Source organism: Buteo buteo, chromosome 4 (assembly GCF_964188355.1).
Source record: "Buteo buteo chromosome 4, bButBut1.hap1.1, whole genome shotgun sequence".
In the NCBI taxonomy this organism is placed as follows: Eukaryota; Metazoa; Chordata; class Aves; order Accipitriformes; family Accipitridae; genus Buteo; species Buteo buteo.
Genome location: NC_134174.1, coordinates 11,300,138 through 11,444,316, shown reverse-complemented (window position 1 = coordinate 11,444,316; position 144,179 = coordinate 11,300,138). Strand labels below are relative to the sequence as shown.

General features: G+C 36.9%; 1 protein-coding gene and 1 long non-coding RNA gene across 3 annotated transcripts; one reads left to right on the top strand and one right to left on the bottom strand.

The window, feature by feature from the left end:
- Window positions 1–54,568: 54,568 nt before the first annotated feature.
- HGF (hepatocyte growth factor) lies at window positions 54,569–115,049 on the bottom strand. 2 transcript variants are annotated; one of them, XM_075024740.1, is made up of 18 exons: window positions 114,913–115,049; window positions 103,045–103,210; window positions 98,176–98,288; window positions 97,463–97,577; window positions 92,554–92,696; window positions 90,768–90,888; window positions 85,798–85,916; window positions 75,770–75,944; window positions 73,632–73,759; window positions 72,045–72,147; window positions 69,923–70,062; window positions 67,805–67,843; window positions 67,238–67,334; window positions 64,403–64,477; window positions 63,663–63,809; window positions 62,860–62,966; window positions 60,882–61,027; window positions 54,569–58,679 (listed from the first exon to the last, which is right to left on the bottom strand). In XM_075024740.1, exons 1-18 carry the CDS (start codon window positions 114,986–114,988, stop codon window positions 58,509–58,511), a joined length of 2,181 nt encoding a protein of 726 aa, XP_074880841.1. In that variant the 5' UTR covers window positions 114,989–115,049; the 3' UTR covers window positions 54,569–58,508. The 2 variants fall into 2 exon arrangements, with proteins under 2 accessions (XP_074880841.1, XP_074880842.1); XM_075024741.1 differs by having other exon boundaries at window positions 92,554–92,681.
- LOC142029759 (uncharacterized) lies at window positions 114,192–125,384 on the top strand. Its single transcript, XR_012650009.1, has 4 exons — window positions 114,192–114,683; window positions 122,440–122,521; window positions 123,274–123,355; window positions 124,674–125,384. It is a non-coding gene; the product is annotated as an uncharacterized LOC142029759 (long non-coding RNA).
- The last annotated feature ends 18,795 nt before the right edge of the window (window positions 125,385–144,179 follow it).

Here is a 144,179-nt window from a genome sequence, read left to right as displayed (position 1 = left end):
AGATACAAGGTAAAGCATGGAAACAGGAATATTTCTTTACCATGTGGCTTGTGAGTGTGAAGGGGTCTGGAAATAACCTATAACTCCAAACATGAATCAGGTGGCTTTATCTGTAATTACTCACTATACTTTTCATATTTTGTTATTATCTGAGCTAATCTAAAAACTAACTGAAAGGAATCTGGCCTCCATTGTTTACTGTACTGTTTGAATACTTATTTCATTCAGGCTCTGGGATTTAATTTATAACTTGTTCAAAAGGGCTTTTTGTTCTTAAAATGTGTGTTTGCCACTATTGAATTCCTCAAGTTGCATTTCCAGAATGAGAAAAAAAATCACCAAGTACATCTGAGACCTGGTCCTGGGACTAATTAGGAATGCAAAGGATCCACGCAAACTGGCTTTTAGGCTTTGGAAGAAAGTTGACGTCAGAGGAAGATTAGGCATAGCATGGCTTCACCCTCCCATGGCCCAACACTTCTAGAAACCTTCCCATCTGATAGTAGAGACAAAGTGGAGAACAGGGATGTAGCTGATGCTGATGGAAAAAATTTCATTTCTTTATTTATGCTCATAAGGAGTTAGCGAAGGGCTGTTCTGCACATGGGCAGCTATTTTAAACTCACATTATTGTTCTCATTGAGGACTAGAGAACATGAAGAAAAAAGTGCATGAAAAGCATCATAATCTTCACTGAACTTTTAATAATTCAATCTTTTTACCTAAATTCATGGCATATTATAGATAAAAGAGGAACGTTATTGACTCCACAAATTGCTTTTGATTCTTTCAACCCCGCTTTTTGGAAGTTAAAAGTGTTGGTGGCTGTAGGACAGAGACTCAGCCAGCATCTATTAAAGTCAATAGAGTGAAGCTTACTGACTAAGGAATCCTTTACTTATCCATTAAGTTTATCAGGAGTCTACCAGTTTCATGAATTTATGATGGGCTTTTATGCACCATCCAAGGTAACTTAGGGTGTCATATCTGCACCCTAAGTACCCACTCAGGTACTTACCCACTTACAGTGGGTACCCACTGTACCATGAAAGCAGCAGATACTTTAAAATGTGCAGATTTTGATTCTCAAACAAGTTGTTCTGAATCCCACCTTTGAGAATATATTCTTTTATTACTTCACCAGTTCGAGTATTCTAAGAATGTTAAACAGTACTTTAATAATTAATTTTATAACACGGTTTATAGATAATAAATGTTCAGTCTCTTGGAAAGATGTATCATATGAAACAGCTTAGTAAAATGAAAAGGCATGTTTTGACTCTGTCACAACCCTCCTGTGACACAGAGTTTGGACAGTGTTTTCCTTTTAAGTCTATATAACATTATCCTAGGTATGGTAATATGGATACTAGTATCTTAAATAAAATGAAACTTCAGCTTAAGCTTCATGATGGTGTATTCCAAAATAAATTAGCTGTATTGCATATTCTTTCTTAAAATAAGTAGGTCAAGATATTGTTAAAGTAATACCCCTTTATTACTGTTAATAATCACTGATTGTCTTCTCCAGTCCTTAGCCAGTTTAATGCTATTTTCTTATTTTCAGGCCAACAGGCTGATTGGCAAGCAAATCACACAGCTGCAAGGCCTGCTAACTTCAGCTTAAACTCTGAGTGTTCAACTCTTGAAAATCAGGTCAGACGGCTGAGGTCAGAGTCTGGACTGCTATCAGTTCCCTACCTTCCTAGTTTAGACTGTGTTAAAGAAAAAACTCAGACCAGCTGACTGCAGAAGTCTTCTTTAGCTTTGAAGCTTATAGAATTATTGCTAACAATTCCCCCCCCCCCAAAACACAAGGTCTCAATTGACATTTTTCAAGGTGGAAACAAGTGTAAATAAAAACAACATTAATAGGCTGATTTACATTCTCTAGGTTCACGTAAATGATATTGATGCAAGAGGTCATACTGAGGTCACTATTATTGAGTACAACTGGTCGGAATTGTTTTGCCAAAACACTTTTGAGTGAAGGAAGATTATTCCATTTGTACTGAAAACTTTTCATTTTCCTGAAAGTTTCTGTGATGAAAAAATATTTCTGAAATTAAAGTGTTTTCACTTGGAAAATTGGAAATTTGAATTTGTTGTCATTTTTTGTATTGCTTCATTTGACTAGTCAGACACAAGCACAGGGAAAATAATTTTAAAAGTATAAACATAAGAAATTTCTCACAGTCTCTAAATACATCCAAAAGCAAAAAAAAATGGGATTCTTTACTGAACAAACCATGGAGACTTTTCAGTCAGGAAACCTAACCTTTTGCAAAGTGGAAATTATAAATTCCAACTGTTCTACTCAAGCTGCAAAACTCTTCTCAGCTTGTGAGCTAAATATTTCATTCACTAACCATCCCATCCCCTGCCCCTCTAGTTCTGATTTCTAGATTCTTGTAACCTACTTTAATTTAAAACACAGCATCACTGTGCCAATACACAGCAATATGGGACACACCTTGATGTCTTTTAGATCTTCAAAGACTATTAAGAGGGTGGATTTATATTAGGAAAGTTCTGTATAATTTCTTTTTTACAACAGTCTGGGCACTTCTTGTTGTTTAGCTAAGCTATACAGGAAGTCACTGTAACTTAGAAAACTTACTCAAGAACTTGAATAAATAATAGGCTGGTTAACACCAACCAAGTTTGGGGCTATTGCATTTAACTTCAAGAAATATATGAAATAAGGACTTTGAAGTGAGCTATCTTCCAAGAAAAGCTATAGTCATTGTGGTTACATTCTAGGTCACATCCAATTCTCAGTTTTGAATTTGCAATGAATGTGTTCATTTTCACAGTCTGAGATTTCCATACCCTAAAACCAAAGTAGTATAGGTATAGCATAATTTAGTACAGATCCACTATTCTGTTTGTGTGTTATAATAGACAATATTTACCAAAATGCAAGAGAATATATTAGTTCTGATTAGATAATTAATTTTCATTTCCTAAATTACTCTCCATGTTTAATGTACACACGTGCACTCCTTTACAACATTTTCATTAAACAATTTTTGGGTGGGATTTTGATCTCTGTTACATAACTGAAACTCCATATTTACGTCAGCATCTACATGCCTGACCACTAAGTTAACCAAAAGAGAAAACCAAATAATTGTAGCATTTTATTAGTCTTAAGATGTTGAAAAGCACCCCTTTAAAACCAGGTAACATCTTACATCATGAAACAAAAGAGATGCTTCTTGAAGGCAAAATAATATGTTGAAAACAGTGGTTTTGAAGTAGTCATTGAAAATAACATTGAGATTATATTTCATTCATCTATTAGGAAGAACTCCTCAAACACTAGGAAAACCAGACTTTCTCATTTTATTTTCGCTCTTAAACTCCAGAAGCATGATCGTGATCTAAAATGCCACCTTTAATATTCTTTTACTTTGGTATTAGTGTTTAATTTTAAATAACCCTTCATATTTTTAAATATTCCTGGCCTAAGAAGTGATAGATTGAACTTGATTGAGCTGTTTCCTATTGATTTGGTCTTGTTGCCTGTCCCGCTGCTGGCCATGTGAAATGCTTCAGTTACGCCAGAGGTTAGCCATATTATTACAGTTTGCAGCAGTGCTAGGGATATCACTGGCCAGCACATTTAAATTAATTATGTTTTCCTGAAGAAGAAATGGGACAAGAAACTAGGCCAATTATTCACTGTTAACCAGCAGAAACACATTCACACTAGTGGTCCCAAATGTTCCCTAGGCCTCTGTTTAAAATTAATCCATCAGAAAATCACATGGAGGATGCTCAAGACCCCCCTCCAATTATTCAAAATCATGTCATTAAATCAGACAAATGCTGGCACTGCAACTCAGCAGGCGCTAATTTAACCCATATGCTTTGGGACTGTTTCTACATCCTTTTGTCCTAGCCAGCATTTATTCAAGAATTATTTTCTTTTCCTATAAAATAAAATTGTATTGTAAGATAACCATACAATTTTAAGCCCGATGGATTCTAAATGAAAGCTAGATAAATATGAAAAAACCCCTTCATCTCAGCAAACATAGAATGACTTCCTGGAGACTAATACTACAGAAAGGAAGATCTAAAAAGGGCCAAAAATCTTAAGACTGAAGCATAAGCATGGAAGTCCAGCCACCATGGAATTACGTTCTATAACAAAAATAGTCAAGATAACTTCCTACAGATACATGACATTATTCTGGAAATACCCTACTGAAAATATTAATTGTGTGCGTCCATCTCATCCTCATAGTCACCTTTCTTGTCTTTCCACACTTCTCTCTTCCATTTCTTCATGTTGTTTCTTTCTTGTTTTTTTCCTGCTTGGTCACTTTTTTAATATCTTCCCATATTTCTCCTCTGTTTTATCTTCTCAGGTTATTTCCCATTCTTTCCCATGTTTAGTATACCTTCCTTTGAAATCTGTGTGTGAAAGAAAGGGACAAAACAAGTTAAGGTTTAACATCATTTGGATTTTTCTAAAATAATGTTGTCATTATGCACAATGCAGAGTGTAAATAATCTATACATCAGCTTCTCGTACTGTGACTCATTCCAAAAGGAATATTAATTAAATTATTATATTGATTTGTATACGACTTAGTAATACAACTGTCAGATTTTTGGTATTTGGAAAAATAATAATAATAAAAAGCAATAAAGTTTGGGGTTTATTAGAATACTAATGAAGAGAAAAAGAATAAAAATGTTTTCCACTGTAGTCATGGCTAGTGACATTACTCCATTGGTCATTTACTATGTGGTTAAACAAGTTTCAGTGCAGTAATCCCAAGAGGACGATGCAAGAAGTACTTACCTACAGAAAAAAATGGAGCTGCATTATTTATAGTTTTGATTTGTGTTGTGATTGTGCCAGTGCATGATTTAAGAAGTTTATATGGGGGTTTTTTGGTTATTGGTTTTGTCTCTGTAACAGCAACTTACCATCTGGAAATGCTAAAAGTGCATAAAAGAAATAGGATTTATATGCAGAAACAATATCCCCCTCTTCAAACTTTCTTCAGTCTGGGCTATGCTTTTGTATGCAAGTTGCTCTTCTCAACTGTCATTTGGTTTTTGTTTTTGTAATTGGTCATCACCAAGAGACTCAAATATGTAATTCTGTGAACGCTTCTGTGAATTAATGAGTGCTTCAGCTGATTAAAGAATAGGCCTCTTTACACGAAATTCAAGGGGTGTATGCAGTTCAGACTGAGATATTTTTCTTCATTTTTGTAAGCAAATTGAGAATTGTAAAGAAATTTTATTTAAGAAAAATCAAAATGTAATATTACCAAAGAAAACTCATGCCTTGGCCTCTGCAACTTTTCTATGAATTTGACATTCTTATCAATGTCGTACAACTGAGAACAACAGTGAACTTGATAATAGGTTGGTTACAAAATATGATGTTTGACTCCAGAATCTTACTGCCTCAAGGGAAAAGTTGCCTCAGCCACAGGCTTTGGAATCTCATCTCAGGATAACCAGTCCTTTTGCTGAAAGAGTTTTTAAGCTCTCGCAGCCTGCTTACCAGTAAAGTTCCTGAAGCCTTAACTGGGAAAGGTTTTCCCTGCTGCCTTTACAAAGCATTGGGTGACCATTAGTCACCTCTCTCCCTGATCAGTTATGCCCTGCCTGGTTGACATGCAGGTACAAAAGGCAGTGACAGAGCAGACAGAAACTGTAATTAAAGAAGTAATTGATACATATTTATAGTCATTTCCATAGGAAATTTCCAAAGGTGGACTGGCTGAACCAACAGTATGGAAAGCTGAGGGATGGAGACTTTACAGAAGTGCCGGGGGAGCAGAGGAAACAGTTCAAACTAGTGGAGATTTGGAGGCTAAAAGGGCACAGACTGTGTGACAAACTGCTGATGGATGGATGCATTTGCAGAGTTCCCAGAAAATATCAGACAGAACAGAGAACACCTTTAACTGGAGATCTGCAGGAATTTTTTTAATGCTTTTTCACCCCCCACTGTGACTCACAGCTGGGAGGGGAAGTTGGGTGTGAACTTCACAGGGTATTGGCTCTACAAGAAGTGTTCCTGCTCGGTTATCAAAGTGTGGTGTGACTACAAGACCTGTGCAGTCAGGAGTCTGTGCATATGGACCAGCACCAAAATTGCCCATAAGCTGGTCCTGCTATGCTAACTTGAAAGTTACCAATTAGTTTAAAAATGGGAATACCCTGAAAAAGCAAATACTCCAGGTCTCAGTCAGGACAAACTGTAACCCCCTATCAGATGCCTATCTTCCTTCACACACTCTCAGGGGAGGTGTACGTTACTGACAGTCAAAAAAATTCCCCTGTATGGCTGCGTTCCCCAGATAGATCATTAGGGGAAAAACCAGAGCTGAACATTTCAGTTGTGTTAGTTAAAACATGACTTAAATGTGCACAGTTACCAGAGCAATTAATGTGGTATAAGAACCCATACGAACTAGAGTAGCAAAGCCATATGATAATTTATACAGTTTTTCTGAAACTATTGACATTTTTTCCCTCTCCTCTGAGCAGCTGTAAAGCATTCTTTCATTCCCTTCCTGTGCCTAGTGAGATCCAGGAGGGAAAGCATCCTCAGCTTTGCCTCAAGGGACACATGGCAAGACACACTTTTGTGATATGGATACCTCCATGAAGATGAGTATATATTATCTAGTCACCAAAAGCTCCCTTTCCAGTTAATGAAAAGAATTAAGCACCCCAATATGCGATTCATGCAATAAACAGGTAATGCACCTCACAATTGCCTATTTTACTCCTTTGACTATAAATAAGGCTTATTTAGCCCCAAACTGGACACCTAATAAGCTAAAATTCAATTAAATATTTCCCTGCATATGTTTTCTTCTCCATATTTGTCTTTTTCCAGCCTATAAGAGTGTTGCATTCCATATGCCACTTTGGATTATTTTGTATTTGCCACAGTGAAGAGCTTCTGATATACAATAAATTGTCATTCTATGGTACTTCAGTTTTTTGACAGAATCCATTTAGAGGTAGCATCAAAAGTATTATGACTCAGTTTGAACCCAAATAAAATCAACTGACAGTCTCTCAAGTTTGTGCACTGGAATTGTATTTAAAATTTGTTTTTCCAGGCTGTGACTTTCCAAAGAAGCTCGCCTCAATTTAAATTTTAAGGACTTTGTAGTGAAAATGCATGTTAGTACATGGTTTTGGACTGAGAACATGCCTTTATAAATGCCATGTTCAGTTTCATGTTAACAGCTTAGCTGCAAGGTAAATTTCATATATGAAAAGCGGCCATGGAAATTGTTAGAGTAAATTCTTTCTGAAGACTTGCCACTCCTATTGTCTAATCCTCTTCCCCTCTCCGCAGGACTTTTATTGCATAATATATCTTAAAGCAAAATCTGTCTTTAAAATCAATAGAAAGAAATAGGAAGAGTTTAACAAAGAAACCATCTTTTTGGAATAAACATTATTTACAGATCATTTTGTAGTCTTACTTTGGGGTTGGTTTCATAATCCGGAGCTGGTTCAGAGGTTTTATAAATCATTCACTATCTGGATCCACTGAAAAGAATGTAGTTGTTTTAGCTAAAGAATGCAGCAGACAAAAATGAAAAACAAAATAGTTAAATGAGCAACATGATTTTTTTCCTTATGCCTTTTTAAAAAGTTCTCTTGAAAATAACATACTGTGAGCTAATATTAATCATATGAGGATAGATCATGTAAACAAAGCCTATCTAGTGATCTAATTCCAAACTTCAGAAGGACTGTGAATCCTGTTAAATTTTCGTTTTTATACTTCCAAACCATTTTTATAACGTAACATTTATTTTTGATAATGCTCAGAACTATAAATCATTTTGCTTTACAACCCTTGAGTCTTAGGATTTATGAATACAGAAGAAAATCTGTTTCCTATTTGTATGCTCTACTGTTTGGAATTACATGCTAGAAGAAGAAAATCTGTCCTTATACAAATGTGATAACACAAAAATATATGAAGGTGCCCTTGCTTAGGTATGACTAGTCAGCCTCAATTGGGCAAATCTGGTGTGTTATGTTACTTGAACTATATAACAATAAATAAAGTTCTTGGCTCACAAGAGAAGGAATGCTATTACAATATATATGGGCCATGTACTTCATTCTGTTTCTGCTTTGTGACTGTAATTCACTGTCAGACTCAAAGGTTGAGGATCAAGTGTTCCCAATCTAACATAAATTTATATCACCTTTATTCCCAGTGAGTTCCCAGTCTGGGCACTATTTGTCTTAGGGTGTAAATTCCTTTCTTTGGCTCAGACTAAAATTCTATTGCGCACCTAAGTTACTGTGTTCCAAGGGAAACTACTATGCATCCATCAAGTATTGCTCACCTAAAAAAATAAGAATATTAATCAAAAAATTCCCAACCTCCTATAGTCGAAGGCAAAGGAGCTTAGTGCTTTTTAAATACAGCACAGAAACACACACTAAATATATTTTCCTTTTCTGCATTAGTACAGAAAACCCCTCTATATAGCAATGGGCCTAACTTATAAAAAAGTTTTCTTTTGTTCCTAATATACTTTAGAAAATTAAATAATTTGGAAAAAAATGTATGCAGTTTATACAGACTGACAGAACTAGAATTCTACAGTGTTATAGACAATCAAGATGCTTCTGCAATCACTGAATTCTTTTATAAAGATATGTGACCTTTTACATGCTGAAAATTTAGATCTATGAACAAGAAGAATGCCAAACAATATCAAAAGTCTATTCCGTTCAAGCTAGTATAGTGAAGAAAAATTAGTCTCTGAAGGCAGTGACACATACAACCAAATGTAAGTGTCTTCATTTTACAGTCTCTTTTCCTATGGGATTTCATAGAAAAAATTCAAATGTGGTTACTTGAGATTGCTTTCAATAACATTTCAAGAACATATCTTTGGACTTAGACATATCAACCATCCTCTTGCTGTGAGCCAAAGCAATTTCACAAGAGCACTGTGAGCTTCACAACTCAGCCCTGGATTGACTAGGTCAAGAGAAGAAAGATTAGGAACATATGACACCAAAGAAGAAAAATCTCCTGGGTCAGTGGCATTTTCCTCTAAGGTCCAGTTGTCCCTACATTCCAACTGAAGCATTGTAACAGAAAAGAAAAAGTAAATGAAAAATACTTATTTTACAAAAGGGTAATTAAAGTAATTGACATTTTCAGACATATACATATATAATTAGCCAAAAAAACATTCTCAAAGCACACTTTATCACTTGCAACATATGTGCGTTATTGGGCTCTGTTCTGAGTGAACGCCCTAATGCTTACATTTAAATGGCATTCTTATTCAATAATCCATCTGCTCAAATGATGTTTCAACCCATGGCTCTCAAGTTCAGTATGACAGACCTGAATGGCTACGTCATCTTTCCAGGGATACCTCCCTCACTGTTTTCCACAGGGATTCAGATGGACTTCTGTTTATCTTTGGCTTTTCTCAGGGAAAACGGTGGGAAAAGAGCATGCCTAGGCTGCATAATGTGCACCGCACAGAAGTCTTGGAGTACAGCAGTCTTTTCTGGAGAAGGCTCATATCACATCAATTTAGCAATTTTCCCATGTGCGTCTCCATCCAGGCATCCTCAATGACAAACCTAATCTATTTCCAGACTTTCTTCAGGATATGGATCTCTTGCAAGAACTGTATAGACAGCTACTGAAACAGTATACATTTCAGGAATCAATACTGACATGCCTAGGCCATAAAATAAAAATAGGACAAATTACTGTGACTGAATCAAGTTTGTCTAATTTTTTGAAAGGTCTGACTTTATTTACATTGAAATATGCATTGCATTATAGTTGTCAGCACTGACTATCTATAGTTCTTAAGCAAAAGCTAATAAAACATTAGTTGATTTCAATTAAATTAATAAAAAAAGACATTGAATTTAATTAACTCCAAGAAGAAAAATGCATAAAGTTAAACACCCAAGCATAGTTAAATATCGTTGTCTAACAAAGGCCATATGTGATTTAAAGGTGGCAGTGTATCAAGTAAGAGTCAGCTAAGAGACTGACAGCAGAAGTTGGGCGTTATACTGGTTTGTATTCATTCTTGAAATGCAGCCTTTTACTGGAATTATTTTACCTTAACACCTCTCAGAACACGAAGTCAATAACAAAAGAAGAATGAGGAGCTAGTGTGGACCTTTCAGATGCCTATTGTAAATTAAGAAATGGTCCTTTTCCTATGCTCTTCAGGGTAAATAAAAGTGTATTCCCACCGAACAACTACACAAGGCTCATCCCATTCCTTTTATTTATCATTCTACTCCTTTAGCTAAAAAGTGCTATAGAAAATTTTCCTGCTGACTGCCAAGCTGAACAACTTTGTTATAGTGTGTCCCCATGATTTACCATGTGCCAGTGGCCTTTTTTCTTGTCCTAGACTGTATTCTGTAGCTCAGAGACATTGTGCCCTCAGACACCTGGCACACTATAGTTCTGGTCCACTGGATCAGGTGCTACTTATGTAAGGCATTCATTCCTTTAGTATTAATAAATAAACATTCTGTCTGCCTAGCTAAATGCTCTGTGTTCATGGCAGTGGAAGAGTTAGCTGAAGGTATGCATAAAATATTGCATTTACCAAATTGCAAAGACCATTTGTATTGTGCAAATAAAACAGAAAGAGCCTATAGTAAGGGTTTGCATAGCATACTTTTTTTTTTTGCACCCTAGAAAAATTCTCCAAGCCAAATCTACATTAGCTGCTACAAAAGATTGGCCTAATACCTAAAAGGAGAGGCCAGGGCACTTGTTCAAACAGATCCAGTACCCCTGGCTCTTAGCACAGCTAGCATAACGGAGATATAACCAGGCCATGTTTTGAAAAACAGCTGTGGAGTGAGGGGTTATGCAAAAGGCATGTATTCCAACTCTCTTCTTGGCAGGGGTGATTTCCAGATTCCCAGTTCCATTGCACTCCATCTAAATAGATTCAAGCTCCTTGAAATTTATGTGACTATACTTAATTTTTCTCAAGAAGCTAGCTGAACAGTCATGATGAAAAGAGTAGGCATAGTAATATTACCTTGCATTTATTTATCTTTAGCTGCCATGTAACATGCTATAGGACCTGCTTTTTGCTTGCCGTATTAACACACAGTCTTCTATTGGTTATGTCATTTCAGCTTTACCGTCTACAACATAGGCAACACAAGATTTATGAAAGGTCATATTTTATAAATCTTATCTTCCTTGTAGACATAGTTGTATCTCACACTTTTGTCTCCTGAATAAACTTAGAAGTTCAATGCTAACTTGCCTGCTTGCATGGAAAAACCTGGTTTACGTTCTCGTTATTCAGAAATATCATTAGTGTGTAGAAGGCAATAGAGAAATTTCCAGTGTCTCTCAATTCTCGAGGCATAGGATAGACTTTGGGCTTCTCAACTCTGTCAGACAGGCTAAAGAAGCATAATACTACTTATACGGGTAGTTTGGGGTATGATTTTGTTTTTCTGTTTGTTTATTTTGTGTTTTGCTCATTTTTTAAGGAAAATGAGCAAGATCTTGTTGAAATACACCATTGATTGCTACTATGATGGCAGCAATTTTAACTTTCCCAGATATTTAAGGATAACAGCCTATTATTTCATTTTCTTTATTTCTTTTAAAATAAAATAAATAAAATATGAAACTACTACTAATAATAATGGCTTAGAATGCCTTATGGAAAAATCCATTTCAGAATGTTGCTTGTAAAGAGAACATATTAAATGCAGAAATCAAAGAACTTTTTTAACAGTAGTCTAGTTAAAATCCACTAGAACTACTGAGACTGAAAATAAAATTTATCAATAATGTTTATATGGAAAGAGACATTTTAAGCATTAATAATGAATATAGCAGGTCTTGTGTTGCACAACCCAGCATGACAACTAAGGTTCTTTCACAGTGGAAAAATTTTCAGGTAGTCTAGAGTCAGCATAGCTGTTTTATATCATTTCCAGGCTCAAAGCTGAATATTCATCAAAGGTTCTAGCTACGGAGTGTTTTGTGGTGGGAATAGCCAGAGGCTATCTTCCATTAACATCTTTTCTGAAATATTTGTGAGCATAAAATCCCAAACATCTTCACATTATCATTGCCAATGTTCTTTTTGGTGAAATCTGTGTTACATCAGTAGCAGTAAAGTACAAAAACAGGTGAGCAGATGAAAACAGTAGTATTAATTCTTGCTTTGGTACTAAAATTATTTTGGTACTGAAGTCCTTCGCTGAAATTTATTTTATCAAAGCAACAAAGAATCCTCAGAACCAGAGAAAATCCACATTTAAAGTTAAGAATGTGCTGAAAAAATAATAACTTTATCCTTGAACCAAAACCAAGAACATATTGAATCAAGGCTTAAATGCTGTAGATCTAAAAGCTGAAATACTACAGAAGCTGGAAAAAATTCTCATTTATTTTGAAGATAGAAAGACACTGAAGTAAAATAAGATCTTAGCTGGCAGAAGTTTTCCAGAATAAAACAAATATGTGAAAGATGATGTAAGAAGCATGAGTAGCTGGATTGAAAACATATAGAATAAACAGAAGTTTATAACACTGTTTGAGAAACAGGAAAAAGACATCTAGGCTTCAAAGAATCATGCTAAAGAAAGGAGACAATTTTTAAATCTGTTCAAAAGAGATGACATTTCAGCAACTTTCTAGGGTGGTTCCTCAGCCACATCTCCTCCTCTTAGTGTCCTAGTTCTCCTGATTTTCAACAACAATAAACACCTGCCAAAATCAACCTGAAATCTATTTTCACAAAATACAAGATTACTAACTGAGTTAGAAGGACAAACCCAACAAAATGCTTTTAAAATTTTAAGAACATGGTATTTTGGATTCTATCCATATGAAAAACTGCTCTTTTTCAAATACGTGAGTGCTTTTACTTGTATTAAACAGCTCTGGGAATTGTCACTGTCACGAAGGAGATTAGTGTCTTGCGCTCTTCTTATGGTATTTTCAACTTCTGAACCAGCCTGTGACTAAATTTTTATAATGAAAAACGTTTGCAGTACTAATGCTGACCTCATTTGTCTCTTAAATGTTAAATGAACTTTAACCTTATGAATCTAAAAATTCTTCTGTAAAAACAAAAATCTGATCATTTATACATAGAAATGGAAAATATTGGACTTACTAGTATCCAAGTAAAACACTGTCTGTAGAACAGAAAATGAACAGGTGATAACACTATTTGTATCTCTTTCTTTTCCTTTTAATCATGTTAGATTTGTTCCAGCAGGTTTATTTTCAGTTACATTAATAGAATGCAAAGGAAGAGTCTCCCCCAAAGTTTTATTTGCTCTAGAGAAAGCACTACTGTCTGTTACTCCCAAGCTGAAGTTTTGTAACTAGATTAATGTGAACATCTGTTTTACCAGGTAAAATGAGGTGTTTTGAATATTAAATAATGCCCTATTCTGCATACTTTGCATTTCTTAGTCATCATTACCAACTGCATTTCAGAATTCAGGACGCTGAGGAAGGAAGCATTAGCTCCCTGAAAGAATAACTCTATTCTAAGTATTAAAGCTCTAGTCACTCTGTTGACTGATAATGAAAATGTCTATATGTGCATTCGCTTTTGAGTAATGTGAGTGGGCACGATGGGTACAAACTGAAACACAGGAGATGTCATCTGACCATCAGCAAAAACTTTTTTACTGGGAGGGTGACTGAGCACTGGCACAGGTTGCCCATGGAGGTTGTGTAGTCTTCCTCTTTGGAGATATTCAAAAGCCTCTTGGACTTGGCCCTGGGCAACCAGCTTTTAGTGGCCCTGCTTGAGCAGGGAGGTTGGACAAGATGACCTTCAGATGTCTCTTCCAAACTCAACATTCGGTGATTCTGGGTATATCATATGTTTGTGCTTCTATTTTTCCAACCTTTCTCGAAATTCCTGTTTGGTCTCTCTTTTCATAATGCTTCAAAAAGAGTGGGTAACAAATAATTGCATACAGCATTCTCTTTCAGCCATAATACAAGATGAATAGATAAATTATTGCCTATATCACTTATCTGTCACCATTTTCAATATTGTCATCTGTAATGAAAACTCTTTAGATTGAGTGAAAAACTGGATAATTTTCATTAATATCTATTTTGGCTGTAAATCAAAAATAAAACCTGGTTTGGTTTGATTTGGTTTTCAAATATTGTTCATAGCTACTCCAGTAAAATATGAGCAGTGCAGACACAGTTGTATCTGTCTCTTGTTTCAAGTTCCTCTGAAGCTATGTTTTGAAAAATGTCTCAGAAGTTCAGTCCAGGAGAAAAGTATTTTTCAGAATTCTGGGACTTATTTTAAAGTTTTGCATAGGAAACCCTTTGAAAGTTAACTTGGACAGATTTGGAAAACTGGCCGAGGCCTAACCCTAAGGTTTTCCTATATTTTTTCAACATGACAACTTTAATTATTACCTTAGTAGTGGATGAATTTTGATTAATACTAATCAATCTCAATTTTTTTTATTTTTTTAAAAATAAATGTTTTATTTTAAGCCAATCCAGACTTATCCTTATCTAAACCTTTCACAAGAATGGACAGAAGGCCTCATTTCCATTCTATTTAGCTTTAACCAGTGTTCATTAAACAGATTCTGTTCTGAACTGTTTTTATGACAATAATAACAGTGGGAAGTTATTGATATGGTTTTCCACCTACACATGGAATATCATAACAATGGACTCAGTCTACATACTGACATGAACAATCTGAAGCTACTTTAAATTAAAACAGTAAGGCAGAAAAATAATTAATTCATCTCAGTTTCTAAGTGATTTGTTCCAATTCTGCTGTCAGTGGATGCAGATATACTTCATTACAATGAGCACTAGTGAATTGGCAAGCTTTTCTGAGCATTCTCAAAGACAAGTCAAAATCTGACTGCTCATAAAGCCTGAAGTTTCTCCTGTATAGGGAATAGATCTCCCTGGGTTACATTTGAGATATGTTAGCAGAAAATGAGTGGGATATTTTAAGACTTTAATTGTGTATTACTACTTCATTAGAGTTACAGACATTGCAGAATTGCCCTTGAGTCAAAACTAATGGCCAGATTTTCACTTCTATACCTGATTTATCTTCAGTAGCGCTCTCCCGGCCAGTGTTTGTACTCCAGGGGAAACCCAGCTGTACTTGCTCCTAAATGTTAATACGATATTGTCCCTTAACTGACTTAAAGCATGCCAGACGGGATGCTTGCCTAGGAACATTCCCATGGTCCTGTCCTAGAAGAGTCCCTGGATCATTTCTTGAAAGGCCATGATGTATGTCTGACATAAGGCCGGCAGGGTTTTTTTTCTCTCAGAAAGATTTTGTCATTCATATTTCCCCAGTAACAGAGAAAAGGGTTTGGGGGAAAAGCATCACCATTCACATGTTCCTTCAACAAATTTAGGATCAGTTACATGCAGGGGTTTCAGGAAAATAGAAAGTACTTATTGTGAAATGCTTTCTTTCCCCGTGGAGAAAACGTTCTTTCAAGTTGTCAGTTCATAACTTTTTACCTCAGTTTCAGAACTGAATATGTTGTTATTTGTAATGACACTAGCACCTGAAAAAAGCATAGATAACCACATGTAGATAATTTGCATGCTTTCCTTGAGATCTGAAACGTGATTTTCCTTTAAAATAATATTTTAAAGGCTTTCACTTGCATGCCATACTCTTTGAAAGTGCACATTTATAAATGCAATTTCTGTGGAATGTAATTAAACAGAATAAAGCAGAAGTCCACTGTATTAAGCCAAGGAAGACTCTTGGGGCACAGGTGGGAGGTAAGCTTTCCCTTTTCTCTCAGTGTAAGTTTCACATGTCTTTGTTTTGGATTGAGCATCAATGGCATAGTCTAGTTTAGGTTGTTCTGGATCAGTTTTTAATTATAAATTGTACTTTTAAACCTATCTTGGAACTGCATGTTTTAAGAAAGTAAAACTTCAGGAAGTGTGTGAGGGCTTCTAGAACTATGGCTCATTAAGGGCACTTCCGTGTACTTCCACTGTCAATTCTGCATAAACTTATAAAAAGTTTCCTTTCTTGAAATACCTTGTAGTAGAATAGGAGCATGCAGTACTTGATCACGCTTGTGGAATGTCTTTTGTAAAAAGAAAATATTTTGGAAGCTACATCCATGGAATGAACACAGATTCCAAATCTGACTCTGTCCAGTGAAGATGCTAGTCAGAAATGTACTTTAGAAAGAAAATTGGGAACTCACTCAAGTCAGTGTTAAATTCTTGTAAGTTGCCAACAGTTTGGTAAGATTCTTTCCTGCCAACAGCAATAGGATCATAAGTTCGGCTTAGTTCTGTGGAAACAGGTTTGATCTTACTGAGATTCACTGAGTCAGTGATAGATTTGAGATCAGCTGTAACCTTAGAAACTGAGATAAACAAAGAGACTTGAGCAAGTGAGCACCCTTCTAAAGACAGAGGAAGATAATGACATCTTTGTAACACAACAGCTGAACTGATCTTCACTTGTAGAAGTTCTTCCCTCCAGCATTAATTGAGTCTCTTAGCTGAACATCTTATTTAGGCACTGACTCGATGCACCAGACCAAACAGCTGCATCAGTTTAAGGCATAAACCCCCCAGCTTTCTGCTTTGGTTTTCTGCCAGAAGTTATGCAATGGAACTGGGGTAATAGAAGCAAATGTGTTTATGCCTCAGTACAGATTGATTGGTGCACCTCCATCACTCCAAGCTTCAGAGGTGCAAACACACTTTTCTTCTGTCACCCCATTTCAGATTGTCCAGCAAAGTGGTAAGGTGAAGACTACCTTCAACTGCAACAGCTAGATTTGCCAAAGGTTTTGGTCCTGTTCTTTTTAGTAACTCACCTAAGACCCCTTATTGTTAATCCATTTTTTAATGATCCACTTTTTGTATTGTTTCTCTTGGTACATAAGACATGAATCCTCATTGCAATTTTCACCAAAAGGATTCAATGACAGCACAATTCATGAGAAAGGAAGTTTCCAATATAATTTATGCAGAGCTGTTCTCTCTGATATTACAATCAGAAAATTAATAAAGATGCACTTAATTTGTATATCTTGGCAAACTCATTAGGTGCTTTATGACAACCAGGGACAAAGTTGTGATGTTCTTATGCTCTATTTTTTCCTCTCGTTCAGCTACTAAAAAGTTAACTTCCAAAAGCAAATGACTACCTAGCCCCTCTCAGTTAAAAGTGAAGAGGTACACCAGGTATTTGCAGAGGAAAGAGAACAAACTGAAGCTGGTGAGCTGTTGTTTCCAAGTCTTAAGCTTTATTATGTCATTCTCAGAATATCTACACTTTCATAAACAAGACTCATGATATATTCAAGGCCTTGTTGCCACAGACCTAAAGCACTTAGAAAAAATGAAACACATCGGGCCAGGTCCTAACCAGTGTTTCAAGGAAGCAACAACATCTCCTGCCAGCTCAACATGTAATACTTCCTTTGGACCTTTTAAAGCAAAATTTACATTTTTCATTTAGACATCTAGTGATTTTCTGTCCTCAAAGTGCAGCTAAACTAGCCTATTAATATCAGAAGAGCAGGAAAAAAAAATGTTTCAAAACTGTGTTCAAACCTGCTCCTGCATGAGACTGAGAACAACTGAATGTGAACTTATATGTTTTCCTGCTTCCTTTATATGAAATTGCTTAGAAACAGACACAGTTGAAACAAACACTTCAGTAAGCTCCTTGAAATGACCCAAAGCCAGCCTTTTTCCTTTTTTTTTTTTCTTTTTGCTAAGGGGCTGCAAATACTTAGGTCATATTACAGTTGATAGCAGTTTGTTTTGTTTGTCTGCCATAGCTGCAGATGACAGAGATCCAAAATCCATTGACTTGAATAGGCTTTGGATTGACTGTGGGGAAAGGATTTCCACTGTAGATAGGAATGCTAAAAACATAACCATTTAAGGCTCCAGTTTCAGAAAAATTATTCCAGCCTCTCTCTTTCTGTCTTACACATACACACATTTGCTTAGGCTCAAATTCTCTCTCCTTTGTTCATGTCAGATAACTACAAAATCACTGAAGCCATTCAAAAAGCAAGGTGTAATCCAATGTGAAAAAGCTTTAAATACTTGCCTAGGGGTGGGAATTTTCCCTCCTGGCCTTGTTGAAAAGCTATCAGGTACACCCTCAAATGAGGTCAGCGGATTCCTACATGGTTTTACGTACAACATTGTCATCAAAAAACTCACTGGTATTAAAATCACATTAAGTTGCAAAGTTAGGTACTCCATGGATAGGGTATGCCAGAACTGGAGTTGCCCTTTCTTTGCCAGACAGAAACAAGCTAGCCTCAGGCTGGCTGTGCTTTTCCAGGACTATAATTCACAGATGCAGGGTGACTGGTCCAGACAGCACTCACCAACACATGCATGTCTCAGACTTCCTCAGAACAGCTGAAAACAGGACTGTTTCAGTTACCAAGAAAAGAGGATCGAGGCACAGCAGCCAAGTAGCTTGCTGCTATCAATCATTTATCTTCAACTTTCAAAAGAAAAGAAATAATTTAAGAGCGCCAGGGGTGCATGAGAGGAGGAGAGTAATGGGGAGGGAGAGAGGAAGAGGGAGAAAGGAAAGGGAGCACTGACTCAGTGAATCACTTTTTTTTTTCTCTGAACAAAAGTTCAGACTCATCATGAGCAACTGAAGATCTTCTGAACTGATAACTTAAGTATCCCAAGGAGACAAACAGTAATTTTCAGTTTCATCTTTTTTTTTTTTCTGTGCTAATCTAAACAAGTAATAGTTATGGGTTTCATTAAATCCACAAATTTCTATGATAACCAGATAGTAATCTATCAAAATGTTACATAAATTAACTTGGAACAGGAAAAAAGGAAGAAATTAAATATTTTTTTTGCAAACAGAAGGATAAAATTTCATGCTGAACACAATAAATGCAATTTCCAGAATTACCTTAAGTAACACAGACATTGAAGACACACAAAGTGACTGAAGCCATTGCAAGGTGACTTGCATCCATCAGGACTTGCTGGGGATTCTGGAGACCTAGGTGCTCTTCCTGGCTCTGTCACTGGCCCACTGCATTAATAAGGACCAGCCACTTCTACTTCTGTCCACTTGCTAATGCCCTTTTGATTCACTTTAGGATTGATGGTAGAGAAACATTATGAGAGACATATTTCACTCAATACTTTAAAATATCTGTTCCCTAAAAAAGCAGAGGATGAAAAAGATGTTGTTTTAATGTATATGAGCCAAGTTATTAGGATGTGTGATACATGGCAGTCACTGGAGCAGACAGGCAGAGGAAACTGGAGGCTGAAATCCATCTCACAAAGACACCTAGATTTAAATGCTAACATGTGAGTGAGGTAAATAAAGATCTAGTCAATGGAATCTGGAGAGTTATTTCAGATGAGACCCATGCATAGGCGTAGGAAAGCAGTGCCATTGGATATACTCCAGGGTAGCCCACCTTGCCTCCAGCTGCCAGAGGATATGGATGTCCCAGAAGTGCTGCATCATACCTCTCAGCTCCATGCAACTGACTGAGTTACATTAGATGTCCATGCTTAGTCAACTGAATCTTGCCCAAATAAGTGTTTACTTTGAAGATACTCACTTTAGGAAGAACTGAATAGCCTCTAGGTGTTCACTGACTATACTGTATGAGGACTCAGTTCAGTTGCCCTTATATTGGGGTGTTTAGTGCCGTTTAAGATGCCTTCAGGTGTCCTACCTGGACTCCAGCTGATGGTCCAGAAGGGCACAATGTTTCCATGGGTCCTGGGTCTAACCTGTCTCATCCATGTATGCATTTGTGACACCCTAGGGCAGCCATCCAAAATGGCACTGGAAGATTCTGTTTGTTAGGTTAATAAATGCCAGTGACTGTGATGAGGGTTGAGATGCTTATCTCAGATGTAGACACTTACATTTAGATGCCTCAGGCTATGACTTGGGTCTTATTTTCCAAACCCCAGTAGGTTTTGAACTTAGGATAGGTGTCAAGTTTCTCTGCAGGGGCATAGAGGCAGCTCTGTGAAAGCACAGCAGTGAAATATGTGGCACCGGCAGCATTTGGGACTGAAAATCAAAATATCCAGCATGCGGTAATCACCAAAGTTAAAAAGCAGTAGAGCTGTAGTTTCTAGAATTAAATTTATGTTTGTAAATTTTACCTAGAACCTCAACTTGGCATCAAAGCAATTTTTGAAGTCTGATCCTAATGACCATTAATGTCTCAGTTAAGACCTGTTAGCAACTTAAATATAGTTTTAAGTAACTAAGGTCAGAATAGGTGTCAAAATTTCACATATTACATACTTTAGTTCATAGATGTTTTCCATCATTTTAGACTGCTAAGATTTCTTTTTATTCAGAACTGCTCATGAAAACTTTCTTCTGAAATATAAGTTTCCTGCAGGCCTTTTTTTTTTCCATTTCTGAATCTTTATAAAAATGTATATCACAAATGTACTCCCATTCTTATCACCTCTCAGTAAAATAAATAGAATGGATTGAAATAACTTTAAAAAACTTGTATTCTTGTTCCATACATTATTTTTTGAAATAGCACACTGTTTGAAACAAAAGCTTCCTGATTAAAAGCCAATATATCTATTGCATCCTAGTGATAGTTATATTACAAAGACACATGCTTTCAGTACTATGCATTACATGTGAATTAAACATCTGCCTAGTTTTATAACATCAATATAAAAAAACTATTAGAGCATCAAATTATTATCTTGCAAAGCTGGGAGACTCATCCTACCTCTGGAGACTTTCAGATATTAGACTGATGCAATACTTGTTCTTAGCCAAGTAAACTCTGTGCTACTTTTTTTGTTTCATTATGTATAAATATGTACATGCATTGTTTATAGACTGTGTATACTAAGCAAGGCCAGATCTGATTCACAGCTGTGAAATTAATCATACTCTATGTACAGGGGATTTCAGGGAAAATTGTTTTATATCAGTACTCTGACTCTTCACAGTGTTCCTTTTCATGGATGGTAAAGCTTTGAAGCAACGCAGCACAAGTGGTAAATTAAATCTATGATTATGTAACAGGCTCAAAGAAGAGAAGTCTAAAGGTATGAGCAAACAGAAGAGCAAAGTAACTTAAAACATGCATTGAAACATAAACTTACAAGCTTCAAAGCATAAGTCAACAGCTCAATACATTAACTATTTGGCATAAGAAAGACATTTATCCTACAAACTATTCCTTCAGCAATCTCCTTCTCTGATGCAGATAGCAATGCACAACAATGGAAAGTTGGAAGTCCTGCCTGAATGTGCAGGTAACAGGACCTCAAATGGAAAATGATCAATGGTACCTCTCAAAGTGTGAATCCAGATTAGTTTGTAAACAGCTTCCATGCATCATAACAGCAGCAAATGCTTTTTGTTGGTTCATAGCCTGAATTGCACCTTTTAGAGTTGTGCCACTGGTGATTTTCTAAAATTACTTTGATCATGAGGCAGCACAAACCAAAGGGATTAAAATTTGTCTTTCTTTTACAGTCAGGGAGATAAGAACTCAGGGTTCTGCACACACAGACAATTTTTTAGTAAAGTAACATCTATGTCTTTCAAACATGGAAGAAGTTCTACTTCCACATATGTTGTGTGGGATTATTGGAAGGAAATCAACAATCAACAAGGAGGCCTATGCAGTGAGATTCATTGCTAACGCTTTGTAACACCATAGAAAATGCAATGCCACAGGACCTATGGGACCAACGTTCCCCTAGAAGAGAAGTTATGGACTGAGCAGTATCCCCATAGCACTGGAAATGACACTAGACAATGAAGACAACTGAGTCCTGCACATCAATTCTTCATTTTATCCAAAGAGAATAAAATGATGTAGATGTGTTGGATGGCAGAGTCCCTGGCCACTTGTGCAAAATATGTTCTTTCTTCACTCTTCTTTTTCATCCTTCTAGCCAAGGAAGACTTGTTCAGAGGTATTCTGGATCAGGGGCTGTGATCCAGTAACAACCCTAACTGAGACAGCAGAACAAGATCAGGAGCTTCAAAGATCTAACCTCACTAGATCACTCAGCAGGCTGACCCAGACTTAATAAAAATAGCCAACGGATGGAGTCAGATGCCTCTGAACAATAATCCTGAAAGCTTGTGTACTCAGCAAAGAAACTGTAGTCACAGGACTTTTACGTCCCTTTGCTTGAGATCCACAGCCTAGGTCTCTCTCCAGAGCCAGGTGGTTAGCATCTTTCTAATAAATCCTGGGAAGAGATCAGGCAGCTCCCTCTAAAACAGTTCGCACCAGTAAGACTCTAGTCATTCCTCTCCCTAATCGCTAATTACAGAGTAAAACTTCCTCCTGCTTTCTCTGATTCCAACATCCTTCTTTTTGAATGCAGCTCCAGCGTATGAAGGGGAGGTTACCAGCAGGTGGGATCCCCTCTAGGCCTTCATTACAGTACTTCCTTTTACTGAGAACAGGTTGGGCATAGAAAGAGTGATGGGAATGGTCTGACCCACAGAATATTATATGAAAGAAAGAAAATCACCCCACTAACAACTATGTTTAAGAAAAACAAAAAATTTGGCACCTAAGCCTGGAAGAGGGTTTCAAGCACTAAACTGTAGTTTAGTAGACATTCTTAACTGCAGCCTTGAGATGTACGCCAAAACACTTTGGTGAAAGAATCTCACAGAAAACTGCTGCTTTGGCATTTCCTATTAACTGTCTTAGTACTGTTGAGCCAGTTTGCAGAGCCTCTCTCCAACTGAGTACACAGGACACAGAGCAGAGATCTGACTCTGCCTTGTGAATATCATCCCCATATTTATGGCTCCTGAATTTTAGGCAGTGCAATGTTAAGTTGAATCAGCCCCTAACTCCTACCTGAAATTCAAGTGAACCAAAGAAAAAAATTTTTTTGACCCATTGAACACTGGACTTCAGCAACTCTAAACATTTTTGAGAATTAAAATTTTTATGTTAATTCTCTGGTTAACAATTTTTACTGGAAGGTCTAGATTTCTGGTTTAAAATAGTAGAGTGGAAAAGATTTTTGAAAGAAAAGTAAAATCATAAACTTAACAGCTGAAATTTGTAGAACTCATTGTTCTTCCTGAAGGCATAGGCCCACGTAGGGAACAAGAGGTCATTAAAGTTAATAGTTTTCCATTCCATCTATCCATACTAATTTTAGGACTTTACTGCTTCAGACTTTTGAAGCCAATTCATACTGAAATCATGATGTGCCATACAAAATAGGAATTGGAACATGCTTATTTTTTTGGCTCATGACAGTTAAGTAGGTGAAATCATCCTGTTTTAATTACAAAGCAACTCCCCCCCAACTATGTTTCTTATGTTTAATGTTTTTCCCCTAATAAAATGCAAAGGATTATTACTATATAGAAAAACTTATGTCATTTCTTGACAAAGAAAAAATATATTTCCTGTCTACCATGTGTCTAAATATTGTTCACTTTTCTAGTTCAACCAATATCACCAAGTCAAGAGTAGCTTTTGCATAAAGCAGGATTTGACCTTGTTTAGGTCCATCACGAAGAAATTTAGGGAAAATGAGTAATATGCTGAGAAATGTTAGTCTGAAGTCACAGGACAGGAAAAGTGGTTTGTAGCAGTCATCTTCATGACAGAAGTACATTCCCTTGTATTTAATAAAAGTAAGATGAGCTACTCAGAACCAGGTTATGTTCCCCATTACAATCCCTACAAACAAAAGAACTGTCCCCCATCCTACATGTCAAGTATTCATTATATATTTTTGATTTACACCTTTAAGTGCCAACTGATATAAAAGACATTATGTCAAACATTTCTCATAACTGTTGTAAAAGCTTGTATCCTGAAAGTGCCGTTTCTTGGGCTCAGAAAACATGTAATTCTACTTAGAAGTACTGATTTCTCCTGCAAAAGCAAATGCCATGCGCATTGATTCAGAAGGACAGCTGTCAGAGAAGAAGGAGTTATGTTCTTTTCTTGATGTCTATCTCGGTGCCAGATTGTATCCTCAGAGGCAAGAAACTTGGATTCAAAGCTCCTTAAAAGTGAACTCTACCAGGCACTTTCAAGAAGAGGGCCTCAGCTACCAGACTCTTAAGGTGTTGCCTGCTCCTCCTGGTGGAGCTTTTGAAATAGCTTCTGTCTGGATTGGGAGCAAAGGAACTTACTTCTCCCAGTCTGTGAGCACACTGTTCACCTGAGAAGAGTCTCTATTCCCACTGTTGTTTCTGTGGTTTACATGATTCCTCCTTGTATAACAAGCATAAACAGCCCTAGAGAAGGAATTAAAATTTGCAATCCTTTGCTGATGTCCAGAGTAGGAAATCATATTCCTTTCTTCACATTCAATAAATTATTGAAGATTTCCATGAAAAATAGAAAGTAAGATGTTGACCATTTCAGTACTAGGAAAAACAGTGAACTAACAGTTCATATGACCTGAAACAATGCTTCAACTGTTGCTCTGTTAATGACTCTTTTAATCATAGAATCATTTAGGTTGGAAAAGAACCTTAAGATCATCGAGTCCAACCATTAATGTTTGTCTTTATTTGTTTTGAAAGGGAAAGTTTAAAGAGTTTTCCAAGCTGTGAATCCTTATCTCAAATACAGTGAAACATATGAGCATCTGTAATACAAAATCTCTCTTTTCCTCAAATATGTTATTAACAGATGTCTGCCTCCCGCACATTCTGCAAACTGCTTACAGGTGGCAAGGAAATTGTTTTAAAACACTATAACAAAGACTCAGACTAAGCTTGTACCACCTAACCAAAGAGACCTTAAAAGATCCCCAGAAAGTCATCACAGAAGAATAACACAGGGTATTAGAAACAGAAGGGCATTCTTCAAGAAATGGAAAATGCTTTCAAGCAAGGGAAGTGGAATTAAGCATAAACTTTGGCAAGTCTAGAATAAGATAGGCCAAAAATCACGTTGTTAAATAATTGTATGAGGGATAAAAACGGTGAATAAAACTTCTTTAAACATATCAAAAGCAGGAAGCATGCCAGTTTGTCTTCAGGGCTGATAAGTGATATAAAAGGTAAAAAAGAATTTCTCCAACAAGATGCAGTCATAGCAAAAATACTAAGTGAATTATTTGCATTGGTGTTCACTATAGAGGAACGTAGGTAAGCTCTGACACTGAGCCTTTCCTTATGGCAGACAAATCCAAGGAAATAACTCAAACTGAAGTGTGCTTAGAAGACTTTTAGACTTTTGATGAGTTTTTTATCATTTATAACATGAAGAAAGCAAAATAGTTTTCCCTTGAAAATTCAAAATCAGATTATATTTCAGATTGTCAGAATTGCTCTAATCAGCTTGGATACTGAAACAGTGAAGGTGCTGAATGAAATGGTGGATTTTCAAAGAACCTGTCAGGAGATAACCAGGAAACAGCACACTAGTAAGCCCCTTTTGTCTTAGATCAAGCAACTAAACTGGATAATGAACCACATTAATAAATATGATGTAATAGGGAATACTCAACATGAGTTTTGCTAGACAAAATCATGCTTTACTACAGACTGTTTGAGAGAAACAAGAATTACAGGTGAGCTACCTAATATACCTGGCTTTTCAAAGAACTTTCAAAAAGTTCCTCATCAAACTTCTTAACCTAACAGGAAAGGTCCCTGCACAGATTAATGGTCAGTTAAAAGCTGGGAAACAAATAATGGGAACAAATAATGTGAAATGTTACTAGTGGTAACCCATGAAGATCTGCACTCATGAAGATCAGTGCATGTAGCTAAACATAATTGGCCTGGGGTGAAGAGGAACACAAAAACTTTGTTGATATACATCTTTTCAAGGCAGTCATGCCGGACACTGACTTTAGAAAGTTGCAGATATCATATGATACTGAATGATTAGATATTAAAAGGTCAAATGTAAATTAAGTGCTGATAAATACAAACTAGTTAAAAGAAAGTCTAGTTACTAGTATGTCATGTTGGACTTTAGGTAAACTGCTTTCAGTGAGGAAAGGGTTCTTTGGATCATTGTTATTTCTCTAGAATCACCAGTTCAATGATCATCAGCAATCTGAGGAAAATAGAATGCTAGTAAAGACAGAATAAGAAACCTTGTACCATTGTAGAAATCCATGGCAAACACAGGTCTTCTATCCCATGTAAAGTACTCCTTACCATCCCCCTCTCCAAATAAATACAGTAAAACTTGTAAAGGTATAGAGAGCTGTGACAAGGATGATGAGAGGTAAGGAATGCTTTCCATATGAGAATATTTTACATAGACTAGAACTTTTCTCAGAAAAAGAAGGAACTGAGAGTGATTTGATAGGTTGTAAAATCATGAATGGGCTGGAGAAGGTGACTGGGGAATAATCATTCACTGTATTTTATAACATGAGGATGAGAAAGCACCAAGTAGAATTATCAGGCAGTAGGTTTGAAGGAAGTAAAAGGAGCACTTTTTCACAAAACACCTCATTATATTATGGAACTCACTGCCACAGATTACTTCCATTGCCAGAAGTGTAAATGGGTTCAAAAACACATTAAACAAATTAAGGATTGGAAGATCCATCAAAAACTAATAAACCTGATGATGTGGTGCAATCTTCAGTTTGAGAAAGTCCCAACAAGAGATGGCTGGAAGCTGCACGGCTGTGCAGTTACCAAAGCATTTGCTCACCGCTATCAACAATATGATATTGGCACAGATGAGTTTTAAATCTGACTAAAACCAGATGTTTTTATATTTTTAACTTTTGTCACAGTTTCCAGTGAGTTCCCATTACCCTGAGCACAATTCCTGAGGTACATTACCCCTGTGTTCACCCTTTAGTGACTAGCTTCATCTGACTTAATTTATTTGGGCCTATGTGTTGCACATGCACATCTTCATTCATCTTCGACCCTTGGATTATACACATGAAGAGAAACCAACATTCATTTTAGGTCAAATCAGGACCACATTTCTCCCTCTGGAAGTACATGTCCCTTTCCCTTGAACACCTAGGTTTTTAAATTAGGCATCTCAGTTCCTTTGTAACAGTTGGGTAGGACAGATCTGGATGGTAGAGCAGTTTTAGATTCCCTTGGCTTTTTTAAAATAAAAAAGGAAAAAAAAAAAAGGGTGACAGGAAAGATGAGATGATATGTAAAAACAGAGGGAAACTATGAATACTAAGTTAAAAAAGAAATTGAAATAATTTCTGATGATTGTTAAAACTTGAGCTGGCTAACAACATCATGATGTAGTATACGTAACACATTTGCACACATGAAAATTTCAGTCTTTTAATTTTATTTTTAACCCACCTTTTCCAGCCTTCTATGTTTCAATAATACAAATAGAACACTGAAAATTATTCATCTGTTAACCCCTTTCCTTGTCATTGAACTGCACAGGAATGCTATTGAAGGGGAAAAAAAAGTCACAGTTTATAAGGAATTTAACTGAAAGTACAATGAAGACTTTTTCATATTTTTTAGAGAAGACCTAACAATCTAAGCAGAAACTGTAGTGATCAACATTTTTTTCATCATATGCACTGTATTCTATTCCAGATATTATAAAGTATCTGTATACAGATCATTCCACAAAAATGATTCAATGCAACCGGCTCAGAAATAGAAAACAGCAAATAGTTCTACTAAACACATAAGAAAAAGATAGAAGACATTAACCTGAAGATATTGGGTTCATTTAAAGAACAGGGAACATCAGTACAATATGCCGATCAACAGTATTGCTTTAAATATGGAAACTAAAGGCATTCAAAGTTTAACAAACACACTTTACTTGACTATTCTGGAAAAAAAAGAGACAAAATGCAATAATGTGGTTTAATTATGCTACGATGTTACCAAGTAATATAAGACCATGGCCCTTGTAGAGAATAAATCACCATATTTTCTCTGTTGGTTTCAATCTGTTGGTTATGCCATCAGCCCCATCTTTTCCTGTTTGGCCCAGGCACATCATTGCCTTTCTCTTATACAAGAGTTCAGGGAGGCATATGCTTTTCTCCCTCTATGGATAAAAGGGATCAGCCAAATAGAGATTTCCTCTGCATTACAGTACCTTTTAGCTCATTGGTAGCATTTTCAGGAGGACTTTTCTAATTCCAACTCCAATTCATCAAGGAACTGGTGAACGACTGATCAGTGGTTTAGAAAATGTTAATTTTCTTCACTAACAGACCTATACTATTGTATTGCTATCAAAGAATGTAAGAGAGGCATTGGCTTTTGTAGAATGTGCTTTTATACTCACTTCATAGGCAAGTCCACCCTCATCTGAAACAGTTCACTAAGTCATTAAGTCACTTTTATAAACTTTGAGTATTTGCACCACTTGTCCAATTTACGTATGTCTAGGTTCCAGGGCCTACAAGAGTCTCTTTTAGGCCCCTGAAGTCAGTTCCCAACATCTGTCACCCATAAGCCAGGTAGTATCTTGAATTACTTCATGTATGGCTATAGTTTCAAACTTTGATGAAAAAACATTTATTTACAGAAAAGTGTCCCGATTTTCATAGGTCCTGTACAATAAGCCTTTACTGAGGTTTTCTAGATAAAAATTTAAGCCCAAAGCAGGGAAGATTCTTTAGGTGCTTCAAAATAGATTAAAATGACCTATGTTCGCTTTTTTTTTTTTTCTTGTGAGGAGGCTTCTGTGAGAGTCATTTTGCCTCTACCATGGCAAAATAAAAAAAAAGGCATGCTTTGACAATAGCCTGCCTGCCTTGTTGCCAGGATGCTATTGCTTTGTGTTTCAAACAGTTGGAGATTGAGAAAAGGTGTTCCCTTTCAGTACTCAAATTTCATGACACTTCGCGATTTTTTTCCCATCACGTGGGAAATCCCACACAAGGGAGACGATATATATGAGTACAACTTGCAGTTACTTCGAGATGACAAATACCATGATGAAACAAAAGAAATTTCCCATTAAAATAAACCACATGTCAGATCTCAGCTCAGATTCAGCCAGCTCTCAACTAAGGAAATATGCCTTAGCTGTAGATCACGGAGTAAATACATATCTGCTTTACTCAAAGTGGCCCATAGAGAAACAAACAGAAATATGAGCTAGCGCTGACTATGAGAATAAACAGAAAAGCCTTCCAAGACCAGGCCATCTCATGCTTTTACCAATGTAGCCCTGAAAGGAAAAGATGCACACACCTCCTTGCCTTAGGCAATGCTTAATTACCTTATATCAAAATAAGCTGTGGAATTCAAGGCCAAACATATCCAGTGAATGCTGGATCTCATACTTCTCAGGGTATTCCGTGTCACTGGATATAAAAACCATGAAGAACTGAACTGAACTTACCACAGGGTCCAGCAAAATATAATTAATTTCCTTTGCCATAACTAAACAGATTTCTCAGGGCCTCTATCCAATTAAAAATAATAAAAAAATAAGTTTAGGGAGTAAAAGAAATACTGGAAATACGGAAGAAAAAATAATAGAAAACTCCCCTGTTACAAGTGATTAGCTTTCTTTATCCTTTAATTAGGCAGACTGGCGAGATAAACTACATGCTTAGCATTCAGTTTAGTCCCCTCAGACTGACTCCATCCCCACAAAAAGCGATGCTGAAGTGCTTAGGAATTTTTTGATGGTTTTTTTTTCCTTAGTATTGCATTGTTTCAACAAAAGGAAAAGATTTTTCAAAGTGTATACATTAACAAATTTTCTTTGGGCAAAGTTTCATGTCTACCAGGAAGAAAACTCGGAGCAGGCATGCTGTTACTGCTTCTACCTCCTCTGTCTTTCTTTCACTCCCTTAATCATACTCAATTCTCAATTTCATAAAAACTAATTTTGTCTTGACTCAGACATTCAACAAAATCTACACAATGATTACTTTCAGGTCAGCCTGCTTTGGTGTAATTCCTTAGATACACACTGGAGAATAATGTATTCCAGAAAAAACAGGTGAACTAACTTTCCTGATGTGAGAAAAAGAAGTCTTGAATGGCTGATAGGGTTTCAGGCCTGATATTTGAAATGTCCTGGCTGTAAGGTACATGCTGTCCTTCTTGGATGAAAAGTCAAGATTAATATTTTTCTAAAATATTCATTTCATTCAATTCAAGACCCAGTCATGAGTAAATTGTATAGTCCTTAGTAGGTCATCATTTTTTTTTTTTCTCAGCTGAAGTAGTTGAACATCTTTTAGGGAGTTCTTCTATGAATGGGACAATCGTTACCCACGTACTTCATTGCAAAAAAATAGGAATGGATTGTTGTAGGGATCCTAATCCGTATGTAAAACTCCCATTCCAGTTGAAACAAGCACTATACAGTAAAAGAAGTAACAGCAATTCTATTTGTGGTCTTCTTTAGGAAAAAAAAAAAAACAAACCCAAAAACAAACACCAAAAAAACCCCCAGACCCCATCCCAGACGTAGGTGTATTTCACTGTAAAACTAGATAACTAGAATCGTTTGTGGTGAAACTGAGTTTAAACAAAAGTCAGACAAGGCAAAATTACTATTGCATATTCAATGGATATACAGCAGTGCTTCAATACTCACTGTCCTAATTGCAAGGCTATACCTGTGAATAGGTGGATGACAGCAAAAGTGTCCATTTCTATTATGGTGTTGACTTTACATTTCTTTAAAAGATCCATTGGTAATAGTTTTACTATTTTCTATTTTTGCCGCAAACATACATTTACTGCTAACACTTCTAGCTCAATATCTTGGGTTTAAACTTAAATAATAAATATTTACTTAATTTTTAAAACATTATGTTTATTACATTTTAAAAGCACACATATGCACTCACTGATCCTTTTTGGATCAAGATTTGATGAATATAAAATTTAACTTTTTAAGCGGAATCTGCACAAACCACATGTGCTTTGGGAATTCATTTTGTTCTCTGCTTTAGGATGTTTTATGCAATCCGTTTATGTACCATTCAGTAGAAAGCAGGAGAATCAGCTATATAGGTAAGATAAGGCACAGAAGTCATATAAGGTAGAAATATTTGTATAGCTAATGCTTTCAGGGATAGGCTGAATTTCCAAGGTTTCGGTTCAGTTATTGATTAAAAATAATTTATTCTTGATTATTCATATTAAATAATCTACATTCTTTCTCATGGCCTTCAGTATATATTTAAGTATGGAATACCTCGAAGCTGTGGGATGTTAACAGTTCCTCTGCCTTTTGCTAGATAGGCACAAATTAATTCCTGTAGAAGTTTCCCTCTGGGTAACTCATCTGATGCCATCAACCCTGGTTTCTTCTTGCTGGGAAACTACTAAGATTCTCATACTTGTTTGCCATCAGAGGCAGTGGTGGTATCCACAGCATTTTTACATATATTTTTCACTTGTGAGGATGAAAAAAGAAAATATTCAGCTGAGTTTGCTTTAAGCATGAGACATAATTATAGAATCCCATCAAGCCATAGTAGATTTTAATATATAATTGGAAATCAAGATAGTAAAGTCATGAGCAATAACAAAACACAAATTAAGATAATACTTTATGTATTCCCACGTAGAGATCAGCTCCAAAATAAATTGTAGATCTTGTTGAACCATGAGTACGTAGATCATGTTATGGCTCCTCTACCCAGAGTGACTTTCTCCTTGAACATTATCATTCCCTGAAAAAAGCATTTAAGCTGAATCCAAATCAGAAACCATAAGATTTTATACTCATAGTCTGTGGTTCTGGCCCATATTAAAAAATACAAATTTAAAATTTGCTTGTAGTCCAAGGATCATAATGCTCCAAAAGTCTTAAAATGATATGCTGACTAAAACCTACTGAAGACTGAACATAAAGACATTTTTTCTTCCATGTATTTCAGCTTTCATGGTATTCCATGATTTCCTGCATTTGCTAAATCTTATACTATGTTTGGTTTTACCTCTCAGAACTATTTGGAAAATGAATATTTCACGTTAGTATCATGACACATGATATTTCTTTCTCTTTCATGTCCCACAGACAGTAAGTCACCTGCCTCTCTTTTTTCTCTCCCATGTAATATAGCTAACTTAGTCGTTCTCCTGTGAACACCTCCTCCTTCATCTTTGTTTCACAGTTATTAACAATCTTTTCTCCCCAGAGATCTAATTGATAACATGTTTAGTAGATCTTGGAGCAATCTCTTTCTGGCTTTGAGGGTTGCACCATTTCAGTCCTGAAGAAAGGCTTTTGTGCTGGAAACCCTATTTATTCAAACTATATCAGCTGCACTAATATAGGTGTTCCCTAACAGGAATCTGTCTCTCTCAGTGAGGACACCAATTCATGAATAAAAAAATCTGGTTTTTGTTATCCGTTAATCTATCTTTTATTTTTAGCTCAATAATAATAAAATAAAAGATGAAATGTGACTAGCAACTAATATAGTGCTAATATAATGTGGCTAGCACAGTATGACTGGCAACTAATCACGTACCACTAAGAATAAATAATTCATGACTTTGTGAATAACCACTGAAATGTAATGTATTCACAAATATAAAGATCACTGATAATTACGAGTAAAACCAGAAGTATACAGAAGTTAGTATCAATGATTTAGAAAATAAAAGACTAACTTTTCAATGAACAACCCAGCTGAGGCTATATCAAAAACTTGGAGGCATCATCTTTACAATTATAGATGGAGCTGTATGATTTCACCTTTTTTGGTATTATATTTCAAAAACTCTTTGTTGAAAGAAATGGCGTGATGGAGACAGAAGTGATGAATGCACTGAAAAATTGCTTCCTGTCATAAATGACTTTATAAACCTACTGGGAAATTTTTCATGTCTACATCTGGTAGATGGTGACTAATGCAGGATAATCAAATTAGAAATCATTCAGCCAGTAGGGACTAGTGACCACACGAAGGTCCAGTGACTAAAGCAAGATTAGAAGTTGATATGTGTAAATCACAACTGATTCTAATCAGAAGCAGATGCCTGATTTCAGACAGGTCTTCATGGACAAGATGTCAAAAAAGATTAGAAATAATCAAGTAGATGGAGACAATGAAATGCAGACTACATTATAGTACAAACAATTGATGGAATTCTGTGCAAGTAGGTATGCATAGTTTAAGTGCACACTGTCCACAGGGAATATATATAACAACAAATAAATTACTTTCTACCTGAAGTTGTGTAATTTAAATGAATAATATTTAATGTGTATATCAGGTAAACATATTGTGAAAATGTGGAATAGGTGATTAATTTGGACATATGAGATAATATTCCCATTCTCTGATTTTCTGTGGGCTAGCACCATTAGAATCAAGCATTTGTTGTCAATTTATAGACTAAAAATATGCTTTTGAGGATTACACGTTTATATTTTTCTTAAAAGAATTTTAAACTGTAAATTTACATTTTAAAATGTTCCTAACAGTGAATATCAGTTAAAAATCATAGAATAACTGCAAAATAAATTTGCTGTGGTATTTATTATCTCAATTTCTTTGTTTTCTTCTGGAAATTTTACTGCAACTCCATGAAACCTTTCTATAATTACTGATATATATCTTTGTTTTCATTTTACAGTTCCTATGTGGAATGTGTACCAGCGCCTAATAAAGAATACAGGAGCTAAATAAAGGGACGGTATAATTTTTTTCTATTCTAGTCATTTTCACAATCCATTGTCATAGTTTAGGGCTATTGAGTATAGTTATGTGTCTCCATCAGTACTTTGAAGAATATATACTAGACATATAACACCTCCTTCTCATCCTCCCTTATTCACATAGGCACAGAGAACTAAATATCATGAATCATATGTTGTATTACACAGGTTTGAATTTATGCAGTACATCTTATATAGAGAATGGTCTAAACTGTATCTGGAAGGATATATTTTGCCATACAAGGATTTCTAGTGCTAGCAGAAGTCAAAAATACACTCTATATAAAGCCATGAGAATATTTTATTGGTAATAAGCACAACAGTGAGCATTGAGAAAAGAAGTTTGACATTCAGATAGCAGAGATTTTAGCAAAGTGCTTGTGAAAAGCCAGGGTATAGATTAACTTTAGTAAATGAGATATTTTTATGATTCTTCAAGTTTTAGTTCTTTTCTACTTTTGATTAGGTGATTTTCAGACTCCAATTGTTTGCCAACTTCTCAGTCTCAATATTCGTGTGACTCATTACACATTACTCACACTTTTTGATTGGCCAGCTAAGTCTCACATGGCTCCATCTCCTGTCTGGATGACTATTTAACATACAAATGATATTTGCTGATATTTAATCATAATTCTGTACGTAAATTCTCCTGTGAGTTGAGATTTAAAGGAACACATACACAAACACTGCACTGACATAAATGTTCTTCTAAGCCAAAGAACAATTTAGACAAAGTAAGAGTTGGAGAATATTAGTAAAAATGTGAGTTAGAGGCTTTCCTGCAAACTGGGTGGGTGGGAATAGACTAAGCATAAAATAAAGTTACACGTTTACTTTTCCTGACTGAAAGGGCCATAAAAAAAAAAAAAAAAGAAATGGATTTTTCCACCGATGTCTATGAGTTAAATGTTCTTTATTGATTTTAATGGTAAGATCTTCAATATGGGTTTGGGCATAATGCAGAAGTTTGTTTCCGCTATCACACTTACAATATGCCTGGAATCCTTGCAGGTAAATATGATGACATTTGAGTAATAATCCTGCACCACTAAAAACAATGTCAGTAACTGCAGGCTCAAGTTGCTGGCTGCTATTAGAGCACATATAAGTCATATATAGTAAACATAGTGTCACTAATCCAGGGATGAAATCATACTCCAGTGCAGAAAATAGGAACTTTGACTTACCCAACCATATGCAATAGTTTCCTAAAGATCGAGACAAATGTTTGTACTTGTACTGTTTGTACAATGACTGATAGATTAAGAAAAAAAAAGGAATTTGTGTGAGTGTGTATAAGATATATTTAGAAGGATAAACTCATGACTCAAAACACATGTACAATTAACATCTAAGTCCTTTTCAGCTTCTGAATGCAAACACTTAGAAGCAGGAGAAATTAACAAAAGCAGAAAGTATATTACACACGCTCAACAGACAGGATTTTTGAGCATGAAAAAACCCACTCTCTTGTTAATTCTTTGAATCAACAACATATGTTGTTTACTTATTGTTGCATCTTGCAGAAAAAATAAAGTTGGCTTCAGAAAATAATGAGCAGATGAATTTTGAAGAAAGAGGACTGTGTGGCTAGAATTACGAATACCAGACAGTAATGCCATTATACTGTGGGCTTAAGGTTTTTCCACAGCAAAATAATAGCCTGCCAGGCAGACAAACAAATTAGCTGATGATGGACCTCCCTTCCACAACTAACCTTTAATCCAAGACAGCCCATTTAACTAATGAGGAATCCTCCTCTTGTATTACTATGATAATATGAAAGTGGTGTGGAACTGATAAGCTGAAAAGAGTCAGTCAAGTTTTTGACCTTTCTCAGAAGTGCCTTTGACATCAGCTAGATGAGAATGTGAGGACTCAGCCATTTGAGTAAGTCTCCAGTGATCTGCCCCTAGAAAGTCTCAAATAACTTCCTTAGTCATAACAGGCACTTTGGCCTGACTCACAAAACAGACTAGCATGCAAGTTCAACTCCCACTTAAAATTGTTAGTGGTTTGAGTTCATCTCGCTTAGCTTTAACCAGCTTAAATATAGGGGTCTAGTTTAAACTAGTCCCTTTCCAAAATCCCCACATAAGTTGCTAAAAACTTCTCAGTTTCTGAATTTTCCTCATGAAGTCCTTAGAATTCTGCTCTGAGGCATGTGCTTATTTTGCGTTAAATATCGTAAAATATCTTAGCAACTATCTCATACTTTACTGCTTTTGGACTCGCAAAACAGTTTTCCAACCTCTGACATCTGTTGACCAGAAAGTTCAGAGTACATGCAAGTCCTCACAGAGGTAAAGGAGGATGAAGTGCTACCCTTCCTCTACACAAACTTTTATCTATTTGATTGCTCAGATGATGGAGCATTCAGCCTTTTATTCCACTGTCACAGGATACGGCTTGAACTTACTTCCTTCACATTACGGTAGGACTTAGTAAATGTGCTAAGTAGTAAACTCTTTGGAGAGAGGGAAGAAAGAGGGAACACAGATTTTCTTGCTTTTTCCAAATTTTTACTCAAGTTGGTCTAATATTCACATAATGAAATAAGACTAAGCCAAGAAGCGGGTGAGTGTATTTTGTCCTGAAGGCTGTGGAAATAAGTGTGAAAACATGTCTAAAATGTAATGTAAGTCTAATCAGAATTTGCATGACAAAAGTGAGATATCATAATGGAATTGAGAATGTTGCATTAGTACTGTTTGCAAAAAATGGATAGAACTGTGGACACGTGTTTTGGGGCAGGTGTTCTCTTTACCTCACTTATCATTGAGTACAATGTTATCTAACTTTTTGGCAGCTCTGTGAGAAGACTTCAGTGTCAAAAAAGAAGTAAAAGGAGGAATAAAAGTATACAAAGGTTTCTTTGCCCTTAATTTTTTTAAGTCCACATTACAAGAGATTCCTTGATAAAGAACGGATTTAAAATAAAGACCTTGGAATCAGAGGTTCTCTTCCAAATCAGCCCTTGTGTCTTTGATATCCAGAGTTAATGACAAACAGCTCAGCACGTCGTTCATTTTTCTCATGCCGTCACTGTGGATCTGCACTGAAAAAACTTCATAACATGCTCTGATACTCAGGGAGGAACACTGGGACAAAGCAGTAAGAATTTGTTTGTACTGCTGCGATGACTTTACCAGTCCTGGTTTGCATGACTTTGTTTCTAAATTCTGAAGAAAAGTTTAGCCATCCAACCAAGTATAGCTGTCTTTCTAACCAAACTTAATCAAAGGCAAAGAGCTAGGTAAGCATATCATGAAAAGGACAATGCTTTTGGTTTATTGTTTGATAATCAACAGGGCTGTATCAAAGACTACTGCCATTATTTTCTTCAAGTTTTGTTCTGGATTAAAAACATCATGAATTATCAGAAAGAAACCTATTTGTTCATAAGCTCCCCTCATTCCCACAGTACAATAGCATTTGAAATGATGTATTCTCCCTTGAAGGTGGAGCTTCCATGGTTCCCCTTAGCCTGCTGTTCCACACTCCACAGATCTCACACTTATGAAATTTGTGATTAATTGTGCCCTGGTCTTTCATTTTCTTATCTATTACTCCAAATTCTTCTCTCTGCCTCATTCTTTCTCTGTTAAGGTGTTGCTTCAGTATCATAACTGGTGGTGGAGGCTTTGAGATGTATTGCCCATAAAGTTCCCATGAGCAAGAGGTGCTCTGAAGGCAGGTTGTGCCTCATTATCGAACTGCAGGAAGAGAAGGTTAAGGAAATGGCTGGACCCAAAGATAAGGCAGGAAGGAGATTTTTCTTTGTTGTCTTGGTGGAGCAGAGTCAGCACAAGGGGAAAAATATTCTGGAGAGCACATGTGACCCCACAGTACCTATGAGTAAATTAAAAAGTGTCCTACTATACTGGTAGGAGAGAGGATGCTCTAGCTGACAGGTATAGTTTGAAGTACAACCCAAAATCCTTGTAATGCTGGGTGATATGTGTACTCCTCTTTCTACTGATAGTATATTCACTTTTGATCTGCTTTTACAAATTTTTCTATGACAATAAAAAGCAAGAACAAGGTTTAGCTGCAGTTGCATCCGCTCTTCTGTGCTAGACAATCTTTGCCGGAATGACTGAAGTTAGTTCATGGTGTCTCACTTCCAGTGGAGCTCTGTTCTCAGAATCAGAGCAGCACAGAAATAGCTTTGAGATCTCATCTTCTGCCCCTTCTGGTCATGCTAGTACTACTACAATTTAAGAAATATATTTATTGAGAAAACATATCTGCAAACCAAAGCAAACATTTTGTTAGATTACTTTCATAGGATATACCAACAGAACAGTTATATTAACAACAGATCATGAAGCAGACCCTGCCTTTACTTATGAGTTTAAAAGCTCTTTCTTTGAGACTTTATGAGCTAAAATGTGATCTCAACATCTCTTGCATAGATTAATCTCAGAAACAATACTTCCATTTATGTAACATTTAAAACCCCGAGAGCGCTGATCAGTTTATCTAATGACCAATTATTATCACATTATCATACTGAATGACCATACAAAATAACCATGTAAATCTGGTGAGGTATTACTAGCGTTATACTTGGTTATTTTCTCTTATCATTCAATCCAGTCAGATAGTTCTGCGGAATCATTTTTCATAAGGGCATATCTGAAAGACACTTCAAGATAGACCAGTCTAAAAAGTAGTTTAGAAATGAATGAATTATCCTTGTTTAAAATGACCCTTTAGAAAACACAGATTCTTCCTTTCTCACGTGCAGATGTCATCTACATACATTCTCTGTTCTGCTGAAATTCTGTCATCTTTTGAAGCATCAGGAGTTGGCTGTTATCAGAGGACAGTTACAAATGTTGATTGTCCTCTAGATGGATAGGACATGACAAATTTTGTTTTGATGTGCCTTGGGGCATAGGAGATTTCAGTTCTTGTCTTAAAAGGCTGCAATGCAAAAGTCTTGATGTGAAATAAATTGGAATAATTACAATAACTGTCTAATTATACATGGCATGAAATAAACCTCAATTTCAATATAGTTCAGGAAAATCTAATGAGGTCTGATGTTTACACCTATTTCCTGGCTCCAAAACAAGTTAACATTCTCATCAAATCTGATTGGCTCTGGCAGGATCAGAATATCTGGCGTTATCAGTAATACAAACACTGAAAATAAAGTTTTATAATACAGTATTTTAATCCATATTTATGTTAAAAGTAACAAGTTTGTCTGTCTTTTCTCTTTTTTTCTACAACTTACACTTTTTACGCATATTTTTAAAATTGTGTTTCACTCTCTCAACAATCTTGATATATAAAGATGTCTTACTTCATTGTCAAATGGAAAACTGTGGCACAGGGTGGAATAAATAATTTGGTTGAGTTATGGAAAGTATAAAATCCAGAAAGCTCGATTTTGTGCAATAATATGTTTCGATATGCACCCGTACTCATAATTCTCACCTAACTAACAAGAATTGATGTTTCAGCCAACAGCAAGTTCCTGATGAGGAAGAAGCAGTTCTGTTCCCCCTCCCACATAAACACCATAATTCTATCTAGAACTGGAAATACAGGACAAACAAAAGCAGATGAAATCCTTATGCCATAAATCCAGTACCAGTTGGGACTTGGATCTCTAGAGCATACCACATCCAAACTAGAAGCTCTATTTTCCAGGACAGCCTAATCTTGTATTTGTGAACTTCTTCCCTTCACAGCCTTAAAGTTCACCTCGGGTTGATCACAAGTACTTCTGATGGGATGGCAGCTAAATGCTGCTGAATGCCAGCTAAAGCTCTGCTGCAATCCAGTTTAAGGGCAACCACACTAGAAATCTGTCTAAATGTTCTGGAGAAACCCTGAAAGTTTTATGTTGTCATAATTGAAGCCAATTTCGATAGTGGGCAGATACCTGCATGTAGTTTAGGTAACATTCATATGCTCATTGACTCATCTAGGTCAGTGCCTGCATAGTGATTCTGGTCAACAGACCATGGCCTCAGGGAGGGAAACTCTCTGCTGGGCTATTGGATTATATCCTGAGCAGAGCCTAGAGTCCTGCAGGTATGAAGTCTTATTGATTTTGCAGATTTGGAGATTTTCACTTCTGCACAGAGAAAATTAGTAGGGTGCATCCCAAGTGAATGGAGGAGACAAACATTTCCTGTTATTTCACTGTATTCTCAATGGAAAATGATAGACAAGTACCTTAGATTGGATTATTCTTTGGTGATACCTAAGTTGCATATACAGGCCACAGAGCAGACATTTGATTTTAGCAGCCTGAAACTCCATCTGCAGACCTCAGAAGCACTTACTGCTATTCAAAACTGTTCAAGGGATGCAGGAAGCTACATTAGAGAAGCTCAAACATTCTTTCTTCCCGTCTCTGGGGCCAGGCACTTCAAACTGGAAATGAACCAGTGTCTAAACTGAATAGACTAGACACCACCATATTATAGCATTAAACAGGAAATCCTGAAAGAATGAACTCAAACCTTTGGTTCACGTGAGGCTCAAGGCCCTTGTCTGGAAGGGAAGTTCACAACTGTGGATCAACCTGCCAAGTCCCAGCATAAGCCATGGCAAGAATAAGAATATGCATCTGAAAATAGGAAAATTTGTCTGGCAACCAACTAGGCAAGTCTGATTTTATGCTAAAATATGAGAAAAAGGGTAAGGCTAAGCCTCAGCTTTCAGTGGGCTGCAAATTTCTCTCTTTCTGTTAGAAGAAATTATTTCTTTAGGATTCAATTTCAGAGTTTAATGCAGAGATTCAAACTTCATCTCAGCATTGATGCCTTCGCAGATATGAATCAGAAGGAAAAATGTGCTGCTTCACTACTGCATAGTTATGGTGACCCTTTGGCAGATGTGTGTGGATAAATTGCAGGGACATTACCTTATAACCCCAACCCTCTCCTTTGCCAGCCTAATCTTTCCCACTAGATCCCCACTCCTGTCTTGCAGCCAATAATGAACTAATACAGAAATCCCAGAAAAGACTACTGACATTACCTTGTCATTGCAAAGTCAAGTATCAGAGTAGGCTGTGGGAAATACAACCTGAACAGGGGCTGAGTTTCATGTGTCCAAACTGATTTTCAAGGGAAAATGTGCTGCAGTCCAAGCAAAGTTGATTGAGATTTGACTACAGAAGTTGGTTTTGCACAGAAACCACAGGAAAATCAAGCAGAACTGAGAGTCTTGCAGTCAGATGGGAGGATTTTAACTGGTGTAAATTTTTAGCCCTTGGAAATCATGTGGACTGTTGCCACTGTTTGTCAGTTAAACCTTTGGTCTTGTAGATTTGGTTATTCATATTTCCAGGAGACTGGTTTGGGAAACTAGAGAGACAGTGTGCATGATATAGACATTTTCAGAGACCTGGGGGAGATATTTCATAAATACAGGAGGCTTCATCCTTGACCAAGCAGATCCACACAGAATTTTAAAACTGCTGAACAGTGTTTTATAAACAAAGTGAGAACACTGAAGATATACTACAAATTGAATTAGTATCTTCCCCTATTTGCCATATTAACTAAAACACAGACTTAAATTTACACCCGAAAACTTTATAGAAACTTAACGGAAACATAGTATGAAACCCAGGGGGAGTCAGAATCATTGTCTTATGTAATACAACATTGGTAATGATTCAGAAGACATGATAGAAGTCTACACTGTCCTTGTATTTTTAATATATTTAAGGACAAAAAAGAAGCAGACAGAATACTACTTCTCAATGAGGATAATTTTACTGTTCCAGACATCACATGGGAATAATAGATCTGTAGCGACAATAACATTTTCATAACAATGAGTGCAATCTCACTGCTATATTGTTGGAACTAAACTATAGTTTTCTGAACACAGTGATCTCCATGGATCATTTCTTCCAAATAACTACTGTGTGTTAGCCAAAAAAGATTTCTTCAAACAGTGTGTGTGCTATATCACTGCATGCGCATGTTTGTGCATGTGAGCACTTGTGTGCGTAACTTAGATTTTTTACAATAGTCTCATATGTAGAAAAAACTCACTAAATAGTAACCCAGCCACTACAGAACATCTTACACATCAATGGGTATTGTTCTTTTTTTGACTAACAGCTGCTTTTAGTTTAAGTAGTTTACTGTAGCTAAAAGCTCTAACAATCCAGATACTTTTTGCTATCAAGGTTTATCTCAACCTGCTAAAGTCTAGATAAGCGGTTGCCAGTTTTCCTGCTTCAAAGGAGACAAGAGTAATTGGAACTATAAACTCTCCCATTCATCATTAAAATGCACATTTTTATAGGACCACAGAAAGCATCTGTATCTTTACTAAGACAAGGCATGCATTAGACAGATTTATACTGAGACTGCTCAATACAGCAGATCACTAGTCTGACATTTACACATGTTAATGTGCACACACTCATTTCAGAAGAGGAGAAAATAGCACATGCCTAATCAGAAGATTATTTTACAGACCGAGGTCCTTATCTTGCATAGTTCTTTATTTTAGCTAAAGCCAAGAGTCCCTTAGTCCTTCACCAGAGTCATTCAGTATCTTCCATGATCAGGCCCTGTAACTTTTTTCAGTGCAGTTTCTCTCACTTGTGCCTTGGCAAAAGACAGTTTTGTACAGCTAGATCCAAGACCTATGCAATCCTGAAAATGATTACAAACACTATGCCTTGGCCAAGTATGGCAGTTGTTCATTTCCACAGTCCGTTAACAAAAAGTGGAATCTACCGAGCAACTAAATAGCCCTGGTTTGTATAAGATGTACATATTTCCTTATGGTCAATTTGATGGAATCTTCACTTCCTTTTTAATAGCTTGCAAATTCATCAAAGGTAGAAACAGTTTCAAAGTGAGATAAGTTTACTCCTACAGGCTGCCATTATCATCAGAATATAAAAATTCCATAGTCTAAAGTAAGGCTTTGCCAGAGAATGAGTTAAAAAAAAAAAAAAAAAAAAAGTTTAGCTTCTTTCTCTTGTTCTCAATAATTCTAAAATGAGTCCCTGCTTGTTTCCATTGGAACACTGTAAGGAAGGTTGCCTCATAAGATGCCCATTAGTTTCCCTAGTAAAAGATATTTTAGTGTTATCATAAAAGAGGATTTTTGGTTACCATATCATTGACAGATAAACGTAGGGCACTTCTAACAAATCTAGAGGTTTCTGACAAGTTTTTTCTGTTCAAATGCTGTCTCTGTATATTCTACGAATGGTGGGTTTTGCAGGATATGGGAGTAGCCTCCAGTAAGCAAAATTACTTGTTCCATGAGAATGAATGAACAAGAACCAGCTGCACAGATATTTTGAATATTTTATATATATATATATATGTGTTGAGATGGGTTTCCTAAGGAAACAGATCACAGAATCACAGAATGGTTGAGGTTGGAAGGGACCGTTGAAGTCATCGTGTCCAATTCCCCCTCTCAAGGCAGGGTCACATACAGCTGGTTGCCCAGGACCCTGTCCAGGTAACTTTTGAATATATCCAAGGATGGAAACTCCACATCTCTGGCAACCTGTTCCAGTGTTCAAACATCCTCACAGTAAAACTGTGGTGTGGTTTTTTTTCTTATCTTCAAATGTAATTTCCTGTATTTCAGTTTGTGCCTATTGCCTCTTGTCCTGTCACTGGATACCACTGAAAAGAGTCTGCTTCCATCTTCTTTATACCCTCCCATGAGGTATTTATACTCACTGATAAGATATCCCCTGACTCTTATCTTGCCCAGGCTGAAGAGTAGCAGCTCCCTCAGCTTCTCCTCATACATCAGATGCTCCAAGACCTTAATTAGGTTTGTGGCCCTGCAGCACAGGAGGCTGTTGGCCAGCTTTGCTGGGATGGTGCATTGCTGCCTGGTGGTCAACCCTCCCACTGTTCAGGTGTCTGCTGGTCCATACTTCTGTAACAACTTCTGAATCCTCTGATGACATTCACTTTAAAGGAAGGATAAGAGTCTACAAAACAATTATGTTTCAGCACATGCGGAGCCCTGGACCACTTGCATTACTGCTGCTTACTTTTCGGTGAGGCAGGTCTGCTGTTACTGCATAGCAAGATATTTAAGGGAAACACATCTATAGGAAATCAAACTTCCTTATTTCCTCTGTTAACAGGGCAATGTCTTGTTTATTGTAATTGCACAGACTATAGGCATGCTATAGCCACAACTGACAAGTCACTCAAGTCTGCAATCCAATCATGTATGAAAATATACCCTAAAATCAGTAGACTCCTGGAGGATTTAAATAGGATAATAAGGAAACTACTCATAAATTATTCTATAATTAATATTTTTTCTTACAGTGAATAATCTTAATGAGCCCAAAAGCCAAACGGATATTGTATTTTTATACTACAGAATTCTGACAGCCTGTTATAAAACTTTGCGTACTTCTCTTTATGTATAATTTCTTTGGAAGTCCTTCTAGATAGCTATGTGATTAGGGTTTTTTTAAATATGTTTTGCCAGTCTCTTAGCCTCTTTTATGACAAAAGCCTATTTTATGCAGTTTTCTTTCTTGTATACTATTTGTCTGCATGAATGTAGTTTGACTGGTTCCTTTTCTAAACCCCCAAATGTATTAGTTGTTTACATACTCTGAGACCAAGATTTATAACAGGCTTTGATGCTCTAACCTGAGCCTTAAAGAAGATTTTTTTTGAAAGTTCATCTAAAAAGAAAGACCCTTTTATTTTTCTTCAATTACTTTATACATGTACAAGGCCCTACATGAGCCTGGCACTTCATACATCTAAGAGCTTGCAGAACAGAGTTTGGGGTGGTTTGTTCAAGGATACTAAAAAAATTCAGTGCTGAATTTCCTCCCCTCAAAGAGCTGTTGCATGGTAGAACTGAATGAATTTTAAAACTCATTTTAAGATCTGGCAATATGAACAACATTGGCATGTAATTTTTCAGAAAGATGAAATATGCATGTGGAAGAAGAAAGAAAAAACCAAGATACTTGCAGTCTAATCCATTTAGCAATCTGTCTCTAATTTTAATGATGTATTTGTCATTTTATTACTCACGAAATGTCATTTATATGAAACTGTCACTATGATATTAGAGAGGAACAGCTTGTGTTAAACTGGGTAAAGTCTTTGCCAACTTTCAGTGTTAGTTGCATTCTACCTCTTTAGAATTTCTCTTACGCTTTCAGTTCAACTTGGATATATTACTTCATGTACTAAACTTTTCTACATAGCTGCTGGACAAAATGTGTGCATCTCATCTTGGGGTGGATACAGCAACTATTTTGTTTAGTTAATCCAACAATATGGAAATTATTCTGAAAATCATTGTGTAAAAGTAGCCTGATGTGAAATGAAAAACCTGCAGGATCTTGAAATATCTATCATATTTTTTAACATTAAGATTGAATAGGTGGAGTTGTAATAACTTTAGAAAGGAAAAAAAAACCAGTGATAGTACCTTTCCTTTTCTTTTAAAGATGCTTAAAATTATTACCTTCATGTCTGATAATCACTGAGCTAGAGGAAAGGTAGGTCTGGTTGGTTGGGGTTTTTTTCTTCATATATTTATATCAGCAACTGTGATATACAGTTCATTACAGTTAAATGCAAAAAAATTCACAACTAGTCAATAATTCCCAAATTTGTGAAATTTTCTTCAGGAAATACAGACAAACAAACACAAATTCAGAGTTTATTGGTTTTTTACACATGAAAGGGATTTAGGGGTCTTCAGGTTCTCATCTGTCTTCAAAAACTGTACCAGTTTTCTCATGTTTTTCATGTTCTATAGAAAATTGTTGTTGTAAGTAGCTAGAAATAACTAAAAACTTGCAAATCTTAGAAGCACAGATTCACCTATGTATTCTTTTGTAAAATGAAGGCAACATCTGCTCATTACCTTTCTATGTTATCATGAGAAATCAGGAGAAAGCAATAGCATTTTGCAGAGCAATTTGAAGCACTGAACATAATAGAGTTGGAATAAAAATGTGTCATCAAACTCAACACTCAAACCTAAAAAAGGAAGTGTTTTTATTAGAATTAAGTGAATTTATGGCTGAATTAAGATTAAAGATATTTGTTAAAAGGGGAGCATTTCTAAAATTAAACCTTCTATTTAGGAAGCTATAAGCAATTTTTTTTTCCACATTTTCTTATGAGCAGTCTTTGATTTCCATTTCGAAACAAAGTCTGTCCATTAGAAATCTATGATTTTTAGTAGCAAAAAGGGAACTTGAAGAGTTAAATTACTGAATGTGGGAAAGACATGGAGGACAACAGACAGTCAAAGATAAAGTGACTCATGACAAGACAGAGGCAGAGACAAGAACTAAATACAACTCCAATAAATTCTAGTTCCATGATCTGTATTGTCATTAAAAAAAAAAAAAAAAAAAGCTTAATGATAATAAAGAATTGATACATACATTGATTGCAAGGACTACTTAAGAACTCTTCCTCTAGGGAGGAGGTGTCCTCAAGTTCTTCCATGTGAATTCTCACTTCCCATCAACATTCATTTTTAATCCACAAATCTTCCATGCTAATCTCAAAGCCATTGCCTTGTTTGTAGAGCTATGGAATTGAGGTTCACTAAATGATTTAGCTTAATTTCTTGATTATAATTCAATTGGCTTGATCAAATAATTTATGTGACTTAGGTATTTATAGTACACTTTTCAAGAATATTTTTCAAGGCTTTTTAATCCTCAGAATTCCCTCTGAGGATGGATGAGAGTTTAATTTATAGTAAAAAGTTTGGAAAGCCAAGATCTGGGACTTTTGCACATATACACATATACTTTTATTCTATAATGTAATCATTATTCTATAATGTAATCATAAAGGGGTTTTGACCCTGCCACATGTGAATGTTTTGGGCTTCATGCTGATCTTAGATGAAGCATGTATCAGATACAGTTATCATCATGTTATAAATATATCTCTATATTCTATCAAATAAATGTCAGGCCTCGTATACAATCTGTCATTTGTAATTCTGAATCCTAAGAGATGTGTGTAAACAAGTAATATAGATGATGCAGAGATATACACTCTAAATTCAGCTCTAGAGCACAGGCCAGTTATAGGTGCTCCCCACAGACTCTGAAGTAACTGGAGTGAATACTATTAAAGTGCAACGATATTAAAATGTTCTCTGCCTTACCTTTCAACTACACAAAGACATAAAATAAGGCATCTAATAAGACTCTGAAGACTAAACCATAACACCACATCTATTTTCACAGGAGTTACACAAGCTGTGGTTAAAGCAGAAGTAAATTCAAATGTGTCCTTTTCCACATAGTTGCAGTTGCTGAGCCTTTGTATGTCATTTTAAGTTGTTATTTTATAAAGGGAAAAGGAATGAAAAGGAGCCATTAACATTTTTAATGTCAGTTTTGGACGTCTTTTTTATGTTTATGGTGTTCCTGGCTTCGGTACTGTATAAACAATTCCCATCTCCAATAGAATCCTTACCCACATTCAGCTAAAGTCACAATGCTTTATAAATTCACTGGATTATTTGTATCTTCAAAGGAAGACACTTGTCAATGGGACTTAAGTTTATGCTTGAAGTCAAGCATATGTTTAGTTATGGTCCCAAATGAGGACCTAAGTGGTTTGTTACAGCATAATTATTTTATGTTCATATTATAGTGCTAAATATGTCAGAAGTGGCGGTCTACCTATTCTGGCTGAATTGCTATAGGTACATTCAATATTTAGGAATAATGTCAGAAAGTCTATGCATAAGATTCTTTCTCAGCACTTTGAAAATCATGACAGAATTTGAAAAGCATAAAAAACTACAGCATGATGATAACATGTACAGATTCATCTCTTGCTACAAATATGATGGTTCTTGCTGTGGAATTTTTAAATTGGCCAAAACCTAGTGTGTTAGTTATGTGGTTCAGCTATCTTGCACACTATAAACTGACTGCTTTCTTTCATGCAACTTCCCTAAAAACAGTTATGTTAAGATTCACATCAAAGATATCCTGTTATGAAAAATATCCACTTTTGGTTCTTGCCCTCTTCCATCTACAAAAGCTTTGCCCAGCTAGCAGTCTCTAGGAAATACATCTTTTTTTATTATTATTTTCATGGTTTGACAGACTGCACTGCATCTCCCCAGACAGAAGAATTAATCAAATGAAATATCTTTGACAAGATTTGCCAGCTGGTTTTTTTTGCACTGCTACACGGCAGTGCAAAACTGCTGTAAATTCAGCAGTTGAAGAAATTTATGGCAGCTCTGTATCATCAGAGCAGTGCAGCAAAGACAAAATCCACTGCTGAGCCTGACCTTGGAATATTTCAGATTGGTTTTATTCTTCACATCATCATGTAAATGTTTCTTACAGAGATCCTAACTACAGCGATCACATCCAGTATCACATCGGTAGTATCTTCTGTCCTATGTGATTCAACTGACCTAGCATCTATTTAAATAAGTCCTAAGGTGACAGAAACTCCTGTAATCAGATCCATTCTAGTTCATGTTATTTATTTCAATAGAATAAAAATTAATTTTGGAGGGAAAACCAAGCCTAGTGAGTCATACCTCTAAATGGGCTGTCCATCTTTGCAGCTGCAGTTTTGTGCCACATAACAGGCATGCAATGTCTATTGTGCAAAAATAATCTACAAAAAGACAGTTCTCAATAAAGTGAAGTACTGGGCAATATCCTTAAGGCTGTAAAGGTGAAATGTTAGGTACTTAAAGATCTTTTTACTTTCTATACTCTATGAAATATTTTCTTTTCCTAAAAGCTGATATTTTATTTGTTTTGAAAGTAAGACAAAACATTAGGAAAGGCCTGGAGGGAAGTCTAGCACACAAGTGAGTAGTAACAGTCTAATCTCCCCTACTATTGGAGGAAAATATGTTTTGGTTTCTTTCTTCTTAGTCAAGTAAACAGATAAATATATTTCCCCTGGCTTCCATTACAGCAAGTTGGCAGTTACAGACGAATCCTTTCAGTTTTGATTTCCTGTCAGCTTTACTAACAAATGACCGCAGAGTACAGTATTCTCTTGGTGTGGTTTTTACAGACTCTGTGCCTTAAAAGGAGCGTTTCTGAATGAAATTGCTATATGTTCTCACTTGGAGAGCTTGGTTTGTTTTCTGTATGCAGTACATTTCCCCTTTTAATGAATGTGTGAAATTGGGAAAACGATAGGAAGGATGTGGCCTGAAAGAGAACATTTTTTAAAAAAACTTCTCTTCCCTTGATCTTCATCTTCTAAGCTGGAGTCAAAAGACTGACTAAATTCAGATACAGACATAAACCGGTTCAGGCCACTTCTTCAATCTGCCCATAGCAGGCAGAAAAAACAAACCAAACCAAACCAGCTCCATGTGCAAAGGGCTGATTTCAGGGAAGTCAGTCACACGCTGATGAATGTTTTCAGCAGAGCTTGCTGAATTTTCTCCCTCAAAGTTGAATTTCTTCTCTTTGGTCGATCTTCCAAAGAAAAAGACCTGACAACAAGAGGGGCTATGAGCTGTGGTCAGAAGCTGTGTAGTTCCTCAGTGGCCACTCCTATGGCCTGGGACCTAAAATTATTCCTCTGCTTTCTCACCCCTAAAATTCCCTGAGGGTAGCCCTTAACCTTTTCATTCGCCTCCACAGAACTTCTCTTTTTCAAGCCAGGCATCCATTCACTACTCATGTGCAGGCAGTAGCCCATCTTGAAGAGCAATCAGAAGCTTACTGTATAAGCAACAGTTTTTTCTGACAACTCTTCTCTTTTCCAGAGTGAGTTTTCTCTTTCTGCTGTCTCACACACCACAGAGCTCTGTCTTTACAGGCGAGGTCTCTGGAGAGAGTAAGGCAAATGTAGAAATGCCACTCCACTCAATGCATTTGCTATACTTTGTTCTTTGACACGTGTATGCCCAAGTAGCCCTTTGCTCTGTATTTTGCAGAAGGAAAATGTCCTGCAGTGAAATGCTCAGTACTGTTGCTGAATCTGCCCTGAGGGACATAGATAGCAGTGTGGGGCAGGGGGGGGGGGGGGGGGCGGAGAGACAAAAAGTGACTTCATCACTTCCACCCTTACAGAGAAGATAATGAGGAAAGAACTTTCCAAATAGAGAAAGTGAAGCGTCTTCAGACAGCTAAGGAGGCCAAGAAAACTGCCAAGAGAGGAGTGAAGAGAAGAACATTCCAAAAAGCTGTCCTTAGCAGACCATAAATCTTACCCAGCGGACAGTTCAAACACATCACTTGCACCAGCCCTACTCTTCCCTGTTTATTTTCTTCCTGTCAGCATTAAAATAGAATAATAAAGTACCAAACAAACAAACAAGACAAACAAGAAAATAAGCAAGAAAACCCAGTTGAGAAGAAAAAGAATTGGAGTCCTTGTCTGTCAGCAGCGTTGAGGAGTCCCTTGGATCACACTGTGCTGCAGCCTGTGCAAACATCACTGCCTCACCACGTCCGATCCGAGCAAGGAAGTCACAAACTCTCCCTAAGTGTCTGAAATAATAACCATTCAGAAGAATATGGGAATGCCAAGACTATATTTAAATAATTAAAAGGGAAGCATATCCAAAACTTTTGTTTCATGTTCAAGTGAGGTGTCTTGTGTAAGTTTTGGCTGCCCAAGCTCCCATCAGCTTCACAGATTCCTTCCTACATTTAGTTAGAAATTGCTTTAAAGGTAAGGAGTATTTTAAGCTCCTGAAGAATTTGTCAGGGAAATGGGAAGAAAAGTCCATCCTCCCCAGCGTGGAGTGGGAAAGGTAGGAAACTCTGCCGCCAGTTTTGAAAGGGAATGCACAATCCATACCCAAATAGGCAGGGAAATACCTCTTTGGAGGAACCCGCACAGAGCGGGAGCCTGGGGAGCTAAGCCGGCACACTGGAGGGAAAACAAATGTATTTCAGTTGGAAACCAGCCTGGTCTCTGTCAAACATACCAATAAAACTGACATGTTCCTGCAGACTGAGTTGGTAAGATCTGCATGTCACAATGGGAAAAAGTACCGATAAGAAAATTTAGCAGCATTAACGCAAAGGCCAGGTGAAGAAAACTGAAAAGCCTCCCCCTCCCCTTCTTTTTTTTTTTACCAAGCATGTGTATAAACCAGGCAGGAAGGTATGGTTAAATAAAAAACCTCAGTAGAAAGTTAAAGGAATTAATGCTCAGGGATTACTGTTAGGGAGTTATATGAACTAAAAAGTTGTTAACACTAAGTGGCATCGGAGGGGATTAAAGAACACCATGCTTACAAATACAGCCAGGCCTCTCTGCTAACATAAAGTGAGAATTCAGCCTGGAAAACCCATCCAGAACTTTAGAAGAGACTCGTAACCAAATTAACTAAGATAACAGTCCAGAAGGAGCTCCAGTAAGGAAGCAGGTTTATACAGGAAGAATATTTGCTTTTAAGACAGTCTTGACATTAAGGCCAGCTTCTGGTGATACCTAACAAAGTTAAAGTGGAATAAAAGGAAAAAAAGCATCCATAAGGGTCTCCAAATGTGCATGCACCATTTCAATTAGCAGTGTAGATGCAAAAGGTTAGTGCTGATTCCCTGGAGGGTTGAGCATCTTAAGAGCCAAGGCTGAGCTTTTTAATTCCTAAGTTTTGGGGCCTTCGCATGTAGATTATAGTTATACTGATGGGTCCAAACCAGCACACAGCTGGCTGAACACTAATCAGGTCTACTCGTCTGCTTCCAGGACAATAAACACCAATGCTAGAGCTTCTACATTGCTTTAGGAAGAACAGATACATGTGTACACATGAATACGCACACACACAAAGACATATGTAAACACAGTCACTGCAGAACCGATTGGGCTGGTTTGGATCCAGCTAGTCTGGAGCATGGGCAAAGGAGGTGAGGCACAGAAGACTTTTTCTCGCAATTCAGGCTTACACTACAGGTTACCATCACAAATGTGCAAATCCAGGATGTGAAAAATTCATACTCCTGGCTGTCACCACTAAGCTTCCCATTGTCATTCTTGGTTATTAGGCAAAGTGAGGTAAGTGCTCCTGGTAGGAAGTCCTTTCTTCTCAGTTTGTCCTGTGAATACTCCTACAGGTATTCTTAGAGACATATTCTGAATGTGTTCAACAGGAAAAATTAAGGCTATGTGGGGATTTCCCAACAGAAACATAGACTTCAAAGAATTATAGGATCAGGCAGTAATTGGAACTCAGCTGTCTCCTGAGGATGCACAGCAATGAAAAACAGAGGCTCTCAAGTGAATGTTTAATGCAAAGCTTCCACAACTTACACTGCTGGGAACAGAAAATTTTCTGAGCTTCCATTTAATTTAAAAAAAAAAAAAAAAAAAAAAAAAGGAAGAAACTATGTGATGGCAGTTTTGTAAGTGCTATGTGAAGTTACAGTACTGTCGAACACAAGGCTGAACAGCAGATGGCATATTTACACCCAAGACATGAGACTATTGTTGACATGGTTTGTAATAGCAATGTTGATGTAAATGCATATTTGCTCAGTCTGTGTATCATGCTGACATTAATCCTCAAGGAAAGAAAACCATCTGGAAAATTTTCAGTTAGTATAATCTGAACTGAATTAAATACTATAAACTCACATATTACTCAAGGTAAAATCTTTCTCAAGTGGAGAGAAGGACTATATCCATGTTTGTGTTTTACACTAGCCTCATCTAATCTAATGAATGCATCTAATGCTGTATTTCCTGCCTTATTTTTAATAAATTACTATGAAATGCACTCTCCTGTGTATATTTTTTCTCGTAGTAGAATATATCAAATGACCTAACTGAGGACAACACTAGCTTAGACACACCTTGAGATATCACAAGCAAACGCCAACACCTCTTGGGCTCTGAGGTGGTACAGTTTTTTCTTTAGTGGAGAGTTTTTGCCTAAGGAATTCCCTAAGGAATTTATTATTATGTATATAAAAACTACATTAATAGTAACTGGATCCTTCATGGTTTTTTAAGTCTTATTATTTTAGTGACAAATATTTGAATAGTAAGAAAATCAACCAATCCTTATATTCAGTTAGGCTTTGACTGAGCAAAGTTGATAGTCTGCAGTGAAACTCTGACACCCAGGTTTGAAGTAAAATATACGCTTTCCTCCTCTGCCACACAGTACCTGTCTGCCCTGAGTGCTTGACTAAGTCAGGATCTGAAACAGTCCCATGAAAAGGTCCAAGGGGTTCAGAAGGAGGATTTAGCTCCTACCCATTAGACCAAGATGGAATTTTGACAGTGATTTCAATACAAGTAGGATCAGGTCCTCAGACACAGAAGCACAACTTGCACTATATCTTCTGTGACCATATGGAGAAGTCATTGCACCTTCCCAAGTGTTCTGAACCAAGGTGAAACAGCTTTACGAAAACTAAGGCTATTAAACTATTCTATTGCAGCCTTTCACACTGTATATCCTACGTTATAAAAACTGAGACAACAAGAAAAAAAAATAATTATCTGTTCATTTTAGGGCTTACTTTGGTATTAACCTTTTTATGGTTTGCCTTTTTTCTCCCAGCTGTTTTCTTTCCTATTTATTGCACGTGGTTTTTATTGGAACATATCTGTCCAGACATCGGTGCTTTTGAAGGCAGAGTAGATACACAACTGAACTCTACTAAATGGCCTGCTCTGTTTACATGAGGCTTGTTAAATAACAAAGAGCAGAAAGCAAGTACTGAGCATCGATGTGGGTTTTCATCATTTATCATCTGCAGATTGTAGCGTTCTTGCAACTACAAAAGATAAAGCCATGACAGAATGTAATAAGAAGGCAATATCCCTTTATAGATCTTTGTTGTGCAAATTCTTGTACAAGCAGTTAATTCTCATGGCTTCCAGGAGGTAGACAGGTCACCTGAACATCCTTAACACTTTGAATGTAAAACTATAGCAAGATAAAGTTTTCACATATGGACTATTTCTAGATTTTTATAACTTTGGAAGCATTCCTGCATGGTTGAAGTTATTGGCAAGCTTCCCATTGATTTCAGGAGTTCCTGATAAAATCCACTGATTTCATGAATCAATTAGAAAAATCCCCTTTTTGTACTACAAACAAAAAGAAAGTGATGTTTACCATGGAAAATTCAGAATCAGACTTCAAACACTCTGCACATGAATTTATTTGGGGAATGATTCACTGTTGATATAGCTGGAGTTGTTAGCAAATATATGTTTAAATCATCAAAATTGCAGTGTAACCAGAAATGCTTAGAACTTTGAAATTTCAGCTGGATAATGAAAAAGTAATGAGCTTACTGTCCCTTATTTGAACTTACTGAACCAGAATGCGAGGATGCTATAGGAACTTGACAGTACTCGGCAGGAGAGAGGCACTAATCTGATGGGGTTAGTAACGGTGTTGCTTCTTTCCTTTTTTGCTAGCTATTGCTGTTGGCTGGTTTTGATATTAAGTGCAGCAGCAGCACCTAGGTTTGTGCGTTATTGGTATCCTTTGCACCATCTTTCGTACCATCAGTAGTACTAAGTGATAAAGTGAGGGGAGCCTTTTCCTGAAGTGTAAAGTACATTATAGGAAATACTTAAAATTCCAAACCTCTCATACTGAAACTGTAAGGAACTACAAACCTCTTGGTAAATATTCATGTTTAGGTTAAGCACATCCTTTTCACTGCAAATATACTCTCTCCGTAATATGCTTTGGCCATTCTTAGTGCAGAATTCCATCAGGAAGCTCCTGGGGAGACTCAGCAGGATCACAGCATGGATTTGGCTGTATCTTTCATTTTATGCACAATCTTTCTATTGGACAAATGAAGATCTTTAAAGTACCAGCCTTCCTTACTCTGCACACTAAAATCCCACACTGAAATTAGAAATGGAAGCAATGGGGTTCCAAACTTTCTTCTTTAAATAAGAAATATAATGCTAATTAAGTTGTTGTTTTTTATAAAATACTTTATTAAGAATAATAAGAATAAACAAGGCTACAAAAATACCAACTTTATTAACTAATGAAGATGTCATTAATTACAGAAGATTTGTAATACAAGTTATAACCACAGTGTTCCCTTTTCATTAGGCATTCAGCTAGTTGTATTTAATGGGAGCATTATTTTTCCCACTTAAATATGAAAAAATACTCTTATCATACACTGAATCCCACAGTTAGTGGAAATTAGATCCCATGCAAGGAAACACCATACATAAATGCCCAAGAGTATGTTTAAAAAGGAACACTGTAAAATTTTAGGGTGAAAAGCCATGTTAGTTCCTGCCAGCAGCCCCAACATTCATAAATCAATAATATACCAGTGCACGTGAGGGAGGAAGAAAATAATTGATAAGGAAACAAACAAATCCAATAGGTTTCATACAGGTTCCAGGGGGGGTCAACTAGTTTAAAACCAGCCTTCCAGAAGGATGGCGATAAAGCCTCACCTCCTGTTGCAGTTGCCGTGGAGTTGAGAATCTGTGTGCTTTGCAGTGTACAAGGATGCTTGTAGTTCAGTGCATGGCCATAGGGAAAAGCACTGAGCAACTCTCAGCCCCTGCTCTTTTGGCAATCATATTCACTGACTTCAAGGGACATTTTGCCTGAGTAGATTTTGACCCTCGGAGATATATTTGGACCCTCATCTGAAAAGCTCTAACTCAAGTGAGTAGCTCTGTCAAGTACATTGGCATTACCTGCAGCAAGGGTTTGCAGAATGCCTCCGAGAATTTTAATCTTAAACTAGAGAAGAAGATTTCAGCAGTAGCAGCAAAAATCTAGACCAGTACATTCCCAATGAGAGCTACAGTTTCTCTGAGGGTCATGAGGTTTATGAGAGAAAGAGAGATAGCAAAAAAGCTTTTTTAAGGAAAAAATGTTTTCATTAATTAAAGGAAGAAGCATCAGTCAGTTCCAATGCCCAAAGAAAATCAGTAATTAAGTCAAACTAACTTCAGTAGCACAAAATCACCTCTTAGGTTTGAATTCCAAAACTTTATATCCAGTTATTACACTTTTCAGAGACCAAGGATTAGTTACAGCAAGGAGAATGAAGATGAAATTCAATGGAGTTTAAGAATGTCCTTAGATAAGAATTTAAGTTCTGTACCCTTCAATTCTAATATGAATAAAATCACATCTACAAAGTAAAGTCCAGATCCCACTGAAGTTAGTAAGAGGCTTTCCAGCAATTTAGATGGGCACTAGATCAGATTGCCTTGTTATTACAGAGAGAAAAATATTAGAACAGTGAAAAAATATCTATAGAGTGTCCTTTCTTAAGAGAATCCTGTAGTTATAACAGTTGCCTGGTACGGTACCATTGGTACCAACAAGAAATATTCACAGGAATAAATGAAGTACAAATTCATTGCCACGTATCATTATTCTTCTCTTCCCTTGCTCTTCAGAGTCTCGTGTGCCCTCCATACTGAGATAGGGAGAGCAAGAGCACCTGATAAGCAAGTGCATACAAACATGTTAAGTTCTGGAGCATCAACTCTGCACAGTTTATTTTACTGAGGCGCTGCCCAGAACAAACAGGTAAAAATCCTTACACATTGTCTAACAAAAAACAGTATTTTTATCATATATATATATGTGTATATATATATATAAAAATCACAGTCTTCTGCACAGCAGAAGCTTTTAACTAAAATATTTTAGGATTTGATTTTTTTAGATAGACATAACAAAATGCCTGCAAATATAATACAGTGAGCACATAACAATTCTTAGAATACAAAGAGTGAACATGGAATTATATATTTTATCCACATTCTACTTGTGACTGAAAACAAAACTCACTTGGAGTTTTTTAAAAGTCTCTCTTAAAAAGTTAATCCTGTCAATAAGATATGGTCAGTATATACTTAGTAAGAATACACTCTTCACATACATGGCAATAATTAACTGTAACTACAACAGGCTAAATCCTGCCTTCCTTAGGCCTCGTAAGTAAGAGAGCCCAAAAGGAGCATAAAGCCTTCAGAGGCAGCCAGAATAGATGGAGACAGACTATCTGCGTAGCATCCATAACCTCAGATCCACTGTACAGAGAAGTCGCATCTTGTCCAAAGAGACTATTTACATCAGGAGGAATTTCAGAAGCTCTGCTTGCTGAAAGACTTCTTCCTATGTGCCAGTAGAATCTTCTGGGTGCTTGACACAAATCTCAGTGAGCCAAGCCACTTAAGCATGGGCCGAAACTCATCCCAGTTCACCAGGAGGTGCAAGCATATTTGAGTCCCACTGAAGTCAAAGTGCACTGCTGAAGAAAATAACTTGGTGAGTCAAGATGACGGCTGCCTCCCAAGACAGCTCCCCTGAAGTGGTTACTTTCTGTCAGGGCAGAATTCAACCCTGCGTCTTCGTAATGAAATGTCCTTTTATGTCTAGACCATGATGTCAGTTTAGCGGCTATGCAGTTAGATATGATACACATACCATACAATTTGCTACTGGAAACATTTACAATTACATAGTCACAAGTGAAGTAACAGTGCAGTTACTTCTGCAATTACATGTACAGTAGTAAAACTAACAATTGGATATACGTTGTATCAATTTTCCAGAAATTACAGGGTAATTGGTGCCGCCTATAACAACATATTTGTATAATACTTCCAGCCATACAACTAAATGCCTAAAAGAGAACAAGCGCTTTTCATAGATGCTGATTATTTGTTCCCTTTCCTTGTCAACAAAAAGGAAAATGATGGTTCTACATACAGGCAGGAAACACAAGCTACTAAACTACTGGTGATGTTTTCCATATTACATACAAGATCATATCAATCTCTGCAATAACTTTACTACCCTGAAAGGAATTATACAAAGAAAATAATTTTTACCAAATCTAGGTAAGGTTTTATTAAAGATCTTAAGTCTCTGAAAGACTATTAATGTATAACTTACTTTTCCCAGTATTAAGTCTCTCAGCCAGGTGCCAGTAAATACAGAGTTACTTTCATGAAATAACTAGAATCAACTGAATATTTAACACTTATCTGTTGAGAAAGATTTGGGCATAATTGATTGAAATTTCTTTTAACAGCCAAAGTCTGCCAGTAGCTAATCAGGACTCATTTTTCAAACTGAATTAAATACTCATTAGCACGGTAAATTCACAGTTATTTCTGGTACTAACTTCAAACAAATGATTGATAGTTTGCTAGCCAATCCACTTCTATGTCTCTTCTCTCATCCAAAAGTGTTTTTGAGATATCTGTTAGTGAACCACTTACACACTGAAGGAACCAAGTGTAGAACTAGAGTCTATAAGGACTGTGTAAAAGGAAGTGATACTGACTTCTATGAGAACTCTGTTTGTGGCAGGCTTGTCAAAGTCCATCAATAATGAAAATATTAATTTCTAAAGAAATTAATTTTTAATGAAATATTACATCTTTGACCTCTTATAAGGGGGGGAAGAGAAATATGATCATATATGCTGTCCTTGACAGATGCATATATCTCTCAGTAGGTCTTTTGTCATATGTGTAGAGAAATATATGGCTCATAGAAAGAATCAGATGTGTTAAATAAAACTGTAATTTGTTTCTCCTTCTAAGATAATCTGAAGAGCAGCATAAAAGAGGTCATATGATCTATTTCTACAAAACCTTTTATCATCCAGTAATAATATCCTTGCAAAATTGTTTACCCATTCAAGTATCTTCAGGAGATATGTCACCATACTTGCATACACTGTAAGTCACTCCAACATTTATAAAACAACACTGATAGACAAAAAAACACCAAAAACACCCATAAATATTAAAAGGAGACCAACAAACTTGACTATCAAGTAGTTAAAAAATTGTTGATCTTTACATTAGACATTAATTCCATGCTGTCCAAAATCTTTCTTTGAATGGAAGTTGTTAAGTTTTTCAGGGTTTTCTGTAGGTCATCATAATCTTGTGTATCCACCGGGAGTAATACGAGACCCGAACAAAAATCCCGGGACGATTTCGAATGGCACATCCGCGGCCAGGAACAATGACACCAACTACTATCTTCAGCCTGTTTTGTTCACAAACCAAGGGACCACCATAATCTCGCTAGGAAAAAATAAACATATGAATGTCACTTCTCAAAATGCTTCAAGACACAGCTCCCACCTGTCTCCTATTGACTCGCTTCTTTTTAGGATGACTTAGCTCAACAAACAGGCAATAGAGTTACTCTTGCCATAGGACAAAAACCAGTTTCCAATATCTTTTTCAAAACTAGAACTTATAAAAACCAAAGTCAAGGTTGGCCTTTGACCTTTGGTGGCTTCCCATGCAAATTAAACTCTGTGAGCTATCTTTACATGTGATTTTAGTGAATTCAGACTACCAGATCTTACTCTCCTCTTTCAGCTACCTGCAAGCATGATATTTGTTTATGTGCCTATAAACCAGATAAGCAGAAAGTGAGTTGATTGATAAACATCTTTGTTATGATGAGAGACTGCATCAAAGACTACTGACAGAGCCAGGTTCATACCCTTCTGTCAGTCATTCATCTTGCAAAGCCCTAGGATGAGAATCTATGTGTACTAATAGGCGGGGGGATCCCAAATGTAATAAAAGGTAATATTTTGTAGACATAATTTTGAGACATAACTTGTTAAAATACTCTTTTTCATTATGCTGAGTGAATGAAACATCTATGCACCAGTACATGCATTCAGTGAAAATTTGGAGTATGGTCAACTCAGATTGGGGTCTTATTTAGCACTAAAATACATGCATTTTAAATTAGATTGAAACAGTAATTTAGATACCTTCACATAGATTTGGGACTTGACCATAGAAACTGCAGTTTTTACTCAGGCAAAACGTATACTCAACCTAGCAAACTAGCTGCAAAACAAGGCAGTAAATGTTCATATCGGATAGTGAGAAGTTGTTTCAAAAAATAAAAGCTGACAATTAGCATTGTATTCTCTCCAGATCACCAGAGAAACAACAATGCTTGACCTTTATTTGGTTTGCATTTTTTTTTTCTGACTGACTGCAGATTAGTTCCCACACGAACAATGAACTATGTCAGTACCATCAGAGTGGCTCATAAAACACTTTTCGGAGTGGAGTTTCACCTGCCAATCTGATTTTGTTTCTCTGCCTGTTCTCTGCTGAGGGAAGTAGCTTCAAAGGGGAACTCAGGGAGCAGGAAACCATGCAGTGATTAAGACTGATTGCTAATATTAATTCAGTCCGTTTCTTTTTGCAGGGAAAAACAAAGTGCAGGATCCCCAGATGACTTCCATGCAGATGTTTCATTTGTAAGCCTTGACATGTCTAGGAGCTCATTTATGATTAAATATTTGATTTTGAAGAAAATACTTTAAAATAACAAAATGATCCTGTGGAATATTAATAATAAATGGAAGAGGCTTCAGTCTGATGAAGACCTTGCTTCCCTATGGTTTGGTAGTACCTTTGTGTAGGGAAAATTTCACTACTTGGTTAACATCAGTATTAGGAAAACATCTATTTGACTCCAAATATTAAATGCATAATAATGTTCATGACTGCCCTTCTTCTAGCCATCATCTTATCAGGCAGATTTTCCACACAAAAAATGATATCTTCCTGTAATAAATGATTTACAGCATTTCTCCTCAGATATCCTTTCTCCATCATCAAAGCTAGTTCCAAGCAAAATAACTGTATCAAACTATACTTTCACTGAAGTAGTTCTCCTGTCCTCACTGATACGTTGCTCAGGCTTGATTAGGGAGACCAAATGCTCCAGCCTTCTGACTAATACTGAACTTCAGTACATTTTTGGATCTTTCTCCTTCCTTTATAACTTTATCAACTCTGTTGAGCAGTGACCTCTTTGTATGTTGCATGCAAGTCCTCATCTAACTAAGTATTTAAATTTGCTCCAGCTTTTGTTTTCTACTCAATCAAAATAATATACTGCTGTTGCTAGCACACAATCCACTTCAGTCCTTATTATACAAAACACAAATTTGTCTCAGTTTAGCAAAGTGTTTAGTCATATGAGTATATTTAACATTCATGTAAATCCTTTTCTGCTGCGGTGATATGGTGAAATTGAAGCAAGGGAACGTCTTCATGCACTCTGGCAGAAAACAGAGCACTAGAAACACAAACCATTTTCCAATGCAAAAGATTAAAATAATTTTTTTTGTCTACCGATTTAATGCAGAGAGAATAATTATGAAAAACCCTAGTAAATTATTTCTGGGAAAGAAGTAGGCAGGCTGATGGCTCCTGAGAATTTGTTAGGAAATGTATACTTACCTCACAAGGCCCAGCACCAATGGTTTCAGCCACAGCACAGATTTCTGACTCATTCACAGTGATCTTCCCTTTGAGATATTGGTTGCATTTCTCATTTCCCAAAATAAACAGGTTTGCTACCCGGAGAAGGCCATCATAGTTAATTACTAGGATTGAAAAGAGAATGAAAACTTTATTCTATTTTAGGGGAGAAAAATAATTGAAGATGCAGTCCGGATAAACTTGCTCATGTAACTTCAGTTATTGTACTTGTTCTCTAGTACTCACATTTTTGTCCATCCTCGCTGTTATCATGCGTTTGTCTTTTGGATTTCTTGTATTTGCTATAAATGAGATTTGCAAGAAATTTGTTTGGTGTGCATGTCTGTTCAGTTCTCTGAGAATATCTGGAGAAGTTTTTTGTATTAGAAGAAAGGGCTAGGTACCTGGGTTTACTCTACAGTTCACCACCAGCTTGCCCTGTCACGTCACAGAAATCAGAAAAAGTGAGCCTTTGCTCCCTGCCTTAAACACAAGTTAATGTCTAACAGTGCCTGCAATGGCCTAGGGAAGGACGTGTGACTTGAAAAATACTGTAGCGGAGCAGAGTTTTTCTCATTCTGTGCTGGCTCAGCTACACTGAATGACTTTGTGCCTGCAAGGGCACAGCCACAGCCTTGTGCAATCTCCATTCATCAGTGTGAAGGTCAGGAAGCCCTGGGGAGCTTACTCTTGTTCTACATGTCAAAAGACAAGCCTGTACAAGCTGCGAAGATAAATAAAGGGCCTGGACCTGCCCGTTCTCTGCACAGCCATGAAAAGAAAATGGCCAGGCTTGCTCTTCACTGACTTATTATCCCGTTTTCTTGAAAAAATGGATGTAACACTTCTTCCTTCCCTGACCGGGATGCTGGGAGGATTACAATAAGTAGTGCATAAAATATAGTACAAAGTCCTTGGATGACAGATGTTATGTATTTACTGTATTACATAACTCCACGGCATTGCAAAGTCCTTATCAGTTCTCTTAAGCTAAGCTTTCCTGCGATGCCGCACCGTGCTCCAGCCCAACTTCCCTGTCCCCCAGACAGCCATTCCCCCTCAGCGGACGGCTAATACGGCCATGCTGGGAACATCAAAAGCAGTCATCTGGGAGAGGGCTGGTACAGATTACTTGCCACCCACAAAGAAATGCAGAGTAATGGTTACAAGGAAGAGAGCCTCAGAATTACAGTCTAGTTTCTGCTCTGCTTCCAGGACAGCGTGAGTATGTCGCTGCTGCTTACTCAGGGTCTGTGGCGAAATGACATTTGAGCACAGTAATTATTGGAGTAATTATTGTCAACTGGCAGCTATTAACTTTATCATCAACACATAATTAGTCAGATATAGTATTTACCAGACTAAATAAATGTCTGTTCTCCCACATATTTGTATTTACTTCACACAAAAACTGTGTTTAATAAACATTAGTAAGGTTGCAAAGTCAAGTACTCAAAAGTTAGGAAATGCCAGACTTAGGGCTGCCTGTGCATCCTTAGCTCACTGTCATTGTGTATGTTAATTATGTCTTTGATTACATTATTCTGTATTAGTTTTTCCACAGGGTGGCCTGCTTTGGGATACAGAAAGACTGTTCAAGTAGATGAATCAGAATTTTTCAAAAAAGGGTTAGAACTCTGCAAAACAATTCTGCCAGACTTTTTAAACATGTAGCACAATATTTTTCACTAGTTGATTCTCTGAAATGTTTGAATTGCTTTGCCTGTCACTGAAGAAAAAAGAAAAAAGGATGTACTAGTAGAAAATATTTCATTTTAAATTATTTTAGATAAAATGCTCAAAGATTCACAAAATTAGAAAAAAAATTGAAACTGCATTTTATAACAAAAACTGTTGGACAACCGTGGCATCAGGCAATACCAGCAGCCTCACCTATAATGACAAGAGGAAGTAAGCTCTCAACGTATTCATTTAGTTTTTAAAAATAGTTTCTTACATCCAGTGTATCCCCATCCATAAACACTGCAACTGGTCTTCTCTGGAATGGTACATCCAGAAATGGGCAATCGGATTATTTCTACAAAATTTGTCAATATGGCAGGTCTGAAAAGAGAAAACAAATAATAGATATAATGGATTTTACTAATCATTCCAAAATGTATCTTAAAAATGATGTTAAATCTATTATAGACTGCAGCAATCAAAAACTGTGCCAATTCTTTTCCTTTCTTTTCCATCTTTGAAGAATATGATGGACTCTTCTACCTATTTTTTGTGCTACAACTGTTAACTGTCAAAAGATTTTTTGAAATGCTGTCACCACTTTTATGCTATTTAACTTGGGTTCTCATCTTAAAAGTAAGTAATGATAGCATTTCATTTGAATATATAGTTTTCCTAATACGGAGAAAGTTTGAAAGCTCATATATACACAAGTATCTCAGCTACAATCTGGTGCTTATTCTATAAATTAAAACCATATACTAGTCCATGTGGGTTGTATGGTTGTTGTTGTTTTTTTTTAAAAAAAACCAAACAACCTCCCAACAAACCTAAACTTGGTTATCAGGAAATAAAACATAGGCACGATTTTTCAGAAGTGACATCTGTTTTCTGTGTAAGGTAGATGAACCTGCATTTCTGCATATATCAAGTAAAAGTTCTTACAATTGGAAGTTTACCCCATGGAGACATCATCTCTGCTATCAGAGATAGTAGAGAACTGATTTGCAAATCTTATTTAGGAAGAATCTCATTCATCAGTCAAAAATCCTGGAATTCGCAATAATAGCTACTAACCTGCTAAGTTTCAGCAAGACCAAATCTGACCCTACAGGGCCATATACCAACTGGGAGATATTCAGAACTTGTCTGTGCTTCTCCTCTCCCTTTCCTTTGATATTATGGACTCCAAGCCAGGCTTTGTAGTCTTTCAAATCTTTGTACCTAAATGAGGCAAAGTTGGTTAGGATTTTGCTGAGTGTAGAATAAAATAACTCAAAAAACTCTGCTTAATGTGATTATGCTAGAAGATCTTAATCCTCTTCACCAGAAATGGGTTTATGCTGCCAACTGCTATTCCAAAATCAACATGCTAGGATGTAAGGTTTTGGTCTGAAGCCACTACATAATTTTATCTTTAACTGTTACTAAAATCTAATTTTTGTTTCCTAATAGTATCCAAATATTTAGATCCTTGGGCAGTATGAACCTTTGAACTTTTTGAGATTTGCCCAAGTTTTCTATTTTATTCTGTCCAGTTAAGCAGAAGCATGAGACTATTTTCATAAAGAGGCAATTGTCCAACCATTACACTTGGAAAACATATTTATGCTTCTATGTAAAATAGCCAGAGCTCTTTTAGATTAACAACAATAATAACAGAAAATACCAAGGTCCCACAGGACTTTTATATCAGAAAAGCAGTGTTAAAGCCAAACAGGAGGGAAAACTGCTGAATTTAAGTTGAAGAAGTGTTGTGTTGATAAATTCCCGAAAATAGATGTATTTCAATATTGCAAAGCTACAGACTACTGTACCGAGAAGGGAAACACTGCCTTGCTGTTAGAACCCACTCTTCCTTTATCAAAGTACCTCCACAGATATGCTTATTCCTGGGGGAAAAAAAAAAAAAAAAAAAAAAAAAAAAAAGAAGAAGAAGAAAAAGAAGTTAAAAAAAAAAAAAGTAATACTATTAGTTTCTACATAGTCAAAAAGTTTAAAGAATATATTTGCTCCCTACATATTTTTGCTGGTGAAAGGTGGCTGACTGACAGCCTGTGAAAATATGTCTCTGTCCCTTTGCTCTACAGTTTCAACACTTATAGTAACATGACTTTACAGAGATTTACTCCAATGTATAAAAAACAGGAGGAAAGAGGAATTCAGTTACTGTTCATTTAGCGGTTTCAAAGCTGAATTTATAGTAAGAGACCTAATTTAAAAAAAAAAAAAAAAAAAAAAAAGGCAAGCTAATTCTTTGTAATCAGAACAGGACTGAAACATTCAAGCAAGTCCCCAGACTGCCACCAGATGTAAACAACATTTGGTCATTTTTCATGTAGGTATTATTCAAAGCATTGACCTCAAGGTGGAGAGTTCCTATTTGATTACAAGCCCTATGAGATTTCTGTCCCCACATACTTCAGTTGGAAACAATCTGCAATGTATGACATCCTACATGTGATTATAGAAAATCTGCAGCATAATATATCAAGTAAAATTAAAGCAATTAAGCATGACAATTCTTTCAAAAATAAAGATGACTGTGGAATGCAGATTAATTAGTTTCCTTCTTTGTGCCTCCAAAATCACATTTATTTTCTGCAGCTCTTTGGAAAGTGAATCAGAATTGTCAGCAATTTGGGAAAAGCTTAAAATCTCACAATTTACAAATTCAAATCACACAAATGTTCAAAGCTTTGCAAAGAACTGCTGGAAGGAGCCCAAACTCTATACGGAGTTCAAAGACAGCAGAATAACACAGATGCTTGCCTCCTTTTTTTTTTTTTTTTTTTTTTTTAATTGTGTTTTCGTTGAGGAACAAAATATGTGGTCCAAAAGGCTGAATTCTTTTTAAAATATAGATTCTGCCTAGTTTTATTATAAAAATGTCACAATCAGGAGTATAAACTTGTTCTTCTGTTTTATGTTTGCATCACTAATTATCTAAAGGAATTTACAAGATTGCATCATCTGTTTAGAACATTGACTAGTACACATAGGAAGGTTAAACTTCTTATTTAAACTTGGGGCAAATCCAGAGCTGATTCCATGAAATAGATTAAATTAATCCAAATACACTTAAATATACCTGATAACAGAATCTGTATCAGATATATTAGAAAATATGTCAGTGATTAATTTAATATTTAGAGGTAAGCCTTGGTTGCCAGATATGAATACAAGTTCCTAAAAATCACTAAGCCTTTACCATTCAGACATGGCAATTCCATTTTGAGGTGTACAGTTAGTTTTTTGCAGAAAGTCCTGAGGTCATTAAGATTTTGTTTCAGACAACATTCTATTTGCTTCCTTGGTAACAATACAAAATAAAACTATATTTTCATGGCCACATGTAATACTTAAAAATATATTTTACGGCTGGACTATTCCAGGAATCCCTTTTTCATAAAAGAATCTGCAACCATTTAAGCACTCATCTACTTAATGGAATTTTGTCTCATAGAACAAAATCCAGGTTTGACTACCTTAACATTAGCTATTTAACTTTTAGGCATCCAGATATAATAATACACCTTACCTGTCTAAAAGTTCCTTAAACATCAAGGCTGCTTTAAAAACAGTGCAAAGATAAAACTTTTCCAGAATGTGGTTCAGCCCACATATCTGGTTATTTAGTCTATGAATAGAGTGATGTTCCTCTAGAAATGCCTTTCTGGACCATCCGCTAGACTTCCAGAAAGGTTTAGTTCTGATTTGATCTCATAAGATACAAAGATTACCAAGGGTGGGAAGGACCCCCAGAAGTTCTCTAGGAATGAAGCAACATAGAAAATAGGCTTTTTATCTTTTCCTTTACTCCAATTTTTCATTTAAGACCTATTTTACAACATAGTTTTAAAAGACATGACGAATCATAAGCGAACTGAATTGAGCTGTACTTTAGTCTGTACCAGCAGACAAAAAAGACTTTTTTTTTTTAACTTTTTTTTTCATTATAGAAGATACAGGGCTGATGCATGAGCTATATTTCCTGTTATACATTAATGATTCACACTTCCAGCTAATGAGTTATGAACCAGAGTAGGAAACAGTAGTTCTGTGTTCTGGCTTTTACACAGCAGCAAAGAAAGATTTGCCATAACGCAATATGCATGTCCAGCTGTATATGTTAGGGTCTTGTTTTACAGAATGAAAAGGATTTCCTTATAGCTCCTACTTATTTTTTTAATATAGGATACATTTTAATTGTATGCAATGATATGAGCAGAAAACTAAGTTTGACATGGGTATAAATCCTGAATCCAACACTTCATGACTAAATGCACTGCTGTTAAAGTGAAAATATTGATATGAAACTCAATTTTTTTGTAACAGTCTCTAAAATAAATAGTTTTATGCCGGATCATAAGCCAATGTTATGAAAAGGTCTGCAGTACCTAATCGAAAGAGCAGAACACTATGAATGCTTTACAAGCTCATGTGTGTAAGTTAATGATAATGGCCATAAAAATATTTCACTGACGGAGTGAATACTATGGAATCACCTGATGCTCCAGGAATGCTGATTTTCTGCTTTTACAGAATTTAACTGCAATTTAGAAGTATTCTTATTATGGTCAACATTTCCTACAGTTCCAAAACAAATATCCTAGTAGATGTATTGTCTTTCTAATCAAAATGATAGTTACCTGTATGTCAAACTAACCACCCATCCTTCGTTAGTTTGTGTTGGGATTCCATTAACAACTCTCAAATGTTTTGTTGAGGCGCAAGGAATGACAGTATCTGAAAGCAGGTCCAGAGATCACATTTTACTAAAAACAGCGGTAGGAAACCTGTACAGTTGCACATAAGGACCACAAGAAGGTCAATATTTATTACAGATTAACTTTCCTGCGCTAATGAAGTATATTTCTAGAGCACCAAAACTACTTCAGTGAAGCTGGGTCAGTCTATAGAAATATTCATAGGGAATATAAAATACATATATTTAAATAGGTTTTTCAGAGATTTACATAGTTATAAAGCAAATATTGAAAATTATTGCCATATCTCACCACTGGTAAGACAGGACAGTGAGACTAGATAAAGGAGTATAATAAAGCTATTCCCTCTTGTAAAAGCATTTTTTCCCAACCTGTATGGTTTTTTTGTATCTGTAGCTGACCTGTCTCTTTTTTCCCAATCAGAAAGAAATAGCTAGTTTTAGAGGTTACGATATATGCACTGCACAGTACATCTGCAAACTTACTTACCATCCAAGCTGGTTGTAGTAGGAGTTGTATCACCTTCACCTAGACAGACACATAAGATAGCCATAATACAAAATTAAAACACATCTAAAAATTGAATAGAGTAAAAATAAACAGCAAACAGCATATTGTTAATTTTAATAGTTCACAAAGTTTTAAACTTCAATGAATTCTTTATACTCTGCAAAAGCACAATTTGGTAAGGATTAACAAGAAGGCAAAATTTCATTCCAATAGAAAGAAATAAGAATTAAACATTATGCAACAGGATTTTCAAGCATTTTTCTTCTGGCTGAATCCTGAATACATCAGGCTATTTATCATGTTCAATTTACATGTTTCATTTGAACAAGCAAATTCTGAAAAATAAAGTTGTTACTTTTCTATAAGCCTTCAGGAACTATAGAAGTCATGTGATTGAAACCAATTCAGATTTAATGAAAATTTCTAATTTCCTTGAAAACCTTTGAAACTTCTAAAGTCCTTTTATGTTGCTATCCACAGAAACTTATCCTAATCAAAACGTGCTCCCCAAAATCTTGTTTGTTCTTCTAAGTATTCCAAGTCAAAATACAATTACAACAAGGTTGCTTAAACTTGGTTCAAAATTTTTGCCTTCAGTTAAGTCTGCAGAGTGACCCAGCATTATGAGCTAGAGGTACATGTATAGCTACTGAAAATTTGCACAGGCAAAATTTAAACAGTATCATCCAACTAGATTTCCATTGTTAAGAAAATATATATATATAAAGGTATACACTTATATATGTAGTTAAATTTGCATGTTTGTGTATACACATATGTGTGTGTGTATGCATATGTATATGTGTATGTATACATTTAAATAAATAGAGAGAGAGAGAGTACTGTTTAAAGATACCAGTTAAAGGCATCAAGTACACTTGGGAACTGCCAGCATTTTGTCTGTACTGGTTAAGCTGGTTATCAGTACCCAAGTGAGCTACTAGTAGTTTAATACTAGTCCATAAGAGTTACAATTGTAAAACAGACATATTCCAGCTCTAGAGTTTGATTCCAGAATTCATAATACTCACCATTGCTGTATACCCTACAAATGTTTGCTGTGAATATTTCCTTAGGAATTCATAGATCCAGATAATGAACTCAGAGTGAGTGGATAAAATTTATATTTCTTCAGCTGTTGTTCTTTATCTACATTGACACAAATAACCTTTTGCACAGTTTGTTTACTCTTCACATAGATGCCAAAATGTCACCTGAGACTTCAAATATCACCTCTTAGAAATGCTGCAGTTCAAACTATGAGGAAATTCAGCAGATTGCTGCTAGGAATTAATGTAACATTATCATTAACCTCTAGAGATGACAGACATGTATTCAAAAGTCTGATTTACCATTTAGATGTTCTCCCAGGATACACAGCACAGTGATTTAGAAATAAGAATTGAAGAGAAAAATTTTGAACATAAATGTGAATTACACATTTTTCAGCATAAATCTATCTTTTTCCACTTAACATCAGTTTATTACTGAATTCCCTAGGATTTTTTATTCTGTTTATTTGAGCTATTTAGATTTTAACATGCAACTTTGTGGGAGCGATGTTCCTAATTCTTGCCAGGAGTTAAATCATCCCATAAACATCCAAAAGCAGAATCTAATCTATATAGCACATATACACTTCAGAATATATATAGTGAGTTATCCAAACTTTACAAACAAATACAGATCACAGAAAGAGACTATGAAGCTTGTAGCACAGAAGATAACTGTCCCTGGGTTTCTTGAGGCCACAGCCAGCATTCTGACCACTAGACAATTCTTTGTCTCCATCCAGCCCTCATTCAATAACTAGATCTGTTGGAAAATGTTTGACCATCTGTAATAGCCCTTTTATGCGCCTGATGCATAAATAAGCCTTGAAATCTCCAAGCTGATCAAGGAAAAGGACCCTCTTGTTCATATAGTGCACAAGCAGCTTCTGTCTGTTCCTTCTCAGTCATGCACAATTGATTCTTGATAGAATTACACATTTTCTGCTGTCACAAGTGACAACAGAAAGGTATGCATATGCATGTGACACCATGGCTTCACTGGGACTGCACAGTTGACAGTGCCTGAGGCATAGCAAGTACTCACATCGAGAAATAGGGCAGTAATCCCAGGGAACGAGAGGATCATCTGTGTAACACCAGGGACCATGAAAATCATCATCTGGATTGCGGCAATAGTTTTTCTTCAGTTTACTAACATCTGGTTCTCTGAATATTTGTATATGCCTACAGGGAAAAAAAAAATTCAAAGTGCTGAAAAGCTTTATACTATAGCCCAAATTTTCAAAGGTTAAATGTTGCTTTGCTCCACATTGTAATATTAGCTGATTGAGAAGCCTACAGGTCAGGCTTTAGTGCTGATTAAAATCAAAAGGAAGATGAGACCCAAATATTCACTGGATCTGGGTCCAAGTTTCCTCTGGTTGGTATTTTAAGCATTGTGTCCACTGGACAGCTGGGAGGTTTCTAGATCTCGCACTCCAGCTAAAATCCTTGGATACCCTCAGGAGGGGTCATTACAATGATTAAAAGAGCGTCTGTGTTGCCCTCAGCAAACCTGCAGGCCTCCCTGTAGCACAACAGGTAGAGTAACAGGTAGCACAAGGGAGCACTGAATCTGCAAAGAAAGCTCAGTCTTGGGCAAAGGAAAGACAAACACTAGAAAGTTAGGAAAACTGAGCAGCAGGCAAGGAGAGGGATGAATGGCTCAGGCAAACTGCAGTGATACGTCACCTAAGTTGCAAACATACACGAGGCACTTTAAAGGTGAAATTTTGGGGTGAAAATATTTCTGGCTTGTCAGACAGAAGCATACAGACTTCCTAAGTTACAGCTGCACTGCTCTTTTAGTTCATAGCCAACCATGCATGCTGCTTCTTGCACACCCATAACCAGAGTAACTGCTGGAGTGAGACACATAATTCCCCAAAGAAGTTCACAGATGGAAAATTTGTGGGAGTAAGAGAAGAAAGGTTGATCTGTTCCTAAGATTATAAAAGAACGCAATTTCATCAAGCAACCAGTAGGTTCCAGCCGTCTCATTCACAGCTAACTGAAGACTTATCAGAGCTCTCAGAAGTCATGATCTTAAACCTCTGCCTCCCTTACATGGACAGCACACTGGAATATGTATGCTGTCTCTGACCCTGTGTGGGGAAAAACACATATAGTCCAGTTGGTGATTCCAGACAGTGCCACTGAAGTCTTCCATCTGCAGTACAGCTTCCCCAAAGGCTGACTTACTGACTTACACACCTTCACCTGACTGGCCATCAGGTCAGAAGCAGGAATCGGGGATGGCCAAATTCCAGAGGGCAACAGCTAATACGTTGGGCACTATGACAGTGGTGATCATGAGCACTAACTCAACAAGTACCAAAGGTAATACAGACATAATCACATCAACTTCAGAAAGTAAAGGAAAACAAAGGGAAGACTGTTTCCGTCTGGGCCACTAATGTGTGTAATATCTCCACAGCAAAATTTCTGATGAATCTCTGTCTTTGTGCAGTACCTGGAAGTCATTGTTTTTGTCATTTCTTAGATTTATTAATCTACTGTTCTGAACCAGCAGAGATGACACTGAGGATCCTGGCATGACTGAAAAAGTCTTGGAAACTCACAGCTTCTTTTATACTTACTGCTGATTCATTTTTATTTTAACAAATAAATTAAAGTAACTTGCCATTTCCACTACCAGAGTATGAAGCCAAAGTAAGGATAAACAACAGAAATTGCAAATCACTTCAATGGCATTTGATGTCAGTGTCATTAGATTGTGGACTCAAGATTCAATTTCAGGCTGCAAGGGACCTTAGGTGGTTTCAAGTCCAACCTCTTGCTTGAAGCAGGATGAACTATGAGATCAGATTGATGAGAGAACCATTTCCTAGTTTATTCCTGCTATCCTCTCATAGAACAAAACTCTCAAGGACAAAGACAGGGTAAACCAGGCCAGTAAAGTAAATACTAAGAAACATCCCAAAGCCTGCAATTAGTGGTTAGCCTGAACAAAGACATGTTGTGTAATATATTTAAACATCAAGGGGGAAAAAAAAAAAAAAGAAAGAAAAAAAAAAGAGATACTAAAAGCTCCAGGGCATAAGGGGCTATTTTAGAATCACTGCAGAAGAAGAAGAGATGCCATCTGGAGGCAGTATTTATTCAGGAGTCACTGAACCATCTCTTTCTGTTTCGTATGTACACACCTACGTAAGTCTTCAATATTCTTGTCCCATGTGGAGCAAGTTAGCCCAAATCTTGTCTTGGATAGATTCCCCATGTAACTCTTGCCATTGCCACGATAACAATCTGAATAAAGAATGTTGAGACAGAAAGAAGTGGAAGGTGATTGTGCAACATTGAAAAGAAAACTCTTCCTTTCATCAGTAATCCAAACAATTAAAGAGAAGTGTTATATTTAGCAAACACTATACAATATAAATCAGACAACTGTATAAATCAAATCAGAAAGAAAATGGGAGAAATTTTTCAAGTTTAGACACACAATCTCTTGCTTGAGGTTTTCATTCTCAACACAGTAGCATTTTAATTTTTGTCTTACTTAGATAAACTGGGAAAATTTCTTTCATAAATAGTTTATGGTTAATTTAGAAGGGTCAAACAGAATATTCTAAAACTTGCCAGGAGCTGTTTTATACAAAACAAAGCAAAAAATGTCCCCTTAATCCTCCCTCCTCAAAAAAACAGGCACTCTTAACCTATTTGCAACAATTTACCTTTGGGTGGATTCTGGATACTGGCAAGAGTATATAATTCTAGATTTAAGTTCTACTTTGGCAAAATCAAAAATGCAACGTGACTTTAATTTGAATGCAATTCAAAAACTTGCTTGTTCACGCCAGCAGAAGTCATGTTTAATTCATAAGCTTTTATCACAAGCCTTTTTGAGGCTTTTCAAGAGGATTTTTTAAAATGTTCACTACTATAAAGACTTTTTTTATAAAGCATTTCATTTCATATTCATCAGTATTTTTACTTTTTTATAATTGATACTTTACAAAAAACACAGAATGAAAGTCGAAGTTTAATTCTTTCTGACAACTTTTGCAACTGCAACTCTTTTAATTTTTAAGAGAAAAAATGGCTAAAATTTAAAGATGGAGATCTTAATGCAGCCTGATGTGGAGTCGTAAGTCTGACATCTTAGCCTCAGTTTATGCTATGATTCACATCGGTTCTCAGGATGCAGTAATACTCATTAGAGTAACACCAAGACCTCATGGGAACAACAACATTTGCCTGACTACTCAGAGTAGACTTTACAGGCAGAGGTAAGAGCTTGAAGCTAAGAGGCTATATGGGAAGTCTCACTTGTTTTTTTCAGCTCAACACCTCTTAGACAAGGGGCTATGTGGAAAAAATAAGCTTAAAAAAATTGCTTTTGGTGGCCTCATATGCAATTATTAAAAGACTGTGAACCAAGGAAATCATCTCAGCTCTGGAAAAAGGCCTTTCAGACTAATGAAGGTAAGACAGTGGAACAGATCTCCAGCTAATATAAAATGGCACACAAATTCACCTTGTCTAAAAATCATATCCAATAGCAAATCTTTGCTGCAGCTTTCCCTACTGGAATCGAAACATGAACTGAGAAATGAATCTCATTTACACCATGATGAATCCCAAGTATGCAAATAAAGCCAAAAAGGAACTACACAGGTGTAATACAGATGTACTAAGACCAACTTCTCCAGTTTTCAAGCCTGCCTAACTGCTGGTTGGAACAGTACAGCATTCACTTAAAATCACGTTATCGCCCTTCCCTCCGTTACCTTGTTCATTTGATACATCGCACTTGGGAATCTGGGAGCAATAACCAATACGGATGTTTGGGTCAGTGGTAAAACACCAGGGTGATTCAGATCCATCTGGATTTCGGCAGTAGTTCTCCCTCAAATCCCTATAAAAATAAATATGTTAGGTCACAGCAGGGATAACCTAAAAGCACTGATGCATTCTATTGCTTTTTATTATGAATTAGCAATAATATATGCTCCTTAAGGTCTGTATGTTACTGATCATTGTCAAGTGCAAGGAGATGAGGAGCCAATAAGAATACAGTGTTCAGAAAAATACAGTAATTGTAATAAGAATATAGTTATGGGAACTCATTTTCAGTGGACCTATGTTTTGACTGGATATAACATTTCATTTGAAGATTAACAATATTTTCAATATAGCTTATTTTTATTCAAGATTCTCCACCAAAATTTGCATGCAAGCTGACATTGGATACACCTGCAATCCATTACAAGTGCTTTTAAATATAAACAATACCAAAGTGTTTAAAATTCCCTGTATTTTGAATGGTTCTGCTGAGTTTAGAGAACAGAGTCCTGTAGACTGTCAGCGATTCGTTTAAGAAACTCAATCTTGGAATATGAAAAAAATGTATGTGAAATTCTATACAGCTGTTTCCTTTAAAGTAAAAGTTAGTCACAAGGGAACATCTTTAAATGTCTCTCTGAAATAGTCAAGCCTCTTGAATTAAAAAAAAGCCCAAAACTCTTAATAAAAAAATTTATTTTCCCATCTCCTGACAGTTGTTGCCATGTTCTGTGCATCTCCATATTTCACTGTATTTTTCTGTCTGCAGGACTTACTGATAATAGACTATGGAAAGAATGGGCCTAATACTGTAATTCTTACTCATGTGAGTTTTGAACAGTCATATGAGCAGTTCTGTTGCTTTTACTCAAGCTATTGGCCTAATAGCCACTACTCTCTCAAGCACCAGCTAATAAGCAGTCCTAATATTGTTAGCCCCTCTACACTGCTAGGAACATTGTTAAAACTGCACAAGGGCCTGATGCTGCAGCTGGGTTACATAGGTGCAGCGCAAATTGGTTTAAGTGGTGGTTTGTCTGACGAAAACCTGTGGGATCAGGCTCAAGCACTATCTTCCAAGTAATTTCAAGGTGGTCCTGAGATTGACAGAGGAGGCTCAGGACCAGTCCTATTTTCCATTGCAATGATGATTGTTACGTTTTCAGTAGATGTGTTCCAATACATTATATTTGATCAATAAAGTACAATAGTAGTGAAGGGATTAAGACAACAAACCTAACTGTTTTGCTCAAACAAGCGATTGTTAGAGAGATAATCCAAACTCAGACTGGAATCTTTTCTTTACTTTGAAAGATCCACACTATTAAATTCCAGCACAAGCCCCGACTGATATTCAGCCATCAGTAAAGACATTTAGTACAAACTGGGCTTTGGGTCCATGCTGGTCAGCTACGTTTCCTCTATGCTCAGTGAAAAAAGGACTGAAAGAGCATGATTAAGGTAACTGCTTAAACCAAGTAGGTTATTCACATCCTGGGAGTTTATGAAGTGAACAAAAAGGTTAGATGACCACTGGTCCTTCAGGTAAAAGCAGTCCTATTCATGCAAGTACATTTAGTAATGTGACAGAAAAAGGATTAGAGAGATGGAAAATAAAAGAAGTGTTGTCAAACATTATAAATGTTAAGTATTACCAAGGAGATTACACTTAGGTAACATTTAGGACATATTAATTTAAAGTCAGAAACCACACTGTGAACAAGTACTTACCTCCATGAAAGAAAAGCAATAGTAATGTACCAGCACTATTGGGATTCAGGTCCCAGTCTGGAAAACATCCATACACTTCACAATCAATTAAATTGGAGAATACACACTTGAAGAAAAAGTTCATTAAAAACCCTACAGTTTCACACAAGTTCATCTAGAACTAATATTTGGAGATCTGAAGAACTGATTTTCCCATGTTCAAATGGTTTTCAGCATCAGCAAGTAGAGTGAATGCATCAGATCGCAGAGCAGGGACAGGGATCCTATGGTGTACTTTGGTGGCATGAATTTCTAAACATTTGAAAACTAAGCTCTTTTCCCACTGCAGTAATACCCATGTGTCTCTACTCACTTGCACTTGAAGTTCTCAGGAGTGATGTTGTGCTGGTGAGGAAACTGGGAGTCCCACCGCTGGCACTGGATTCCACTCCATATGGTGTTGGCCGTGCCACGGTAACCCTCGCCCTGTCCCTGAATGCATGTTGATGTCTCAGCCACTGCCTCCGTGTTGTTCATGGCATTTTCATCTGCAGACCCAGAGAAGAAGGGACGTTTCATTTTCTTAAGACTGAGCCTGCTTCAGGATGTCAGGTTTGAACTCTGTATTGCAGTTCAAATCTTTGTAATTGGAGTTCTTTGGTGAAACTGCCAATCTGATGTCCTTTACAGAATAATTTTCTCCTCTTCACATTCACAACATCCATGAAATCAGAATAGGTGTTAGACCTTATGCTAGTTTATCCACTTGCAGGCAAAGATTCTGCAATATTTAAGAACTTTTGTTTAGTGAGACACCTGGCCTATGCTATATCATTGAAGGTCAGGAGATATTCTTGGTTACTCTTTCCAGTTCAGCAAATAGTTTTCTCATTTGCTTAACTTTGCAAAACTGAGTGACCACCCATGTGCACACTGTTAAAGATGTTAATATATGTTTGCAGGATTAAAACCCAATTGGTTTTCTCCAAAGAATTCCCAGAATATCAAGTCACAGGAAAAAAGATGCAGATAAAAAAAAAAAAAAAAAAAAAAATCCTATTATAAAGTAATGTGCTAAATCCTCCTTGAAGCTTCTTTTTTTTATGCCTCATATAGTTAGAGGAAAAAAAAAAAAAAGCCCAGCTTTTGGAAATCAAAGATCACTATTCTCTACAGAGAGACAAATGTTTTAAAGACTAACAAATTCATCAGACTCAAGATCTTTTACAGATGTTGATATACCCTGCATTCACCCTGGTGTGGGTTGTCTTGAACTAAATTCAGAAAAACAGTGGTTTTTGAAATGACTCATTCACATAGCTTGAAAGTCTCTTTTTATTTCTTATGCAATTTTCATAATTGCAAATTAATGGCACAGATATTGCATCAGATATATACAAAGTAGTACAAAACTAAATATATTACAGTAAGAGCAACAATTCTACAATGTCCCAAAAAACTCCCAACATAATATTTTTGTAAGTAACTGCCCATCTGTTGGTAATTGCTATTGTTCACAAGACTAATTTTATTAATTACCCTAAAAGGATTAGTTGCCAGCAATAAGTTAATAAAGTTTTAAAATTAGTTTTCTTCAAATGGTCCAGTGATTAGAATAATATTAGTGTGTTACTCATAAGAGTTCATTTCTGGTAACTTGAGCCAGTTCTATGAACTTGCAGAGAATATGGATCTTAAGGAAACCAAATGTCATAACAGATGGGTTTGGCTGATTTGCTGTCTAATCTTCTATGTTAAAGATCACTTCCCTGTCAGATGATAACATCAAGTTGTGCAGTTGAATTATACATTTCTCCATGCTGGAGAAAATTTCCCTTTTTCTCTTCATCTGGTTGATGTATTTACATCAGTGTTTCACAGTCAAATTAATTCCCTGTCCTTCCTTCCCAAGGCACTTTGTCTGCAAAGGTCGTCCTGTTTCAATGGGACTGTGAGTTCCAAGCTCGTTCCAAAGCCAAAAGGACATGGCACTGAAAGTATCACAAGCAGGCTTCTGCAGGCTGACAAATGCACCCTTTCTAGTGGATTCATAAAACAGGCTTACAGCTAGTAACTATGTTTTTAATCATTATTACTCACTTTTTAAATAATTGGACAACAAAAAAAGAAGTTCATACATCTAATAGAAATACATAGCTGCATATTTCGGTTTTCCTTCATAGCTAACACATGAAAACATTTCGAATTATATTCTAAAACAGCTCCTAAGTTGATTAGACTAAACATTGCTGTGCCACATTTAAATACATACTAGTCTTTTCAAAAAATATATGCAAATCTTTTATTAAAAATGAAAGCGATGTGGCGTATAATTAGGAAAAAAAATAGTTACCTACCATGATAAATTTCAGTATACATATGGCATTCTGGCTGCATAATATTTCCTAAGTAAATTAAAAAATTACAACTATATAACTAGCAAAAAGTCTTCTTAAATAATAGTAATAGTGCATAAAATTTCAGCCTAATACAAGCTATTACAAAGACCTTATTTATAAGCAAAAGTTACTATTTCAACTGTAATGAACTGTATAGTACATCTACTCTGTACTCATACTAGGGAAAAAAGTGATTAGGTTGGCGCTTATGTATAATTGTGTGTGTGTGTGTGTGTGTGTGTGTGTGTGTGTGTTAAAATCACGTGCCTGAAATGAAATAAATAATGCATCAATTGATTTAAGCAAGTCCACAGAGTCATTTTGTAGGCCATTCTTTCTTATACATCTACAGATACACAGCTCATTGCTAAACCTTATACTATGTGTCTGGACAGTGAGTTCTATCTGTAGATCAGATTTTACAACAATTTGTCCATGTCAAATTATCCTATTTAAAGGAACTAGACAAACTTAACTTTCACATTGTCATAAATACTTGCACAGCCAAGCCACTACTGGAAAGACTTACAGTATAATGGCTAAGAGAGAAATTATTTCAAAATCTGCAATGTGTGATGGATTATCTGCTACTACTACTTTGTGGCAGCTCTCAATAAGAATTCTAGTGATGAAGAGGATCACTAAAATATTTTTATTTGTATTAATAAAGCAATTCTATCATTCCAAAAGGTCCACAAAACCCTCCCCAAACTCTTGCTATACCACCTGCATTTCCTACTAATGCTTAATTTTCAAACACGAAAATTGAGACTCCAAAATATTTCTGACATTTCATTCCAAAATTCTGAGGGCTTGTGCCCTCAGAAACAACCTCTCTCCTTTTCTGGCTCTTGAGTTCTTGAGTGTCACAGAAAGCTCGAAAAATATCAAAAAAAGCTCAAAAAATCCTTCATTCAGCTGGTGATTTCCACAAACAGGCATGATGGGAACAGTTTCCCTGTTCATGGTAATGAAAGTTTGCCTGGATGCACAGAGGGCCGTGCAAAAGCTTGAGGAGTAGTGCCTGCCTCACCAGGCATTACAGAGGTGCTCTGTAGACTATAAGGCAGTTGCCAAACTTTAAGAACAGTCCAGGTTGTCCAAGCCTACAACTTAGTCATCTCCATTCAGTACTGATCTTGGTCTTGAGGCTAATTACTCTTGTTACCCACATAACCAATTATCTAAAGCTTAATAACTCCAAGCATGAACGTCAGATTTGCAGAGCATTGGTGAAAAAGTCCTGAGACCACACTCGTCAGCTCTCTTGCAAGGTGGAAACAAGATCAAGCTAAAAATCACTAAGGCTGAATCCCCACTCTTACCCGAGCACTTCCTGTAAAATATAAATTAAGACCTGCAACTCCAAGAGCTTCTTCCAATGAGAAAGACATTATGAATTAAGTTAGAAGATGAATTTAAGTTCAATAAGCAATCCTCACTATGCAGGCAGGTACTTTAATTTCATATTAGAAGTACTCTGTTATTGTTGTTGTTGTTCCAGTTCAGCTTTTATAGCTCTGAACTGAGATTAAAAGTACTGCTAAAGGAAGATCACACAAAATATCATCTTATGCAAGACTACTATTTATGATTTGTTAATTAAATGTCACTTCTTATTCCTGTATGAAACTTCATTGTGAACAGAAGAATTTGGTAAATGTCTAGCAGCATTTTGCTACTTTTGAACTTTGCTGTAATTTTTCTTTGTATTCTGGATGACTCAAATTAACCATGTAATTCAGACAGCTACTTGAGGATTTCCTGTTAGTAGTATTTCCATCTTCACCTATTCGCTCTGAAGTCCCCAGCCAAAATGCAATAATGCAAAGGTTTCCTTTTTTCCATAAAACCCTCCATATTTTGATACCTCAAAATACATAACTTCATTAATAAGGGCCAGCTCATGCATTCATAGATGCTTAAGTAAAGAGATGAAACATTATCCAGAGTTTCATGTGTAAAGCCACAGATAGTCGTCTTAGTTCTGGTTCTCACAGTAATGCCAGCATGAGGGAATCAGCAGGGGCCTTGAGTCATTCTACAGTTGAAGTAACCAGTTAGAGTACTATTTCTGTCTTTAATCCCAATGACCCAGAAGAAAATCCTGCACAAATTTTAGGTCAATGGTGAAACTCTTACTGACTTAAAAGAAGGTAGGAATTTTGCTGGAGTATTCATGTTTTTTCATGGTAATACTATCTATGTATTTTTGGAAAAAGACATAGTTGGAAAAGAAGCAGAGTCCTAAATTACTTCATCAGGAAAATTCCTATTTTTGCTCATATTTCTGCAATGTCTTTCCTAGTGTGCCAGTCAACAAAAGGAAAAAGTGCCCTGATTTGTAACAAAAGATTTTTAAAAGTAGATTTTAAAAAGTAAATTTTAAAAGACGAGGTGCCTAATCCAGTAACAAAAGTGTTCTAAACACAGCAAAGTCCTCATTAAACATGATCCACACAATTCTGCAAATGTCAGTAAGAAACTTGAGGGACATTATGGTGAGAAGCTGTTCATGCTCAGTTACACTGCCTCCAGGCATCCCTACCTCAAGCAATATGATCTATAGCTCTGGGCAGTATGATAGTGGCAGTTCTTTTCTTTTGACGTGTTTCCTTCAAGGTACTATCTCACAGTACATGAAACATGGAAAAAAACCCCAACACTGATTTCTAGTGTTTTGGGTTTTTTTCAGTAAAAACATATGAGAAAGTGAAGAAATAAATTAGTCTTAAGCTTAAGAATCACAGTACTGAAGAACTCATTGTCACCTAAAACCTGCACACCTACAGTTCATTTGTCCTTGAGCACAGAGAGATCTTTCCAGGTTGTTCCAGTATCTACAATTAGGCTTTAAACCCAAACAATTTTTAGTTTAAATTCATTTAAAAAAAAAAATATCTGGATTTCTGCAGGTTTAGAGCTCTTAAATCTCACTTTCAAAACTGTCACAGAGATGATGAAAAGCATCTGAGAAGGATCCTTTTTGAGGAAATGTAGATTAAGTCGTTGCATTCACAATAAATGCTGGACCTCTGCTATGCCTCCACATGAAGCAAGCTGGAAGGTTACACTTTATCAACTACTACACATCAATCTCTTCACTGCCTCCTTTCTATAAACATCTTTATTTACATAAATATTAAGCTTAAACTGAATGGGACATTTATTTGTTTACATGCTGATTCAACAAGTAACTCTTTAATCAGAGCTTCACATTCAAATGGGCAGTTGAAATCTCTGCTTCTAAAGAATGACTAATCTAATATTGGTGATACTGTGCCTTCTCAAAAGTTGTAGGCATGCTGCAATGGTTCATTTTACACCTAGGTTCTCAATTTTGCTGTTTTATTACTTGCTCTTTCCCATCAAACCCAGACCCTTATTGAATTCTCTCAGGGCTTTTGGGGCTCCAGTCACCTACTGCCTATGAGTACTGACAGCAAAGGCTAAATCCATGGTAAAATCAGCTGGGTTGGTTGGAAATCAGATAGACGGCAACCAAACACTGTCCTTACCATAATTATTCCATATAGCTCTGCAGCTCTTGAATGACTGACATACGTAGCTTCATTTCTGGGCCTCAGCACCTCTCTTATAGCCCTATAGCTCATCCACAGAAGCACAGCCATCCTTCTTTTTTTTTTTCATAAAGCAGTATTAGCTCCCCACTCCTGTCTTCCCTGTAGTCCATGTCCTCATTCATGCCAAAGTAACAGTCATTTTCTTTTTTCATATTTGCTGTCACTGCTTCCATTTCTTCATTTCATCCTACACTTCTTTATTGCTGTTATAGTTGTCCTTTTATCCTCTCTTCTAACTAAAAATTGTCTCAAGCCAAAACCACAGACACATATGTGAGCAACTTCAAACCAATCCTGGGGTCCCTGAAGTCTTAATCCAGATCCAATTTTTGCAGCTTGAGCCATCTCTAATCCCTAATTGCTCCTGTCATCTCTTTCTCACAGCCCTGGCTGTAAGCCACAATGTTTTATGCTGCCTTCTGTGCTTGGAAATAAAGTTACAATGCCTTCCTGTCTCTTCAGTCTTAAAAACATATTTATTTTCTGAATGCTTCCTTCCACTGACTTTTTTGCCGAAAATTTTGTATATGAGCTGTTGTCAGCATTTTGGCTATAGAGCATACTAGTACTCATGACATGTAGCAAAAGCCACAAGCAGCATGCTGCCTTGTGGTCACTCCCCCAAAGAGAGGACACCTACGTTTTTGTATATGGTCCAAGGACTTGGATTTGCAAAGCATTTTTTCTAATTAGTATTTCTTGTAAAATATATAAACGGTCCTCAGCATAGGAATTAAAAACCTGTGTGAGAATCCAAACCACAAAGCTATAAAGACATATAACTCATGATGTTCTCTGTTTAGTTTACTGAGATTGCACACAGCCACAGCTTCAGAAAATAGCGCAGCCACTGAAACCCAGAATGACTTAGTGTTTTGGGCTCCCTGCTAGGAAGTGGGAAAACAGCTTTTCTATGTGCCTCAAGAAAGAGTGAGAACTGAAAACAGGGCTTTGATATTTTGTGTTGGTATGCTGGTCACCGAGCTGGTGATATAACAGTAATATCAGCCATAAATTCCCTTACTAGTTTATAAAGGAAAGCACTGAGCAGCACCACATCTTATGCAGAGGACAATGCCATATGCCTGTGTTAAATACCCTTGAAAACATCTGCCAGATTAAATACTTTCAAGATCATCACTTCTGTATTCTTCCTCATATAGATTGCTTCAGTAATTTCCAAAGAACTACAGTTTTCTGCAGTGAAAATACAGTTTTGCATATGAAATTTCCACCAATCTTAATATACTAACTGAAGATGAAAGAAAGTATTTCTAGTTAATTCAGTCAACTTTTGCCTATAAATGAGACAAAAGGCTTTCATCACAACATTAAAATCACTACATTATGGATTTTGTTTTGGTTTGGGTTTTTTTTATTTCATTTTAAGGATTACTTTTTCTTCAGAACTCTAATTGTGACTTGGGTAGACAAAGGTGACATTACAGTAGTTTGCAGGAGATCTCCCACCTAAGTATTTTATAAAGCTTAAGCCAGACTGTAGATAATGAAAGTTGCATGGACTGTAAGCTTACGTGACCAACGAAGCCAGATGTGAATCCTCAGAACACTGACACATCAGCTCAGGAAATGCCAAAGGATAAAGGTTTATAAAAGTTGCATTTGTGAAACAGTCAGCTGTAACTTAGGAATATATTTTTTTCATAATAAAAACACTTCTACCAGGGGAAAAGAACAAATCTAGTATGCTACATATTATTCATATATTATCTAATAATTAGAGAAATGTAGGAAGCACAGTTTAGGTAATAAAAAAAAAAAAGAAAAAAAAATCAAAACCCAAACAAACCAAAAAACACAAACCAAAAATCCAAAACAACAACCCCTAATTTAATGAATTAACTAAAAAATTGGAAAGATGATTCAGTTATAGAGCTAAGCAAGACTGTGTTCACAATGGGGAAAGACTGAACTTTCCCTGTTATCAAAGATTATCAATAACTTTAGATAGAGTTACATGAATTAGTACTGTAGTTCACAGGCAAGACTTCAACATGGGTGTGACTTAATGGGTGCCTGACACAAAACAAGCAGTAGTCCTGTTAAGTTTCTTCTCTCTTTGGAGAACGTGATTACAGACATTGCCCAAAGTAGCAAATTAACCTCACTTTTTTTACAGTGGAATAATTTTGCTAGTTTTAACTAGTTTATACTGGATTTGCAATGACATATGATAGTGCAGAATAAGTTCAATTACTCTGCATCAGGAAGTACATTGAGAGTATTCTTACTCAACCTTTGGATTTCAAACAATTGACTAATTGGTAAGATGTGACTGACACCCCAAGACAGTACACTGGCCTAAGCCAAGAACAAGCAAGGAGATAAAACTCTGAACTATTGGTGGTGGAAGCAGAAAACATGGCATAATTTGGTTTGGTAAGAATTCCAAGTGAAGACGGAGAATCCCATGCTTCCCCCTTTCGGCAGCAACTGCTCACACATAAAGGTTCATGCCAGAGCTATTCCATCTTCTCTCTCCACACATCCCCTACCCCCACCCCCAGTATTTATATATATAATAACATTATAGGAAAAATACAGGATTACATTATGGAAACAGACTTTTCTTAAGATCCACCACTGTCTCTATTTTATCTGGATTTTAGATACCCCAGTAACGGTTTATCTTCATTTATATAACAACAACAACAACAAAATACAGAGAACCCTGAAAATTAAACAGTCATTAAAAATCACTCTTTTTATGCTTATTATTAGCTTTCTTCCCCATCCCCCCTTTTTTGGATTCTTACATAAATCCATTTTCAGGTAAGTCTTATTGTTCTTTTTAATAGAATCTATTCTCTTCTTCTATCCTCCTCCCAAGAGAGCCAAATGAATTTTACAATGACATAAGCCTACTGAAATGACACTTAGAGCTAGATGAAAAGCAGAGTGTCTGGTTTCGAGGATTTTTTGTTTTTAACACTTAATTTTGGTCAAAATTGAAGCAGGACAACAAAGGAAATTGTAGTTTCCAAAACTGCAGATCTAAGAGAAATGGACTTTCTCATGAGCTAACATGACATTGAGTTTCAGTGAGCAGTTTTAGAAGCTTCCCTTTGCCTCTACTTCACGGAAAATCCAAAAATACTGTTTTCATTTTTCTGCCTGTATTCCTGGGGGCTCTGCCACAGGGCTGAGGCACATGAAGTTGACAGGCTTGTACAGTATGGATTCAGTTAAAGTCATGCCTCATTTCAGAAATTGCCTTTATTCCCAAGTTGTTATAAACAAAGTATTTTGAGTAAAAAAAGAATAAAAAAAAATCTGCCTAGGTATTACAAGACTGCCTTTAAGATCATGTTTGTACACTGATTATGTCACATGTTGCCAGTTCACTAAGGGCAAAAAACTGGACCCCAAGTCTGGCAATGAGAAGCATGGGAGATAAGAGAGGAGACTATCACCTGTAGGTCCCACAAGCTGTGAATTAGGCAAAGAATTTCAGGGATGTAAATATCGGTTTCCTGATTAAAGCATGTCCCAGCAAAACTTAATTCTGCCATCTGCCTCAGCCCCAATATTACCATGAAAGTCTAGAAAAATTACTTTACCCAAGTTTTCAAGGGTTGTCCAATAATTTTACCTTCTCATTGTCCCCATACTGCTCATTTAAAATATCTAATGATCAGTAGAACAGAGCTGTCAGAGCTACCACCAAAGTTAGGAGGATCTGGGCTTTGAAGACAGAACACACCACAGAATGCTCTAAAAATTCTGAACTAGAGCATCTCAAAGCAGGCATCCAATACTTCTATACCTTACCGTTACTTTGATTCAATTCCCTGTCTGGAAAGTGAGAATAACAAAAGCAACCATCTTGTAGTTGATGGATGAAAAGAAATTAATTGCCCGTGGAGTGCTTTGATACTGGAGTGCTGAATATCACAGAGAAACTCATGAGGAAATTAATAATTCTGTCTTCAGCACAAGGCTAAATAGTGTGCAGGAGCTGAGGCCTAGAACTGCACAACGCACAGGAGGAAAACAAAGCAACGAGCGGTTGTTGACAGAGAGAGCACTGAGTAGGGAAGGTGTGCATGCACCTGCTCCCAAACTGTAATGCAGATGCCCAGCATGGCCAAACTATTACTGTATATGAGTTTTTCATGATGATGTTGCCTCACTTTTTTAGTTCTTGATTTTCCTACCTTTTAATGCAATTTCCTGTACGTAAGATATACCCATATTCCAGTGCTAAGTAACATGCAACTCTTTTATTTCCTGACCAGGTTATATACAATGTCTTTATAGGAGATCCTATCTGAAAGCCATGTTTTAGAAGTCATTGAAGTGCAATGAATGAACTAGCTGTGGTCCTATATTGCTTGAGCTATCTGTGTCCAGATTTTGGAAAGGAAAAGGAAGCAATAAATTTTGCTTGAACTCACCACACGTTTTAATTGCACAGAACTCCCAGGGGGTGTTAGGGTCAAGAGTGTAGCACCATGGTCTCAGCTTGCCATCAGGATTGCGGCAATAATTATCATCAAAGCCCTTGTCAGGATATCTGCAAACCACAACGAGAAACGTGTCAGGGAAGTCTTCCTGGCAACACTGCACAGGCTCGTACAAGGTACTTAAAGGACAGAGGCAAACAAGAACCAGTTACCATTAACCTTGGGTCTGATCCTGTGAGATGGATGCAGATACTCTTTTAACTCTATTAGAAAGTTAATAACATAAAATCTCTTTCCAAATATACAGCAGAATCAGACCTCCACTGAGGGGCTTCCCTGCTGTGCTAATGCACAGGATACCGGATGGGCTAACTCTGCTAATTGCTAAACTCTTGCTCTTGTGTCTGTCAACTGATGACCAGACTCTAAAGCCACTCGTTTTTTTAAAACAGCCCAATTAAGTGTGGATTATACAAACACTGCCTGGCATGCTGGACTCATTAAGAAAACAGGTTCTTCAGTGCAACAGCCCTGGGTTCAAACTGGAAGCTATTTTGAATAGCTATGTTACTAATGATAGCTCCATTTTTGTAATAGAGCTCATTCTAGGTCATGCCCTCATTTCAAGCATTGGGGAAAAAAAGGAGAAAAATAAGGAATTAACTTCCGTCTGACTTTATCTCATTAAGATTTGAAACTATTGTGCTATTTAATTGTTTCCACGTTCCTACAGCCATCATTGAACAATCAGGCAGATATTCAAGATAAGGAGGTTCTTTTTGCATAAATGTTCTATATTAACATCTATAAACTTCAAGAGAAGAAGATAAATGCATACTTTTTTTTTTTTCCAGTGAATACAAATTATCTTGGTTTTCCACTTTTATTGAAACATATTTGTAAAGGAAACAAAAAGTAGATATGCCCCTGAGGGAAACATGAAAAATATGTAAGAGAACAATAAAGTTAACTACCTGGGAACCTGAACCCATTTACAACTGCAAGCAGATGTGTTCCACACAAGCAGAGGAAAATATGATTTACAAGACTGTGTTTTTTCTAGGATGCTTTTTCTGTCAAACAATCATCCTAATTTTGACTTATGCATTTGCAACTTGATCTCCCATTCCTTGGGAAAAATCAGATTCCTTTATCTATACAAGGGACAGGGACAGCTTATAACTAGAATAATAAAAAACCCCAAACAACCAAAAAAAATAAAACAACCCAAAACCAAACAAACAAGAAAAAAAACCCGCCAAACCAAGCAAAAAAAAACCCAAAAACAAACCAACACTAAAACCATCAAGAAGAAACCTCACAAAACTGAGAATTCAAGGGCAGTCAAGAATGTGGTAGTTTCAAATCTAGTAGCAATACCCTGTTTTCTGCTATGTAGAAGACTAACTGTAAAGAAACAAATTGTGTTCAAGGATTTCACAAGAAAATAGTTAATGGGCTAATAGTATAGTAGAAAACGAGAAGGCTTTGGCCACCCAGTAGGTGCAGTGATGAGCTTTCATGTTGGCAGCACATGCTCCATGTCATATAGCAATGGAGGGTCCATGGCACTACCCAGGAACCAAGTTGAGGCCAGGAATGGCAAGGTAACTACAGTCATAGCTCCCAAAAAACATTCAAAACAACTGGGGCCGTAAAGAATCCACTCTCTAGAAGGCAAGTGTCTCTCATAGCACTGAATGCTCTGTCCTTCCTAATATTATATGACATGTTCCCACAGTATGTCAACAAATGTGTTATTTACTAACTAAAACTTAAGCGGAGGTGTAACAGTTCTTCCCGAATCAAGCTTTGAGTGTCTTTGTGGGATGAATATTCACAAGCTGTATCTTTCCACCTACTATATCTATGTGCCCTTTTCTAGACCAACAACAGCTTTCCCAGTCACTGATTCTTCCCACAATATTCAGGCATGCTTCTGCTTTCCTTCACATCCAGCAAGCAACAGTTCCTCAGTTCCTATGGAAAAGGCCAACTAACACTTTTAAGACACAAATATTAGGGATAAGATAAACAACAGAACTTCAAACTGTTCCACACAATCCGACAGTGAGACTGTGGAGGATTCCCTGAGAACACAGGAGCAGGATCCCTGAGCAGGATTCCCTGCTCTGCACACTCCTCCTTCCCCAGTACACTCAGGCACAGACCTCTTGCTTAGACCCAGCAAAGAGCCTGAGGTTTCCAAGATCTTTCAGAACCCTACATATTTCTTTTTTTTCCCCTTGAAATTGCAGTAGCTGTACTTCCCTGCTGAAACTGAAATGAAGCATTAAGATACACATCTGGTGTTAAAATCAAGACTTTTTCTCAGTTGCTAGGGGGGAAAAAGTGTTAGACAAAGATAACATTTATTCTCTTTAAAGAGACAGATGCTGATGTCTAGCTCTGCTGGAACTAAACTGAAACTTAGTGTCTAAAACTCTTCACCAACTCTTTTCCTCTTCTTTTTATTTTTAAAGACATGCAAGACTGGAAACTTGATTTTGTATAAAGTAAATTTTCATACAAGAGATATAAAACAGAGTATTTTAATAAACGGATACCTGCAGTTATTCAACTCTTATACTACACTTCAACCCCACTTTCCTCCATGCAGTAAGTACCTATTTTCACAGCATATTTGAATTTGAGCAGAAAACATGAGCAGAAGAGGAGAAAACTGTTGCTTCTCTATGCTACTCTATGCCTATCTAAGTCATCATCCTCAACAGTCTTCCTTCCATACTGAGGCATAATCCTGCCCATGAACAGTACATGAGAGAACTGCAGTTTCAGAATACAGTTCTGCCTCCACTAATAGCTAAAAATGGGTCATGCAGGAGCTGTTTGGGGGGATTCCTACTGCTAGCTTCAATCACATCTAAGTAATCAGGTATTATCAATTCTCTTCAGTAACTGACCTCTGAAGGGAATAAGTGTGGAACAATTCACTGAGGTCACGAGAAAGGAAAAGTGAGATGTACTCACCCTGAACTGAAAGCATTGTCAATAGCAGGTAGACAGGAGCATTTGAAAAGATTACTAGTTTTTCTTCTCTTTCTTCATCATTGCAACTGATGGATCCATAAATGAAAATAAGTTTAAATCTGTCCAGCTAGTCCTTCCTGGTTTCCAGGTTATTCACATTACCCCTAGATGATATACTATAAGCCTCTCTAGAGATTGCTGTATTTTAATGGATCATTTGTTCCAGACCTCCGCTTTTATTTTCAACTTAAATGACTATTAAAAAAAACACCAAACAAACCAAAGCCCACAACATTTTTAAAAGCTAGTATAATCAAAGTATAATTGTCACTACCTTTACTGACCATTCCGTGATGTTAATTAACATTAGTGTATTAGAAATGTACTAGACCCCAGTTACTCTTCTGAAAGCCCATACAGATGAGTTCAACCCGGATGGGTTGCTTTTTGATAAAAAAACCTTTTTTATTACAGTCTGAAAACTCTCAAGAAGACATTTTCTGAAGGAAAACTTACAAGGAGGAAGGTGATCATTCAAGAGATTGCAGTTAGTTTGAAAAGTCATTTTGCAAACAATCCAAAATTAAAGGAAAAAAGAAATTTCCTCCTGACAGTAAAAGTATTATTGTTTGTACCCAGAAGTTCTATAAATGTTTCACTTCCAAGGAACAAAATTCTTTCTGTGACTTATTCTAGTATGCACAGCAAGTGTATGGCAAAACTCAGAAACAGATTATCTTCAGTCCCAGTCTGCTAATACAAAATATTTATTGTAGCAGGACTTTGGGATAGCCTGCTATTATTCATGAAGTAGATCATCTGAGCCAAGAGGAAAAAGAGGTTATATCACATAAACTCCAAAACTGCAGATCCTTAATATTCTGATAAATAATCAGGCTTTCCAAAATCTACTACCAGTACCCATATTTCTGAGTATAAAAATGATGCTTTATTTAGTTCAACACTTCAACATATATAAAGATATTTTCAGTGGAGGGTCTCAATCATTCTGAGTTTGTTGATTATTGCAGTCTTCCTCTGGCAGTTTAAGTTTATTCAATCCACTTTATAAATGGAGTTAATCCAAAATCCAGAGTAAAACTAAATTGAAACTTTAGTCAAGTTCAAGAGAAACACAAAGGCCCTCCTGTGTGGCCTAAACCCCCACACAAAATCCTTCCAAAAGTGTGTATTATAGGTGACCCTTTGCGGTCGGGTGAATTTTACCCTCTAGGAAAAACCCTAAAGGGGATGCATTTTGTCTTGTTATTTCTGACTCATCTTTTGGCATTATGTGTCGATGCCTAAATTAAAAAAAGAGAAAAGTCTAAAATATAAATCCATGTGCATAAAATGCTAAACAGAATGATGAACCCCTTTACCAGGCTGAAAAAAAACTTGTAGCAGGCAAATATTTTTATCAAACAAATTGGATACTTAAACCTGATTACAAGAGAAGACCATCTACAGCTTTAAAGCTGGTCAATATTTCAAAAAAGGAGCCTACTCTGACTTGACAATGTTGCAAGCTTGTATTCACTAATTGTGTTAAGAACTCTAACAAAAATTTATGACTTAATCATTATTTACTTTGTGATTACTTTAAGGTATTTTAAGCTGACTGAAACTGCATCACAACGTATACAGAAATATTCAGAGGTTAATTTTTTACTGTAAATGAAGCTAGGGAGGAAATTTTGAGCAATTAATGCAGTGCATGTACATCACTGCACTTCACAGCCATGGGATGTAGCCACAACTGCACAAACTGGCCTCTAGTCCCCATCCTGCATCTCCATTGTGACAGGAGCCAGCCTGCACACACAATGGGCCAGAAGCCCAAGCAACTAAAACTGGTGAACTCCATAAATTTCAGTTCAGCTAATGTTGATTTTGCCCAACTGGTTCCAGAACGTGTGTAGTTTTCAGATTATAACCACATGGATTTGCTTGCGGGGAGGAGAGGTTACCTCTCTGGACGAAATTTGTGCTTGTGTGGTCTCTGAAGATCCCAACGCTGACACTCCTTGCCCGACTCGGTGTGATCCATTGGCCCTCTGTAACTCTCTCCATTGCAGGTCATGCATTCAACTAGGAAAAAAAATATGTACTAGTCATTTATTATGTTGATGTCTTATAGCACACACCAAAAAAATTAAATTCAATCATATCCCTGCTGTTATAAATTGAAACCAACCTAGAGAGGTATAAAAAAGTGGTATCTTTTAGTTAGGTTGGTATGGAAAATATCCTTTGGACTAGAACTGCATCCCTTTCTTGAATCTAATCCAGATGCTTAAATTTGGTATCATTATATAGGACACTTACGGTTTTGAGGCAGGTAGGTGTGAGCTGCTAGAGGCATTCATGTCCCTGGCAGATTTTTAACCTTATTTATGGTTAGTAACAGAGAGAGACACACATCTGATGAAGGAGTATTTTTTTAGAGGTGATATTTTCTAATTCATAATTCTAAATCACTCTAAGTCATAGTATAATAACAGCCCAAGCTTAAGTCCAGAATAATGGCTGAATCACAATTTCATGCAGTACAGTCTGCCTCTTTAAATTCCCAGCACTTTCAGCTACATATGATACTGTTTCTTTTCGATACTAATTCTTTTTGGCAGCTTAAACTATGATACATTTTCAGCCCTGGTTTGGGAAAGTGGGGGGTGGATGGAGGGTGGACAAAAGCTACCAAAGGGATTTGAAATCACTGTTGAACAAAATATGCTTAATAATTTAGCATGAGAAGACTTAAAATATAAAATAAATTCACCATAATTAACTATAGACACATTTCTCAAGTGCCCCCTAATTAGAGTAATTGTAACGAAGGATCACTTAGTAAATATTAATTTATGCAATTACAGATCTCACTCTTCAGTTAAAACATCCGCTACCAAAGTCTTCATCCTGCAGTGAGCTCCAGGTCTCATCCCATTTGAAGCTTGCTTAAATTGATCTTTAAATGTTAGCTTTTAATAGATTTTCAAGCTCCTTGTAAATCACTCTTTTCCTCCCTCTCCCTTTTCTTCCCCCACCACTGCATAGCTATTGCACATGACACATTAGCAGGAAAATTAAAGGCATCCAATCTTGAGAATTTAAATGGGTTGATTGACTGGAACTGAATTGGCTGATTAGCAAGATATAAGAGCTTAGTTTGGAGGTTAACAGAACTTAAAAGTCAACAAATGAAATGGTGCACATGAAGTGTCTTTCAAATTCTATAACTTGAAAGTTGAATGGGATTGGATTTATAAAAAGTTTTACTTATTTATAGTATTCATTTGAAAAACAAAATGCATGTTTAGATTGAGCTTTCATCCTGTAATTCAGTATCTGTATTTTCATCAAACAGAAGAAGAAAATTTGATTTTACCATGGAATGGCACTAGTTGATTTTATCACATAGTAATACTGAAATTGTTAATGGATTCTTTATGGACTAGACAAGTGAAAAAAGGGTCACATTTGTGCAATCAGCAAAACTTCATTGTTCCAGCTCCTCCATGACCTGAAAAAAAGCTGCTGAGCCTGAAAGCTTGTTCAAGTCTTCCAGAGTACAGGAACATAACAAGATCTCTTTCTGTAATAACTGCTTTTCTCGCTACGTGAGTTATTGTTGCTGAGAAATCACCTAGTCTTTCTCCAAAGTCCATGAGCAAGAGTCACTGAAACTATTGGAAGCGAAGCTATTCTCTGTCAGCAGAGAAAAGGCAACTTTCCCCGTGAGCCGTGCCGGCTTACCTTGTGAGCAGAGGGGGATGTTGCAGACTTCATGGCGCGTCTCTGGGCTGGTGGTGAAACACCATGGCCCTCCCTCTTCCCCTCGGGGGTTTCGGCAGTAGTTTTCCCGCAGGTCTTTACCCCGATAGCTCGAAGGCAAAAAGCTAGTTTTAAAATGACAATCATTACAGTATAAGAGCATGCAAACTTTGGTGTTAATCATATTATTTTTTTACAGACATTTAGAAACATTTCTGCTTCCTTCTCCCTCCACCCTGCTTAAACAAATGCACACGCCCAAATATCTGTCCATACACAAATACACATCTTCAGTAAGGATTTCTCAATCAATGGCCTAAATCTGGGACAATTTGTCTAGCGCGTAGCTTGCTCTAGCGAGTTTTACTCCCATCCCTCGGGCGTCCGGAGCCGACTATCTGCCGCAGAGCCAGAGGCAGCAGCACACTCCCTGCCCGCCCTCACCGCGCTCTCCCTCAGGAGCTCCTCGCTGCTCACACAACGGTAGAAGGCCCTTGGACCAGGGGGAAAATATATTGGGTGCATAGGGGAAAAATTCATTGGGTCCGTAGCCATGTCAGACCCACCTTTCCCATGCGTGTTGTGCACATATAGCAGGCCCAGCTGGGCGTAGTGTGTACCTACGACATAAAGCCCACAAGCAGAGAAACCTCGTCCCATTCCTGCTCAGGCAGCAGCTAGAACTGAGCATCAGGAGCGCGTGAGCGTGACCGAACAGTGTGACACACCGCGCTGAGAGGCTTTCACTGCCTGAAACCACGGGCTGCTTTGCGTTTCAGCATCAGAAATTTCCCCAGATCCTGCTTTAGCTGTCTTGCTTCATGTTCTGCCCAAGCCCCACTGTTGTCACCTTAGGGTCTGCTGCTTATAGACCGACTCATCATTGCCGTCGTACAAATTAGGTCATTTAACAGCAACCTAGCTGACTTAAACTGTGCTCTCTCTTTCATTATATTTTCTGCTTTTGCTGTAAGGGGCTATTAAATAACAATGCCCCTTAAGATTTTTCTTGTAGATTAGGGGTTCTCAGGCCAATGCTAAGCACTTTGTTTTTCTTTAGTGATTTTATAGAAATGTGAGCTAATACTATATTTTTTGCCTAGCACACATTTTTAGTATGAAAATGCTGCTTATGCTCAGTCCATCAAATATAAACTCTCCAGGGTCAAGGTTTTGTGTTCTTAGCTGTCTGTAAAATTATGTGCTTACCTCTAGAGAAAACCCCATTTACACACTGACATATAGAGATATATGTAGGCACATATATATATATATATATTTATACATAAAGGTAATACTAGTTATTTTTCCCCACAAATAGGGAATAGCTAACCCCATAGTAAGGAGCCCACCCCAGAGCTGGTTCTGTTCAATGCCACTGCAAGAGCTCATGCCCACACTCAGGCCGCACATTGCACACAAACCCTGTGGCACTTCACTGCCGGTTTCATTGCAGTGATGCTTAAACAGCACCTAAATCTCTGTGGTTAAAAGACACATGAAATTCAAAGTTATGCTCAATTCCATGAAGATACTTTTTGTTGTTGTTAATTGAAAGGTTGGGCAAAATACATAGGGGATCACACAAAACTCGTAATTCAACTTAATACATTTTTTAATTTTTGAACTTTCTAAGATTTGTTCCAGGTTTTTTTTTTTCTTCAGTAAATTTGAATTCTGGTAGAAATATCACAAGTGCACCTTTTATTCTGAAAATGCCTAACACTTTATTTTGGGTGTTTGGTTGGTTGGTTGTTTTTTTCTGGTTTTTATTGTTGTTGTTGTTTTGTTTTGGTGTGGGCTTTTTTAATCACCAAGGGAATTCAAACATATCTATATTATAGAGGAAAAAAAAGGAATAAAATTTCATCTAACTTCTTTTAGAAGACTGTAGACACTTGCAGCTTAGGAAACTAAACTAAGCAGTTGGGCCAGTCTTTATACACATGAATTGATTTAATTTATATACAAAAGCAGAAAAGAAATGTATGGTTCCTGCTGTCCTTGGCAAATTCTAAGTTATAAATGAATAAATTAAAAATTAGAAAAAAGAGAGAGAGAGGGAAAGAAGAAGAAACAAAAAGAAAATTCTGACGTGACATTTAAATCATGTTTTATTCCTGTTAATGAAATCTTTGAACTAACTGAAGTGGAAAATACCTCTGTTAATAGCATTGTGGTTCTAGTCAATGCAATGTGGAAGCATTACTTAAAAGCGCTTTTCTTATTTTTGGTGCTTGAAGAGAATAATTTTTATGTTATTACTGCTGCCTATAAAACTGTTCCTTCTGTTTCTCCTCTGTAGTTTTGAAATATAAATCTCTCAAATTTTTTTAGTTAAAGTTAGCCCAGGACAAACTTTTCTGATGGGACGTTGCTACCTGTGTATGTGTTAATGTAGTATGTTAGTGCATATTATAATATTTTATTTAATTTTCCTGCTGGAAAATCTTTCAGCTCAGAAATTATGGACATTAGAAAAGATAGGGAAAAGGCATTTCAAATTACATCAGATATGCTATCAAAACATTAAAAAAAAAAAGTCTAAAAGAATAGCATTAGAAACTCAAGATGGGTCGGAAATACAAATGGCTTCAACGGGTACTGAAGCAACATTCTTGAGGGAGGAAAAGATGAGATGCAGTAAAGACCCACCCAGAAATGGAAGATAGAGCCACTCCTAAAACTGTGTGCCAATTTAGTTCAACTATATTAGGTAAGGAAAAAAAAGAAAAAAGCCAAAAACTAAAGCCAGTAGAAGTAATGATAAAAACATATCTGACCACAGCAAAAGTCATGGAAACTAGCAAAAAACCTGTGAAGTACTGGTCTACTCTTTGACCACTTCTCTTTGAACCCTTTTTGCATTGGCTTTATCCATTTAGATAAAAAGCTCTTAAGAGAAAAAAATAAAAAAAGACAGTCTTGTAATCTGTACTAGGATGGAGATGAAAATAATGGAACTCTGATTTCAGCTGGGAGTCTCCAGGTTCTACTGGAATACAGATAAATAAAAATATAGTTTGTTAAATCCAAGCACAAGTTTAAAGTCTGAAGTTATTTCAATTCTTTCTAGAAAGATAATGAAAAATCTGTAAAGTACATTTCTCCCTTGAATATGAAAAAAGGCATTTATTTTCCAGTGGCACTTTGTGATAATCAGATGTTGAGAAAAACTGACCTAAAAATCTAAGCCTTTCATACTAATAAGTTCCAAACACACCACTACTGTCTGCTTCTTCCCATCTCCCTCATGTCTCTGATGATGAAATCATATTTTCTGATGTTGAAAAACAAAATTAACATGCAGCCACCTCATTTATCCAGTGACCTTTTAAAAATTAAACTTATTGCACAAGGCAGGAGAAAAGTCATTCTCATAAAATTCATCATAGAAGAGTGGCTGTCTAAATGTAGTAGATAAAACTGTGTATGCTGTATATTAAAATGCAATTTAGTGATAATATATACTATCCAGACACTTTTCTTTATTTAGTTATATAAAGTCATATGAATATTATATAGAATAATGCTTGCTCTTGCTTAGGGTGTAATTATTGAGAAAACTTTCACTTCTAAAAGATGAAGATTGTATACTTCAAGGTGTTGAGTCTCAAGAGGTCATTGCTGTGGGAGCTGATGGGTTTTTTCATATGTTCACAATTAAGAACGGCTTTGGTCTCACACTGAAAATCAGACACACTACCATCTATATTATAAGCAGCCGAGTCCAAGCCTGAGGCTCAGCTTTGTAACACATCATAAGAGGAAAGAACCCAAGTATCCTTTGCCTTTTAATGTTGTTCCAAGATATCCTCTTGCACGCTGGATAGATTTGGTCAGGACAGGACTGAGCAGTGCACAGCCCAGTTCCTCACTAGCAATCTCCAGCTTGGCTCCTCCTAAACAAAGTGCTGATGCTGGGAGTCCACAGCAAAAGGCAGAAATGAAGATAGGAAGCTTATGGGTGAGAGGACATTTTGGTTTTGGCTCTTAAGCATTTATTCTCTAAATGGCTAAAGCCAGTACAAAAAGGTTCAAAGAGAATTGGTCAAATAGTAGACAAGTACTTCATAGTCCTTTTGCTAGTTTCCAGCAACATTTGTTGTGGTTGAATCTGGTTTTGCCATTACTCTTACTGGCACCAGTTTTTGGTTTCCTTCTCTTTTTCTTTAGCCAAAATAGCTGAACTAAGTCTACTCTCAAGGTGTAGATACGGCCTCTGTTCCTCACTATATCAGGTCTTAAACTCGAAAGTTAAATCCCATATGTGCTGCATCAGTCTTTAGTTATTGCTTGTATGATCTGAAGGAAAGGATGTCAATAATCTGTTCAGTCCTTTCCATGTATTTGTTGCCTGGTCTAAGTGCTTTATAGAGTTTAACATATTCTACAAAAAATAGAGAATTAATAGTAACTATGCAAAATACAGTAACAATAATTATTTACTGATCAATAGGTGGGCTAATACCTCTAATATCCCCTGCTTCCTAATAATCTATTTTTTAGAATTACCCGTTTCCTGGGAGTCAATTAGAAAACAGTGATAAACTTCCAGACCCCAGGCTGAAGTTACGCAGATGTTTTGTTCCTGCCAGTAGCTAAAAGATCAAAAGGATATAAACAGCTACAAAAACTGACACAGGAAAGGAAGGGATCCAGACACACAGGCTGGCATTAGGAGAGACCTCTTTGGAGAAAGCCTGAGAAGGTAAGGGGTTTCTGGGATCTGGAGAACAGCACCTCTTGGGGGAAGGCAAGAATACACCTAAGAGTTTTTGTTGTCTAAGGTCAGTTTTCTCATAAATTCTTTGTCTGCTAATAAGTCAAACCATGCTTTATGGAAGCTGTCTGGGCACTATTCCCATTGTCTCTGCTCCTGAACTCTTACCTGTGCTCATGGGGGATCATTGAATTCCAGGCTTGACACTGGATACCACTTTTGGTAACAGATATTGTTCCTTTGTAGTCTGCTCCTTTTCCTATGATACAATTCCTGACATAGTCTATTGAAAGAAAAGAGAAGAAAATTAGAGGTTTGGTTAATGTATTTAAAATCTGAGCTCATCATCAGTTTTCACTTAAAAATAATGTATTTTTGATAGGCTTTAAATACTTAATTATTCAAAATACTATTTCATTGTCCACATATATTCTTGTCTCTTTTTTTTCAAAATATTGGTCACTGACTTCCCAATGAAAGCTACTGAAAATGTTTCCAAAGTGTCTGATTGAACAAAAGTCCATGTCTGAGGACTCAAGTCCCCCACTCATTAGTGAGGTAAATAAAATCAATATTAAGTCAATAACAGTAACTCATACAACTGAGCTTTTTAGTAGAAAACTGAAGTAGCAACTCAGACTAGTACATGTGATGATAGGCAAATATGTATGTTGAAAACTGAGCAAGAGCAAGTATGTAGATGAACTTGCATGACAGCAAACCCAGGGTATTTGTAAATAAAACTTTAGGATGAAGCTTTCAGAATGCATAAAACCATCCCATGCCCAGGATGATCCTACAGCCAAGAAGTCACTGACTGACCTCAGCTTTTTTTCCCCCTCCATAGCTGGAAAAACAAAATCAGTAAATAAATCAGTTACCCTTCTTTTCATACAGATCAAACGCATGGTCTTGCTTCTTTCTCACACCATTTGTCAAGCTGTTGAAGGATAACCAATGGCACCGTTTTGTAACTCTGTCATAAGCAAAGGCCCTGCAAAGAAAATCTGGATGAGAAAAAAATCTCTATGTGGTTTATAATAATGACACATGGCCTGCCAAGGAGCATGCAATGACATCAGATTTATTTTTACTAGGAAAGTCAGAGAAACGGTCGAAATTACTATTTAAACCCACAACTGTGCTGACAAGAACAAAGAAACAAAGAAATTAAATTGATGTGGCCATTACATTAAATACCAGCTTGGTTGTTCACACTAATCTAAGAGTTCCCTTGTCATTGAAGATCTTTATTTTAGAAGTAAGATAAATGTGACTGAGACAACATTTATGTACCCAGTTGTGCTGCTTTCTGGGGAAAAAAAAAGAAGACTCTAAAACATCTTCTTTGCTGTGCTTACAATATGCCTTTGAAATAGTTAGGTATCTCACACTGACAGCTTGAGGAAAATTCAAGCACAAGAAGTCTCTTGCCTAGAACAGCAGAGCTGTTTATAAACAAGATTATTTTTGTTTTTATGAATAATCTAAACTGTGATAGCGTACCTACAGCTTGTCCTTGCTTTGCTTTTGTTTTCTTTTTTTTCTCTTATTTTTAATTGCTTTCAAGGATAGACTACAATGTGTGCTGAATTGAGTGGATTTGAGGGGGGCAAGAAAGGCAAACAGAAATCAAAAGAGTAAAAATGCTTTCTTTTAATATTTTAAATGAAACGTGCAAATCTTTTTCTCCTAACTTAATTTTGAAAGGAAATTCCTTAAGCATAGGTAAAATATTTCAAAGAATTTTAAAAACACAGTTGACTGCCTGGGTGGGGGGAACAATTATTCCAATGGGGGTTGGGGGGGAAGAGAGAGAGAAAAAAAGAAAGACAACAAAAAAACCTGCTGAAAATTCTTTTTTCCCTTAATTTCTCATTAGAACCAAATAACAAATCACTGACATGATACTATTGTCTCTAGCCCACCACAAAGTCTACATTTCTGTCAGTCATCCCAAACCTTCTGAGATATTTAATTCTGACCTGAGAAGGCATTTTAACACTACTTGATAATATCCAAAGCATGCGCAGATTTCCTACACTTCATCCGTACTTTGGCTGTGCCATATTCCTGAGCGCTGCACCCCTCAATTCAAAGCTCTTTGATCTTCATTTAATTCACCATACAAGTTTTTCTGTGTGAGATCTCACTGGCTTCAGTTAAAAATATTACAAGATCCTATCCAACCTCCCCACTCTTCTCTCTTTCAAACATCCTCTTCATTATCGTTTCCATCACCAAACAGATTTTTCATCCAACTGCTCTCTCTACTCTGTTGACTCCAAATGTTTCCAACCTGCTAACCTTCATCCTTCTGCCCTTGTTCAGCCTTCTGTTCTCTCCTGGCTGGTTCTCAAATACGAGTGTATCCAAGTGCCTCTAACTCCATCTTCACAAAAATATCCTTGACCTTTCCTGCCTTTCCAATTACATTCTCCTTTCCCCTCCTCCCTCCTAAAGTGGGAATGCAGAATGCACTGTTTACAAACATTTCTTTCAGTTTTTGCCTTTCAGTTGCCTTTTGGTTTCTTTCCAGTTTGGCTTCAGCCACTTCTGCACATGAAAGTTTCTAACAATCTTTTCTTGGACCCAAATCTGGAGGGTTTTTACATTTCCAAAGTCAACATATTTAAGCAAATTTTTGGACTTTCTTCTACTGATACTGCTGATCACAACAATTTTTGTTGTTGCTATTTGCACTGAGGTAGTCAGTAGATTTTCTGATCAGATACTGAAATCCTGTGGTCTGTACTGGAATCCCTTTCCATGTAAATACAAAGACACTCCAGAAATTAAGCAGATAACAAAGGATGAGACAGGCACAGCTTTGTACATAAGGAAGTGACATGCCTGCAAAAGTCATCTGCATAGCCATTAAAATAGTAACTATATTATCTATATTAAAAAATGTAGTGGGAAAAGCTGCAAGGATGACTGAAGGAAAACAGTGGGAGTAATGGACTGCAAATGGTGGTAAAACAAAGGAATAAGAACAGCTTAGCAGCAGGTTAATAAAGCTGATATGGAAGGCAGAAGAAGATGCACAGAGAGTTATGAAGTCAAAAAGACAAGGTAAGTAAATGAATCTAAGGGGTACTTTGAGAGGCGATTTTAGGAATAGTGTTATGAAGAAACAAGTCTAGATAAGGATCTTGTAACTCCGGTGGAAATGATCAAGATCTGTGCAAGCATGATAGCAAGGGAAAAGAGGAAACATCCATCCTGAGAAGTGACATACATTAGCTCCAACAAAAAGGTGTCAGAGTTAAAAACAGCAAGGATTAATGATTACCAAATATCACACTCAAAATTTACTTGCAAATGATACAGAAACTTATAAATAAATCAAAAGTTGTCTTACTATTTCTTTTTTCCCCCAGAAAACAACGAGTGGCTGATCCTTTATAAGTTTGTAGTGCCTGGGATCTGCTACTTTGCCACTTTCTGGCAGAAAAGAAACCCAACCCTCTTCCTGCTTGTGTACCTCACAGGGCACAGACCCAGGTGTTGCAGCTCCCAGTGATGTTGTCACAATTATTTTACAAAGTATTTCTATTTTGTTCAATCTTTATGCTTAAACAAATTGAGTTTGCATTCAGAAAATAAAACATCAGTGCTGTGGCCCAAGTGATGGATAACTACTGCGTGGGTATGAAGTATCAGAATCAAGCCAAGAAAACATCAATAAAGAAAGGAAAATCCAAGTCTTGTATTTCAAGTATTTAAAATGCCATTTTGTGTTACTTCTCTTCTTGTTTCAGAAGGTTCCCACAGCAACCAGTAAACTAATTGGTTTTAATTTAAGTTGGCAACAAATTTCACCTTGTAGTAACCATATGCTGGTATGAAGTTAAAGACTGAGGATCCTAGGAATAAAAGGGAAACATTAGTAATCACTGGTTCCTTTAAAAGGGAACACATGTAAAATATGTGTTTACAGTAGCATCAAAGAACTATGCACACTACAACAGGACTCATCTGGGGCGAAATGGGAAACCACAAGAATGTTCCCAGATACAGAAAATCCCTCTTTTCTGCTGCATAGTGGTAGCACAGGCAGGACCTAATCACTTACCCCTCTGCTGCTAGCCTTCCTTGCTAAGAATGTGTCGTGGAAACTGGAAGTTCAGAGCTTGAGTAGTCAGATTTGTAATTCTTTTTCATCTTCAGTGCAAAATAACTACATGACTGATTGCATTTCTGCTACCTGTGGATAGGACTCTTCCAAGCTGTGTTCTCAAAGTCCCTCATGGCACCTCTGTGTTGCTTTATTAACTGATTATGGCAGGGAGAATTTGTCCCTTAATGAATCCATCAGACAGCATCTCAATAGAAAAAAATTTCTTCACAAATGAGAAAGTTTTAAAAATTCAGAGAGATTCTAGATTATTGTTCATGTAAAATAGAATCAACAAATATATTAACTTACTTTTTATTTTCAGAATGCAAAACATACTGTCCAGAGCAGCTACATCTAGCTTGAAACAACTTTCCTAAGCAGATGTTGGAATACAGAATTGTTGTTTGCTTGGCATCATTCAGAAATTTTTTATACTGTGAAACCTAATTTTGTAATACTCCTTGCTGCTGACCATCAGAACTCAAGGATCTCTTGCTGTATTGAACACAACCTGATCCACTTGGCAATGACATCAGTGGAAGCTCTGCCAATAGGAAAAGGAGTGGCTTGTACCATGTGAAAAATATTAGTGCCTGGAAAATATTTTCTAACAGAAATAAGGAAACTCTGCTCATTGTTTACATATATAAATAGTCAAAGTACAAAACAATACAAAATAGATCTTGCAACACTGGAATTAAATGCTTAAAGAAGGATTAAATTACAGTCAAGGACCTTTTCTGCCAAGGAATAATTTTTGTTATCACATTTAGTCTAGCTTCCATTTGTAGCAATTGTCAAAATTTTTTTATGTTTCAAGATCAGGCTCATATTTAGCCCAGTACTCACCAGTACAGAATTCATCCATTCTCTCCAAGATTCTCCTGCATTCATGTCCTTTCATTTATTGCTAATGGTCTAGACTAAGAGAGGCCAGGGGGATAATTTAAGTCCAATACATGGGAAAAATAACAGTGATTTGTTCCAAAAAATAGTAGAGAATCTGTACAAGGCAGACAAGCAATCAGCTGCATGATGTGTTTCTAAGAGACAGCAGATGCTGAACAATAGTTATCATATACTTGTAATGATTGTGCAGCCCAGAAGGTTTGATTCCATTGTATCAGATTCGTCGTACTTGCCAGTGAACTTCAGCAGTGCATGTATCTGTGCTCCATGTGTGACGTTCCCATTGATTTCAGCAGGAGTAATGTGCAAAGAATGAAGACAGAATATGGTCTGAAGTGGTGCTGAAATACTGCAGCTGTGATGTGTGACAATAACCATTTTATAAGAGACATAAAAATCTCAGAAATGTTCACCAAACACTACAGTGCAGCACAAGTCATCCACATCTTAACATGAGTACATTTTTTCAGCTATGTTATGGAAAAGGTTACAGATTGGACAAGCTAAGAAGACAGAACAACACAGATAAAACTTCAGAAAAGACTGACACTGTCTGGAAAGGTAGAACAAGATCATGGAAATCAAAACGCACAGTCTTTAGGTTGTCCTCAGTAAAAGGTACCACTGATGAAAATGACAGAGACACCTTTGGCCAAAGGGCGTTATATAGGTTCCATTTGGAAGAAAACTATAAAAATAATAGAGATACATAACTTACTTGCAAGTGAATGAAAGGCCTTTGTTCCTGCTGCATCTCTTGGCACATTGTTCAGTGGTATTTAACAGCTTGGTCTTTACTTCCAGTGTTTTGTTTACTTTAATGAGCATCAACTCTCCTGTTTTTTTGAAGTCATGAAGAGGATTTCTCCTTTTTCCTTTACCCTCTAAGAGAGAAGCAAAGAAGAAAAAGAGAAAGAAAAAAAGAGGAGTGCTGAGATTAAATATGGTATTAGATATGAATAACAGTTATCAGGAATTATAGGAACATTGGTACCTAAAGCATAGAGAAATTCACAAAAACACGGTACAAGCAGATACTTGAGAAGAATTGATTATTTTAGATGGCGATCTCCATTCTTAAGAAAGGGAAAGGTAGGAATTATAATAGAATTAATTTCAAATAAAGACTTGCATAATGCTAGAAAAAGATAAGAGGTTTTTTTCAGAAACCCCCAAATATGCCTGATAATAATAATCTGATATTTTATAAATATTTTCATTAAAACCTCAAGTGAAAAAGATGAACAAAGGTCTATTTTGGATGTACAGAATCTAGTTATAATCAGAAGGAAAAGGATATAAATGTTATAGAGAATCACGACCTGAATGTGACAAACTTTTCTCAAACCAGCAAACTTCTTATCAAAAATTGTGAATGGAAATGGTGCCTGGAAGTGACACAGAATAATCATTTGTCCTCCCTCTGCTCCAGTGAAGACTCAATGTGAGTGTTGTGTCCAGTTTAGGTGCAAATGAATTGAAGTTGTTAGCCTATAGAAAAGAAGATGATGCCATAGCATGGAAATAGTCTTCACTGCTATAAAGATTTCTGAAAAAAATGTCTCTGATGAAAGGCCCAGAGGAAAGAGTATAAAACTGAGCAGGGAAGATTGGCTAGAGATGTTTGGCTGAAGTGCAAGAGAAAAAGTCTTTGATTTTTGCAAGAACCCCCCCAAATTTTCCCAATAAATATGTATATTTTTATTTTTTTTTCCATAGAAACCAGTCTGCCAATATAGGCTGCTCCATTGTCAGTGAAGGCAGATGAGTACCTCTGGAGAGTGATTCTCCCTATTCTGACAGATGAGTAACATAGGGAGGACAAATTGTCCTTTGGATCTATTTCTCCTATTACACTCAGTGATCCCAGATGATGTTTTTGGATTAAATGGCAAATCCAGGTAAGGTTAGGTGAATGAATCCCTCCTTAATTTACAAAGTAGATAATAGTTTTTTTTCATAACTTCTTTCCATATAACTGTTTTCACAGCTGTCCTTTAATTTTTCTCTAAAGAATCAGCAACAATGATAGAACGTGAATGCTCAGGATCAATTAATTAAATTTTGCTGGAGTCTTTCAAATACATGAAACCTCAGCCTAGTCCTCTGTTATCCAGAATAGATAATTCCTCATGCAAGTGCAGAGTGCTCTTAGGCCAGTTAACTTTTGCTGGGTGCACTCTGTGCAGAAGCTCAGAATAATTCTCTAAAGTGCAACAGCTGAGGCTCTGAATGAGTTACTGACAACTCCACATGTTGTAAAGCCAAAGAGGGCTTAAGGGTGTTCCCTTTGCAGAACTTCCATCCTGATCATTAAGTGAGCTCACATTTTCAGTGGATTCAGCTAAATCACACCTCTCGGTGGTGAGTTATCCCTAAGACACCTAAAAATACACCAAAGACATTCAAATTAGATTTCATCAAGCTTCAGCCTTTAAAAAAAAAAAAGAAAATCAAAGGAGTAGAATATCTCTGCTGCAATGTACCTAGAAAATAATCTTCACCCCATCCTACTCTCCTTTTTGAACTGCTGAAGGTGAACTATGCTATTCCTCTGCACCTAACAGCTCACAATTTTAATTCCAACTACAAATGTTTTCAGAAAAGAATTTATTTACCTCCGAATCAATGTTATTATTATATGAAGAAGCTTTTGATGAAAAGATCAAATGTTAATAGTTTTGGTGCTGTGTTAGTGACTCATATCAGCTGTCTTAAGCATTTTTAGCCTTGTATTTGTGCAGTGCACTTGTACCCAAAATGAATCATTATATTTAGGGAAATGCTGTGAGGACACTCTTGCTTTAAGTATCAGCACCCTTTTACTGGAAACCATTGTGTCTACACTGAAGCTGCTTTATTTTTTGCTGTACCTGTGACAGAGCCAAAGTGCTGCAAAAAGGATTGTATCTGCTCTTTAAGACAACCACAGAAAAACAAGTCTCCTATAAAGCTTTTGTGGTAAATTTCTCAATCTATTATCTTACAAGACATACTTGTTAGTTTTATGTTGTCTTAGCCAAGAGTTTTATGTCAAATGGAGGTAAGAATCTGTACAGAAATATCAAAGTATTTTCTTTCAGTGCCTGATGCTAACATTTCCCATCTACTGATAAGTGTCATTATCTTAATTCCCAATGATAATAGCTTCTTAAACTCACCAGCTAGCATGCAATATGATTTAAAAAATCAAGAAATTCTGTTCTGGCTGAAAAATATGGTTCACAGTTCTGCTTTTTTTTTTTTTTTCTTCTTTTCCTAGCAGTTGTCCAAAGAGGATTATGGGTTTGATCTTGCATTTAGCAATTCATAACAGCCTGATTTACTTCAGCTTTCAAACAACAACATTCTACAACTTGCCTATAATCCAAAAGGCAAAGGGCCAAATGCATCTGTGGTATGACTTTTAGAACCATCAGAATAACACAAGGCATTACTTTTACAAATCTAACAACAAAATAAATAAAAATATTTGAGCCTTTTTACTTCAAATTAGGTGCTTATATTATTAAAATCTTAAATCAAATACTGCCCTAGAAATGTTCTACATTAAAGGTTATCATGCAATATGCTATAACTAATGTTCCTGATATGTGATTGCCATTCATTTCAGTTTCCTAAACTTTGATTAATCAGGACTTTTGGTTATCTTGTGTGCCATTTCCTCTGATGTTTCTTGTAGTTGAATAACATATTACTAAGGAAGTCTGATATTCCACTTAAATTTGAAAATAATAGCAGCTGATTCAAACACAGAAGAATCCAGTCAAATATGAATCAACATTTTCTTCAACAGAAACAACTGCTAACTGAAAATATTTCTTCAGTCAACTTAAAAAATTCCCCCAAAAGATGAGGGTAGTGCCTCTTTCTATTTCTTAACATGATAGCAACCCTGGCTGAACAGAAAAAAGAGCTCAGCCAGTGCCCAAGGAAATGGGAACTACCACATTCGCTCTAGTAGGATCCAGCGTTGGACAAGTACTCCAAAGTCAAATTTGGAATTTCTACAGTCTCCCTGCTGGAGTTCTTCCATTTTCATAAAATGCTTTAAATATTTACTGAAGAAAAAAGGATCCTCACAGTGAAAGACATTTACCTCGGAGCTACAAGAACTGAAAATACCTGATTATGTTCTATATCTCAATTAAAAATTCACACCTTGTAGAAGATAATAGGTCTGATACTGAGTTATATAAGAGTCAAAAAAAAAATCAATATAAATCTAATTTCAGGCCATTTAGAGTTCAAATACCTAAGCAAGTCAAGTTTCAGACTCTCAGGTCTTAGTCTGACCATAAAAAAGGATTTGGTTTTGTATTATCTGTTTAGTAGTAAAAAGTTAATATAACTAATATGATACCATCGTTGTGGTAATCAAAATAGCATACAGGATGTCAACAGGCCTTAAGATCACCTTTGTCCATTATAATGAGATCAAAACACTACTTGGATTGTCTACTGCAAAATTTTACAATTTTTATCTGACTTTATCTACCTCATTGGTAATCCCTTTCTCTTTCCTCTGCCAGCCCAATTTTTTCTAATAGAGGTGTATATTTAGGCTTCTGAGTTATAGTCTCACAGAGTACAACTGGAGCATACTGGCTGTCTCCCCTGGAAAAAAATTCTACTTTTTTATGGACTTGTCATAGACTCTACAAAGCTTTTGTTAAACAGGAGTTATGATGCATTCAACATGTCAGCTTCCAGGGTTTCCAGGTTTCACTCTAGTCTATGCAATAGTGCTTTCTTAAAGAAACACATTGTGAAGTCTTGTGAGAATGTGAGAGGCCTCATTCCTTTTGTTTCTTTCTAATTTTGCATCCCATTTTGTTATACAGAAACAAACACATCAAAACTCAACACCAAATTTTCCAAATGAGAAGATAAATAGTTTTAAGTGAAAGGTTTATGTTTAAATCAAGATTCTTAATGAAATCTTGATGGTTTGGTATGGAGTTTTATTTCCTTATTCTGTTTGTTTACACTTGCAGAACATCAGCATTTTACTAATTAGTTATTTTCTTTGTTGTGTTAAACTTTCACCTGTGTGGAGTGATGAAATTTTTTTTTTTTCTATTCTCATAATTACTGATGTAAGTAAGTTGGATACAGGTCTTTATACCATGGATGGAAAAAAGTCCTTTTATAATTTTCAGTTTTGAAAAAAATGTGGACAGTCACATAACAGCACTGATGTTTATTATGTTTGTCAGATGTCGGAGATAAACTAAATCTCTGGGGAAAAAAAAAAAATCAAGAAAATTAAGACACCTAAATTCCTTAGGCTGGCAGATGTTGTCAGAGAACTGCAGGAATCAACTGCAGTCCTTCCAAATGGAGCAATGAAAATAAGATGACACTGGGGAGAAAAAGAGGGAAGTTGTCTACACATTGTGTAGGAAGCTCAGAGAAGCTGAAGATTCAAAATATATTCCAGTGAAGAAAAATGGTCATATAAAGTGACACAATTACTTCAGAAATATAGAAGACATAGTCCCTTTCTTTAGTATCAATTGGCATTTTAGATCTCTGTTTAATATTCAGCATCATGTTTGTAATGAAATGAAGTCACTTGACCTTGAGCAGTTAACAGATGGACTAATTAGAGATTGAATTATTTGTGTTATAATTGATAACCAGGTCAGAATGTCAAAATGAGATTAGCTATTAATTTTGCAAACAATCATCACTGCAAGCCAAAGTAAACTAGATTTCCTCAATGAGCTAGAAAAAAAATAAAATATGAAAGCTGAATTTCATATGATATAAAACTGGGGGGCAGGGGGAATCAGAAATCTACCATCATATGAAAGGCCTTCCAGAAGAAAAGAAAAGAAAAGAAAAGAAAAGAAAAGAAAAGAAAAGAAAAGAAAAGAAAAGAAAAGAAAAGAAAAGAAAAGAAAAGAAAAGAAAAGAAAAGAAAAGAAAAGAAAAGAAAAGAAAAGAAAAGAAAAGAAAAGAAAAGAAAAACAACCCTAAACACATCTGAAATAAATGTAGGAAAGCACAGTTCAACACAATAAACATTCAAACATTTTATCAGGGAACACCATACTTGACAAAAATTGCATAGTAACACCCAAGCAAATGTATTCATAAGTATGTATCTGAATAGGAAAAAAAAAAGAAACAAGCAAATGTTAGATCTCAATAAAATGTACAAAGCAAAAATCTGCAAAACCATGGATTATCACAGCGTCAGACAACACTTTTCAGAAGAGATATCAAAGCTGAATGCTTATCTCAGTATAAATAGTGACAATTTAATATGAAAATAAAAAATAAAGTATGTTTAATTATATGCATAAAATTGCATTTGGCAAAGCTTGTGTAAGAAGAAAAATCAATGAGTAGGTTTTGAAATAAAGCAGCAGTTCTCAGCATACTTGGGTTGAAAAACAGTATGTAAATGCAGTGAGGTGTTTAGCTTGTCTATAAAACATAGTTCAAGGGATAGTTTTAAATAAATTCAATAATCTATTTCCAAGACAATGTTTTTTAAAGGATCTAAAACATCAAGGGTAAATTGCATATTGGTGCAGGCCCCAGTGTGACAGCATAAATATGCTGGCTTCATTAAGAAAAAACAAAACAAAACAAAACTTGACCAGATGGTGAAAGTAGATGTTACTAAATGGTTTCAGACACCACATGCTTAAGTTAACAGTATGGTCACAGTAATAAAAGAAAAGATGTTAAAGGTGAATGTTGATAGTAAAATCATTAATAGGGTCATCAAAGTATTGTTATCTATGAGAATAGTTAGGAAGCACTTTTTAAACAAATACATTCAAGGCAATTTTCTCTCTTAAAGCAAGTCCTAACAGAGTCACTTTGATAAAAAGGATTAATACTCAGCACTTTTAACTTACTTTCATTTACTTTGACTTCTCCTTATGCCTGTTTCAGTATCAGAAATGTCCAAATTCCTGGCTAGAATGCAAAAAAGTGAACACCTTTTCCAAATGACTTCTCATTTGGAAAAAAAAAAAAAAACAAAAAGAAAGGAAGAAAGAAAGAAAGACCAACATAATGAGAAACTGAAACAATTCTGAAATGTGCCCAAGAAAAGAACTTTGTAGATTGAATAGACTTAGATGCCAGATTAAGTTTAATGCGGTTATTTATGTAAGACAATAAATTGGCGTGAAAGTTTACCAGCCATACCCATAAAAACTGCAGTCAGCTGTAGAGATGGAAAGTCACCAAAATAAAACCAGCTGTCCAAGGAGGCATCTCTACCTTGTCACAATTAAGCAATTTCTCAGAAAGGTATCTGGAGGATTATGCGATTATTTTAATTTCTGAAATTAATTTTCTAGGCAAAAGAGCCATGATAGAAAAAAATCTACAATTTTTAGAAAGTAGTTTGAAATATAGATATATAATATAGAGATAATTTTTTCCTTATTTTTACATTGGCTTTCATTCTAGTTGTTGAGCAGATTCAGGAAATGCAAAAAGATATTACTTTTTGGCTTTACGTTGCATATTGGCACTCACACACACACACCAATGCACGCATACCCCTTATTAGCAAAGATTGCCATGTTACTTGGGACCCAACTTCATGTTTATGCCAAGTCCTGCCTTTGTAAGCCTCTCCTATAGTCAGCGCGAAAGCTCAAGAAGCTAAAGATAATGCTAACAACTGATAGTATATTCTAAAATTGGATGGTAGATGGAAAAGGACAGCTCTTTTTCTTCCAAGAAAAGGTTATCTGCTCAGCAGGATGCTGGGACCCATTGGCAGAAACAAATGTTCTGCAGATTGTACTCTGACTTGCTGTATCTAACCTCTGGCTAAATTACTGAGAGGATTTTCCCTTGTAAGATTTGTCTTCTTATGTATTTTGCACAAGAATTAAACCCCCACCATTTTGCATTGCATTCCACAATCTTTACAAGTGTTTGGTGTCTCCTCCAAGGCACCCAGCACGTTGTGCACCCCTTTTGCGACGGGGTCTCCTCCACCGCCGAGGATGTCTGGGCATGGAGTGGAGGGTGAAGAGAAAAGCACGAGCAAGCAGGGCAGGGACTTGGGCCAAAAAAAAAGAAGAAAACAGAGTGACTGACTGCTGAGGGCAGGGAAACAGCCCTTGTGAGGAGTGATGAGAGCCTTGCTGCATGTTGTCTACACACCAGTAGTGCTGCTGGCCAAGGCTGGGAGCTGTAGGAAGAGCTGGAGCTGAGGGGAGACGGCGGGAGCAGCCGGTCCCCAGCTGGCCCAGCAGCACCGAGGACTGCCAGGCATGGCCGGGCTCATCAGACAGCACATGGGTGGAGGCCCACAAGCCATTGAAAACTCATGCAGCTAGATTTTGCTAACACATCTGACTAATCTGGAGCACGTTCCCAGCTCTGCTTCGCCACAGCGCTGCTTTACGTGTAGGCACTAACCACGTTCAGGAACAGCTCTACTATTCTCTAAGGGCCCTGCCAAAATAACCTACAGAAAAGAGATGGGGTAACGGTGAGGATGTCCTTACCCCTTCCCAGTTGTTTGTAGTTGCCATACTTCCCCACCGCAAGGTACAAACGTTGCTCACATCATGCCAACTCTCCCACAATTCACGCTTCCCAAGCAAGTGTGGAGATCAACCCTTTCTCACCTCTATGATCAATACCTTCTCACCTCCAGGCTGCCTTCCAGCCTCTGCCCTTCAACCCCACTTCAACGCTGATGGGCAGAAGGTGAAATTCCAATACTCATCCAGTACAAGTAATTGCAAAATGTTCAGGGCAACCCCCTCTTCTCCACATCAAGCTTTTACCCATCAAGAGGCCCAGTAATCGTGCTTTCAGATCTCCTTGGAAAAGTTCGAAATGCTTAAGTGGCAAACTAATGTTCAGCGTAAAGATCCAAAGGGGAGATATTACACTCTCCGAGGGAGACTGCACATTTCCCTTCCAACGCTGGCCTCAGTTGAAGTATTACAATAATGACAGATGAGCTCCTCCAATAAGAGGCTTTCCTTTCCTTGACTTCAGTGCACAGTATTCCAGAGTTTTATGCAACATTTTAATCTCGTGTCTTTCAACTCGATATTCTCCTGCTATGTTGCTTATGAAAATGGCATTAATAGAAACAGAAAATCTGTTAAGCAGGGTAAGTGCTGTATTACATGTGAGAGCAAAACAAGCAGCCCCTGGCACTGAGCACCAAAAGGATTCCATTAAACAGAAGGAATACAGTCTTCCAACTGGCAAAGTATCATTTCGCTTTGTTGACAGTATATAGTATAATGATTATCTACAGCTGGGATGGGGAAGTATAAATCACGTTAAATTTTTTAAATATACTTAGCTATGCAGACCACAGGAATACACAACATTCATATATCGATTATGGCTATGGGATTTTTTTTTTTTTTTTTTGTAAGCAATAGTTATTTATAGGAACTAAGTGCAACTCCCACATCTTCATTAGCAACTGCTTTGGATCATGCAAACTACAGAAAGTGCTGAGAAATTTGAATAAACACACTTGGCTGACAGTCTTTTCACAGAAAAATAGATCTTTAATTTAAATATATCTTTAACATTCAGTCTTTTGCAACATACCAATCTACTTTTTACTTTGATTAAAAAGTAATTTTTAGTTTCACTAGATTAACATTATTAAAGAGATACTGTCTAAGAATACTGAATAATGAGAATATCTGAACAAGGAAGAAAACTCCCTGATAAAGTTATTAGCCACAGATTAATTTCTTTGTGCAAGTGACAGAGAGTTACAGGATATTGATAATGACTAGGCAAGTAGTCTATAGGAAACTTGCACATTTATCTTTCACCAATCACTGTCTTATCTTTTATATATTAAAAAGAAACTCAGAAACTGATAGCGTGGACAGCTTGCTGACATTAAAATTTCTCTGTGTTTTCTTCACTCTCCTTTTTCTTTACCCATTAATATAACCCAAATGTATTAGTCAGCAACCCTGGTAACACAGGACATTGTCTTCACACAGAACTTAGGGCATGGGATTCCAAACCTACAAGATCCATTAACAGAAGAAATAACACTCATCATTAGATACATTTAAAATCAGCTTTGACAGAACAGTAATAGAAAAAGTATGGACATGCATTAGCAAAAGACTTCTTTTTTTTCCTATTTTTAAATTCTATTTTCATCACTTAGCTTGTTTTTCATATATAAAATGAACAAATTTGTAGGCAAATATTAATCTTTCTTAAAAACATCCTAATAAAAAGAATTCAACATCCCGTACAAAGATGCCATACAAATTCCCCTTGCCTACATTGTAAAAATCCAGACACTTTTGTTGAAGATCATATATTTTTAAAAAGCAAGGTAAGTACAATGGCAGTGTGTGGTGAGAGTCATCTTTCTTGCCCATAAGGCAAACAATAGGATTGATTAATATTAAGGCGGGTGGGGGAAGAAAGTTAAGAAAGGGAGGGTTGCCAAGAAACTGTCACTATGAAAGTTGGCCAGAAAACAAGTTCTACTCCGTGAAAAATTCTGAAGTTTTGGAAATCTAATTTTCCTCCACATCAAGATGAACCATCCACTTCTAAACTGGAGAGCCCCTTGGTTAGGGCACAACCCTCTTTGTCAGCCTACTGATACTGGCAGTACTGAGGCTGTCTTTCAACCTCTCCTGTTGGAACATTAGATAGATTAAATATACACTGAGCTTGGTAAACTACAGATCAGAGCTAAGAGCCTACTGTCAGGGAGAACAAGGACTTTCTCTCATTCAAGAAAAGCACCCTGACTATCAAGAGAGTAGGCATGACCTAGCTTCTTATGAACTTGGCTATAGACCAGTTTCTGTATCTTCGGTCCATGGATTAAAGGGGGTGGGGGGGGATTTATTCCACTTTTTTTTCAAACTAGCCCATCAGTTGATGAGTTTCTGTCATAGGTGAGGGTTTCTCAACAGCAGGTACCACAAGCTATTGTGAATGTATCCTGATGCAAATTTATCTTTCATTTGATTTGGGGGAACCAACCACAGTAAGTTTCTGTTTAAAAGGAATTATTTTTGCGAAAAGTTTTGAAGGGTCAGCATTTTTCAGTTAAAAAAAAAAAATCCTCAGAAAATTCCTAACTGGCTCTAGTCATCACATTTCAGAGAGTTCATGTGCCCATAAAATGGAAATTGCAATGTACATGGAAAAGTAGTTCAGAAAAGTGAAAGTGTAGCAGCACAGCGTCTGTATCTCTGTGTCACCTGCTAAGAATGCCCGCGAAAACAAAGTCATCATTGAGCAGACCGAGCACAGAAGCTCTGGTGAGACGTTCAGCATCCTACAGAACCACATTCCTGCTGTAGGGGAAAAACGACAGGTTTTACTGCATGCGATGCTGCCAGTCTTTTTTTGACTTGCCCACTCAGATCACAAAATATTCCACTTTGAAATCCTATTTCAAAACATTTAGTTTTTTAACTAGCAACTGTAGTTACGCCTTGGAAACCATCGCCATCACTTGCCATACACGTTGCCCGATGCTCTCAGACCTTGCCCCAGGACCCAGACGCTGCATGTGCCTGCCCTCACCCTGCCCGCTCCTGGCAGATCTTTTCTCCGAATTGCGGCTGTCTTTTGTTTCTGTCTGTGCAAAGGTCTGACCCTAACAATGTTGCCGGCAGGAAGGAAGGAAGGAAAGGTTTGTAGAAACCTTTGCAAACTTTTTTTTTTTTTCCTTAAACGTCTCCCCAGAGGGCCAATAGAAACACAGAGTTAGCTCTTCAGATATCCAGTCCAAGGGGGACACTTCAGGAAAGAAATTCAGCTAAAGAGCTTCCAGCACTTGATTACTTATTGTTTGTTCCTTACCCGCCCCCCCCCCCCCCACCCCCGCCTGCCGGATTTCATCGGGAACGTCTAATGAAATTACAAGTATTTCAGTCTGGAAATAGGATGTTCACGCTGCTGAACTTCAGCAAGGACATTCCCTTTCAGCAGCGTACCGTCCTGCGTTTGGGTATCCCTCGTCAACTCCTGTTACTGAGCGTTCATTCCGCCGCTTGTTAATTAAGGATACGCGTTCCCGTCCTGCTGAGGGCCGGCAAGACGCGCGGGCAGCGCCGAGCGTTCGCTCCTTCTCCCTCCCTCGGACTCCCCAGGGCTCCCCGTCCCGAGCGACCCCCGAGTTCCCCCGCTTCACCCGCGGAGGCGGCGGCGGCGGCGAAGCGCCCACCTCTCCTCCGACCGCCAAAACGTGCCGCTGTCCCCCTGCCGCGGACAGACCGCGCCTTGTCCCGACCCGCTCCGCTCCGCAGCCCTCCCCGGCGGCGGGCAGGCGCTGGGCGGGCACCGGCTCACCTCAGCCCCCGCCCGGCCGCGGGGCGAGGCGCCTGCCCCGCCGAGCAGGTAGGAGCCGAACGGGCGCTGGAGGTGGCGGGGTCTTCCCGCCCGCCCCACCTGCGTGAGGGGAGGCGGGGGGTGGGTGTGAGGTGAGGGGGGGTGAGCCCGGTGCACCGCCCCGAGCACCCAGCCTCGCCACGGCGGAGCGAGGAAATGGTGCGGCTGTGAGGTGGAGGGCGGCGGGGTGGGGGGTCGGGGGGGGGGGGGTCGCTAGCGAAGTGATAGAAGAACTAACCTGCCGCTGGGCTGGTGATGGGAAGCAGCAGCAGCTGATGGAGCAGCAGGGCTGGCAGGAGTTGGGCGGCCCACATGGTGCCGGCGGCCCCCCCGGCGGCTGGCGGGGAGGAGAAGAGGAGCGGGCTCCTCGGAGGGACCCCGTGCGCGGCCGGTCACTCGAGGAGGCAGAGTGAGCCGAGCTGCTTTTTATTGCGATGATCTAAGTTTGTTGTGTGATTAACTGGAAAGATCTGGGTCCCAACTCCCTCTTACGGTAAGAAACTGTTTAACAACATCCCCTCTTTGCCTCCTCTCCTCCTCCCCTCCCCAGGAGCTGCCTCCCCTCCCGCCCCGCAGCCAGCCCAGGGAGAGGGCTCCCACCGCCTCATCCCTCCCTCCCTCCATCCCTCCCTCCCTCCATCCCTTCGGGGCTCAGGAGGAGCAGCCGGACCGGGGTCTTGCCCCGGGGCTGGTGTCTGCTGCTGCGCAGCCCCCCGCAGCCTCCCCCCCAGCCCCTCCTGGCCCCACCGTCCCCTCTGCCCTCACACCTGCAGCCCCAACAAACCTCTCCCTCCCTGCAGGCATTTCCCCCTTTCTCCACCTGCCCCTCGGCCCCAACCCCAGGCAGCAGCCTCATCCGGCGCCATTCCAGCAGGACTCCCCGACCCCATGGCCAGGAGAAAACAAGGCCAACTTCCCAGGAAGAAAACACCTTTCCTCCCACCTGCCCATGGCTGCCCCTGGCCTCCAGCCTGGCCTTTCCATCACCCTCTTTGGCCATCTGACAAATGCCACTTCCCCAAAATTGTGGCAACTCTGGGGAATCTAAAGGTCAAGTATCAGCTGCCTGGCGTTGCTCTGTGGAGAGAAGCCTCGGTCCAAAGTGAGGCCTGACCTTCCTTCTGTCGCAGGCAAAGTGGTTGTAATTCTTCTGTTGCGCTTCCTTTTAACCTCGTGGAAGCCATGGCATTGGGTTTTGTTTAAAGTCAAGAGACCGGCCTTCATGACACGTGAGTCTTCAAAAATAAACACTTCAGGAAAAATTCTGCCGTGATTTAAACTGTTCCTTTCTCCCATGCACCCACCTACCGTCTATAGCACAAGTGTGTGACAACACAAGAAACCATTTGCATAAACCAGAGATCTGCATGTGGCCCCATGCCACATGAGTCAGAAAACAGGTCTCATTCTCCAGCCCAGGCTCCTTCGCCCAGACTTATTATCCATACTGCTGATAAACACCTTTGAGTGAAAGAGCTTTTCTTAAAAACAGGTTGTTTCCCAAGCCACAAATGTTCATTGTTAACTTTTATTCAATTTTTTCCTATATTCCCAAAACTTTTTTTTTTCACCCAATTTATGCCCAGTGGCAAAACATAAAATTTCCATTTGGGAATTACTGCCTTGGTAAGTGAAAGAAAGGGTACAGAAAGGATTTGAGAGAGAGCGAGCCTGTGAAGAAAATATTTTGAACATTTGGCATTACAGGGAAAACACATTTATGTGAGGAAAAAAACCCCAAAACACAACTTTCTGAAATCTGCAGAATGAAAATTATTTCTAGGTTGGGATTTTTTCTGTCTTTGTTTTTCTCCCAAGAATAAAAGCTGATTTACAGGAGTTCCTTAGAGATGCATAACCCAAGAACAGAGAAAATGCATTCCACTGGCCAATGACCTTGTGCAAAATCCTTGTCCACTGCAACTGATAGAACATGATTATCTCACTTAGGTTTTGTTTTCTGGTTTTCTCCCTGTGCTTAAAGATAGACATAAATATAAACAATAAGCAACAAAAATAATCATAGCACCACGCTGAGCCCAAAATAGCTACATTCTGTTAACCAGATGTATTTGACTTGTTTTCCATGCATGTGATGAGTGACCTTTTTTTGTATAAAGCACAAAATCACGCGCCATTAAAGTCAAGTAGATTTTTTTGCCACTGTCTTCCCTGAGGGGAGTATTTGGCCTGTAGTCAGATTTCTCCTGAATTTTAGGAAGATTTCTGCTGTGTCTCTTGAGGACAAGGGTGCTCCCTAATGGAGAAAATACTTTGCTATATGGATTCCTATTATTAATACATAGTCCTGTGTATTATTCATGATATAGCTGCAGTTCTGCTTGAGAGCTCAAGTCATTGGCATAAGCTTCTTTGGCTGCATATATTACCCTGGGCAAGTGCAACTCGCTAGTCCTGGTTCTCCATTTGTCCAATTTTGGAGACCTGCTAGAGGACACCTCTGCCTTTTGCATCAGCCTGATATATCTCCCCTCAGTGGAAACTAGGGCACACGGAGTGGAGGGCCAGGGGCAGAAGGGAGATTAGAAAAGGAGAGATCCTATAGATGCTATATTCAGATGCTCTATTTGTAGGCAGTCAAGACAAAGTTTTGCATCTGGATCTGGGAAATGAAAATGCTCTTTGGTCCCGCATCATATACTGCGAAATGTAGTATGATCCTTTTTCTGTGTCTTCTTGCCCCATGTATTTTACAACTGAAGCATAATATTTTAGTTCAGTTCAATCAAATTTTACCTTGAAATGAATTTCAGTGTGAAGGAAGGCTGCAAAAGTTGCATTTCATGCTTAAGTTTTCAAAAAGAATTCTGTGTTAAGTTTCAGTCTGCACATAGAGAAACTAAAGATCTAAATATGATAATCAAAAGTTGTAGGTTTTATACAAGAATATTCTGTTATGTTTTCTGACCTTTTGAGGCATGTTTTCTGACCTATAAATCTCTTCCTCTTTTTCTGTTTTGGGGGCTTAGCTGAGAGTGGGGATTTTGCATTTTCTTTTTTTTTTTCCTTTTATTTTTCTTGGCAGCTTTGCAAACTTGCCCTGATAACCTGACTTTCAAATCAGTGTAGCTCTGCATTAGGGAAGTAGCATATTTCTGTAGAAGATATCTAAAAAGAAAAGAGCAACTGCACACTTTACCAAAGAGGTATTTGCTCTGGACTGCCTACATGAAAAAAAAGAAGGTTTGAAAAACTTTATTTTGGTTGGAAAAGTAAGCAGACATGACCAAATACATAGAAACTGCTATTTTTATATTCCCTTTTCTGACCATAACCACAGCTGGATCTGTTTTTCAGATGTAACTTGCTATTCAGAAATGCTAGATATTCACAGTTTTGGCAGGAATCTTCACACACACACACACACACACACACACACACACAGTAATACTAAGTCACAATTAGCTTTAAAGAAAGCTTTTCTCAATGAAACAGCATCTGTCATATGAATCCCCTCTGGTGTTTGAAATAAACCTTTTTACTTCTTGATTTATCTGGTATAGGTGTCACTGTTAAGGTCCTATTGGATAATAAGCCCAATGAAATAACAAGTGCATGTAGTGATCATTGTTCAACGCTGAGTTGATTGATAAAAAAGTCACAGGCCGCCTGAGAAGTTTAAACCAAGCAATTGTGCTTCACATTTCAAGCAGGATAAATTTTTATTGTCTTTTTTTATGAACTGAGCTTGAGACTAGGAAGGGAAAAGTCTGAGGTATGGACTGCGAGATTCGACACTGCTGGGAAAGGCAAAGTTTAAGCAGAGCCACAGCACATGCCAGGTGTCAATACTCGCTGAGGCACCTCAGCCAGAGCCCCAGCTGGACACATGGCACCTTCCAGCCTAACCCCCAAGCCTTCTTCACACAGACAGAAAGAAGCAAATAGGGTGGGAAGGCTGAAAGGAAGAGGGGGAAGAAGGGGATAACAAGATCCAAGCACAGGGATTAATGTGTAGTTGAAAGCAGAAGCTCAGAAACTCCCCAGTCCACCATTCTAGATTCAGCCAAAAGGATTTTGCGTGTCATCATACTAAATGCTGCAGATCTGAACTGCTAGTCCCAGAGGGCAAATTCACCACATGAGTCAAGTGTTTAGAGCCCCATGCAGTGAAGCGGGAGAGCGTGGCACCTCAGATCAGACTTCTTGTTGATTAGCCACCAGGGAAACCCAAGGATTAAGACAAGAGCCGCACCTCCCTCTGCAATGTAGGCACTAACCTACAGTCCTGAGGAGGTCACCCCTGCAAACACGGCATTCGCAGGTAAAGTTTCATGTGTATTTAATAAAGGAAACTATCTAGCTTTAAAAAGCTTCTTATTTCTTCAGCCCATATCAGAACTTACGAATAAAAATTAGTTAGGGGCTACTACCTGGCTTTGTAGGCACAAGGTATGGTATGATTTGGCTTGAAACTATACAGTTGCACTTTCCTCTACCCTAAAACAGACTTGTGCAAGCAGCTTCACACCTTGACTGAGCACTTTCATGGCACAAACATGCAAAATAATGCAGGGCACGTGCAAAATACAAAACAGTCTAGTTTATCATTTTATACACAGATGCATGCTCCTGGGGAATGAGAAGTATGGGTTTGAAGTTGCTGAGGTTTAAAAGGAACATGAGCTCCAAAGTGACTTGTTTGTGCTTGGTTCCATCCATCATAATTCACATATATAATGTTCATAATATTCAAACATACAAAATTCACAACTCTCCCCACACCCAGACTCCCAGATGCTTGGGTCTGGGTCCTAAACCCTAGTCAGGTAATCCAGCATTCATCCCTGCAGTCAGTTAATAACATAAATCCTTTGTGGTTTTCCTGTGCAAGACATATTGCAACTGCTTTTTACATATATGTTATATGCTAACTAAGAATAGTTAGGGCTTAATTTTTAAGTTCTAGTATGAAAGCCTTTTAAGCCATTTATGGCATGGTGCCCAATGGCAGATGATGATAATACAGCCCTTCAAGATCAGTTTGGAAATTACTGTTCCCAATGTTTTGGGAAAAAATAATAAAAGAAAAATGCAAGAATCTATATATCTATAAACAGCACATTGCTATTAGTAGGAAATGTCAAATTTGACCAGATCAAAATTAGGTATTTCCACACCTAAATGCTTTATCTACAAAGAGATAAATTTTGCAAACAAATGTGCACGCAAAATGATTATTTTCATAAAAATTCCCAGTAATATCCATTTGAACTTTTTGGAAATGTGCTGCATTGTGGCTATAGACTTTTAGGAATGCAAAAAAATCCTTCACTCTACTCAGAGTTTAGCTATATTGATGAGGATGTTAAACTTTTTGTTTAATTTTGTCTGTTTCCTCTTCTATTAGTCTCTGCAGCACCAAGAAAGTCTAGAAAGGATAAACGTCACTGGGAGTACTGTTAAGTGGATTCTAACGTACTTTGTATTACTCAGGGCCTAATCTGATCTGCAAAACCCTTACAATAGATATTTTTTTGTGCAAGAGTGTAAGAAAAAATGAACCTCTCTTTGACCTTAGTCTACTAAAATCAAGTTGTGGTACTGACCATTGGAAAAACAAACAGAAGCTGAATACATTTGATATGAAGCAACAGCCCCAGAAGCCCTTAATTTACATGCCATAGTTACTGAGTTACTTCTCTAAGGGTAGTTACTCTCTATATTATTTAACCATTCAAATACGCATCCATTTGTGCTTCTCCGTAAGTGTTTCATTTCTATCAAATAAAAAAGTGGTTTTTCATGTTTATTAGAAGATAGATTCTCTAGGACAAAATAGTCTGAAAATCAAAGATTTGGCCCAATTCATCTGTGGTTATCGCCCGGTATTCAGATCTCCCTTTTTCCAGCTGTTCTTTTTTGATTCAGAGAGCCTTCATTCCTTAGCATATTTAGGTAAACTACAAAGCTTAATCATGATCAAGGAAATCTACATTTGTATAAATATTTTTAAGTGCATTTCATCTTTTTTATTGTTGAAAAGCCTGAAAATATCAGACCAAAATATTCAACCACTAAGGAAATCTCCAAATCACATTGTTTTTAAAATCATCTGCTTTTTAAAGCAGTTTAATGGTTTTAGCGCCTGAGCTAAGGTGTGTATATATGTGATTTTGACAATACAGTAATGTTTACTCTGAAACTTTTATATGTGCAGATAATTGACCTTTCCCTCTGCATTTTTTAAGTCAGTGAAAACCAAAAGTGCACTTAAGTAAACCACTGAACATACCTGGCTGAATATATTTTCATTTAACTGGCTAAACCATAAAAATGAGAGCAGTTTTTTCTAAGATCTTTTTAGGTGTTAAATCCCAAAGCGGACAACAATTTTTTGATTTCCTAGAGCATTTTTTATTTTCACTAATTGCTCTTTTTTTAAAAAATAAAATAAACTGCTGAAGGATTTCAAATCAGGACATAATTTTTACTTATAATTTAAAAAAAAAATTAGTGTACAAAAAAAAATCTAAACAAACAAATAAACAAACAAAAAGGATTTCCAGGAAAATTTTGACAAAAACAATGCAGAGATGTTAATGCAAGCCCATGTATTGTTTTATTTAACTTAAATGCATGCTTTTAAGTTGGGAAAAGTTTAAAACAGGTTCTTTGTAGTATACATTTTACCTCTAGAAGAGGTAAAATGGTTGGCAGACAGAAAAGGCTTCTTATCTTCTAATATGATACTTCTGCAAAAGAAACATCATTGAGAGATACACTGAGAAGACCCCAACAAAACTGATGCTGAAAGACCAGCTACAAAAAAATTAATGTACAGAGGTTTAAAAAAAATGAGGTATTGCTATAAAAATACTAATATGTCTCAGACTGGTAGACATTTTAAAATGTATTTTCAATATGGTTAGAGTGACAAAGAATAAAATTATGCTGGTCTTTGACTGTGAATTATACATTATGGAATAACTTCAGCAATTTGAAAATCCAGAGACAAAAGCATTAGCCCTTTGAATTCCAGAGGATGAAGACTTCCAGAACTTGCTTGTCAAGAGTAAATTCTCTAGGATTTCATATCAAAGAGGAGAATTTCTACCTAGGGTGCTGTTAAAGATTTTTAGAAAGAAACATAAATGGGGATTAATCAGTTTCCTAGCAATCTCTCAGACATGAGGATGTATTAATAGCAGCTCAGAGAAAACACAAACAAAAAAGAACTCACAGTTCATGGCCATAAAGCACTGATCTTTCCTGGTTTAAGGTTTGTAACTCCAGAGACAGAAAGCTTGCCAAGACATCAGAAAAGATGTTATCAGAAGAGGAATCTCAGCTTGACTTCTTTTCAAGAACAAGCTTTGGGTACTTTATTTGAATCAAAGTCTCCTTGTTTGGGATATGAGCTTTGTAATGCAGCTACTGGAAAATAGTCAAGTAGGGAAAAGGGACATGTGGCTGCAGAATCAGGACAGGAACTCTCAAAGGAAGACTAGGGCAAACTGTTAAATTTCTCTGCTGTTTCCATTTCTTTATATACTAAAGAGAAACCTTTTTCAGTACAGTTTTCTCCCTTACAGATCTTACTACAGGTATTACAATGCTGATACTGAAATGACACTGATAACAGTGTGATTGCCCTACATTTGCTCTGTCAATAAAACATATACACTTTTTCTCTATGCTATTTTTAGTATTCCATACCGCAACACTATGATGTCTATTTTTATGAAGTACCCAATCCCCACTTTTCATAGAGATTAATTGTTTCCAACCTTTTTTCTTATAGGTGAAATTTGAGCATGGATGATTAGGCTTCACTGCATATTAAACAGTGACAGAGTATATTCCTGCTTCAGCGTATTCTTCTGGTGAGGATTTTGCTACCAACTTCTGCAGCAAAAATAAGATTGAAGCAGAATTTAGATATCTATGGGCTGAAGTTACAATTTTAAAGCTGTCTGCTTGTTCACGTGCATCAGCTTTGCTCAACTTTGCCAAAGTTTCGATCCCATTCTTCACATCCAAAATGAAACTTATCAAAGAATAAGTTTTTGAATTTGGAACACTACTGCTAAGCAACCTGGTATGATGGCCTATTTCAATTGTTTTTATCAGATCATTAAATAAAATTATCTTCTTACTAAAATCAGATTGATATGACTTGACATAAAGCAACAAATGCATTTACAATAGTGGCATAGAAAAAACTTTATGGAACAGTATTTTTTTTCTGCTGAATAGCAGTTGTGGTCTATCCTAAACTGAAACACATTATTTTTGACTTTATATTATTACTGCGAATTTTTCTGAAGACTTTCTTAAAATAGCGATATACAGATTAATACTCATTGTATATTTAACTCCCCAGATCAGTAACACTGTTTTTTAATTTAAGAATCTACAGATTGGGTTGAAGGACAAGTCCACCTAGACAAGAAATTGTATCTGACAGTAATCAATAAAAGTTGTCTAGGGAAAAGTATAAAACCAGAACAAGTTTGCAGCAATACTTCCTTACAATGTTTTCCAACATGCCAACATTTGATGGTCATCCAATTTTTGGTGCTATGAAATTAATTATCTTCAAAGTGATTTATGACTTTTTTCTCTTTTCATGTAGCCTACCAAGGTTCCGATGTAAACAGCTAAACTAAAAAATGAGGTAAATCAGCTGGATAAGGAATTTTCAAATATACTGTTTTGTAAGTTGCTTTTTACTTCTAGTACAAAATGTTTTACATATAAAAACCTGAAAAAAATAATAGCTTTTTCATATACTATGGAACAATAAATGTTCGGTGTTGCAATTTTATTACTTTTCCTTAAGAAAAACAAAGCAAACCAAAACAAAACCAAGGAATGTCTCTGTTTTTTACTTGATTTTCATGTAAACACTTGAACAAAAAATTTTTAATAAGAAAATAAACCCATCAGTTATGAATATATGTAGATTTACATGCCACAGATCTGATTAGCTATTTTTTACCATTCCAATTTCTTCATTTATTCCCAGTAGATAAACCAGTATGGTTTCAATTCATATATTAAAGAGAAATGGCAACAAACTGTCTTTATTTTTGCCTGAGATTATTTTATGCACATGTCCTTCAGTTATGGAAGCACTTCAAATAAACCACTGAGAATGTGCATTGAGCACCCACAGGAAATAGAGGGCTATGTCACTCAGCTTGAGATGAACAACATTTAAACTACTTTTCTTATAGTTTCTCCAGGAAAAAAAAATAAAAATCTGGTATTTCTTTCCCAAGATTAAAATAGCAAGCACACTATTGACAATTAATCTGTATTTTATGACAAGGATGTCTGATATAGTCCCATTGAAAGGACTGGTGTAGAAAGCTGACTCTGTATCTGGAAATAATCTTCCTTTTTTTAATGGGAGACATAATTAACCAAAATTTTGAGTATTGTATATAACATTTTAAAAAAACTTTGAGCACTAATTACTCTGGTAAACCACTTATATGCCTCATTGCCAGTAGCTGACAGTGCATATGGATTTTAAACTTTCCTTTTCTTTCTTTTTCTTTCTTTCTTTTTCTCTTTCTTTCCCTTTCTTTCACTTTCTTTTTCTCATTCTCCCTCTTTTTCTCTTGTTCTCTTGCTTTCCCTTCCTCTTCCTCCTTTTTCCTCTATTTCTGTTTTTTTCTCTCATTTTCTCCTTTTCTCTCTCTCTCCATCAGCCCCTCCCTTTAACTTACTCTGCTTTTCCGCTTTTCTTTCCTTCCTTCTTTTTCTCTTTCTCTCTTCTAGATGTTTTATTAAAACCCCACATAATTACAGAAGTCCTCCTGTATATTGTCAATTTAAAAATACAGTTATACGGACTAAGATCTATGAATTAGTTTTTGGCCTACAAAACAAAGTAGAAAAGTTTATTAAGTATCATGAATCTGGGGGCAAAATTTAGCAACTACAACTCCAGCTAGCAGGCATTTTAGGTGGCATAATGAGATATGCTAACCATTTTGTTAATTGTCTTATTTCCTGACTTTGCAGACACCGGAATGACTGCTGAAATATGAAGTTACAACAGAACCAGAGAAAATACTTCTTCAAAGTGCAATAGATTTTCAAAGAAAATTTTTAAGGATGTAAAGGAATAATAACAGCTTGAAATGTTCTATCACTTACATCAGTGTATCCATCTAGTACAGGCAAAGCATTGACACAATAAACAGCAGACTATTAAATCTTTATTTCCAAGGCTCACCTGTTACAAGGAAGTTAAAAAAGGTGAAGGTTAACAATGGAGACCAGCTTTTATACTGATCACAAAGATCACATCTGAAGGTGTTACAGTTGGGAGCAGGCATTACAGAGGGACACATCAGGAATATGGCCCCCAGTCTATGATACTGTACAAGCTCTGTAACATCCTGCAGGCCAAAAAGCAGTAATTGATGTATAAATTGTTGTAACTCTAAAGATTTCTAAATTTTGCTTATAGCCATTCTGGTTTTTACATGGAAGCTTTGATTCAGAAGAACATGTAAAAGTCTACCTGACATCCTAATTCTCATGAATCTTCATTCCACTATGTTTTAGAAAATGTATAACACAAGTGAATTTAGGTTTGCCCTAAACTTAATTCTTCATCATCAATAATATAAACCAGTTTTTCTGTGTGACACATTTAAAGAGGTAATAAAACATGCTCACAGATTTAAATTCTGGGCTATTTCCCATTTATATCTACGGGACTACTCATGTTTTTAGACATGTATACAAAAGAACTTCCTTGGGTCTAGTCATACGGGAGTATTTTTATGAAAATGGAGAAGGTACGTCAAAGGACTTTGACTCCAAAATAACTTACAAACTATTGATCAAAAACTCACAGAGTGAAATGGAGAACCCGTTTAATATTATTCTGAGCCAAACAGAAGAAAATTGATTAAATACAAATCTCAGCCTTTTAAAATCAAGTCTGAATGAATAGCTAGCTTTTGTGATATAATTCAAAGAAGAGGATGTCAGGACAGAAAAATACACATCCAGACTGAGAATCATAGGTCATCTGGCCAGCAAAAATTCCAGTGAAGGAGCAACCATGGTGAAATGAGTATTCAGTCAAACATGCCATAACTGCAACAGGAAGGAAAAGCATTTTTCAGCAGTGCATCACACTGTTTAGGCCAAGACTGATCACATACTTGATGAACAAGGCAACGACACAACCTTCTCTCTAGGTAAAATCTCTGCAGACAAGAAGGCTGTGGAACAGCAACTGCAGTGAAGGTATAAAGTAGTTTGTTTATTCTTTTTTTTTAACTAGGTAATAGAGCACAAAAGTTCTATTTTAAGTAAAAAAGTCACTGTATCATATCTAAATTTAATAAGTCAGTGAGAACAAAGTATAGTTACAATAGGTTGTAAAAAAGTGTTCCACTTAGCATGTCTAAATAATAAATGCAGATGTACCATCTGTGTTTGGAATGGAAGGTTGCCTACCCACAAATCCATTTTAAAAGGCATTTTTATGTACACACCGTGGAACCAAAAGTGAAAATAAGGAACTTAAGAAAACTTTCAGATACATTCTAGAGCCCAGGAAGTCTGTAAAAATATTACAAGAAGGGAGGCAAATCATTGACACCTACAATTGTATCATAAATAGATGGGAAAACATATATTTCTGCTTGAGCCACACCATATTTCTGCCATATTATACCCCATATTTCCTACATATTTCTGTCTTGCAGTCCTCCAGCCTTATCAAAGGAAGCCCAGCTTCCTAGGTTCACATGCCCCCTCCTGAGAATAGACGTGTTTGTCCCTGTGCTGCCTTCAGCTACCTGCCACATCCCACAGCAACCAGCTGGGCTGGAGGCAGAGGGTTCAGTGGTGAACTCCGAGAAGCACACACTCCATTTTGCCATGTAACATGGTCTACACATTTTGGCTGGTCACAAACAAACTGAATAAAATATACAATGACTCCACACTAAACGGAAAATGTTTACGTGGGCCGCTCATTTCTACCTAGCTATTAATTTTGGGTAGTATTCATTTCATCTAATGTTAGATATCTATGTTTTGGGCAATTATGTCTGAGGTAATCACTTAGTTTTCATTGTAGTATTATTAGAAATAAATAGGCAGTTGGGGGCACAATTAATCTGACTGGAAAGAATAAACTTTCAGGGCAACTTTCAGTTTGCCCTCAAAGTATCCTGGAAGTATTTACTTCTTCTCGGTTAGATGCCTACCTTTCTGAGTGTCTTCAACATAACGCCTTTCAGCTGAAATTTGCTCATTGTTTTAGACTACAAGAAGGTAATGAAATTAACAGATGAGGAGAACAGGAAAAATTGCTAAAAATTAAGGAAATGCATCCAATGAGGCAAAAAGTAAGTAAAGGGCAGAAATTATGTTGTTCTAGTGCACCAGAAGTGTTCTAATGAATTAGAAAACCATCCTGAAACCAGTGGACTCACATGAAACTGCCATGTTCATATGTTTATGAAGTAATACAGAATCCTCAGGAATTTGTAGAAAATTTACCACGGACTTCAGATTTTGGTTTGAAAGACAGATAACACAAAGGTTCAGTATAGCACTCGGGCTTGAGTCCAGCCTGCAACTCATCAAGCTGAAATGAAGATGTCTTAAGTCTTAAATTGTCAGTAACAATTTTGGGGGACGATGAATTGTAAACTCACATTTCCTGAGTGTTCTTCCATGCACACCACAGCAAAAGAAAAGAAGGACCTTAGCTGCAGTATTTCAATATTTGTTTTAAACATCTATTGTTTCACCTAAGGGTTCTAATTCCTTGACACTAAAAAGAAACCATGAATCAAGAATTTAACTCTGGAGAAAAACATGAATTAATCCCCATACTTAAGCTTTGCCATTTTGCTTCTTGGTTTAGCATCCAGGTTCAATATAATTTTATTGACATATGCAAAGATATCTCCAAGACTGCACCTATCTGTTTCTAGAAATAGGAGAAGCACAGCATTCCCATTTGAGCTAATTACACTTTCTGAGATTAAGTTAAGGTTGTTAGGCATAGCACCATGTTAGCATCCATATATATATTTGTTCAGGAGCCAAAGGCAGTACCTCTGAATTGTCCTACTCTGTTATGTGAATGTACCAACATGATCAAAGGTAGGTAAGGGAATATTTGCAATTTGGAATATGATGCAACTTTTTAAATTTGTCTAAGTAGCTCAGGCATCCAGCGCTGGGTTATAGATTCCTTTTAGGGTACTAGTTTCCTAGTTTTAAAAAAACCTACAGTACTTGTCTTTTACATTCTTTGTTGAATTTATCACAACTGATGACAAGAGAGGTGAATGGAGCTCCAAAAAGAGAATGATAGAATCTATTAGGAGATTTTAAACTTTTATATGATTAATTGAGAATGTTATTTTGAATGCATTAACATTCAGAACATGATCAATAAAGAAATTATCTGTATTGCTAATATACATAGTGTATATAGAAGTTACATCAAACTACTTACAGAATCCTGAACATTAATTAAAACTGACTGGGAATTTGCAGGTCAGATATTTCAATATCAGAATGCAATGAAAACCAAATCTGAAGAAAAGGTACATTCTACAAGTCTATTCTATTTTTAAGGAGCTCTGTAATTACAAAACAATCTGAACTTTTTGACAGATATCAGAATTTAAAATTACATTTTCCAGTTTGAAGAAGTTTCTAGATATTTTAAATTAAAATCAGAATTAATGTGTAACAGAAAGAACTAGAAAATAGAACAGAATTAAATTAGAATGAACCATTTTAATTGCTGCAGTTCAATAAATTTTTAATATTCCCCAAAATATCAGATTTTGACATTTCATCAAATACAGGAAAAACCTAGAAAAGAAAGAAAAAAAAAAACCAAAAACCCAACCAACTTTCTTTTGATAATAAAAAGTAATTTCCTATGCTATGGTTCTGATTAGAGAAGTCATGAGTCAAGAGCTCAAGAGGTCAATGAAACCAGCATTCTGATCATGAGGACAGCACACTGAAGTTATAAATGAATCTGCAATTATACTTTACCTAATTTTTACATATTTATTATCTCTCTGATGTTCTGTGATTTGTGTTGTCAGTGTAGGAATCCATATGGGAACATGTGAACATAATATGTAAATCTGGATATGCATTATGTCCATGAACAAATTTCTTAATCTCACTTGCTTTAGTTACTGGTTGCAACAATTCTTACCCATAATATCCAGAAGGTGTTGTGATGCTCCGTTCATTCATTAAAGCATGAAATCTGCTGTGACAGCTTTGCATGAGCAGTGCTAGAAATCAGTAACCAAAAAAAAATTATGTCCTCATAGGATTATAACCCATACAGAGAAAGAGTATTTCTTCTTTATATTTGCATAATCCTGTTTAGTAGACTTAAACCATAATTAGGTAAATTGGGAGCTTCCTCGTCAACATTTTTAAGTATTACGACTATTAATGTTTCTTGCACTAATATTATAACTGGCAGTCATCATCATCATTTATTCTTCAATTAAATTATTGATTTTATTGATAGTAATCAAATATTTAGAAGATATAGGAAATACAGTGTCTCTTATTTCCTTGGAGCCAGAATTTCACCCAAAATATTTTAGCTGGCTTATTTTGTTAGGATTAAAAAATATTTCTCCCTCACTTTTCCATTGCCTTTCGTTTTCCTCAGATTACTTTATTAAGTTTTGGGGTTAGGGTTTTTTGTTTTGGTTTGGTTTAAGTTTTCTTCAGAAGAAAAACCTTCTGGGAAAAAGAAAAAAAGAGCAAAAGAAAACTGGGATTCAAAATAAACACTTCTCAGCTGAGCGACCCTCAGCACACCAGCAAACTACTCCCTTAAACATTCAAATATATGACTGTACATGAAAATCAGATGGGCATGAGTAAATTATTCCATTTGCCAAATGCAGTTTTGATCCATATGGCAAACAGCTGCTGTTCAGATGAGCAAATTTCTGAGAAGCTAATTTGTTAAATTCAAACAGAGTATCTTGCAGCCAAAGGTAAATACATCATAGCACCTTGCAGTTTTTACTTGCTATTGTCACCACTGACAATGTATAGTCTCTTATGACGTGCTGTTTCTTTCTTTGAGAGTAACCTGCAAGGCAGGAGATGACAAATACACAAAATACAGGGTCTGAGTAGTTGCTGTTGCTGAAACATGCAGTAAATGGGAACACACTTCCTCGTAGTCATAGCAAATTACCACAGATATTATCAGGAATGTGTGATAATCCAGGGTTTGTACTGAGGGCCATTCCAGAGAGATTTGCTTTTGTTCTATGATGTTATCACAGCCACTCAGTGCTAACCTGCTTCTGCCTCAACGTATCTAGGGGAAAACCTGCCAATTGATTTTATTATGAGCAGTTGCAAGGGCTATTAAAAATCCCACCTTTAACAACTTAGAGTGAGGTGAGGTCCATGCTGTTTCACTGCCTGCAGCTTTTTCTTTCGTTTGAAACCCTAAATTGCTTTCTGAGTCTATAGTGATGTTCACAAATTTCTTAAAGAGCACTTCCTTTCCATGGGAAAGGCATGTCATATTTCTTACCATCCACAAAGCTGCCTCATAGACGGCCTATCTGGACATGTCCAGCAGCATGTTAATTTGTGGGGCTTCCTGAGGCAGGAGGCTTTGAGTTCTACACTGATACACCTTCTAGCCATATCTGAAATCATGACTCCAAGCCAATGGGCTGCAGGTCTTGTCTCAGGACTCTGCTTTTGAGTGTCCTCAACAACACAGATTTATGTTTTGCCTTACTTCTGTAACTTATATAAACTTATATAGAGACATACCCTTTGCAGAGATTGGATTCATATGGAAACTGGTTCTCAGGAGGGTATAAATATGGTCACTTCACTGTAGCATATGAAGCAACATCATTTGAAAACAGAAACTGGTCTGATTTGTATGTCCTTCTCATATTTTGTCATATATTAGTTTGATGCACAATTTTTCTCATCAACTTAAGATCACTTACAGAGTTCATCATAAAATTCAATAATGGCACATTCCTTCTTTTATTTCCACAAGTGTGCTGGGAGCATCTGAAGTGGGGAAGTCACAGACTGGGTGAGAAAAAAATAAGATATTTACTGCCAAATTGTCTCTGGAATAATACCATGAAAACTAAAGGAGGGAGAAAAAAAGGAAGAAGAATGAGGCTAGATGGTCCATTAGAAGGCAGTGGAGAAGAATGCTTACCAGTTCTAGTTTGAGCAAGACAAAGTCCAAGAAAATGGCTGCTGTGTGGGTACTTACATAGTTAGATCAGTGAGCATTCCAGTACATTTTCTTTCTGGTACTTTTTATAAGAAAGACAAGGTAAGGGGATAAAATTAATTATATTTAATTTTAATGTACATATTTGTAAAGAATATTTAAAAGTCAAGTTAGATGCCTATTTAGTTTTGCTTACAGGTCTAACTTCATGAATTAAGTGCTTGAAATTATTCCTTTATCTTTCATTCTTCAATCAGATTTAAATCTGAAGGCTAATTTTTAACCTTACATACAATAACATTTTATGAAGGCTTAAATTTAAAAGGAAATCTGACACTCTGTAAGTGCTTGTAATTTTTGTCCGTTGTGAGACAATGTTGTTCCGTGTCTCTTTTTTTTACTACTTTCTTAATTACATTTTTATTTCTCTAAGTCTTTTCTTCTTGATTGGAACCACTCACTAGTGATTAAGGGATTTTTTTATATATGTGTTCCTATGGTTGCTTAAATTGTAGCACTAGATCATTTATCTCCTCCATCAAAGTCCCTAAATTTAGCTACTTGAGGTGGAATTGTAGTTCTTGAAGAAATCCAGAAAGCTTAACTTTGAACTTCAGGACTTGTCTTGTTTTCAGAAAAGTAATCCCTATCTTCTTATACTCTGCCTCAGAGATTTCCCTGAGAATTGTTTTCTTCAGAAGTGAAATACATCAGGTAAAATTGTGAAATATTTATTATTTAAATAGTACTTGACTGTGAATGGAAGCCATATGGCTTGAAAATGTTTAAGGTGGGGTTTGGTTTGGGGGTTTTTTCTTGGAGGGGGGGTTTGGTTGGCTTACTTATAGTCTATTCAATGTAAATTCTAGAAGGTACTTATTTTTAAAAGTCTCAATTAGTGTTCTTAAATAAAAAGTAAAATTAGTCACCTGCATTAAGGAGTTCTGAAACCCATATTCTCAAGAATATTGGAAAAAAACCCCAAATCATTAATTTTAAATACACAACATATAACATTGTGAGTTAATGTATTTTTTCAGTCTCTTTTATAAACATTATTTGGGCCTCAAAAATTTTTAGTTAGTTCTTCTGGTTACTAGTCTGTAAAGGAAGAAACTATGCCAAAGAGGTTATGAGACTGAAAATTGTAATTTTCACAGAATCACAGAACCACACAGAATGGTTGAAGTTGAAAGGGACCTCTGGAGGTCATCCGGTCCAACACACCTGCTTAAGCAGGGCCACCTAGACCATGTTGCCCAGGACTATGTTCAGATGGCTTTTGAATATCTCCAAGGATGGATACTCCACAACTTCTCTGGGCAACCTGTGCCAGTGCTCAGTGACACTGACAGTTAAAAAGTGTTTCCTTAAGTTCTGACAGAACCTCCTGTGCTTCAGTTTGTGTCTATTGCTTCTTTTCCTGTCACTGGGCAGCACTGAAAAGAGCCTGGCTCTGTCTTCTTCTTCGTATTTATATAGATTGATAAGATCTCCCCTGAGCCTTCCCTTCTTCATGCTAAACAGTCCCAACTCTCTCAGCCTTTCCTTATATGAGGGATGCTCCAGTCCTTTAATCATCTTTGTGGCCCTTTGTTGGACTCTCTCCAGTACCTCCATGTGTCTCTTGTATTGAGGAACCCAGAACTGGACAAAGTACTCCAGGTGTGGACTCAACCAGTGCTGAGCAGAGGGGAAGGATCAACCTGCTGACAACACTCTTCCTAATGCAGCCCAGGATACCTTTTGCCTTTTTTGCCACAAGGGCCCATTGCTGGCTTATGTTCATTTAGGTGTCCAGCAGGACCCCTAGGTCTTTTTTGGCAAAGCTGCTATCCAGCTGGGCAGAGTAGGATTCCAATCCACATTTCGACACATTAATTTTTGTGTCTACTTGTAAGTATCTACATGAGACTGAATCCTTTAAAATCTCTGTAAATGTAGGGGACAAATTACATAATGTTTCTAAATACAGGTAGATATCAACATTTGTTGAGATTACCCAGGGTAACATACCTGACCTCCCACTGCTGATATATTAGAGTATGGATCTCCCGTAAACCTCTTGTGATATCTTCTAATCCTGTGCAACAGTCTTGGACACTCTACAGCATCTCAGATTGCACTAGTCACCTATGTGCATGCAGTTGAATCAAGTCCTTTTATAGTACAGTCAACAGGGTCAAAAGAACCTAGTCAGCTAACCAAATATAGCGTCTGCATTTGAGCGATGTGAAAGCAGACCTCCAGTGGTGGTAACGGGGTCTTACACATCTAGCTCATACACAGACATCTATATCATAGACAACTAAATTTAGGTATCTGGATCTAGAGTTGAGTTTCTTTGTAAACATTAAATTTTCATTATGAGAAATGGTAGCAAAAAGTTTGGTGTATTGCATGTTACACAATAAACACACTACAGTATTTTTAAAAAAGACATTAAAAATTACTCTTAAAAAGTGTTCTTACTTTTCAAATACATACCATACAAATATTTTAGAAATTAGAAATAAACACAATGTTCTTTGTGCATTTTTTAATGAAATGGAGGGGAAAACTTACAGGGAAAATAAGACTCTCAGACAATTCACAAAACTAGGTGCTGCCCAACTAATGAAGCACTTGCTTGCTTCAGTTCAATTAGCATTCATTTCATGACAGGTACATATCATATTCCCTTCTTCCCTCAGCTCCTGGTTTGCAGACAATAACACCCAGGAAACTGGATCAGATCAGAGCAACTGTCCAGCCCTGCTCCCTAATCTGAATTACCAGGAATCAAGATTTTGACTTACATTGCATTCATGCCTACAGATCAGTTTAGACACAACCTGTGAGACTGCTATAACTATTCACTGTAACCTGCCAATACTGTAAAGAGAAGGGGGAGGGAAGAAGAGAAGAAATGAGATATAAATGCCAGTCATTAACACATGGCACAGAAAAGCTGTGTTAGCTCATGATAGGACAGAACACCTACCATGGGTAGGTTTAATACATTTTTCTCAGAAGAGGAGAGGCAGAAAGTAAAACTGAAATGCAAAATGTGGCTCTCAGATTTACATTATCAGTATTAGGGCTAATCAGATATCTAGCTACTCGGCTACACATTGCCTCACTGTTGGGCTTGTAAGAAAGTCAGGCTTCAATTTTGAATAACAGGACTTTTTATTGTAAAGCCTTTGTATCCTTTTAAATAATAATTCTCCCTTATGAAGTTTCCGACTTGGAGTCAATGACTCCAAATCACTTTTTATTTTGCCAGTTTGCACATTTTTAATTCTTGTTCTCTTCTTTAGTAATTTAATCTTTTTAGGCATTTTCCACTTGAATTCTTTCACCCTGTTAACTGCTTCCAAAGACAGCAGACTGAATGCATGATTATTTTCATTTCCATTAATACTACTTAATACTGCAGGTAGATTAAAAGAATCATATGAGATTCACCAGGATTTATCATGCATAAATACTAAACAATCTACCTATATATATCTGCTATGGGTTTCTTCTCCCTAAAGAGTGAAACAATCTAGTTTTCATCTTCAGATAATCTACGTTTACATGATATTTTCATATCAAAAGCATAGTAAGAAATGACAATGCAAGGGCCATAATTCTCTTCAGAGAAGTGACCTGCACAATGAAGAAATAATAGGGTTCCTTTGGCATATCCTGAGGGTACCCATTTCGATGTAGAGAAAAAGTTGTTGGAGGAAGGGCATCTCTCTATGAACCTCATCACTATAGGAACTTACAGAAACTCTGTGCTCTTAAAGGTCTTAGGAAGTCACATCTGAATATCTTTGAATATAAGAATGATGAAAAAATGATGGTATTAAAATATATAAAGAAATAGATCGATAAATAAATAAATCTTCACCTTATGATTGTCCCATTGGAAAGAATTTCCGAAATTGTATTGTTCTGATACTTAGAAATCTTTATATTGTTAATGTTTTGTTTTCATGCTAAGGGTGTTCATGGCCAATTTTTTGTGCTTAAAATGTAGCTTATCTTAAAATACTTTTCTGCCTTCCTGCTATTAATAGAGATGCATTACCAGAGAACAGTAATATCTCTCTGTCTTTTACCAGGACAAATGGACTGAGTTCTTTTAAGCAGTGTTCACAGAGTCTAAATTAGGTACCTGATCTTTCTCTGCTTCTGCATTTATGACTGATGAACTATAGGATAATTCTCTGTTATAAGATCCACATGTAAGTCTGGGCATATTGTACTGTTGAATTTCATTTTATTCCTAGCACTTCAGTCCTCTAAGACATCATTCTTACAATGACAATGTTTTTATTTAACCTGCTTAATGTTAAGAGTTCTCCTAACCCTACCTCAGGGCAAGATCCAGGCACGCAGCAGCCTCCCCTCTGCCAAGCTTCAATTTACAGAAGAAAGATACTCAGATATCTGGACCAGAAGGGAACTGTGATATGTTCCAGGTAGGTCATCAATGCAAACAATTCAAGAACTGGGACTTCTGGTAGCTAGGTAGTATAATGTGACAACCAGTCTAAATACACCCAACACCTCCTAACATGTTACCATTAACAAGCTCTACAGAAACATGTCTACTTTTTATTCTGTAGCCACTAATTAGAAATACGAAACAACATTATCTCCAAAGAATTGCACTGTCTCTACCCTGATAATTACTTTCATCACAATCTATTGTTATCTCGCCTTCACAAATTCTTAATTTATTTTATTGTAGTAAAATGAATAGTTTTCTATGTGTCATAATACGAAATGCTTTTTGGATATATGCACTGTCTAGAAAACAGTAATATCAAAAGGTTCCTATTGGCACGGCATGATTAATTTTGATAAACTCATTGTATTATGTACTCAGTGTATTATGTCATTTTCTGTTTATTGTGAAATCTTCAATTACTCTTTCCTCCAGGTGTTCCATATTACAAAGGTTAAACAATTGTTCCTCAGCCACCCAAGATCTCATTTTTCTTCTTTTAAATACAAATTCTGAATTGTATAGCTTCTAGCTATAAAAGACAATCTTCAACTTGACAAATGCTTACCGGCCCTCCCAAATTCAGCATGTAACTTCACAACACACAAATGTAGGCACCACCCAAAGACCTCCTACTCATCAATGGAGAGAAAGGAATTTTCAGACACCAATTTAGAGCTTAGAGAGTTTGAATTGCTGTTTATAGAGGCTTTTTTTTCCATTGATTTTAAAGAAGCTCGGGAAAACCAGGCTTCGGAAACTCTGCCAGGGCCCTGAGTGCACTCATGGACACTAATGCCCCTGCCCACCCCTGGGGCTCCCCTGGCCCTGCCCGTGGCCCAGGACCCCATGCCAGACCCTGGGGCCGTCAGTGCCTGCCCCAGAGAGGCCATAGGCTGCCATCTCCAGCCCCACCACGGCCCTGTCCTGCCCCGCCATGGACCCTGCTGAGCTGGGCCCACCCCACTGGCCGATGTCCCCGCCTGGCCTTGACCCGTCCCTGTCCCCAGGGCCCTGCCTGGCCATTCCGGACTGGGTCTGACCCTAGTTCCCCTCATTGGCCTCCATCCTGACCCCCACCTGCAGGCCAAATTCCCTGCCCGGCCTTGGCCTGTCACCATCCCTGAGGAGGTGCCCAAAGCCTGGGGCTGGGGCCGCCCCGACTGTCCCCCGGCCTGCCCTGCCCTGCCGTGCCCTGGCTGTGAGGGACAGGCCCCGGCTGCCAGGCCCCGGCCCTGCTGCCCCGGGAGACCCTGGCACCCCCGGTCCCTGGCCCACGCAGTGCCCTGACCGACTTTGGATCCGGGCTTTACTTCCATTGCAGATGTGGTGCTTTTATCTATCTCCCCATTCCAGCAGTTACTCTGATAAATGTCGGGGGTTGGTGCCACATTAGATTGTCTTTTATCTCTACCCCTCCCTGAACAGGAGTCAGACTTACAAGTTTTAGACAGTATTAGAAGAGCCTTTTGCTCACTTTTATTTTCCTTTGTAAAGTCAAACCAAGCTTGACTTTTCAAAATTGTCACTTTATGCTTGCACTTATTGACCTCTAAAGTATAGGTTCCTTTAATGATCAGTCCTTTTCCCATTCCAGATAGGCTCCCTGTTTACTTCTAATATCCTTTTTATGAGATGGTTGTTTATCCAGTCAAGCCTTTAAATAGCTTTCTTAGAAGTTTTTTCTCTCTGGATGAGATGCGAGTCCAGATAATTTTTGTACGTTTCACTTAGATAAATTCCAGTCTTGTTCCCCATTGAAGTTTTTGAGCTATTTAGTCCAGTTAACTTCATTAATTAATTTTCTTAATTGTTGAAGTTTGTACTTTGGAAACAAAAACCAAAACAAATTCTTAGCTCCTGACCCATCCTGCTGAAGTCATTTAGAGGGGAATGAGCCCAGGATGGTCATACTTCCCCCTGTTTGCACAATGTATTTGCAAAGTGATTTATACTAGTCCAGTCAAAATGCAAGCACTTCTGTTGATATTGAGTTTAATTGGGCACAGTAATGACTAAAGGCTTTTAAAGGTCACTGCTTCCAGATGTTCAGCTATTAGTCACCATCACCCAACAAACTTTCTTTAGTAAATAAAGATAAAATAAAGAAACACTGCAACCTTCAACAAAATTAGTGTGGGGGACTGGTAGGATTATATACTTCTGCTTTCTGGTCAGCTATGTTCAATTCCCCCAGAACACAAACCCTACTGAAAATAAATTTTACCCTGTAAGGAAGAGCCATCCCCTGTTTATTCAGGCAAGTAGGCTTTACCTTCATGAGTCACACAATTACAGTTTGAAACTTACAGTCTTTATAAAAATTCTGGTATTTTACCCATTGAATAATCAGGGTCTTTCTTTTTGAACACTACAATGTGTGTAACCTCTTGCCTCTCAAAGTTTAAGCAACTCACAACAGCTTCCTCAGTGCAGTTTAGGAACTAACATGGAAAATGTTTTTTTTTTCTAGGTTTCAAAAATTCATCCTATTGGAATCAAGGTTCATGTTCATTACCCTTGGCTTATTAATAGCTAATTTCTTGATCTTTTAAAATAATTTTTTACAGAAATTGAATAATTAATTTCCAGTAATCAGTTTTTAATAAACTGACTGACTGCCTCTGATAATATTTCATACTGTTACATAGTATTTTCATATGTTAATCTAAAATAATTTTATAAACTTTTTTCTACTCTCTTCCTAAAGACGCACATAAGCTTTTTAGATTTCTGTAAGAGCTCTATATTTCAGCTTCTCATCTTACTCAGAGTTTGAATAAATACAAAGAAATTGTCACTGCTTAGAAATTAGTGCAGGATTTAGTTTTCTGAGAAATCAAAAAATTCCATTGAAGTTGTTTTAATTTTAGGAGAGCTTAAAATCAAATTCTTTAAAATGTCAGTGCCCAGCCTTCTCTTGTAGACATAAATTGGTGAATTTATAAATTCAGAGTGAATGGAAACATAACTAGGAATTGAAGCTACTACTGAATAACTGTTCATAATTGAATCCTGTGCAAATGCTTTTCATATGTAATTATAATTCACAAAATCAAATGTTATGAGAATGCAACATTTCTTACATACTTTTGTTTATCATGTTAAAACAGAAGTGCTATAAGAAACCTCTAATTTTAATCAGATATATACCATGGAACATTCCTATACTGAAGAAGGAAAGCTATGCTATTGAATCCTCTTTCCAATCCATCTTTACCATGTTTCATCCAAAAGGCTGTGCTCCTTATTTATCAGCACTCTGCTTCCCCAGTGAGATAAACAGCATTTTTTAAAAGATATATTGCCAGACTTTACAGTAGAATTCATTTGCTGGAGTGATAAATCTAGAGCTAAGCCAGAATACAGTCTCATTTAATCTGAGAACATTGTCACAATTTATGTAATGGGCTGTTCTAAAGGTTAACAAGAAAACATCCTATGTCTTTTTTCAAATGTCAGCCAAATATTTTATAGATTTCTCTCCATCCCCTCTTGTAGCCCCTTTAGTTAAATTAGCACAGCTGTCTGAGAGATCAGATTTAAGGCCTTTCAATGTTCCCTTGATCTGAGAACAGATGCTTTAGGAGTATTGCCAGGCAAAAGGTAAAGTGGACTAGTGCAGCACATTTTCTATGCACATTATATATGCAGAATTGATAGGTGGATAGGAAAGGATACACTCTATCTATTAAGAGACTTTTAAAATCCTGGAAACAAGCTTACAGTGTCCAAAAGCAGATCCAGCTAAAATGCACAAGCCCAGTGATGTCCTTTATTTACAGAAATGTCTGGCAGAATTTTGGTTGGTTAAAAATCCAGTAAAAAGTTAGCTTAACAGGTTGACTCAAATTTAACATTGATACTGAATGGCAGTAAGTGTACTTTACAAAAGAAAGATTTGAGACTCTGGAGAGCTCAGATGACAACATGACCTCTAGGCACACTGCAAGGAAAAAGTCTTTTTCACATTCTTATTTTACCTTTGCCAGCTGTTGAAGGCAAATTTTCTAAAATTACTCTCACGATCTAAAATGAAATTTAGTGTTGTGAAGTGGGCATGATGATCAGAGATTATCTGTCTTCCGCACCTCCACAAATGAAACCCTTCAGCCATAGACAACTTCACCAACACATTTGAAAATAACCAACCACTGAAATAAGGGAGAACAAATTTTCTTTCCTTGGTGCTTCTTTCCCATAAAGGGTAGCTGTACTCTAAGTAGGCTGCTTGGCTTAGGGAACAAATCACCCGAGTAGGAAACAAGGCCTCTGAACTGTCCAGACTCTCGTGTTGATGCACCAAGTGAAATTAAAAAACTGTAATGTGAGCACCTCTGACACTACCTCCTGCAGGGAAAAAGGAAATCTGTCCTCAAATCTCTGACCATTAAACAGAAGAGGAGTAGCATAATTTTCAAAGAAAAGAGTGATCCTTATCCTACTCCTCCAAAGAACAGCCGTAATTTTCCTCAAGGCCTTCTTCCATGCAAGGACCCTCCATATGTGGACCAACAATGTTCTTGGTTCTGCTCTAGTCCCTAAAGGTAGTGGTCAGAGAGTCATCAGATAAATCCTTTCCATATCTAATCTTCTTATGGAAAATAAGTCAACATAGATGGAACATATACACACACAAAATAGAGCCATATTTTGTACGTTAATAAACTCTATCATGGGCAATTCTTGTTTTGCAGTGTTTGTGTTTCAGTTTTTATATTGCAAAACTTTCCATGTCTGAATCATCAGTAAGGATGTCGTCTTTAAGGATGACAAGTAAAAGTATTCTATAAATTATTGTCATAGTGTGGTCAATTATAGGCACAGAAATATGTTTTATACAAACATGAGATAATCATACCTAAGCGATCGGGAGAAGATTGATATCTTACAGTTGGAGCAGAGACATAGTGTATCTTACAGGTATACACTGAAGCACCTAAAAAGTGCTACAGATAAAGCAGTTAAAACTGTTATCCTATAGTGCTGCCATTGGCATCTGCCAAAATAAATGGAACCTACTTTACTAGAAATTGTCATCAGTTTCTCATTTGTGCTGTAAAATTAGCAACTCCAGCATTGTTGGGAACAGGGAGGAGAAAACACACTACAGTTTAAAGTTTTCAGAGTTTTAAAAATGTTTTTTCAAACACTTGGTGTTTTACTACATTAGCTTAAGCATTGTGAAACATCCCATCCACCCTTGTAATTAAGCTACTGTTTATTTGTTTTTATGGAGTTTAAATTAAAACCATGATTTTTCCTACCTAAAGGGAAGCCAGGGTTGAGCAAACATCAAGAAAATCATAAAAGAGAAACTTCTGTATGATGTTGCTTGTTTTTTCCTATAAAATATAAAGGGTGAAATCCTAGCCTATTGAAGTCATTGGGAGATTTGTAATTGACTTTGAAGGGCCAAGATTTCACCCTTAAGAAACAAGGCTAAATTTTCCAAAAGCAGTCTCTGATTTGGAGTTGCTTGTATGTGCCTGCTTGATCCTTTGACTGTACTGAGCTTTAATGCTCTAGAACTCAGAGTTGCTGATGCTCAGCACTTCTAAAATAGGCTCTCACTTGTCTTAATTTGGATGTTTAAATCATCACTGCACCAGGCATTAAAAGCTGCCTTTCGAAATTTTTAGCCTACTTCTTTAAAAAGGGTTTCAAAAAAACATACTGTGCATATCAAAAACTTTGTTATTGTTATTAAAATAAGCTGTGTGGAATAAATTGAGAGCAGAAGTGAAAATTGGCAAGAGATATGATCATGAAAATAGCAGCTTTTCAGTATTGCCCTGGTTTTTGTAACCCTTCTTCATTGGACATGTTGAAAAAGAGGAAAAGAGCTAGTGGGATACTTCCATCAGACTCTATTAAGAGATAAGAAGAGTCTGAAACTACAGAAAACAGAAGTGACACATTTACAGCACTTGCAAAGGAGAGGTAGAGAGAATGGATTTGTTTAAAGGGCACATTTAAATTTAGATTGGCAGTTTCATATTGTTTAAACGATTTCCTCATCACAAACTAGTTTCTTCTCCCCGAACTCATGTGCTGACCACGTTGCTATCAATCATTAGCAATAGAAACCTGTAAGAAAAATCATATGCAATTGGAAATAAAAAATCCTTAGACAGTATGGGTTGAATTCCTGAAGGTGTTACAAGAAAGGTACAAAATTATCTCTGCTTTGGTGTCTCCAGCAGGTGTTATGATTTTTTTTTCTCACGCTTCTTCCTTTGTTAAAACGACAGGGCACAGCAGAGGAGAAAAGGGGAGAAATTTCTAAGAAGGAACAAAAGAGAAAGAAAGTTCACAGTCCAACTGACTTCTTATTGGGATGAATGTAAATGAAGAAATTCATCATATCTCCCTATTGGTCAAAGCATAAGAGGTCCAGGGCTGTTCAAGTATGGTTTTCTTCCACTGGAAGTATGGAGTATTTGGGAAACCAAGAAGTAGCCAGCGTGGCTCCTCATTATATTGCACTGTATCAAATACCTACTAAGAAATCTGAAACACTCATGAGGATGTTGCACACTTTAGCCAAAGTTCAACTCCTTCCTTTTGCTACATCAAAAAGAAGACAAAGGCCATACAGTAGGATAGGGCACCTAGCAGGCCAGGATAGTTATAGGGCACCAGATCCTGCATCCATGGGAAAACAAAGATTGATGTGGTTAGCATCACCTTTGATTCCTTCCTAATAACCTTATAGAGCTGAGGTGTGAGTGCAAGTCCAGAGCAAAGGTTAAAGCCATATCTTCAGCATCTTAGCAGATGGAACTGCTAACTCTGCCACCAGACCTTTAGCCCAACACCTATTCTACACCCCAAAAGCAAAGAAAGGGTGTTTCTGGAAAAAAAAGAAAAAAAAAAAGAAAAAAAAAGAAAAAAAAAAGAAAAAAAAAGAAAAAAAAAAGAAAAAAAAAGGAAAAAAAAAGGAAAAAAACCCCACCACAACACAACAACAAACAAACAAACAAACCAAAAAGAGATGAATTGATGGCATGTCAGAGACAGAATACTTCTATGAGGCAAAATATACATGTGGGGGACAGCCTGACTCGATTCTTCTTCTAATGTGTTACCTAAGTAGACCAGAACTATTGTTCTGGGAGAAAAACAAACAAACAAACAAACAAAATGCGCCTAAGCTGATGTCAGTTATGATGCTTACTGTTGAGCGCATCTTAGCTTAATGGAACATCCTCCTGTTGAATATAATTTCCCACCTCTTACACTGTAATTGTTCTGAGCTCCAAAAGGCAAGATTTTATGGTCAGTACAAGTGAGGTCTTGATGAGAATGAAAATGCATATACATACAATTTTTTTTCCCCTGTATTAAAAAATTTCCACATCTTGTGCCTTTTTTTAAAAAAGGTCAGCCCAAGAAATAGCTGAGGTTTAAGAGTTTCAACATGACATGGAAATAGTTGACACTGTAGTGCAATGTACAGTCTTGTTCCAGACAAAACCAGATACATGATTTGAAAATTGCCTGATGAGCATTCTTAGGTCTGAGGTTCTCTTTTTTTTTATTAACTTTTTTAGGACTTTATTCTGTTTCCAGTTCATTTTACACAGTCTTAGATATACTTGTGCAGAATGAAATTAAACTTGGAAATAATAAACTAGTGTGTTTTCAGCAAACTTTATAAGCAAAGGAACCAAATCATAATATTAACTCTAAATTACTTCATCACTAAGACTTGTATTTCAGTAATATATAAATTATGAACATGTTTACTATTAGAACTTTTTATTGAGTAATGTCCATTTTTACACAATATAGTGAGGAAAACACAGTTTGAAATGTCCGTATCTTAAAAAGCTTTCATATCTGTTGTGTACAACTGCAGTTTCTGAAAGTAAATTCTAACTTATTTCCCCCTGAAAATATATACAACTTTTTTTAACATGTAGTATTATTTTAGAGGAAGAACATTCCAAGAAGAACTAGCAACAATTGAAAAAGTTTTCCAGTGTGTAATATAGGAAGATGTAGACCTTGTATATAATCTGAAAATCTGTAAAGACCATCATCTGTACAGTCAAATACATGCAGATAGTACATGTTCTTATGCTTAGGAGAAATGCTATGTAGGATCATTAAAAATGTCTGCAAATGGAAACTCAACCAAATTGGACCTAACCACATTACACACTCTGATATATTGATGTCAGAAAGACCAAAACTTCTACAATAAATCCTCTGTATTACTGGAAACCCATGATGAAAATGAAATTAGAGTAAGAATACAAAAATACCCAAGTAACAAAATATTATGCATATATATCAGAGGCATTAAAGGCAAAACATGTTCTGTTATAGTAGAGGAATTTTTAATAACAAATAAAAATATGAGCTTGCAAGGCAACTGTCAAAGAAAATCTTTTATTTAATTATATATTATCTGTATGCCAGTTGTACACATATGGTTTTTTCTCTACATTTTATCATGGAATTTTCAAAAGAGCAAAAGGAAAATAGGTAGTAATATTCAAATAACACTGTCTTTCCCTTTGACTTCTTTGAAAACCCAAAGGAAAATGTGCAGTCTGCTACCCTCGTTAGCCTGCTAATTAGTCTTGTTGAAGACAGACAGGAATGCTAAGTTGTATTGGTTTTCCATAAAGGTATGAGAAGATGACATATTTGTGACTATTTCACATGACCAGTAAGTGTTTTTCCAACTCAATTATCACACTGATTTGCCAAACAAAAAAGTGTGTCAGCAGTTCATGTCCCAAAAGAGACCTGTTGTTATGGTTGAATT

Excerpts from the sequence above, each read along its gene's own strand:
- HGF (XM_075024740.1), bottom strand. The coding sequence starts at position 114,988 with ATGTGGGCCGCCCAACTCCTGCCAGCCCTGCTGCTCCATCAGCTGCTG. Across the intron at positions 73,760-75,769 it reads CCTGAGAACTTCAAGTGCAA|GGATTTGAGGGAGAACTACT; the intron begins GTGAGTAGAGAC and ends TTATTTTTATAG. Across the intron at positions 58,680-60,881 it reads TTGGTGCTGGGCCTTGTGAG|CGAGATTATGGTGGTCCCTT; the intron begins GTAAGTATACAT and ends ATTTTTTCCTAG.